General features: G+C 47.7%; 1 protein-coding gene across 7 annotated transcripts; it reads left to right on the plus strand.

The window, feature by feature from the left end:
* Positions 1-10,954: 10,954 nt before the first annotated feature.
* LOC103650955 (sister chromatid cohesion protein PDS5 homolog A) lies at positions 10,955-107,232 on the plus strand. Of its 7 annotated transcripts, XR_002268151.2 has the most exons (31): positions 10,955-11,278; positions 12,153-12,350; positions 14,304-14,485; positions 34,307-34,427; positions 34,611-34,823; positions 34,910-35,123; positions 35,216-35,358; positions 35,431-35,588; positions 35,664-35,813; positions 35,886-35,931; positions 36,006-36,197; positions 60,134-62,552; positions 63,436-63,615; positions 68,163-68,314; positions 77,704-77,827; positions 79,556-79,702; positions 79,787-79,855; positions 80,085-80,209; positions 85,217-85,393; positions 95,445-95,562; positions 97,536-97,670; positions 97,766-97,956; positions 98,076-98,226; positions 98,310-98,447; positions 98,534-98,611; positions 98,719-99,081; positions 99,221-99,249; positions 106,165-106,248; positions 106,330-106,397; positions 106,734-106,822; positions 106,892-107,232. XR_002268151.2 is itself a non-coding variant. In XM_035966374.1 (30 exons), exons 2-30 carry the CDS (start codon positions 11,186-11,188, stop codon positions 106,925-106,927), a joined length of 3,984 nt encoding a protein of 1,327 aa, XP_035822267.1. In that variant the 5' UTR covers positions 10,968-11,049; positions 11,132-11,185; the 3' UTR covers positions 106,928-107,232. The 7 variants fall into 7 exon arrangements, 6 of the variants coding, with proteins under 6 accessions (XP_020405999.1, XP_020406000.1, XP_035822267.1 ...); XM_035966374.1 differs by lacking the exons at positions 60,134-62,552; positions 85,217-85,393 and having other exon boundaries at positions 10,968-11,049; positions 11,132-11,278; positions 106,168-106,248; XM_035966372.1 differs by lacking the exons at positions 60,134-62,552; positions 85,217-85,393 and having other exon boundaries at positions 10,968-11,049; positions 11,132-11,278; positions 106,327-106,397; positions 106,892-107,229.
* The last annotated feature ends 36,947 nt before the right edge of the window (positions 107,233-144,179 follow it).

Genomic DNA, 144,179 nt, shown 5'->3' on the forward strand with positions numbered 1-144,179 from the left:
AGGTTTCCTAAATGCACCGCACTCCTCCCCAAGGGGCGAACCCAAACTTGGCAGAGCGAGCCGCATACACCGAGCCCCATTGACGGCACGACGGCTAAGTGAACTACATCCCGGATCCTCTAATTATTCAGCTAAGGGCACCCCATTCCACCCTCATGGTTGCACTGTTTTCCCGGGCGGTCATCCATAGAACAGGTCCTTACGGAGAGGCACTCGAGAAACCGCTCGAGTCCCCTTGAAAACCACAAGTATAATCATAAAGAAGAACGGGAAAACAGCGTATCATAGATAATCACATCATGTTCATTGATTAGAGTTGAGCAATAGCATCAGACTAAGTAGTAATAATCCGACCCAAATAGGTAAACAAGGACATGGATAACAAAAGCTAGTCAATCCTTAGGTATAAATGTGTAATGCGGGAGGTGAATTAAAGAATGAATAGGACAGAGATAGGTCAAAGGACACTTGCCTCCACCAACCGACTGCTGCTCAGGGGCTTCTCCTGCGAATTCCTCGGGCTCTTCGACCGAATCGTTCTCTATGCGAGCGCAAACATACATACATCCATCCACATATTTAATACAAAAGAACAGTACACCATACAAGATAACAAATAAAGCGAATATGCATCAAGTATGACATTCGATATCGCATTTGTTATGGTTAGAAAGAAACGGGAAAGGTCTCGCAGGGGGTTAAATCTTATGCACTAATGACACAATTGGTTTTTAACAAAATAATTCTGTTATATATATTTATATATACTAATGGAAACCTAATCACTTTTAGTTGATCAACATTGCACAGGGTAAACAATTAACTACGTGAATCAATAGCATAACGGAATTTTAAATTAAACTTCCTATTTTCCCATAGCATGAACAGTGATTAGCCTACTTAAAATACAGTAATTATAATCACAGAAAGTAAATAAAATAAAATAAAAAATAAAATAAAAAAAACAGAGGGGGGGGGGGGCGGTTGAACCGGCCCTAGGGCGGTTGAACCGGCCCTAGGCGGGGCGCGCAGGGGGCGGCCGAGCGGCCGAGCAGGGGGGGGCGGGGCGGCCGAGCGGCCGAGCCGGCCGAGCCGGCCGAGCCGGCCATGGGGGCGCGCGCGGGGGGGGGCCGGGGGCGCAGCCAAGGGGCCGAGCGGGCGGGGTGGGGCGGGCGGCCGAACCGGCCATGGGGCCGAGCGGCGAGAGGAAGGGGAGGGAGGAGAGGGGAAGGGAGGAGAGGGAGGAGGGGGGGGGCTCACCGGCGTCGGGGATCGACGGCGAGGGGCGGCCGGCGGCAGGGGGCGGCGCGGCGACCTAGGGCAGGGGGCGGGTAGGGGGTAGGGGCGGCGGCCTAGGTGGGGAGGGAGAAAATGAGGGGGGAGAGGGAGAGGGTTAGGGGATAAGGGAAAGAGAGGGGGGGCGGCTGGGCCTATTGGGCCCAAGGGGGGGGGCGCGCAGGGGCCTGGGCCGGCCGGGGTCGGCCCACGGCGCGGGAGAGAGAGAAAAAGAGGAGAGAGAAAGAGAGAGAAAAAGAAAGAAAAGATCTCCTCCTCATTTTCGAAATCCGATCTTTCTACATGCATGCATTTGCACTTTCAAAGCAATCAAAAGAAATGCAAGGTTCGGCATGGTGCATCAAACAACATAAGGTATTTAGGGTTTTTCCTACACGGGAGATCCAAACCGAATCCCGCTAAACTTTGAAAAAGGTCAAGGTTTAGCGAGGGAAAAAGAAAAGGGAAAGGTAACGCCCGAATTTTGGCGAGTAAAGAAAAGAAAAAATTCAACTGCAAAATTCGGGGCGTTACAGATAGTGTCATGGCAAATGCTAAGCTCCTTAGATAAATTTTCATTTTTCTCTACTTCCTGAGCATAAGCATTTTTAACTTTAACATGCTTTTTGTTTTCCTTAATAAGGAATTCCTCTTGGCTTTCCAAGAGTTCATCCTTCTCCTGAATAGCTTCTATCAATTCATTTAATTTTTCTTTTTTGTTGCATGTTAAGGTTGGCAAAAAGGGCAAGCAAATTATCTTCATCATCACTAGAACTACCCTCATCACTAGATGTAGTATATTTAGTGGAGGCTCTAGATTTTACCTTCTTCTTTTTGTCGTCCTTTGCCATGAGGCACTTGTGGCAGATGTTGGGGAAGAGGAGGCATTTGGTGACAGCGATGTTAGCGGCGTCCTCGTCGGAGGAGGAATCGGTGGAGCTCTCATCGGAGTCCCATTCCCAACACACGTGGGCATCGCTGCCCTTCTTCTTGTAGTACTTCTTCTTTTCCTTCCTCCTTCCCTTCTTGTTGTCGCCCCTGTCACTATCACTAGAAATAGGACATTTTGCTATAAAGCGACCGGGCTTACCACACTTGTAGCACACCTTCTTGGAACGGGGTTTGTAGTCTTTCCCCTTCCTTTGCTTGAGGATTTGGCGAAAGCTCTTAATGATGAGTGTCATTTCCTCGTTGTCGAGCTTGGAGGCGTCGATGGGGAGCCTACTTGATGTAGACTCTTCTTTCTTTTCCTCTGTCGCTTTGAATGCAACGGGATGCACCTCGGGTGTGGAGGTACCGCCTTGCTCGACGATTTGTTTGGAGCCTTTGATCATCAACTCAAAGCTCACAAACTTCCCTATAACTTCCTCAGGAGACATTAGCTTATATCTAGGATCACCACAAATTAATTGAACTTGTGTAGGATTACGAAAAACAAGTGATCTTAGAATAACCTTGACCATTTCATGGTCATCCCATTTGGTGCTCCCGAGGTTGCGCACTTGGTTGACCAAGGTTTTGAGCCGGTTGTACATTGCTTGTGGCTCCTCTCCTTGGTTGAGGATGAATCGACCGAGCTCCCCCTCGATCGTCTCCCGCTTGGTGATCTTGGTCACCTCATCCCCTTTGTGCGGGGTCTTTAGCACGTCCCAGATCTCTTTAGTATTTTTAGCCCTTGCACCTTATTATACTCCTCTCGACATAGAGAGGCGAGGAGTATAGTAGTGGCTTGAGAGTCAAAATGCCGGATTTGGGCGACCTCGTCCGAGTCATAGCCTTCATCCCCCACGGATGGTACCTGCGCTCCAAACTCAACAATGTCCCAAATGCTAGAGTGGAGGGAGGTTAGATGATGCCTCATTTTATCACTCCACATACAATAATCTTCACTGTAAAAAAACGGTGGTTTGCCTAGTGGGATAGAAAGTAATGGAGTACGTTTAGAAATGCGAGGGTAGCGTAAGGGGATCTTAATAAACTTATTGCGCTCATGGCGCTTAGAAGTGATGGACGACGCGTCGGAGCCGGAGGTGGATGGCGACGAAGAGTCGGTCTCGTAGTAGACCACTTTCTTCATCATCTTCTTCTTCTTGTCGCCACTTCGATGCGACTTGACGCGGGGAGGTGATTCCTCCCTTCCTTTAGCGCCGGACTCCTTTGATGGAGCCTTCCCGCGGCTTGTGTCTGTTTCCATCTCCCTCTTGGTGGATCCTCTCGACATCACTTCGAGTTGTTAGACTCTAATGAAGCATCGGGCTCCGATACCAATTGAAAGTCGCCTAGAGGGGGGTGAATAGGCAAATCTGAAATTTACAACTTTAAAGCACAACTACAAGCCGGGGTTAGCGTTAGAATAAAACCGAGTCCGAAAGAGAGGGTGGAAACAAATCAACCAAGAAATAAAGCGGGTGACACGGTGATTTGTTTTACCGAGGTTCGGTTCTTACAAACCTAGTCCCCGTTGAGGTGGTCACAAAGACCGGGTCTCTTTCAACCCTTTCCCTCTCTCAAACGGTCACTTAGACCGAGTGAGCTTTCTCCTTAATCAAATCGAGTCACTTAGACCCCTATAAGGACCACCACAACTTGGTGTCTCTTGCTTTGATTTACAAGTTGCTTGAGAACAAGAATGGAGGAAGAAGAAAGTGGTCCAAGCGACAAGAACTCAAATGAACACGAAAATCTCTCTCTCACAAGTCACTAAGTGTTTGGAGTGTTTTTGGACTTTGAAGAGGATTTGTTCTCTTGTTTGTGTCGTGGAGTGAAGTCTAGAGCTCTTGTATTGAATGTAATATGCTGGAAACTTGGATGCCTTGAATAGTGGTGGTTAGGGGTATTTATAGCCCCAACCACCACAATAGTCGTTGGGGAGGGCTGTTGTCGATGGGCGCACCGGACAGTCCGGTGCGCCACCGGACACTGTCTGGTGCGCCAGCCACGTCATCCAACCGTTAGGATTCTGACAGTTTCGACCGTTGGAGCTCTAACAGCTTGGGGCACCGGACAGTCTGGTGCCGCACCGGACAGTCATTGTGCACTGTCCGGTGCACCTTCTGGCGCTGCTCTGACTCTGCGCGAACTGTCCGCGCACTGTTCACGTTGTCAGCCGACCGTTGCGCTGGCGACCGTTGCTCCGCTTGGCACACCGGACAGTCTGGTGAATTATAGCGGAGAGCCGCCTCAGAAACCCGAAGGTGAGGGGTTCAGCCTGTACGGTCCCTGGGGCACCGGACAGTCCGGTGCGCTAGACCAGGGTTCTTTTCGATTTCTTTTGCTCCTTTGAATTGAACCCTAACTTGTATCTATTTATTGGTTTGTGTTGAACCTTTAGCACCTGTAGAACATATAATCTAAAGCAAACTAGTTAGTCCAATTATTTGTGTTGGATATTTCAACCACCAAAATCATTTAGGAAAAGGTTTGACCCTATTTCCCTTTCAGAGAGTCTTGAGCTGCTCATGACCGTGAGCTCGGCTAGTATACTAGTTTTACACTCTGCAGAGGTTGTACCCTGTACCCACAAGTCGTGTATCCCATGTCGCCAGGGTTAGCTAGACCCTTAGACACTACCGAGGTGAATGGCTAGGGATCCACTACGAGGCCTTTACAAAGTTCCACTAGCTTCCGAAAACCCGCTATAGTTTATGGGAAGAGCACTTGCAAGAATCCCCTGTCTGACCGCCATCGCAGCAAAATCAACCCAAGAACCTCCTTGCATGCAACTCCCCTACTGCCTTTGCCCCTTTCGGGTAAGGTAGTCTTCCACTAGCTTTCCTAATTAGTCAGCCAAGGGCGTCCCATTCCACCCTTGTGGTGGCACGTGTTTCTCAAGTTAAGCTCCATGTTCCAATTAAAGATAATGATCTTGGACATGAACATAAATAAAATAACAACATAATTGAAACATGAATATAATGAAATATTAACCCAAAACCATATAAAGCAATATCAGAACTACCCAAGTGATTCAGGGGTAAACAAGGGTAAAATGGTAAACAGACTAGAGTGGCCTATTGGGTATCATAAAAATTAAACCTATGCATGAATAAATGGCATTAAAGAACATTATTGTGTAAGTAAATATGATCAAGGGCACAACTTGCCTGACACTTGAGATTCCAGTTACTAGGATGATTCTTCATATCCTCGTAACCTCGCGCTAGTCGTAGCAATACAAACGGACATGGTATAGACAAAATTAACATCACACCAAACATAAGAACATACTGCATAATAATGATCTACGCGAAGCTACGAGATCGTGGGATCAAGAACTACTAAGATCGGAGTCGTGGTCATCAAGTTATGATGTGATTAAATGATTAACACTAGGCTCTATGTTTATTTTATAATTTCAGAGAAAAGATAACCTAAAGTAGTAATTAATTTAACTTTAATCTAAATTATAAATTGACCATAGATCATATTTTAGTAGATTATAATAGTAAGTAGATTAACAAGACTAACCAACATAAGTTAAATAAAGATCTAATTATAAAATAATGAGACATGGCATAATAAATGTTGTTATTGCATAGTAAATATTTATACGAGACTAACACAATTGAAATGAGTCAATTCGGAATCAAAATAGAAGAGTTATGAATTTCCGAAGATTTTATGTGCCTCGCATAAGATTAATCAAGAAATAAATTTTATTACTGTTTTCATGTCAAAACAGAGGCACTAATTGATAAACAATAATATTATAAAATTATAGAAATTGGAATGGATTGATTTGGACTTCATATGATTTTTTTATGAACTAGAACATTTGGCGCCCTTCGGGCACCCTACTGATTTGAGGATAAAAGATCTGGTAGATAGGATGAAATATATTCTCAAATAAGTAACTAAGAAAAGGAGATTTAGCAATGACTTTCCACATACAATTGTCACAAGTCAGAATTCCAACAAACAGACAAACAACACTGCGTGAAGTCATAAACAAGAGTAGCATCCAGACAGCTCAAGTAATCAATTTCAGAGGTAAGAAAGGTTTTTTCTTTGAAGAATTCCCTAACAACCACCATCAGCTGAAAATAATATTGAAATAGCATTTCCCCTTCTTAGCTGAGATTGAAACCATCAAGAAGTTTAGACTCAACCTTACCCTTTTCAACAGAAACTCGAACCATAGGATTGAAATCTATCAAAGACTCGCAGTAGACCTAGGCTCGATATCTACCACCATCAAACACTACCAGTGACAGTTAGAGTGTCGTTCCAAAAGCAATTTATCAATTTAGTACCATTTATCAATGTCATATAAAATTGCAATGCAATATTTCACTAAAATGGCTATATATAACCTCACCATCCCAGAAAAGGAGGGACTCCACTCAACAGAATATTAGATTCAGACACTTGCACTCCAGACATCAACCTCATGACCATAGTATTTTAGCAGAACCTCAGATGCAAAATATTATGGGCTTCCAACGACATCTGTAAACATATCGCCTGCACAGATTGTTGTTCTGTAAATGTCGCCTGCACATCTGTAAATGGGGATTGTTGTTTGTGCTGTTCTGTTCTGTTCTTCTCCATCAGATGCAAGATGTACCGTTCGATGTGTTATCAACGGCCGTGATCGAGCGCCCACGTGGCAAATCGGATCCACTCCGGTCTCCGGTAGTCGTCAAACTGCAATTGGAAACCCACTCCACGCAGCAGCGCAGCAACTTGCGGACTGCGGTGCGGGCATGCGGCGCCTGTAGCTCGCGGCCGCAGATCGGCGCCGGCGCCGGCGGGTGGAAGCGACCCAGGGCCATGAAGCACCCGCTGCACCGCGACGGGGAGTCGTACCCGTCACCTCCGCCGCAGGGCCATGAAGCACCGAGGCGGATTTGGAGAATACGTGAGGCAAGGGAGGCAACTGGAGGAGGAGCGATGCTTCATGACCAAGCGGCTAGAGCGGTTCCTAAGGATGCTGACCGAGAAGAAGGCAGCGTGGAAGTCCCGGGTTCGGGCCAAGGCTTGCCACGCCATGGCCGCCCTCCAGGACGAGCTCGGCGCCGAGCGGAGGAACCGAAGGCAGCTGGAGTAGGCCAACGCCAGGCTGCTGCGCGACCTAGCAGAGGTGTGGGAGGCGGTGAAGCAGGAGGCGCAAAGCTATGAGATGGAGCGCAAGACGGGGGAGCTGATGGAGGACGTCTGGTCTGAGCTCACGTGGGAGGTGGAGGAGGACCAGGCCGAGGTAGACCTGCTCTTCGAGGAGTGCCTGCGCATGCGGGAGATGGACGAGGAGCTCCACATGCTGTAGATGGCCGAGGTGTCGAGGAGTGCGTGCAGATGAAGCTGTCGGACGCCAATCTTGCGCCGGAGAAAAAGTACGCGCATAACCGGCTGCAGGCGGAGATGGAGGCCTTCCTCCGCACCAAGGATGACGAGTCCGCCTCCCACACCACTGCGCTGCGGGAGGCGCGCCTCATCAACGTCACCGCCGCCGCCACAAGCTCGTCACCAGTGGAGGTGGATGCGGAACCACTTCTGCCGATTGCCGCTGCGGAAAGGAAAAGGGAGAGAGACCACGACGGGCGCACAGACGAGATTCAGTTAGATTGGATAAAAGTTTCGGGTCCGGATGCGTCCGTGGTGCGTGGACGTGTCAACAGGCGAGAGGACGTCCGACGCGGGAACGCGGAGAGAGCAACAAACCCGATCGCCTTTTAACAAGAAGTAATTATACAAATTCCAGCATTTATTTTCACATTTAAAAATCTTTTTCCAATTATTTTTACTGGATTTCTATTTCCCTAGACTAGGCGCCAAATTCTGGAAAAGCCAGGGGCTGGCGCGGGGTAAAGGGGAGATGGGCCGGATTTGGGGTTGTTTGGGCCCAGACTGGGGTTATATTGTTTTTCTTTTTCTTATTTCAATTTTTCTTTCCAAATTCCCATTTTAAGTCACAATTTCAAATTTAAGTCTGAGTTATGTTTTCAAAATTCTATTTTAATGCACAATTAAATCTTCATCATGCAAAATTTTAAGTTTTATTCATATTTAATTATTTCATTCCTTTAATTAAGTGCTCCAAAACAAATAAAAAGAGTAGCTTCTATTTAAAACTTTAGATTTGTTTCTAGTTCCAATTTCAAATCCAAATTCAATTTCAACTCAAATTTTGAAGTTCAAATTTCCTAGTGAATATAACTTCTACTGTTTACAATACTATTATTTATTATTTTTCCTTGCCATCTATTTATGGGAGGAATAAATGGTTTCATAAACATTTTCTTTCTCATTTATTATTTTATGTTTTTTTTATTTAGAATTGGAGGTCAAGTTTATACCCCCATAAAATGCTTCACCAAAATTATCAAGAGATCAACTTATCTTATCTATTTATTAGTTACTTATTTAAGATAATCCTAATATATAATCTTCATTAAAAGTTATCTTAACTTAAGTTTCTTGTTTAAGATTATCTCCAAATTTATTATTAAAAGGGGTCTCTTAATAATATTTTTTAAAGAGGGTCTATCTGTTTAAGTTTTATAGAAAGACTTTCCCCAAATACCAACAGTGGGAATATTAGGGTGCTACATGTCGCCACTAGCACTTCATCATGCCTCTATCTTTCTTTCTTTCTTTTGTCGAGCTGATCTCCAAGGTGCCCATCTGCAAACCTAATCCGCAGACAAAAAGGACATAAATTCTCTCCCAAGTCCTCCATTGGCTCAGCTCCTTAGGAGGGAGAACTCCAGTACCAACGAGACAAAGCAAATCAGATTCAGAAACAGAGGACTCAAAGAAGGTGGAAAACATAATCGTAATGTTGGGATCGTAAGGAAGAATGAGATCTACTAGATTTCTGTGTTGGCTATAAATTTTCTTTCCCTTCGAGGCCTTCATGAAATCTCAACTGGGAACCAGCAGGAATCAGGAACAAGAATTGGGAAGTTAGAATTGTAGTGAAACTTAGTTAGGGTTTCGAGCGGGAACATACAACTCACATAGACAAACTCCCCAAAATTAACGTGACGTCACCTGGGAAAATATCACTCATCTGGATAAGGACGTTCAGTTAGAGAGGTTCACTCATACAACATACACAATTACATTCGTTCTCAACACGCAAGTTAGCAGACAAAACTGGAAATGAAGAACTCAAAGAAGTTAAACAGAGCACAAACGAAGGATTTCATTACTTATATTCAACATCTTTACACCAAGGGTCAATCCATTATGACCTGACCCCCCACACAAAATACTTCCATCATTCTTCTTACTCTATCCTACCATTCCACTTCCACTTCTACTTCTACTTCCACTACCACTACCACTAATACTAAAGTAAACTAAACTACTTAAGTTGGTGGCGCCACGACCACCCTTGTCGTCGTCGCCCCCACCATTGTCGCCGCCCTCGCCTTCCATCGCCGTCGTCGCTGGCCTTGTCGTCGTCGTTGCCGACCTAGCCACTACCTCCACCTTTGCTAGCACTGCCCTTACCGTAGGCTCCGTCGCTCTGGCCACCGCCCTTGCCCTTACCGTCGGCACCGCCGCTCTTACCGCTGCCCTTGCCCTTGCCACCGACATCACCCTTGCTGTTGTCGCCCTTGCCACCGACCGAGCCCGTCTCCTCCTCCTCCCCCCGTCTCCTCCTCGTCCTCATCCAACTCATTTGAGCCGGCAAGGTCCGGGCACTCCATGGCCTTGAGGAAGGCCCGCTCACCCAGGGTCCCGGTCGATGGCGATCACGTAGGCAACGAGGAGGTCCCACTCTTGGAGTCAGAGTACTCTTCGGAGTTCTTTGAGTCTCCGAAGGACTCAGAGGAGGGTGTAGGCACCCTCTTGCATTCCCCATCGTCGTCCATGGTGCTGGAATAATGTTTTTTTCTAGTTTGGAAGGAAAGGGAGAAAGTTTCAAGAAACCAGAGACAAAGCGAGTGAAGAAGGCAACACCATAGACTCAAATGTTTATTAACAGAAGGGGTCACCGCTTTGCCTCTCGTTTGTACAGTGAACAGTCAGGGGCATAAGGCGTATTATTACACCAAGGAACGACTGCTAGAGATTTGAATATAAGGAACGTCTCACTCCCTTTGTCGCCTATGGGGCATAAGGCGTGAGGAATAGTCAGGGGCATAACACATATACATTCAAACAAAAAATTATATTGGTTGACTGCTAGAGATTTGAATATAAGGAACGTCTCACTCCCACACCCCCTCTGCCGCTTGTGGGGAGGGCTCCGGCACCCCGTCTGCACGCAAGGGGGTGCATGGAGAGGGAACTCTAATCTTCTTATCTCTGTTAATCAACGATAATAATTGTAAAATTATTTTTTATATTTAATTAGAAAATAATAATATGTATTATTGTATTATAAATATGATAGTATTTTTTTTAAAACATCAAAAACTGATGTATAAAAGTTAATAACTCAATTAAAAAATGAAGGGGAGTTAAAAGGGAATCATTGAAAGGTGGTGAAAGATGAGGAAGAATTGTTGAGGGAAAAATATTTAATATAAATAAAAAGTATGGATGAGAGATTTGTAAAGGGAATGTTTAGAGTTAGTCAAGGTCATCTCCATCAGGCTGTGTAAAGGTTATGTAAAGTATTGTTTTGTATTATTTATTACAACAAGGTTATGTAAAATATCGTTTTATATTATTTATTATAATGTTTGAAGAATATGTTTGAAATAGAGATTAAGATAAGAATATCGAAGCATTTTGTAGAAGTACGGCCACCGATAGACCTCGAAAGGTAGCCATGGCTCGCTGGCCGACTCCGCGCTGTCTGTGACTGTGACTGTGATTGTGAGACACTTCTCTTCTATCTCCTCCATTTCATGGCCTCCCGCCTAACCCTCATTTACCCGCCCGTTCTCCCGCCGCTCAGCATTCTAGGGTTTTCAGTTTTTCGAGCTCCAGTGCGCCGCGGCCGCCGCCCGTGATGCCTGACTCACCGGAGCTAGTCGTGAGGGCGCTCGGGAAGCGCCTGGCGCAGCCGCGCTTAGGCAAGGACGCCCTTATCAAGCTCCTCAAGGTGACCACTGCTCATTTCCACCCGATTCTAACCCAGCACGCTTCCATTTCCCGTGAAACCGCGCTGCCTCTGAAGTTTCGAATTCGTACGAGGCCTTGCTGTAGCGCGTTGCTAAGGTCGATGGAATTTGCTACTCAAATTTGCAGTCACAGTTCAGGGAGTTGATGTGGCCTCCTGACGCTTTTGGTGAACTTGACTTCCATGTTGTAATACGTACTGATTTCCATCTGAAGCTGGAGTGGTGTAGTAGTACTGAAAAAGTCGTGTATATACTAGTGGGGGATGTCGTGTTTGGTTAAGGTGGTGTTTATGTTCTTTGATATATATACCAAAGAGTTGGTTTCGGGTCCGGGGAATGTTTTTTGGGTCTTGCAAGGCACCTTCGTCTACCTGGCACTTGGAGGCAGCAGAAAAATGTTTGTGGAGTTTTGGACATTCAGTTGAACTGCCTGCTGTTCCATGTTTATTTTCTTTCTGAACTGTTATAACTGAGGAAGCTGCTAGTCCTGAAAAATTTTATAGGTAAGGAATGAAAGGATATATGAGGCATGATCATACATATTTCTGTAAATTGGCAGCGAGCCGTTAATATTTAACTGATTTTCTTGCATCCTGTTGCATTTTTTCACAATAAACCTTCTCTTGGAGATTTATTGGATTTTCTTAGGGTTCACTGTCTTTTAGCTTTGTGCTAATGTGAGTTGATGATCCAGTTGTTGAAACAGTTCAGCCTAGCAGAGTTCTTCAGAAGCTAGACATGAACTTGTCCATTATTAATACATACTTAAGCTGGACAATCATACTGACAAAAAGGCTCAAATATTGGTGGATTCATATTCTTTACTGCCCTAACACATTTATGTTCTTATTGCAGCAAGCTGAAAGTGCATTATCAGAGTTTAGTCAATCATCCTCTCTGCAGGATCCTCTTCATGCTCTGAGCAAATCTCTTGTCCAGACCACTTTACTCAACCATAAGGATAAGGATGTCAAGCTTCTTGTTTCTGTTTGTTTAATCGAAGTTATGCGTGTTCTTGCACCTGATCCACCTTTTAGTGATGAAATACTTAAGGTATTTAACAGTCATGTCACTTTTCTACTATGTATCTGGTGATGTAAAATGCTACTCCCTCCGTTCGTTTCTACTAGGAGCATTAGAATTTGAAAATTCTAACTTCATAAACTTGGACAACAGTTAGTCAAATTATATGCATGCTTATAGTATGAAAGCTATATAGTAGATTCATATTTCACATATCTTTTCATGTGACATTGATTTTGTAGTGATTGATGATATAATTAAAGAAAAACTAGTGGTCAGTGTATATATATAATAGGGCAGATCTATTCATCAACTAGGGTGATATACCAGGGGTCAATCACCTGGACCCGACCAAGCGCCCCTCGCGCGTAACCAATCGAGCCGCCCCCACGTGCCCGACCGAGCCGCCCCCGTGACCGCTCGCGTCCCCCAGCCGACCGAGCGAGCCGCCTCCCATACACGCGCTCGAATGACTTAGTGCCCTCAAAATGACTTAATGTTTTCTTTACGCTTAATGACTTAATGTTGCCTGAACGATTGAATGACTTAATGTTGCCTACAATGACTGAACTAAAAAACAAGGAATGCATGTGAAAACATGAAAAATGACTGAAAAACAAAAAATGACTTAACGTTTCCTAAAATCTGGAATTACCGAAAAATAAAAAATATTTGAGAAAACACGAAGAATGGCTGAAAAATAAAAATGACTTCATGTTTCCCTGAAAATGACTTAATGTTTCCCCGAAAAATGACTTAATGTTTTACTGGGCAAAGGGAGCCGAGCCGCGCGGGCGTGAAAGGGTGCGGCGGGGGAAAGGAGCCGCGCGTGGCGTGTAGGGAGCCGAGCTGCGCGTGGGGAGTGTGGGCTCGGTCGGACTGGCGCGCCACCAGTCCAGGTGATGTATAGGTTATATATATATATATGTGTGTGTGTGTGCAGTGTTCGGCTAGGCGGCGGCTAGGCGGCGCCTAGGCGCGCCTAGGCGCTAATCGGCAGCCCACCGCGTAGCCTAGGGCGCTGTGCGCTGTCTAGGCGGGCGCATCGCCTAGGTGTAGCTGGGAGCGGGGGAGGGAAGGGAGCTCGGGGCGGTGCACGTCGATGTAGGCCGACCTCGGGCTCGGTGGGCGGCCGTCCGTCGGGGAAGGACTCTAGCCAGGCTCGCGCGGAGATCTCCCATGGGTGCGGCGGCCGCGTCGAAGAGGAGGAAGGCGGCGCGGCGGGGGTTAACGGTTGCGGAGGGGTCGGGTTCGGGGGCGTGGCCGGGGCGGTCCCACCGGGGCCGGGGGCTTGGGGGGTGGAACGGCGCGGGGACGGGGAAGGGCAGCGGCGCGTCCGGCGGGAGAGCGCGCAGCGGGAGGATGGCCTGGGGCTCCGGCATTCGCGGCGGCGGCCGAAGTTAGAGTACCGAGGTGTGGCGGTGACCTGATGGGTTTTGCCGTTTTGGGGGTGCTTGTGGATTTGTGCTGCGGGGGCTCGACCATACCAGTAGGAAATATGTGCTCGCGTTGAAGGGGTTAGTACCTATCTATTAATCATTTCAGCAGTACTATGATTAAATTTCAGAACTGAAAATGTTTTTGTTTCTAATTTATATAGTAGTTATATACGTATATATAGTTATATACATAATATATATATAATTTATGGCTATATTGCCAAAACGCCTAGAAAAGCGCCTAGAAGCGCCTAAGACCGAGTACTCCCGGCTAGGCGCTAGGCAATGGGTCACCGCCTAGATTCCGCCTAGCACCTAGCTGAACCTTGTGTGTGTGTGTGTGTGTGTGTGTGTGTGTGTGTGTGTGTGTCCAAAGACCTTTGCAAACTACAATGCATCTACTAACAATGAACAGAAGTAGTACCTAATAGTTACTTTTTTACAACAAAACTTCTAAACTTTCATTTACTTTTAGAATAAGTAGTGAGAAAGAACAATTTCATCAAGGATTGCACTATAACACTTGGTTAACATTTTTTCACAGGAAATATTTAAGCTATTTATCAGCATATTTGCGGACCTTGCTGAAACTAGCAGTCCATTTCTTACTAGAAGGATGAAAATTTTGGAAAATGTTGCTGCACTTAGATGTTCTATGATCATGCTCAACATTGGCTGCGAGGACTTGATTCTTGATATGGTCAAAATTTTCTTCTCCACAGTGAAGTAAGAAAAAAATCTACTCCTTCCATTGTTATTCTCTTATACCTTGTTAAAACCATCGTTCACATCTGATGCATTTGTTCACCATGTTGCTTGCAATTATTCTGTGTTGTTAATACTATGTATCAGTTTTTTTTGTAACTACTTAGCTTTAATGCAGAAATCTAGGAGCTCTCATATCATCAAGACTTTCAATACTGGGTTTCAAAAAATGTAAATGTCGGGCATTCGGGCTGAATACTTTTTACAGCTGAAGCTAAAATTGTCAAATAATTAGGCTTCATCTACCTATAAAAAATCGCTTTGCAACTTTGCAGCTGCAGATATTACAACAATTTCATATAAATTTTTAAAGAAAAAGCGTATAGGATCATCTCACGATGTTGGAACCAAGAGGGATGTACCTATTTGGTGCAGCGGGTTTAGTGACATGCCATGGCCACCATAGGAGTTGTGTATGGTAACCATTTATCTATATTAGTGAACAATCATTTCCCTTCATTTATAGTCTTGCCATGACACTGTTCTTTCTTTCCTTTTTGTCTGGGTGGGGGGTGGTAGAAATGGTATTGCAAGTTCTGCAAAATCAAAATTCCAATGATTAGTACTTTTGCTTTAGAACTCTGTGCGCAAAAGGGAGATGCCTTCAAGTGTCATTTCTGTAATTCAATTACCATATCTGTATTTTAGGTATTAGTTTTGATCACTTTGTTATTTGTCTAGATGGTTATTTGGTAAGATTCTTGATCCTATCACGGCTGTGAAATGCGTAGGAATGTGAGATTGGAGGTTCGAGTTAGAATTTCCAACTTCGGAAAGGCGCCTTGGTAGCGTGGGTGTAGAGTGGCCGCGCGACAACGATTGAGGGAGAGAGAACACATATGGAAAGCCCTTGAGGCCCAACAAGATATTTGCCTTGCTTCCTTCATTTGGTCACATTGCCCTATATTTAGTCTCTTGAGGAGGAATCCCTATAGATTTGGACTCTCCTTAGTCCTTACCTAACAAACTAATTTTATTTCCTAAATGAGTACTGTTCATGCCGGGTGTAATTTGGGCACAACACCTGCATGTCACATTTTGGCGTGCATATGTGATATCGGTCATATACCATCTCTCACCGCGTTTTCAAATAACCCGTCCTTGAGTTGAATGTTCGGGTAGAGGTCCTTGAAGTCTTGTAGTGGCTCCCAAATAGCGTCATTGGTGGTCAAGCCCTGCCACTGTACGAGCACATGCCAGGTGCCACAGCGTAACTAGGTGTGCAACACACGCTCTAGAGCAGGCAACAACCGACCATCTTGAATGGGCGACACTTGTGACAGTCATCGGATGGTTCTTGCAGAACAGCTTGAGCAGACCTACATGGAACACGTCATGAAGACAAACATCTTTTGGAAGTTGAAGGCGGTATGCCAGCTGCCCAACACGCTCCAACACCTGAAAGGGGCCTGCATAGCGAGGTCCAAGTTTGCCCTTGGCCCGGTGCTCCAGTGAGCACGTTCGACAATGGAGAAGGCAGAGCCACACCCAATCGCCCACCATGAACTCGAGCTCACGATGTTGGTCGTCATAGTAACACTTGGCATATTGCCGAGCCTAGAGAAGACGTTGACGAACCTTCACGAGGGAGGCGTCACGGTCACACAGGAGGGAGTCCACTGCTCCCGGCTGAGTAGCCCTTACTGTGTGTGCTAACAGAAGCGACAAGGGCTGGTCGTACACCACCTGGAAGGGAGTGGTGCAGAGGGCAGTGTGGAAAGAGGTACTATACCAATATTCTGTCCACAAAAGCCAGTTGACCTAGGCATGCGGTCGATCACTCGTGACACAACGCAGGTACATGGCTATCACCTTGTTGACGACCTCTGATTGGCCATCCCTCTGGGGTTGAATGTCGTGCTTAGGAGGAGCTTGACGCCGACCATCTTGAAGAGGCCACACCACATATGATTGATGAATATCGGATCACGATCGCTGATGGAGGGGAAGTCGTGTAGCTGAACAATGTCCTTGAAGAAAGTGCGGACGACCGATGCTCGAGTATGGTTGACTGAGGTTAATGAAGTGCGCGTATCTGGAGAAGCGGTCGACGACGATGAATATGATGGGCTTTCTGTGGACCTTGGGAAGGCCCTCAATCAAGTTCATCGAGATATTTGTCCACACCTAGGACAACACGTCGAGTGGCTGGAGGAGACCAGTTGACTGCATGGTTGGCGTCTTGTTGCGCTTTCATGTGACACACACAGATGGAGTCACGGACAAGTATTTGGTCGCCTTCGATATAGAAGTCACACAGGTGCTGAAGGGTCGTTTGGGTGCATTCATGGGGCCAATGGATTTGGCCACTGTGACCACCTGGTGGCGCTGATCGTGCTAGCCCTCGCACGAAGATGCACTTATCGTGGAGGAAGCCGTCGGTTGTGGACCAGGTCGGGGCAAGAGGTGCCTAGGGTTGGCACACGAGGTGCTCTGAGGGCATGTCACACCCGGTTTTGTAAGGCAAACCGAATGCGAACCATGTACGTGCCAGGATCAGAAATTCACGTACACAACGTTTACATAATTGTACATCATCACACAATGCTCAAATAATAGCGGAAAGAAGTATTACTTTATTACATGATGATGTCGAAACATCCACATAGTCATTAACTTAAACATAAATTAAAGTGCTGAACGAAACGTAGTAAGATAAGGCCTTCACTAGCAGCCGACTGGGGGTCTGCCACTAATCTAGTTTAGAACTCCTCGAAGTCCTGAAGCTCCTGAAAATCATCCGCGTTGCCTTCATCTTCTCCTGAGCAATGGTTGCAATGGAGACAACCTGGTGTTTGGTGTTTAAGCAAGGGTGAGTACACATCAACGTACTCAGCAAATGTCCCATTTGGTTGAAGTGGATTAGCTTTATGTGGGGTTAAGCTCAAAGCAATTGCTTTTAGTTGGTCAGGTATTTATCATTAGTAGAAGTCTAGTTTTATCATAGAATCCCAAGTTGATATTCCCAAAAGAAAGCACCTCCTCAGAGAGGAAAGTACCTCATATCATAGGTATAACCATCATCATTAAACCATCAACATAAATGTATCCAGATTATCTCTAAGGATCCCAAGGCTGCTCTTAACAGTGAGCACCGCTGATATACCTGTTTCTAACCCTCTGCAGAGGTCGCACACTTTACCCATGAGCCATGATTCCCGTTCTGGCCGGAGATCCCCATTGATCACTTCCTAGGTGGTCCGGCAGGGTATCACTACGTAGTCTTTACAAAGACTCCTGTGTGTAGCCGCCCGTTAGGTTTCACCAGTCGTACAAACACAGTACTCCTCCCTAAGGTGGGTGACCAACAAAACCAAATCGAATGAACCTCGACACCCACCCTTAGCAGAGCAAACACTATACCCCAACCCCCTTTGACGGCACAACGACGAAGCAAACTACACCCACAGGTTCCTCCAATTAATCAGCTAAGGGCGTCCCATACTACCCTCATGGTGTACTGTTGTCCCGGGTGGTATCTCAACGAACAGGTCCTTACGGAGAGGTACTCGGTAAACAACCCGAGCCCTCTAAAGTGCCATAAGCTCATAATCATAATCAGATTGAATCATCGTATCATAAAATAATTCTCACCATGTTCGTTGATTAGGTTAAAGCACTAGCATGCAACTGATCATAATAACCCAACCCAAAAAGGTAATCAAGGACATGATAAATAGAAAGCTAGTCAATCCTTAGGTTAATCATAGTATGCGGTACATTGAATTATAAAGTAAATAGGACATAATAGGTCAGAAGACACTTGCCTTCACCAAATTGCTGCTGCTTAGGGGCTTCTCCTGCAACTTCCTCGGACTCCGCGGACGGAACATTATCTAAGCGTGGACAGACTTTGTTGAGTCCACGGCTGAACTAGTCGTTGCAGTTGTACCAGAGGCCGAGCCGGTGACGTTTCTCCATCTCCGCCTGAGAGAGCTTCTTGACCAGGCGACCTTCAATGGTGATGGTGGTGTTCGGGGGAACCGTCGTCGCCGTTGGTGGCGCCTGGGTGGCCCGCGGCCTGGGCAGGATGTCGTGGCCCGTTGCGGCGTGGTCTGCGCCGCGATTTGTTCCCGGAGTTCCATCTTCCTGGCGAGGCTCATGGCGACGGACAAGGGCTGGGGGTTGTGGATCTCGACGTCGAGGCTGAGTGGCGGTTGGAGGCCTACAATGAAGAGCTGTACACGTTGTGTCTCCGTGAGATGGCCCGTGTGTGGCAGGAGAGCTTGAAAGCGGTCCTGGTAGTCCACCACCAAGTACCAACCCCGTTCGACGACATGCAACAAGTTCGCCGAGCGGGTTTGAACGCAGGGGGGTCTGAAGCGCAGGTTCAGGAGTTTGGAGAAGTGACACATGATGGAGTGCCCTCATCTTGCTGTATTTGGATGAACCACAGTTGGGCGACGTCGTCGAGGTTGTAGGAGGCCATCCACACGCGTTCCTCGTCAATGATGCGCTGTTGATGGAAGTAGGACTCACACCGGTTGAGGAACACCAATGGATCAGTTTTGCCATCATACTTTGGGAAGTCCAACTTCTGGAACCGAGGGGGTCGATCCTGGTGATGGTCGCCGTTGTGCTGTCCCTTCCCGCCTAGGGCAGAGGACTTGGTTCGGCGGTCCTGCTAGAGTTCGGTGACTGAAATTGTCGGCGTTTCGAGACAGGGGGGTCCCTAAGCCGACGAGTGAGTGTGCTGCGTGCCCCAGCCCAGATGGGTCGAGCGCGTGGGCGAGCGCGAAGGGGGGAGAGGCGAGGTGGCCGGAGTCGAGCGTGAGAGAGGTGGAAGTCCCGCGGCCTTCGTGTTCGTCCCGCGCCCAGGTCGGGTGCGCTTGCAGTAGGGGGGTTACAAGCGTCCACGCGGGTGAGGGAAGCGAGCGGCCCCAAGAGAGCGCCTGTCCCGTCCTCGGTCCCGCGCGGCCAACCCTCTCTAAGAAGGCCCTGGTCCTCCCTTTTATAGTCGTAAGGAGAGGATCCAGGTGTACAATGGGGGGTGTAGCAGAGTGCTACGTGTCTAGCGGAGGGAGAGCTAGCGCCCTAGGTACATGCCAATGTGGCAGCCGGAGAGATCTGGGCACCCTGCTGGCGTGATGTCGTGGCTGTCGGAGGTGCGGCGGAGCCTGGTGGAGGGACAGCTGTTGGAGCGGTCGAGTCCCTGCTGACGTCGTCCTGCTTCCGTAAGAGAGCTGGGGGCCGCCGTCGTCATAGAGCTTGTGGAGCGCCATCATTGCCCCTCCGGCGGAGCTGGCCGGATGGGACGCCGGTCTTGTTCTCCGTGACCCGAGTCGATTCGGGGTAGGATGATGATGGCGCTTCCTGTTGACGTGGCGGTCTGTGCCCTAGGCAGGGCGACGTGGGGGTTCCTCCGAAGCCGAGGTTGAGTCTGCCTTCCGTTGCCGTGGCCGAGCCCGAGCCATGGGGTCGGGCGAGGCGGAAGTCGTTCGGCCGAGGCCAGGGCGGAGTCCGAGCCCTGGGGTCGGGCGAGGCGGAGTTTCGTCGTCTTCCGGGTCTTAGCCCGAGTCCGAGCCCTGGGGTCGGGCGAAGCGGAGTTTCGTCGTCTTCCGGGTCTTAGCCCGAGTCCGAGCCCTGGGGTCGGGCGGAGCGGAGTTCGCCGTCTTCCGGGTCTTAGCCCGAGTCCGAGCCCTGGGGTCGGGCGGAGCGGAGTTCGCCGTCTTCCGGGTCTTAGCCCGAGTCCGAGCCCTGGGGTCGGGCGGAGCGGAGTTCGCCGTCTTCCGGGTCTTAGCCCGAGTCCGAGCCCTGGGGTCGGGCGGAGCGGAGTTCGCCGTCTTCCGGGTCTTAGCCCGAGTCCGAGCCCTGGGGTCGGGCGGAGCGGAGTTCGCCGTCTTCCGGGTCTTAGCCCGAGTCCGAGCCCTGGGGTCGGGCGGAGCGGAGTTCGCCGTCTTCCGGGTCTTAGCCCGAGTCCGAGCCCTGGGGTCGGGCGGGGCGGAGTTCGCCGTGGCGCCTTTGGCAAGGACTGACTGCCTGTCAGACTCACTCTGTCGAGTGGCACTGCAGTCGGAGTGGCGCAGGCGGCGCTGTCCTTCTGTCAGACTGGCAGTGGAGCGGTGGAGTGACGGCGGTCACTTCGGCTCTGCCGGGGGCGCGTGTCAGGATGAAGGTGTCAGGCCACCTTTGCGTTAAATGCCCCTGCAATTTGGTCAGTCGGTGCGGCGATTTAGTCAAGGTTGCTTCTGAGCGAAGCCAAGGCCTCGGGCGAGCCGGTGATGTGTCCGCCATAAAAAGGGGGCCTCGGGCGAGACGGAAGTCTCTCGAGGTCGGCTGCCCTTGGCCGAGGCTAGGCTCGGGTGAAGCGTGATCGAGTCACTCGTGTGGACTGATCCCTGACTTAATCGTACCCATCAGGCCTTTGCAGCTTTATGCTGATGGGGGTTACCAGCTGAGAATTAGGCGTCTTGAGGGTACCCCTAATTATGGTCCCCGACAGTAGCCCCCGAGCCTCGAATGGAGTGTTAGCACTCGCTTGGAGGCTTTTGTCGCACTTTTTTGCAAGGGGACCAGCCTTTCTCGGTTGCATTTCGTTCCGGTGGGTGCGCGCGAGCGCATCCGCCGGGTGTAGCCCCCGAGGCCTCGGAGGAGTGGTTACACTCCTTCGAGGTCTTAATACCTCGCGCAATGCTTCGGCTGGTCTGGTCGTTCCCTCATGCGAACTGGCCGTAGCCCGGGTGCACGGTCGGGGTCCAAGCTCTCGGGCTGGTATGTTGACGCTGTCAACGATTTGGCCGGAGCCGGTTTTTGCGAGAGCAGCCCCCGAGCCTCTGCACAGGGCGAGAGGGCGATCAGGGACAGACTCGACTTTTTACATACGCCCCTACGTCGCCTTTTCGCAAGGAGGGGGGGAGTGCGCCATGTTACCCTCGATGGGCACCGAACATGGTGTCTCCGGTGAGCTGCAAGCGGGTAATCCGAGTGGACGTCCGTGCCCCGTTCGTTGGGGGTCGGCTAGGGGCCCAGAGGCACGCCCAAAAGTACCTGCGGGTGATTTGCCGGACCCGGTCCCCTGGCGACGGGGCCCGAGGGCTCGATGCCTCCCTCCGATGGGATTCCGTTACAAGATCGTTCCCGCTGGTCTCGGAAATGTCCTAGGGTACCTCGGGAGCGCAGCCCGAGCCTTGGTTATGTATCGAACGTACCCCTGGTCATCCCTCGCTCGGTGTCTGAGGCGACTGTGAACCCTTCGGGGGCCAGCCTTCGAACCCCTGATCAGTAATGGGCGCGGAGCCCGAGTAGCCTGAGGCGGCCATGGAACCCTTCGGGGGGCTGGCCTTCGAACCCCTGACCAGTAGTGGGTGTCGGGCCCACGCGATCTGAGGCGGCTGTTGAACCCTTCGGAGGGCCAGCCTTCGAACCCCTGATCAGTAGTGGGGGGCTCGGAGCCCGGTTCCTTCGCGGAGAAGGATCCCTTTCGGGGTATCCCCCTTTCCCGGTCCCTGTTGCAAGAGATAGAGAAAGAGGAAAATGGAAAAGGATACGAAATCGGACGACGTGGCGTACCTTTTCTGACGCGATTATTACGGCGAAGGTGAAGCGTCGCGCGCTCCTCCTGCCAGAGGCGCCGCGTGTCCCGCCGCGGAGTTAATGCGACGGGGCGAGTGGTTGGCGGGGCGGCCGTTGCGCGCGTGCGATCCGTTCGAGGAACGGGTCACGGGTGCACCGTCTCCACGCCGTGAGAGGAGGCTCTCTTGCTGTCCCAGGATGAAACGTGAGCCTGGCTGACGACGTGACCGCTGCGCCCGCCCGCCTGCCACCGCTATTACTGCCGGCCCACTTTCGGTCGCTTTGACCGACGCGCCAGGCTGGCGCTGATGGGTCGCCTCGAGTCGCGGCATTGGCTCCGCAACCGAAGAGGCGCGATGGTGGCACAAGTGGCGGTGCGGTTGCTTGCATGCAGCAACTGGCGCGCCGGTTGCTCGACGCGTGGGCCTGGGTTCCCAAGCTGGCGTGTCAGAAGTCGGAGAAGCGCGCCCATCTGGCGCGGTTGCATGCCGCCTGCATGGCTGCCCGCCCCTTCTGCCCGTTGGTCTGGGCGAAAATGGGGGGTCGCTTGTAACCGCTGGACGGTCGTGCGCACCACGCGCGGCGGTTTGGCTTCTTCTGCCCTGAGCCGGCTTGCATGACATGCGGGACCCAGCCCCCGAGTCGCAGGGGAGGGCCTTGGAGCGTGTCGTAGAAGACTCGGCTTGCGGCGCCTGGGGGCGCACGTAGGGAGAGTTGCCTTTAAAAGGAGGGAGACTCCTTTCGGAAGGCAACCATGTCTTCTTCCTCCCTTAAGCGTCGTGTCTTCCCATCTTCCAAGCCCCCGGATGGGGGGTATCCGCCGCCTCTCCGCCTCCTCGTTGTAGGAACGCAACTCCATGGGAGTTGGTACCTCTCAGCCATCGTTCGGCTTCAAGGATTTTCATCACGCTGCCCGGCTGCTCCCCTCCGCCGGCGGTCACCTGAGATGGCGACCTCCGGTTTGATGGTGGGGGAAAGCGAGCCGGGCTGCGGCCTCTTCCCCTCCCTCAGCCTCAAGGATTTTCATCACCAGGGCTGGGGAGGGGAGTGCGCCGAGTTGAGGTCGGCCCCCGCGTGGGCGGCGGCCCGCTCCTTCACTCAGTGATCGGAGGGAAAGGCGGCCGTCGTCCGTGGCGCTGGCAGCTGCAGCGTGCCTGGCTTTCAGGCGCGGGTGGCTTCGGAGCCGCTCGCGGTGCCGGCGTCCGCCATGGCAGCTTGAAGAGGTTCTGCTGCCGGCGAGATAGCCGGGGCCGGCCACGGGCTGACCTCCAACTCTACGGCCTTCTGCCCGTCCTTGCCTTACGAGTTTTGGCATGGGCGGGGGCCTCCTGGCAGCGGCATCTAGCCTGAGGTCGGCGTTGCCGCTGCTTGGTCCCTCGGAGCAGAAGGCGTCGTCGTCGCCGCTGCTGGAGCAGGTGACGGCGCACCATTCGTCGGCCTTCAGTTGCTCCGCAGGCCTTCCCCCTCGGAGTGGGGTCGTTCGTGCCTGCGGAGGGGGAACCGGAGTTCCGTTCGTAATGGCACTTCGAATGCCAGTGTTTTCTGTTCATTGCGGCTATCGGGGCCTGAACATGTATGTAATTTCGGCACGGAGCCGTGTTTTTTCGTCATTTTCGAGCACTAAGTCTCGCCTGTTGATTATCCGAACCGCTTTACCAAGCATGAGTCGCCCCGTGTCAAGGTGACGGGTGAGGTATCCGTATCCCGGAGGCGTAGGAATCCCTCGGCCCGTTCGGCCTTGTTGTCTGGGGTTCCTCTAGCTTAGTTAAAGAGACCCCTCGGCCGCCCTTCGGTGGACCGAGGCCAGGGGTAGCGATATCAGTATGAACAGAGGCGGAGTTGGCTCGAGAATGGGAACCTGGTTGGCCGGAGCCTAGTCGTGTTGTCCGTCAGCGGAGCCGACGCCAAAGTCGATCAGTCGAGGCCTCGGGTCGGGCTGGCGCCCTTGGAAGCCGGTTGACCGAGGCCCCAGGGGTAACCGGTCGAGCCGCCTGCTCGGGCCGGATTCCCGGAGGAGTCCCTGGACCGCGTCGCCGCCCGAGGCTGGGTCGGACTTTGCTGAAGACGTCGTCGATGCCGAGGGTGCTACGGCTCCCTTCAGCGTGAAGACCCGAGCCTGCAGGATCAGATCATCTTGTAGCGTGTGCTTTCTGCGGTCGCCGAGGCCAGAAAAACACACCCTCGCCGCGCTTGCGAAGCTGCGTCTTTTTTCCTCTTGTTTCGAGCATCTGGACTCTGTCGGTAACAGGGATGTTTGTGTGAGCGAGAGTTGCTTTTCGCGGAAGGGACGAGTGAGGTATCCGTATCCCCGAGGCGTGGGAATCCCTCGGCTCGGTCGGCCTTGCCGCTTACGCGTACTTTCACCCGTCCATGAGGCCCTGTCCCCGACTTAGTCGAGAAGGCTTGAAGGACTGCTTCGGCAGGAGAGCTTCCGAACGTGAAGACTTGTTCGGTCCACGGAGTCGCTTTATCCGAGCGCAAGTTACTTATCGCAGAAGGTGATGAGTGAGGTATCCGTATCCCGGAGGCGTAGGAGTCCCTCGGCTCGGTCAGCCTTGGCTGCTTACGTGTACTCCGTCGTTTCCAGGATCCGCTTTCCGAAGTAGTCAAGAAGCACGAAAGAAATCCTGCTAAAAAGAGATCCTTTTTCGAGGAAAAATTCGACGCAGAGGGGGTCTCCCCCCTTTTAGCCCCCGAGGGAGGGTCGGGCTTTGCCGAGGCTAGGCCGACCCTTCCTTGACGACTAAACTTTGCGTAGGCGCGAGGTATATGAACAACTTGAAAACATCTTAAGGGTAGAAGCGACGTAGCTGTTTGATGTTCCAAGCGTTGCCGTAGATTTCGCCTTGATTGTTGGCCAGCTTGTATGTTCCGGGCTTCAGAACTTTGGCGATGACGAATGGCCCTTCCCAGGGGGGCGTGAGCTTGTGCCTCCCTCGGGTGTCTTGCCGCAACCGAAGCACCAGATCGCCCACCTGGAGTTCTCGGGACCGGACCCCTCGGGCGTGGTAGCGTCGCAGGGACTGTTGATACCGCGCCGAGTGTAGTAAGGCCCTGTCCCGAGCTTCCTCCAGCTGGTCCAGCGATTCCTCTCGGCTGGCTTGGTTGCTTTGTTTGGTGTAGGCCCTCGCCCTCGGGGAGCCGTATTCCAGGTCAGTGGGCAAGATAGCTTCAGCCCCGTAGACCAGGAAAAACGGCGTGAAGCCCGTGGCACGACTCGGCGTCGTCCTTAGGCTCCAGACCACAGAGGGGAGTTCCTTCATCCATCGCTTGCCGAATTTGTTGAGGTCGTTGTAGATCCGAGGCTTGAGCCCTTGTAGAATCATGCCGTTGGCACGCTCTACTTGCCCATTCGACATGGGATGAGCCACGGCGGCCCAGTCCACCCGGATATGGTGATCCTCGCAAAAATCCAAGAATTTTTTGCCGGTGAACTGGGTGCCGTTGTCGGTGATGATGGAGTTCGGGACCCCGAAGCGATGGATGATGTTGGTGAAGAACGCCACCGCCTGCTCGGACCTGATGCTGTTCAGAGGTCGGACCTCGATCCACTTGGAGAATTTGTCGATGGCGACCAGCAGGTGCGTGTAGCCCCCGGGCGCCTTCTGCAAGGGATCGACGAGGTCCAGACCCCATACAGCGAAGGGCCAAGTGACGGGTATTGTTTGCAGAGCCTGAGCGGGCAGGTGTGTCCGCTTCGCATAGAATTGGCACCCTTCGCAGGTGCGGACAATTCTAGTGGCGTCAGCCACCGCCGTTGGCCAGTAGAAGCCTTGCCGGAAAGCATTTCCGACAAGGGCTCGGGGCGCTGCGTGGTGGCCGCAAGCCCCCGAGTGTATTTCTTGCAGCAGTTCCCGACCTTCGGCGATGGAGATGCATCGCTGGAGGATGCCCGAGGGGCTGCGGTGGTAGAGCTCCTCTTCGTCGCCCAGCAAGACGAATGACTTGGCGCGTCGCGCTACCCGCCGAGCCTCGACTTGGTCGAGGGGTAGCTCCCCTCGGCGGAGATATTGCAGGTACGGGGCCTGCCAATCTTGGTCTGGCGTGGCCCCGCTCTGCCCTTCCTCGACGTTCAGTGCCCCGCCCTCGGGGGCCGAGGGTACCTCGGGCTCTGCCGAGGGTACCTCGGGCCGTGCCGAGGGTACCTCGGGCTGGGCCGAGGGTACCTCGGGCTCGGGCGCGTCGTCGAGCTTGACGGAGGGTTGATGCAGATCCCGGGAGAAGACGTCCGGGGGGACTGTCGTTCGCCCCGAGGCTATCTTAGCCAGCTCGTCTGCGGTTTCGTTGTAGCGCCGAGCGATGTGGTTGAGCTCGAGCCCGAAGAACTTGTCTTCCAGGCGCCGAACCTCGTCGCAGTAGGCCTCCATCTTCGGGTCGCGGCAGTGGGAGTTCTTCATGACTTGGTCGATGACGAGCTGTGAATCACCGCGGGCGTCGAGGCGTCTGACCCCTAGCTCGATGGCGATCCGCAATCCGTTGACCAGAGCTTCGTACTCGGCCACATTGTTGGACGCCGGGAAATGGAGGCGCAGCACGTAGCGTAAGTGCTTTCCGAGGGGCGAGATGAAGAGCAGGCCCGCGCCGGCCCCCGTCTTCATCAGCGACCCGTCGAAAAACATGGTCCAGAGCTCCGGTTGGATCGGAGTCGTTGGCAGCTGGGTGTCGACCCATTCGGCCACGAAATCCGCCAACACCTGGGACTTGATGGCCTTCCGAGGGGCGAACGAGATCGTTTCGCCCATGATTTCCACCGCCCACTTTGCGATCCTGCCCGAGGCCTCTCGGCACTGGATGATCTCCCCCAGGGGGAAGGATGACACCACAGTTACCGGATGAGACTCGAAGTAGTGTCGCAGCTTCCGCCTTGTCAGGATCACAGCATACAACAGCTTTTGAACTTGTGGGTAGCGGATCTTAGTCTCGGACAACACTTCGCTGATGAAGTAGACCGGCCTCTGAACGGGCAATGCATGCCCTTCCTCTTGCCTTTCGACCACAATCGCGGCGCTAACCACCTGAGTGGTCGCGGCGACGTAGACCAAGAGGGCTTCTCCGTCCGCCGGGGGCACCAAGACAGGCGCCTTTGTAAGGAGCGCCTTCAGGTTGCCGAGGGCTTCCTCGGCCTCGGGGGTCCAAGCGAAACACTCGGCCTTCCTTAAGAGGCGGTACAGAGGCAGACCTCTTTCGCCGAGGCGTGAGATGAAGCGGCTCAGGGCCGCGAGGCATCCCATGACCCTCTGTACCCCTTTTAAGTCCTTGATGGGTCCCATGCTGGTGATGGCCGCGATCTTCTCCGGGTTGGCTTCGATGCCTCGCTCGGAGACGATGAACCCTAGGAGCATGCCTCGGGGCACCCCAAAGACACACTTCTCAGGATTAAGCTTGACTCCTTTCGCCTTGAGACACCGGAATGTCACTTCAAGGTCGGAGAGGAGGTCGGAAGCCTTCCTTGTCTTGACTACGATGTCATCGACGTAGGCCTCGACTGTGCGACCGATGTGTTCGCCGAACACATGGTTCATGCACCGCTGGTACGTCGCGCCCGCATTCCTCAAACCGAACGGCATGGTGACATAGCAGTACATGCCGAACGGCGTGATGAAAGAAGTCGCGAGCTGGTCGGACTCTTTCATCCGGATCTGGTGATACCCTGAGTAGGCATCGAGGAAGGACAGGGTTTCGCACCCAGCGGTGGAATCCACGATTTGGTCGATGCGAGGCAGAGGGTAGGGAACCTTCGGACATGCTTTGTTGAGACCAGTGTAGTCTACACACATCCGCCATTTCCCCCCTTTCTTCCTCACAAGCACAGGGTTGGCAAGCCATTCGGGATGGAATACCTCTTTGATGAACCCTGCTGCCATTAGCTTGTGGATCTCTTCGCCAATCACTCTGCGCTTCTCCTCGTCGAATCGGCGCAGAGGCTGCCTGACGGGTCGGGCTCCGGCCCGAATATCCAGCGAGTGCTCGGCGACATCCCTCGGTATGCCGGGCATGTCCGAGGGACTCCACGCAAAGACGTCGGCGTTTGCGCGGAGAAAGTCGACGAGCACTGCTTCCTATTTAGGGTCGAGCCCGGAACCGATCCGGACCTGCTTGGTGGTGTCGCCACTGGGGTCGAGAGGGACGGCCTTGACCGTCTCCGCTGGCTCGAAGTTGCCGGCGTGGCGCTTCACGTCTGGCACCTCCTTGGAGAGGTTCTCCAGGTCGGCGATGAGGGCCTCGGACTCGGCGAGGGCCTCGGCGTACTCCACGCACTCCACGTCGCATTCGAACGCGTGTTTGTACGTGGGGCCGACGGTGATGACCCCGTTGGGGCCCGGCATCTTGAGCTTCAAGTAGGTGTAGTTGGGGACGGCCATGAACTTCGCGTAGCATGGCCTCCCTAGCACGGCGTGGTAGGTTCCTCGGAACCCGACCACCTCGAACGTCAGGGTCTCCCTTCGGAAGTTGGAGGGTGTCCCGAAGCAGACGGGGAGGTCGAGTCGCCCGAGGGGCTGGACGCGCTTCCCAGGGATGATCCCGTGGAAGGGCGCAGCGCCTGCTCGGACGGAGGACAGATCGACGCGCAGGAGCTTGAGGGTCTCGGCGTAGATGATGTTGAGGCAGCTGCCCCCATCCATCAGGACCTTGGTGAGCCTGACATCGCCGACAACGGGGTCGACGACGAGCGGGTATTTCCCCGGGCTCGGCACATGATCGGGGTGGTCGGCCTGGTCGAAAGTGATGGGCTTGTCGGACCAGTCTAGGTAGACTGGCGCCGCCACCTTCACCGAGCAGACCCCCCGGCGCTCTTGCTTGCGGTGCCGAGCCGAGGTATTCGCCGCATGCCCTCCATAGATCATGAAGCAGTCGCGGACCTCGGGGAACTCTCCTGCTAGGTGATCTTCGTTTTTGTCGTCGTCGCGGGCCCTGCCACCCTCGGCGGGTGGCCCGGCCCTGTGGAAGTGACGCCGAAGCATAACACACTCCTCGAGGGTGTGCTTGACGGGCCCCTGATGGTAGGGGCACGGCTCCTTGAGCATCTTGTCGAAGAGGTTTGCACCTCCGGGGGGCTTCCGAGGGTTCTTATACTCGGCGGCGGCGACAAGGTCCGCGTCAGCGGCGTCGCGTTTCGATTGCGACTTCTTCTTGCCTTTCTTCTTGGCGCCGCGCGGAGCAGACGCCTCGGGAGCTTCTTCCGATGGGCGGCCCTGGGGCTGCTTGTCCTTTCGGAAGATAGCCTCGACCGCCTCCTGGCCAGAGGCGAACTTGGTGGCGATGTCCATCAGCTCGCTCGCCCTGGTGGGGGTTTTGCGACCCAGCTTGCTCACCAGGTCGCGGCAAGTGGTGCCGGCGAGGAACGCGCCGATGACATCCGAGTCGGTGATGTTGGGCAGCTCGGTGCGCTGCTTCGAGAATCGCCGGATGTAGTCCCGAAGCGGCTCCCCCGGCTGTTGCCGGCAGCTTCGAAGGTCCCAAGAATTCCCGGGGCGCACGTATGTGCCCTGGAAATTGCCAGCGAAGGCTTGGACCAAGTCGTCCCAGTTGGAGATCTGCCCCGGAGGCAGGTGCTCCAACCAGGCGCGAGCAGTGTCGGAGAGGAACAGGGGGAGGTTACGGATGATGAGGTTGTCGTCGTCCGTTCCACCCAGTTGGCAGGCAAGGCGGTAGTCCGCGAGCCACAGTTCCGGTCTCGTTTCCCCCGAGTACTTCGTGATAGTAGTCGGGGGTCGGAACCGGGTCGGGAATGGCGCCCGTCGGATGGCCCGACTGAAGGCCTGCGGACCGGGTGGTTCGGGCGAGGGACTCCGATCCTCCCCGCTGTCGTAGCGCCCCCCACGCCTGGGGTGGTAGCCTCGGCGCACCCTTTCGTCGAGGTGAGCCCGACGGTCGCGTCGATGGTGCTCGTTGCCGAGGTGGCCCGGGGCCGCAGGCGCGGTGTTGCGCGTGCGCCCGGTGTAGACCGAGGCTTCCCGCATGAATCGGGAAGTCGCGGCATGAGGTTCCGAGGGATAACCTTGCCTTCGGGAGGCAGTGCTCTCGGCCCGCCGGGCCGCAGCGCCTTCCAGGAGATTCTTGAGTTCTCCCTGGATTCGCCGACCCTCGGTGGTTGACGGCTCCGGCATCGCGCGGATGAGCATTGCTGCGGTTGCCAGGTTCTGACCAACCCCGCTGGATGCGGGCGGCGGCCTGATCCTGACATCGTTGGCGACGCGGTGCTGGAGACCTTGGGGCAGGTGACGTATTTCTCCGGCCAGGGGTTGGCCCACCCATGCTTGTCCGACGTCCTGACGGATCGGCTCAAGCGCTCCTGTTCCCTCGTTGAGCCTGGCCTGCGCCTCGCGGACTTGCTCGAGTTGTGGGTCGTAACCCCCCGCCGGAGCGGGGACCACAGCTAGCTCCCGTGGGATGTCGGCGCGAGGCACCGGCCTAGGGAGATCACCGTCCTCCGGCATGCCAAGATGGTTGCCTTCGGAGGGATCCCCTAGCTCGATGTGGAAACATTCGCGGCTTGGGCCGCAGCTCTCGTCGCCAAGGCTGCGGCTTCCATCGGAACAGTCGGATAGGCAGTAGTCACATGCGGTCATGAAGTCCCGCACGGCACTGGGGTTGCCAAGTCCGGAGAAATCCCAACCGATGCTGGGATCGTCATCTTCCTCGGACCCAGAGGGCCCGTAGGTCGAGACGTCCGTCAGTCGGTCCCAAGGCGACCGCATACGGAACCTCAGTGGGGTTGCACTCGCCTCAATGAGAGCGCCCGCCAAAACGAGGTCGTTTGGCGGGTTGAGGCCGAGTCGAAATGACGCAAGATGGGAGTTAGTCGGTACCTTTTTGTCGACGAGGAGCGACGTAGTCACATCGGGGACTGGTTGCACCGTCATCTCTGGTTCGAGGGCGACGTCCTGCAGGCTTTCCGCGAGCGCGCCGGCGTCGTCTTCTTGCTCGGGGTCAGCGTGCCGCGGGGGGACGGCGCTTGCCTCCGTCTTGAACGCGAGGTCGACGTCCGGCGTGCCTTCCGTCGGGGCGTCGAGGGCGTTGATTCGCGGCCTCCCACCTGGCCTTGACGGCCCCGCCTCCTCCGTTGGCGGGGGAGAGAACGGAGCGAGCCCGAATGTTGCCCTTCCACCACGCGGGGAAGACGTCGTCGATTCCGCCGCCGGCGGGCGGGTTGTCGGCCGCCATTGTCGTAGTCGCGCGGCGGTGGAAGAAGTATCATGTCGTAGCTGCCGTCGAAGGACATGAACTCAAGAGTCCCGAAACGAAGCACCGTCCCGGGCCGGAGAGGTTGCTGGAGACTGCCCATCTGGAGCTTGACGGGGAGCTGTTCGTCAGCACGCAGCAGGCCCCTACCTGGCGCGCCAACTGTCGGCGTTTCGAGACAGGGGGGTCCCTAAGCCGACGAGTGAGTGTGCTGCGTGCCCCAGCCCAGATGGGTCGAGCGCGTGGGCGAGCGTGAAGGGGGGAGAGGCGAGGTGGCCGGAGTCGAGCGTGAGAGAGGTGGAAGTCCCGCGGCCTTCGTGTTCGTCCCGCGCCCAGGTCGGGTGCGCTTGCAGTAGGGGGGTTACAAGCGTCCACGCGGGTGAGGGAAGCGAGCGGCCCCAAGAGAGCGCCTGTCCCGTCCTCGGTCCCGCGCGGCCAACCCTCTCTAAGAAGGCCCTGGTCCTCCCTTTTATAGTCGTAAGGAGAGGATCCAGGTGTACAATGGGGGGTGTAGCAGAGTGCTACGTGTCTAGCGGAGGGAGAGCTAGCGCCCTAGGTACATGCCAATGTGGCAGCCGGAGAGATCTGGGCACCCTGCTGGCGTGATGTCGTGGCTGTCGGAGGTGCGGCGGAGCCTGGTGGAGGGACAGCTGTTGGAGCGGTCGAGTCCCTGCTGACGTCGTCCTGCTTCCGTAAGAGAGCTGGGGGCCGCCGTCGTCATAGAGCTTGTGGAGCGCCATCATTGCCCCTCCGGCGGAGCTGGCCGGATGGGACGCCGGTCTTGTTCTCCGTGACCCGAGTCGATTCGGGGTAGGATGATGATGGCGCTTCCTGTTGACGTGGCGGTCTGTGCCCTAGGCAGGGCGACGTGGGGGTTCCTCCGAAGCCGAGGTTGAGTCTGCCTTCCGTTGCCGTGGCCGAGACCGAGCCATGGGGTCGGGCGAGGCGGAAGTCGTTCGGCTGAGGCCAGGGCGGAGTCCGAGCCCTGGGGTCGGGCGAGGCGGAGTTTCGTCGTCTTCCGGGTCTTAGCCCGAGTCCGAGCCCTGGGGTCGGGCGAAGCGGAGTTTCGTCGTCTTCCGGGTCTTAGCCCGAGTCCGAGCCCTGGGGTCGGGCGGAGCGGAGTTCGCCGTCTTCCGGGTCTTAGCCCGAGTCCGAGCCCTGGGGTCGGGCGGAGCGGAGTTCGCCGTCTTCCGGGTCTTAGCCCGAGTCCGAGCCCTGGGGTCGGGCGGAGCGGAGTTCGCCGTCTTCCGGGTCTTAGCCCGAGTCCGAGCCCTGGGGTCGGGCGGAGCGGAGTTCGCCGTCTTCCGGGTCTTAGCCCGAGTCCGAGCCCTGGGGTCGGGCGGAGCGGAGTTCGCCGTCTTCCGGGTCTTAGCCCGAGTCCGAGCCCTGGGGTCGGGCGGAGCGGAGTTCGCCGTCTTCCGGGTCTTAGCCCGAGTCCGAGCCCTGGGGTCGGGCGGGGCGGAGTTCGCCGTGGCGCCTTTGGCAAGGACTGACTGCCTGTCAGACTCACTCTGTCGAGTGGCACTGCAGGCGGAGTGGCGCAGGCGGCGCTGTCCTTCTGTCAGACTGGCCAGTGGAGCGGTGGAGTGACGGCGGTCACTTCGGCTCTGCCGGGGGCGCGTGTCAGGATGAAGGTGTCAGGCCACCTTTGCGTTAAATGCCCCTGCAATTTGGTCAGTCGGTGCGGCGATTTAGTCAAGGTTGCTTCTGAGCGAAGCCAAGGCCTCGGGCGAGCCGGTGATGTGTCCGCCATAAAAAGGGGGCCTCGGGCGAGACGGAAGTCTCTCGAGGTCGGCTGCCCTTGGCCGAGGCTAGGCTCGGGTGAAGCGTGATCGAGTCACTCGTGTGGACTGATCCCTGACTTAATCGTACCCATCAGGCCTTTGCAGCTTTATGCTGATGGGGGTTACCAGCTGAGAATTAGGCGTCTTGAGGGTACCCCTAATTATGGTCCCCGACAGAAAGCTTGAGGGATTCCACCGTTACTGCAAGGGATTGGATGGTGGTGACTAGGGCGGATGTGTTGGGTTCCGCCATAACAGAGGTTGATGAGACTGCGTCGGATGGTGGTGAAGAGATGGATTTGGGCGGCGGAAGTGGTGGGGAGGATGGCCTGGAATCCGGTACCAAGATGTTGTGACGTGTTCCAATGGAGTTGAGGGGTGCCGGAGGCGGCGACCCCTAGCTGCGCAAGGCGTAGCCACCGGTGTTGGCAGCACAAGGTTTTGCCCCTCGGCTATCTATTTTTGCTGGAGAGTAGGTGAGGAAGATAATATGATTTATTGCTTGTCTTTCCTGATTACAAAATCCTAATTATATAGGCCTAAGGCTAATCGACTCTTCCCCCAATAATAGGAGATAAAACTGCTAAGACCTATCCGAACTAACAAATGAGATCTAGCTGCTAAGGCTTATCCAAACTAACGAACTCAATCACAACTGATTCTATCTATTCTAACCAACTTGACTGATCTAATGTTAACCACTGGCCTGACCGTTCCCTTATCCTAGGCTTACGTGAATACCGTTTGCCCCACATGACAGGTCCATTTTCTGACGCGCATAGGCGATACCAGTCATAACATTATTTCTTGTCATGTGGACATTTCACCGTTGCTCAAAACATAGTCAGAAACATTCTTGTAATTTTTTGGAAAATGTTTTGCCGAACAAATACATACCTTCAATATCACATAGTATAGTACGATCAACGATGCCTCATGCTCATTTCATTGCTTGACCATGACCAGAGTTTGGCACTTTGACCAATTTTTTAGCAACTCGCAAATTGCAATAGATTCAATGTTAATCAACACAATATGTACATTGCAACTCTATAATTATGTGTGTATATCCATGATGTCAGATTTTGTCATGTTTTCTTTGTGCCTCTTTGTTAATTGTATTTTTTTTTAAAAAAGTCTTGCATTGTTGTTAGAATTATTTTGGTGTGTTATGCTCTTATTTTTTTGTAATTTGTATTTGGCAGTTTCATATTTGTCTGCTGGATAATTGCTTGACTGTAGAAGTTTAATATGAAGCCTTTAGGTCAACTACTTAACTTCGTTTATGTGAACCTTTTTACAGGCATGGTCTTCAAAAGAGTGTGCACCAAGCTATGCTATCAATGATGACACAAATATTGAATGAGAAAGTTACTCAGTCTCTTGTAGATGTGATTTTACGCAATTTAGTAAAAGATGACAAGGTGCATTATTTTTTTATTTACTTTAGTTATTTTATTGGTTGAATAGATGTTTCTCTAATGCACGTAGTTCTTGTGGTCTGGGCAAATACACACGTGACACGTGGGTGCGTACATTATTCGTTCTTCAGTCCAAGTAGATTATCAGCTAATGTTTAATATCTTTTTCTTTTTTTGCCCATGCAGGGAGCATCCCACAAGCTAGCTTTTAACATCATTGAAAATTGTGCTGACAAATTGGAGCCTATCATTCACAGTTTTTTGTCCTCATGCATTTTTAACAAGGACATGCCTGTTACTGAACTTAGGAGATTATATCATAAAATTATTCTTGAAATATTCCAGTGTGCACCCCAGATCCTTTTCGCTGTCATTCCGAGCTTGACGCATGAACTTCTTGTATGCTATCCTCCGTTCTTTGTTACACCATTGTACTTGTACCTGCATAATATTATTCCTGAGTTTTGTAGCATCTACCTCTGTAGAGTGACCAAGTTGATATAAGGCTGGAGGCAGTTCACCTTATTGGGAGGCTTCTTGCCCTATCTAATCTTCAGTTTGGTCAAGAAAACAAGATGGTTTTTATAGAATTTCTAAGGAGATTCTCTGACAAATCTGCAGAAGTTAGAATTGCCGCAATTGATGCAGCCAAAGCGTGCTATATGGATGTGTCTAGGGATGAAGCACAACATATACTTTGTAAGGCTGCTTTTAGTTGTCATTTTATCTAGATTGCTGTGTTAGCAGTTAGCACCTTTTTAATGTTAACATTCATTTTCATTTTTTGGCAGCATCACTTGAAGGGAGGTTACTAGATTTTGATGAGAAAGTGAGGATCCGAGCTGTTCACACAGTCTGTGATTTAGCCAAATCAAACCTTAGCTCTTCTGCTAAACTGATATTACATGCAGCTGAGAGACTACGTGACAAAAAAGTGAGTATGAACTAATGATGTTTTTCAGTGCAGTTATTTCTCTACAATGCTTCACCCAAACATGCTTTTCAGGCATCCGTTAGAAAAAATGTAATGCACAAGTTGTTGGAGCTGTATCGGGATTACTGTGAGAAATGCTCAAAAGGAACTGCCACAGTCAACACTCATTATGAACAAATCCCAGCTAAACTTATAGTTCTTTGTTTCGATAATGATATTGAATCCTTCAGGTTTGTCCTTTTTTCTCCCCTTTGTAGATAGGATCCTGCCCACAGTTCTGAATTCTGGCTTCTTTTTTATGGCAGGCCACAGAATATGGAGCTTATATTTGCTGAAGAACTCTTTCCATTCTCTCTTTCTCCAAAAGAGAGGGCGACCCATTGGATTGCGTTCTTTTCTTATTTCAAACCAGAACATATTAAGGCTTTGAACATCATTTTTTCTCAGAAGAGACGGTAGATATCTAACACACATAGTATTTAAGTGCTAGACACCACCACTTGATGCTGAAGAAACTTTACTTTTAGGTTACAACTGGAGATGCAAACATATTTATCACTTCGAGCAAGGAAGGTTTGTCAATTCATTAATCTATTGGCAACAACAGTTGATCTTATTTCTCAAATTGAAGCCTGCTTGTGCTGTAGGAGGAATCATCAGAAGAAATGCAGAAGAGAATCCGTGCGGCATTCAGAAAGATGGCAACATCCTTTCCAGATATTTCCAAAGCTGAAGAGTGCTTTGAAAATTTGCACCAGATGAAAGATAATAACATATTTAAGGATTTGGATGAACTAATAAATGAGGGAACCAGTTTTGCAAAAGGCCGCGTGACCAGAGTAATACTCTTTCAGCCCTTTCTGTCTATAAGACTGCACACTTTTTTGATTTCTCCTACCTTTATCCTCCGAGATACAACCATTATGAACAGGGAAATGCTATAGTTCATAGCCATTAGTTTTCACTGTAGACTGTACACATGCTCAATTATTTTTTGGCATATATTCTCCCTAATCATGGTTGCAGAATCCTATTTATTCATCAACCAATCCTCCTGATAACTCCTTTCAACACATTCATCACGGGACGTGTCAACATGGAACATGGATTAAGGAAATGAAATGAAATGTGCTTTTATCTCATCTTTTACACGTGCCTATTATCTACCATTAGCATGGTTTTAAAGGCGGCTACGCGGAACTAGGCGTCCAGCCACCGCCTGAACGCCTAGGCGACGCCTTACTAGCCAAATACCAAGCAACCAAACAGCTGTTACAGCTCATAAACTACAAATCATCACAAATTCACAATAGCACGATAGTGGATCTGAAATAGCCACAAAGTAGTTTCTCTTGTTTGCCTCCAAATTTTTTTTGATAATGGAAACATAGTCCGACCTTGACCTCTAGAGAGGCTACGGCCAACGTTTACAACTGAAGGCAGCTTACTGCCTTGACAAAACACATGACTGCACCCAAGACCACCTATGACAAGACCAAAGGTACTACAACGTTAATCGCCAAGCAGCTCCCCATCCGAAATTGCGAAAAAACTTTAGTAGCACCATCTCCATCTTGCGACATGAAGATTTTATTAACTCTTGGTCCTCCATCTTAAGCTGTAGCTGTGCCCAGAAGCGACACCAATATGTTGCCCTGAAGGTTACCTGCAGACAAGATTTAGGAGAAGATTTATTGAAAGTCACATCATTCCTGCTTAACCAAATAGCCCAGCAAATTGCAGATGCTGCAGTTAGTAGTAAACGACGTGATTTGACTGATAGCACCCTTGCCCAGTCCCCAAACAAATCGTTTGCATCCCGAGGTGGTCTCAACCCTGTGCTTATCTGAACCAAACGCCAGATGAAAGACGCATAAGTACACCTGAAAAACAGGTGATTTATTGTCTCCAGTCTGCTACAAAAGCAACAGGTCTGATTACCAGGCCAATTCCTCCTGGCCAAGTTATCCTTTGTTAAAGTTACACCTCTTTTGAGGTACCACATAAAAACTTTTATTTTCAGAGGTATCTTAAGCTTCCAAAGGTCCTTGTTATCCCTAACCGCCCCATTGTTAAGAATTGCCTGATACAGGGACTGAACAGAGAACAACCCATTGGCAGTGAGGTCCCATCTGAATGAATCCCTGTTAGTAGTCAAATTGGTATACGCCACCAACGACACTAGTTGAAACCATTGAGCCCTCAACTGGTGCACCAATCCCCTACGGAATGATATGTTTAAGGGTACTGTGGAGAAGACAAAGGCAACAGTTGAATTCTTCCTCCTTGCAAGATTATACAAACGAGGAAATCGAAATTTTAGCGCTCCCAACCCAAGCCAATTGTCCTCCCAGAAACGCGTTTGGGACCCATCTTTTACCTGAAAGGTACCTTTACTCATGAATAGATCCTTAATCTTCATAAGGCCACTCCAAAAGTGAGAATCCGAAGCCCGACGTTGTGCTTGGGATAGAGTTCGATTGGCCAAATATTTCCGTCTCAGCAACGATTGCCACATTCCTTCTTCATTGAGAAGTTTATACAACCATTTACTTAAGAGGCATTTATTTTGAATCTCTAAATTCAAAATGCCTAACCCGCCTAACTCTTTAGGTTGGCAAAGTACATCCCATCTTGCCAACCTATATTTTTTCTTATGGCCATCACCTTGCCAAAAAAAACGTGATCTGAAATAATCTATTTTCTCTAGCACCCCTTTTGGTACTTCAAAGAAAGACATCATAAAAATCGCAAGACTGGTTAGAACAGAATTAATTAACACTAACCGCCCTCCCACGGACATAAGCTTTCCTTTCCAACTACTTAGCTTTCTCTCAAATTTGGTTTCCACTGTTTTCCAATCACCATTAGCCAACCTGCGATGGTGCATAGGGATTCCAAGATATCTGAAAGGCATGCCTCCACTTTTACAGCTAAACAATCTTGTGTACCTCCCTTCCTCCTCTTTGGCCTTCCCATAGCAGAAGACCTCACTCTTGTGGAAATTTATTTTCAGACCAGACAGCTGCTCAAAGGCACATAATATGAGTTTCATATTCGTTGCCTTGTCCAAGTTGTGCTCCATAAACAAGATTGTATCATCTGCATATTGTAGAATGGAAAGCCCTCCATCTACCAAGTGCGGTACCAAACCCACTACTTGCCCGTTCACCTTTGCTCTCTTAATCAAAGTGGCAAGCATATCTGCTACCAAATTAAAGATTATGGGTGACAACGGGTCACCCTGTCTAACCCCTCTTTGAGTCTGAAAAAACGGACCCATCTGATCATTAACTTTAACCGCCACATGACCCCCTTCCATAAAAGTCTTAATCCAACTACACCACGTATCTGAGAATCCTTTCATACGAAGGACTTGCTGGACAAAGCTCCACTTCACCTTATCGTACGCTTTCTCAAAGTCAATTTTGAAAATGACCCCATCTCTTTTCTTGGTGTGAAGCTCATGTAAGGTTTCATGCAGGACCACCACACCCTCCATGATATTTCTTCCAGGAAGAAAAGCCGTCTGCGATGGGCTGATTACATTTTGCGCAACCACCGTGATCCTCTTAGTCGCCACTTTTGTGAAAATTTTGAAGCTAACATTTAGGAGACATATCGGTCGATATTGTTGAACAGTAATCACCCCATTACTCTTAGGAAGCAAGACTATAGTCCCAAAGTTAAGACTGTACAAGGGAAGGTTCCCAACATGGAACAGATGGAACAAAGCCATAAGATCATTTTTTATAACATCCCAACAGACTTGATAAAATTCCACTGGGAATCCATCAGGCCCAGGTGCCTTGTTATGTTCCATACTAAACACCGCCGCCTTGACTTCTTCCTCTGAAAAAGTCTTAATGAGCTCTTCATTCTCGGCCTGGGTGACTTGTATTATATCATCTCTAAGATCCTCATCCAGAGTAAAAGACGACCTTTCTGGTGGGCCAAATAGATCTTTATAATACCTAGTTATATGACTTTTTAACTCCCTATCCTCATATAACATACGATCACCATTATGCATTTGGAAGATACGATTCTTTCTATGCTTCCCATTGGCGACCATGTGAAAATATTTGGTGTTACTGTCACCCTCAAGGAGCTCCTTGACCTTCGCCCTTTGGTACCACTTTATTTCCTCTTCACGGAGAAGCTGAGCTAGCCTACTCTGAAGGAAATTGCGAAGATCCAACTCTGATGTACTCAATGGAACCGATTCAGCTCGCTTATCAATTTCATCAAGCTTGGAAATAATCTCCTTCTTTTCCTTTTTTAAAATACCAGAGGTATGCTGCGCCCATCCCCTTAAGTACTGACGCACTTTCCTAATCTTGGCTTGCCATTTCTCTAACGGATTCGATCCCCCTGCCTCGTTAATCCATATATCTTTAACCATATCCACAAATCCATCCCGAAAGAACCATCCTAATTCAAACTTGAAAGGAGGTATTGTTTGAACAGATCTTATTCCCGTACTAAGAAGCAAAGGGGTATGGTCAGAGATATTTCTAGAAAGGGCAAGCACTGCGGCTCTAGGATATTTTTCCTCCCACTCTGTGGCTACTAGGATCCGATCCAATTTCTCATAAGTCGGGTTATCCCTAGAGTTAGCCCAAGTGAACCTTCGCCCAGACATGTCCATCTCTCTCAGATCAAGACCATCAATTACGGCGTTGAATAAAAATGGCCATCGATGGTCAAATCTATCATTATTTTTCTCAGATGGAGATCTTAGAATATTAAAGTCTCCCCCAATGAGAATAGGTGATGTCTCCGTATTACTCAAACGAACTACCTCTGATAGGAAGCTTTGTTTGAGGCAATCCTGAGCAGGTCCATATACAAAAACCAGAGCCCACTTGAAACCATCCTCCTTATTAAGTAATTTAAACTTTATAAAGAAATCACCTTCCTCAATGGCACCTATATCAAACACATCAAGATCAACTCCTAGAAGCATCCCCCCAGATCTACCATGAGGTTCTTTGCAGTGCCAAAGGAAATTCTTCCCAGCACACAAATTCCTTAGTAGATGATCTGAAAAGGTTTTGCGTCCTGTTTCAGAAATCGCAATGAAACAAAGATTATGCTCCTTGGTAAGATCCGTAACAAATCTGTGTTTCTTAACATCTTTAAACCCATTACTATTCCAAAAGATTCCTTTCATTGGGAAACAATTAATAAATGTTCGAACCCGACCTCCTCTTTGAAAGCTGTGGGCCGTGACTAGGTGGTTTTGTACGTGCTGAAATAATCAGCTCATCATTACCATCCATCACAGCTTGCATACTATCCCCGCACAAGTTATTTAAAATGAAGCTATCTAACTCTTCCTCCTCTTCTACTTCCTTTTCCAACAGATCAGCTAAAGCGTTTTTGTAATTACTTTTTCGTTGATCTTTACCTCTATTAGTCTCTAATTGTTTTAGCATACTAATAGACATTGAAACTGAACCGGGATTGCTACCCGCCAGAATACCAATGGATTTAAGGGACTCAGAAATAATATTATCTGGGAAATCAACAAAAGTATCACTGTTACCTTTAGAAGGCAGATCGTCCAGATTGTTTCCCGCCTTAAGTTTTTCCGCCCGATCAAGCGAGTGTTCGCTCACCGAGTCGGCGCGACGCTTACTGCGACGGAGATCATGCACAATTCCTGTCACTTCCTGAATACCACCTAGAGCTTCAACGTTGACAATGCCAACATCAGTCCCGGTCTCCTGTGGCTGCGCCAAATCCACCCGAGCAAGACAGTGAGTGGCAACCGGACCCCCATCTCTCCCAGATTTAGTCCCAACCTTGTTGTTTTGCTGTGCGGATGATGCCATGTCAACAGCACCAGTAGAACCATTTGACTGATCCAGCAGCACCGATCCCCTACTCCCTTTTTCGCCCAAACTGCCTTCCTTGTTTTGATCCTGAAACTCATCATCATCGTTTGCCCCCGAGTCATCCATATCCATCGGCAAAGGCAGATCGCCATCGACTGCCAATTCAACCTTGAATTTCAGCTCATAAACATAATCTCCAATTACAACATCAACATATTGTGGGATTAGATTCGGGTCAAGCACTGCCACCTGCAGTCTTGCCCTGTCAAACTTCCGAGTAAATACCATATCTACCTCTTTTGAGATGCCTAGCATGGAGCCAACCGCCCAAATTACCGGGTATTCTCTCAATTCCTTAGGTAATCCAGTGAATTGCACCCATACCTTTGGCATCACATATTTTATTTCTTCTCCAGATCCCTCATCCTTGACATGCATTTTGGCACCAAATTTAGTATGAACTGTTCCCCATTCAATCATTCGCTGCAGTTCACCCATTGAAGGAAAACCCGTGGAGAACACATTATTTCCACAGCCCTTCACACTCCAATCCCACTCTGTAGCAACCAACCTTTTCAGCTCACTAGTGATCTGCTCCTCTGTCATTGAGCCCTCCACAACAGTCACTGTACCAACACAGCTACCTTGCTTTGATTTGACAGGAGTAGGCTGAGGTATATAGTAAAACCCCAAACCATCTACCGCATACCCACAAGGAACTGCAAAAGTTTTGCAAGTACGAACCACCGGACATTTCGAAGTTAAGTGGGTCTTGACATCACACACTTCACAAAACAGCTCAATATTGCATTCACTCAGCTGGTGACCTTTTGTTTTACACCTGAAACAAAACGACACCTTTTCTTTGGCCACTTGAAGTGCTGAGGATCCCACCTGGTCATCAAAATGGGATGGCTTAGAAATCTCATTGATCGTCTCAAGTTTTGAACTACGGTGAGGCCCCAGATTCGAGCCCACTGCATCCCATCTGGTACTGGCAGAGGCATTACTCCTCCCATCAGGGAGCTGCAATAGCGATACAATTTGATCCCACGTACTGTCCGGGACATGATTAGCTGCACTCCCGCTACCATTTGCCGCTGCAAAAGCTTGATGAAGCAAATCGACAGCCTTGGAGACATCAGGTACTACCGGAGAACTTACCAAAGCCCCTTGACGCTTACCAGCAGCGCAGGTTGACACCACCCCTCCCGGTACAGACCTTCCGTGGCTCCCTCCATCTCTGATTTGAACCTGAGCAGCTCTATCCCCGATGATCCGACCCCCGGTCGATGTTCCTCTTCCACCGCGCCAAAAGCTATGACGTCCACGACCTCCTCCACGACGCATCAAGGACCGGTCACCTCCTCCATAACCGGGGTGGAACATTGGCTGATTTCCGCCCCGGCCATATCCGGATCCCTGTCCCTGACCAGCGACAAAGCCACCTCCTCCACTGTGCTGTTGATGACCTGAAGCATACCCGCCTGCACCCCCGGATTGCTGATGGCCTCTACCACCGCCCCGGCCTCCCTGATCACCGCCAAGCACCATTGTATTCCTCGCTGCGTCCACGTATGAGATGGTGGCTGACTTCCTGAGAGTTGAATGAACTGCCCGGGCACTAGTCACCCATGTGCCCGTACGTGCAAAAAGGGAAGCTAACCCTGGCGTAGGTCTGTAAGGAATCCCAGGGCTGAGTTTCAGCTGCTGGGCTCTCCCAAATCTACGCCTACCATACACATACGTACAATGTCTCCTTGTATCCGGAAATGAAGATGTGAGCGATTCCTGCCGATTTTCCCGATCTCCATCCTTTCCAAATAAACAAGGAAGCAAATTTGAAACTGCCTCCGGCTGCCCCACTAACCCAGCCGTACATTCCGCCTTCTTCCTCCCCTGAACACAACGCCCCTCGTCGTAATTTGGTTTCCGGCGCTCTTGCACCATTGATAGGACATCTCCAAGCGTGAGCTTCGGCGAACACCGTGGCGACGGCAACTTGCCCTGCCATGGCTTCACCTTACTCCTAGAAGAAGGTGTCAAAGGAGGAGGGTGAAGCGGACTATGAACAGGCGTCCGCACAGGTCCCGACCTGTAGACCCCCATTGCGCCTTCACCAACGGACTGTAACGCCTCCATCCACTCGGACTTTGCCGGAGCTGAGTCCCATCCCAGTTTACAGCCACCACCTCCAGCCGCAGAAACCTTACCCAGATCATGCAGCGGAGATGCAGAACACGTCGGCGAAGAAAACGTACTGGTGACCTCCCCATGATGAGCGTCAGCAACATTTTCCGGAAGCAACAAATTTTCCGCTTTCACCACCAAAGCACGAATGTCATCTGCTTCCGAAGGCGCAAGCGTTTTCCGGCGACAACCCTTTCGCGCGTACTGTCGCATGATACTGACCCCAGACCGGCCCCCGTCGAGAGGTAAGCCACAGTGGCCGACCTCAACGGCGACCCCCCACCCGACTGCCTTGAGAAAGACGCTTACCTGACCGTCCAGATCGCGAGAAACCTTGTCGCGAGAGCGGCCGCTGATGGTGGAAGCCGAGACGGAGCGACGGACGACGACGACGCGACCTTATCTGGTGTCGGTCGACCAGCAGCCGTCCGCGGCTCCGCCCGACGCGATGACCCCAACCGGCAGCCGAGCGCGGATTGCCGAAGCACCACACTCTCCTCGCTGATTCGTGCGGCCGCCCTCCGAAGCTCCGCCCGACGCGACGCCACCGCTGCTTCACGACGGCAGGTGGCGGAGCTCGTTGCGCGCCGCGCGCGTGCAGGCGTCGGCGAACGGGGCTCCCGGGACGTCCGCGGCAGTGAGGCCGGCGCCGCAGTGGAGCTTCCGTTGCCGGGACTGGAGGAGGAGGAGGAGATTGTAAATTATAAGATACTCCTTTCATCCACCCCCGAGTTTGCTGCCACCGGGTTACCTTGTACGTAAACTTGTCATTTCCTTCCTTAATCCACTGCTAGCCTTGGGACATAACTTTGCATCTCCATATGCCCCTGCCAAATGTTGCTTTAACCTCTTTATCCCTCCACTAACAACCTGACCACATAGGGTGCATTCCACCTTATCTTTATTTTGAAAATCTGGCCAAAATCCATACTTCCACCCTGGATCAGTAGACTTCCGGGTATGATCGCTCTTCGGGTCGTACTCACCAGCCACAGAAGATGGAGCTTCATTTGGAGAAGACATTATGTTGTCGCTACTCGCTGCAGTCTTGAGTTCTACTTCTTGACACTTGGCAAAAACCTGAAAGTCTAAAACCAGGGGAAGCAAGGGGGGAGGAACATCATTCTTGAGTCTTGACACCTGAGAGAAAGCAGGGGAGGAGGACCTACCAGTCTACCACTCTACCAGTGAGGGGCGCCCGGGGAGGGGGAGCAGCCGGCCAGCCGCGTGCCCAGGGAGCAGGCGAGGAGCAGCTGCGTGCAGGGCGCGCGCAGGGGGAGGGAGCAGCCGCGCGCGCACATGGAATGTTGTCGTGCGTGCACAGAGGGAAGTTGCCGCCGCGCGCACAGGGGGAACCGAGGAACTTGCCGCGCGCGCACAGGCCAAAACGCGCGCCAAAAGCCCAGCGCCATTTTGGGCTCCGCGCGACTAACTAAGCCTAGCAAACCCTAGGTTAGGCGTCGCCCAGGGGGGAGAAGGCGTCGCCCAGGCGCCTACCTCGCCAAGGCGGACGACATGCTCATAGTTACCTGGGTGGCACGGACGCCTAGCAAAAACTGCCGCCTGGACGCCTAGGCGTCGCCTTTTTAAACCATGACCATTAGAATTTTCTATCAATCTGTATTCTATTTTTTTAAGATATGCATCTATTTATCATGATCGAAACACTTAGCAAATATTGGCAAGTCTACTGCAATTTTGGTAGCTGTCCACATCCTGTTGTAGTTTTCTTTTTGCATATAAATGTTCAATCTCACTAAAGAAAAATGTTTAGTGAGAAGAAATCAAAATTCTTTTGAAATCTAACGGTTAGAAGAGCAACATAAGGATCCACACAAAAGAGTTGCATAGATTAGTAACATCATACTGACATGCATCATTTTTCTCGAAAGCGCAGGAGAACTGCATATCATTACATTAAGAAGAGAAAAAGTCCTTAGATGGCCAAAACAGTACAAAAAATGACCTTATGGCGGCCAAGAACAAGCATACACATAACTGTCCATGAGGAAACCACACTACTACAAGCCAGCAGAAAACAAGCACTCCCAGTACTAAGGCCAGAGCCTCCTAATGTCTGTTGCCCCAGTGACATTCCCCACATGAACATTTTGATGGATATGTTGCAGGACAATGGCTGTTTGGATAGGCACCATCGAACACATGCATTCCTATGTTTCCACAACCACCAGGCCACAAGGATCACTATTGAGTTGAACCCTTTTTTCTGGAGCTTTGGCACCCTGCTTTCAGCCTCCCTCCATTCCTGGAAAACAAGAACAGCAGCCCCAGACGAAAGGGACTGCAGCCCCACCTTGCTTAGAACTTGAAACCAAATACGCTCGTGCTCGCTGCAGGCGGGCGCGGCCGCGCGGACGAACCGGCAAAGCGCGAGGCCCGGCCGCCGGCCGCTGGGCAACAACGAGTCAGCGACGCAGCCACGCAGGAGCGCGCAAGCCCAGGCCAAGCTCCAACCAATTGTACATCAAGCAGTGCGCGAGCTCCGTGCTGAAGCGGCAAGGCGGTCTCGGCCGCGTGGACGTCCCGGCTAGGCGCGCGGCGTGACCCGGTAAGTGCTCTTCCCCCTGTCTCGGCGGAGTGGGACACCAGCGGTGGGAGGCGGCCATCTTGGCCGGTCTCCCGCCAGTGGTTGTTCGTTCGTTCTCTGTGCTATGCAGCGGCGATGCTTGGCCACGTACGCTCGGAAGGGTCGTCGTCGAAAGACGCTGGCACCCACCGACGCGGTGGTCGTCCGCCCACTGGCGGAGGTTGCTGAATGTCAGGTTCAGCTGGATCAGGAGGTTGGTGATCTGGCCGGTTCGGCAACTAGCGGACGGTCACCTGAGGGTGGTCGGCTCTCTGTTTTCGTGAACGGGTCTCTGTCCTGTGTTGACGGAAAGCTAATTGACTGCAGTTCTGCGCCACCAAAATCTATTTGGAATGAAGCTCTCGAACTGGTAGGAGAGGTAGTCGGCGGTGTATGCAGGTCGGGACCAGGACCGACGTTGAGTACATGCTTGCATTCTCCTAGTCCGAGCACTTCTTCTAGGAATAAGGTGAAGCCATGGCAGGGCAAATTGCCGTCGCCACGACGTTCGCCGGAGTTCACAGTTGGACATGCACTAGATAAAGCGCAATGGCGCTGCTCTCCTGGAAGGTGCCGTGGCCAGAGGTTGAAGAAGATGTCTTCAATGGGAGCGGCATCAGCGGAGCGGTTGGCTGTTGGTTTGAATCCGAATGATTTTGGTAAGGATGCAAGTCAGGCGATATTCTGGGATTCTCATGCGGATCCTGTGCTGGAATCAAGGAATGTTGGCTTAATTAGTGCTTGTCCCCGTTGGAATGGGAGGACCCAACATATGATTCTCAGTCCTAGGATTCCTTATAGGCCAACTGCTGGGCTGGCTTTCTTGTTCTCCCGTTCAGGCACCAGTTCTTCTGCTGCCAGGGCGGTACACATTTCCTCCCGGGGTGTGGCTGCTGGCACCTTCGTCGAGGCTGTAAGGAACGCAATGGCGCCGGTTGGTGATACTGGAGGGCGTGGAGGCAGTCGCGGCCAGCATCAGTCTGAGGGCGCTGGAGGTTTTTCCACCGGTCATCAACAGCTTGGGGGCACGGGAGGACATGTCGCTGGTTTGGGACTGAACACTGACTTTGGACGCGGTGGTTCCCAACCAGTGTTCCATCCTGGTTATGGTGGCGGAGGCCGTCCTTTTGGACGTCAGGGAGGTGGACAGGGCCGTGCTGGAGCATGGCGTGGTGGAAGAGGTGCTTCTGCCGGAGGCCGGTTCTACGGTGGTCGTACTTTGCCAATTCAGTCTAGGGGTGGAGGTGTTCACAGCAGGTTTACAAATGGAGGGGCTTCCTCTGTGAAGGTCGCTGGACAGGGTCTGGGAGGTTCAGGGGCTTCTTCGGTGACTCCTCAAGTATCAAACGCTTTGGACTTGCTCCAACAGGCAATTACAACATCAATTGGCAACAGTAGCGTTGTCAGGCCTGTTCCAGATAGTACCGTGGAACAGATTGTTTCCTTGCTGCAACAGTCTGTGGGGAAGAGCCAGCACATTCAGAACTCGAGGGGGAATCCAGCAGGTCCGAATCTTGGGTCTCAACACAGTTCAAAGTTGGAGACCATCAAAGAATTGTCTACTCCGACCCACTTGGATGACAAGGTGGGTTCTTCTGTGATTTCAAGTTCAAAAGAGAAAGTGCCGTTTTGTTTCAGGTGCAAAAATAAAGGACATCAGTTGAGTGACTGTAATATTGAGCTATTTTGTGAAATTTGTGATGTCAAAACTCACTTAACTTCGAAATGTCCGGTGGTTCGCGCCTGCAAAACTTTTGCAATACCTTGCGGGTATGCGGTGGAGGGATTGGGGTTTTACTTTATACCCCAACCCATTCCAGTAAAGCAGAGGCAAGGTGGCTGCATTGGAACAGTGTCTATTGTGGAGGGTTCCATGAATGAAGAGCAGATTTTGAATGAGCTTAAAAGGTTGGTGGCTGCTGATTGGGACTGGTGTGTGAAGTGTGTGGGGAACAATGTGTTCTCAACGTGTTTCCCTTCCAGGGGTGAACTTCACCGCATGATCGAGTGGGGAACTGTTCATACAAAATTTGGTGCACAGATGCTTGTCAAGGAAGAGGGGCTTGGAGAGGAAATAAAATATGAGATGCCTAAGGCTTGGGTGCAGTTCACTGGTTTACCTAAGGAACTTAGAGAGTACTCAGTAATCTGGGCGGTTGGTTCTATGCTAGGCATCTCAAAAGAGGTGGATATGTTGTTTACTCGGAAATTTGACAGGGCAAGGCTGAAGGTGGCCGTGCTTGACCCGAATTTGATTCCGCAAGTAGTTGATGTGGTAATTGGAGACTACTTATATGAACTGAAATTCAGGGTGGAGTCAGAAGCTGAAGGTGACCAGCCTTTGCCGATGGATATGGATCATATCGGGGAAAATGATGATGATGAATTTCAGGATCAAAACAAGGATCACAAAATAGGTGAAAGAGGGAGTAAGGGGGCGAGCTTGAAGGGAACATCAAAGGATTCAGCAGGGGCAGTTAACAAGGTGTCGGATTCTATGCTGAACAGCAACACGACCAGTGGGAAATCGGTGTGCGCTGGCCATACACAGCTGGTTCTGGAACAATCTCAGGGCACTAGTCTCTCGGTCAATGCTGTTAGTATTGAAAAGTTGGGCAGTATCCCGGAGGCGTTGTCAGGAACAGTGCAAGCACTGCGTCGTAGCTCGCGCCGCTCAGATTCGGTGAGTGAAGACTCGCTTGTTCGAGCAGTACGGCTGAAAGCGGGATACAACCTGGACGACCAGCCGACTAAAGGTAACAATGTTTCCTTTATTAGTTTACCCGATAATTATATTCTTGATTCTTTTAAAAATATTGGCATTTTAGCGGGTTCTAATCCTAGTTTAGTTGCTTCCTCTATTGGTCAGTTGAAAAAATTAGAGATTAATAGAGTTCAGGATCAGCTAGTGGGTAAGAACAAGGCTGAATTATCTGATTTTATGGGGAAGGGAGTAGTTGAGGACGAAGAGTTTGATCATTTCATTTTAAATCATTTGTGTGGGGATATTATGAATGAAGAGACGGATGGCACTGATGGGCTGATTAAGTCAGTCTGTACAAAACCATCTAGTCAGGGTTCGTTGTGTTCTAACAAAAAAGGTCGGGCTTGATTATTAATTAATTGTTTACCAATGAAAGGAATTTTTTGGAACAGCAATGGGTTCAAGGATTTGAAAAAGCTTAGATACGTTTCGGATCTGACCAAAGAACACGGTCTCAATTTTATTGCCCTCTCTGAAACAGGCCGCAAATCCTTCCCAGATCATCTACTAAGGAATTTGTGTGCTGGGAAAAATTTTATCTGGCATTGCAAAGAACCTCATGGTAGATCTGGGGGGATGTTGTTGGGAATTGACGCTGATGTCTTTGATGTTGGTGCCATCACGGAAGGGGATTTCTTTATTAAGTTTAATTTGCATGATAAGGCAGATGGTTTTAAATGGGCTCTTGTCTCGGTGTATGGCCCTGCCTAGGACTGCTTCAAACAAGAATTCCTTTCTGAGCTAGTCCGTTTGAGCAATACAGAAACGTTACCTATTCTCATTGGGGGAGACTTTAATATTTTACGATCTCCATCTGAGAAAAATAATGATAGATTTGATCATCGTTGGCCGTTCCTATTCAATGCGGTAATCGATGGTCTTGATCTAAGAGAATTGCAGATGTCGGGGCGAAGGTACACCTGGGCTAATACTAGGGATATTCCGACTTATGAGAAGTTGGATCGGATTTTGCTAGCTACAGAATGGGAGGGAAAATACCCTAGAGCTTTGGTACATGCCTTGTCGAGAAATATATCCGATCATACTCCTCTGCTTCTTAGTACAGGTGTTGTAACCGCCCAAACAATTCCTCCGTTCAAGTTAGAACTAGGCTGGTTTCTGAGGGATGGTTTTGTGGATATGGTAAAAGATATTTGGGTAAATGAGATAAGAGGTTCTACTCCTTTGGAGAAATGGCAAGCCAGGATAAGGAAGGTACGCCAACACTTAAGGGGTTGGGCAATGCACACTTCGGGGTTGTTGAAAAAGGAAAAAAAGGAGATCATCGCTAAGCTTGATGATTTAGATAAGAGAGCTGAAGTAGTTCTGTTGAGTACTGCGGAGTTGGATCTGCGCAACTACTTACAGAACAGGCTTGCTCAGCTACTCCGGGAGGAGGAAATAAAGTGGTATCAAAGAGCGAAGGTCAAGGAGCTCCTGGAGGGGGATAGTAATACTAAATATTTTCAGATGATAGCCAATGGAAAATTCAGGAAGAATCGAATCTTCCAGATGACGGATGGAGCTCGTATGTTATACGACGAGGGAGAATTAAAAAGTCATATAACTGGTTATTATAAAAATCTCTTTGGCCCCCCAGAAAGCACGTCTTTTACTCTGGATGAGGATCTTAGAGATGATATAATACAAGTTACTCAAGTTGAGAACGAGAAGCTCACCCAGCCATTTTCTGAAGATGAAGTAAAAGCGGTGGTTTTTAGTATGGAACATAACAAGGCTCCAGGTCCTGATGGATTCCCGGCGGAATTTTATCAAATCTGTTGGGATGTTATTAAAGATGATCTTATGGCTTTGTTTCGTGAGTTCCACACAGGAAATCTCCCTTTGTATAGTCTTAACTTTGGGACTATTATTTTGCTTCCTAAGACTCGGGAGGCAATCTCGGTTCAACAATACCGACCAATTTGTCTCCTAAATGTCAGTTTCAAAATCTTCACAAAGGTTGCGACTAAGAGGATCACGGAGGTTGCGCAGAATGTAATCAGTCCCCTGCAGACTGCGTTCCTGCCAGGAAGAAATATCATGGAGGGGGTGGTGGTCTTACATGAGACTATTCATGAGCTACATACGAAGAAAAGGGATGGGGTCATTTTCAAAATCGACTTCGAGAAAGCTTATGATAAGGTGAAGTGGAGCTTTGTTCAACAATCCCTTCGTATGAAAGGTTTTTCAAGTACCTGGTGTAGTTGGATCGAGTCTTTCATGAAGGGGGGCCATGTTGCGGTTAGAGTTAATGATCGCATGGGTCCTTTTTTCCAGACCCAAAGAGGGGTGAGGCAGGGCGATCCGCTGTCTCCTATCCTCTTTAACTTGGTAGTGGACATGCTTGCTACCCTGATTAATAGAGCAAAGGAAAATGGCCAGATCAAGGGCTTGGTGCCGCATTTGGTAGATGGGGGGTTATCCATTCTGCAATACGCCGATGATACAATTTTGTTTATGGATCACGATCTGGAAAAGGCAACGAATATGAAGCTCATATTATGTGCCTTTGAGCAGTTATCTGGTCTTAAAATAAACTTTCACAAGAGTGAGGTATTCTGTTATGGGAAGGCAAAAGAGGATGAAGGGAGGTTCACACGACTGTTTGGTTGCAGTTCTGGTGGGCTACCCTTCAGATATCTTGGGATTCCTATGCACCACCGTAGGTTGACAATTGGTGAGTGGAAAACAGTGGAGGCCAAATTCGAGAAAAAGCTCAGCAGTTGGAAAGGAAAACTTATGTCAGTAGGAGGGCGGCTCGTATTAATTAATTCTGTGTTGACCAGTCTAGCGATGTTTATGATGTCTTTCTTTGAGGTACCAAAAGGTGTGCTGGAGAAGATAGATTATTTCAGATCGCGTTTTTTCTGGCAAGGGGAGGGCCATAAGAAAAAATATAGGCTGGCCAAATGGGATGTAATTTGTCAACCTAAGGAGGTTGGCGGGCTAGGCATTTTGAATTTAGAGGTTCATAATAAATGCCTCTTAAGCAAATGGTTGTATAAACTTCTCAATGAAGAAGGAATGTGGCAATCATTATTGAGACGTAAATATCTGGCCAATCGAACCTTATCCCAGGCGCAGCGCAGGGCCACTGATTCACACTTCTGGAGTGGTCTTATGAAAGTTAAGGACACATTCATTAGTAAAGGAACCTTTGTGATTCATGATGGGTCCCAGGTGCGTTTCTGGGAGGATGATTGGCTCGGGTCGGGAACGTTAAAACTCTGTTTTCCGTCTCTTTATAACCTAGCGAGGAGGAAGAACTCAACAGTTGCCTGTGTGTTCTCCACGGTGCCCTTAAATATTTCCTTTCGGAGGGGTTTGGCTCAACAGTTGAGGGTCCAATGGTTTCAATTGGTCTCACTTGTTGCGCATACCGAATTGAATTCAAACAGGGACTTGTTCAGATGGAACTTGACCGCCAACGGGATGTTTACGGTTAAGTCTCTGTATCTGGCATCTCTTAACAATGGGATGGGGGTGGATAATAAGGACCTTTGGAAACTTAGGCTTCCTCTGAAAATTAAGATTTTTATGTGGTACCTCAAAAGAGGGGTAACATTAACAAAGGATAACTTGGCTAGGAGGCATTGGAATGGTAATAAGATATGTTGCTTTTGTAGTAGACCGGAGACAATAAAGCACCTGTTTTTCAGTTGTTTGTATGCGTCATTCATTTGGCGGTTGATTCAGATAAGCACGGGGTTGAGACCTCCTCGGGATGTTAATGATTTGTTTGGGGTTTGGGCGAGCGGGAGGCTTCCCAGAGTGCGAAACATACTATTAACCGTTGCATCGGCAATTTGTTGGGCTATTTGGTTAAGTAGAAATGATGTGGTGTTCAATAATTCATCTCCTAAATCATGTGTGCAGGTAGCCTTCAGGGCAACATATTGGTGCCGCTTCTGGTCTCAACTTCAGCCTAGAAGGGAGGACCAAGAGTTAATAAAGTCTTCATGTCGTAATGTGGAGAGGGTGCTACTACAGTTCTTTAGCAATTTTGGATGGGGATATGCGTTGCGTTTAACTATGAAGTAGCTGTGGTTCGGTAGCTGAAGTTCTTCAATTTGGCTAGTTGGGGTTCTCTGATGTGGTCATAGGAGGAGTTTTGGCAATATGCCTGCGTCCCTTGTAATAAATGGCCGTAACCTCATTTGAGGCCAAGGTCGGATGATTTTTCCATTATCTAAAAAAAATACCCCTCGCAAAAACACAAGAGACCTAGAGAGGCCAACCAAACAAAGAATTTGCAACGCGGAGGAGCCTAACTTTTCGAAATCCTCTCAGCTGGTTCAAACAAAGTTGACCCAGCTAGAAATCGTTTATATGCAGATTTGGCGGAGTATTAACCGCTGAGATTGTAGATACGGTACTAGTATTGTGGATTGATGCATTTCAGTTAAAAACACATTAAAATAGTAGTTGGCGTAATCATTGTGTTTAAATCATTTTTTGAGTTTTGTATCTTAGGAATAGTACGAAGAATATAAAGTGCCCATGAAAGGAAGATCAATGACTCATATAAATTACTTAATGGGAAATGGCCCGAAGAAACCCAACGAGAGACTAAAAATCCTGTTATAGAGAAAAAATAGCTTTCATTCCTTTTTCTGACGAGTGAGGAAAACATAATGCAATGTTATCCGATCGGCTAATCAAACCTATCCATAAGACGATCGGTTAAATGATTAATTGCGATTAATCGTCAATCATGTTTGATTAATTGAGCACTAATTGTTTGATCGGCTTATAAGCCTGTGTACCAGAGCTATGTATACAAGCATAATAGTGTATAACTATATATATACTACATTAATATGTATGTAGAGTAAAATGCACTAGTGGTCGACAAAGTTTGCACGCTGTGTCATTTGGGCCCCAAACTCAGAGAACCGGGAGAACGAGTCCTTGAACTTTGTCGGCCCATACAAACCCATTCAAAGCTGGGTTTGCAAAACCGGATGCCGACGTGGCATGCCACATCGGAGACACTTGGGACCCTAGTCTTGGCATGTTGTGTCACTTGGGTCCTTGAACTTTTTTTTCTCAAATACGTAGGAGAGCTGCATATCATTACATTAAGAAGAAAAGGGTGAGGGTCCCCTTTCACCACTTCTTTTTGTCATTGCGATGGACCTTCTCCAATGTATCATCAACAGGGTCGCAAATATGGGCATCCTCTCGGCTCCACTAGAAGGCGCCACCCATTGTTTTCAGACCGTCCGACTAACCGCGATTAGTCGGACTGATCGGTACTCAGTGCTCGATAAGGGGGTTTGATTCGATCGGGTGATTTGATCGTCCATATCGTCCGACTGTCGGCGATTAGTCGTCTGGTTAGCGACCAGTTACGTTAATTACTCAGGTTCAGAGTTTCAGACTTTAGTTAAGACTTCAAACTTCAGTTGTATGATGATCTCATATAGGTGTTGCCTTCTTGGTCATGGTCTAGTAAGTTGTAGAATTGCAGTTTCATAGTTTCATATAGACTTGTTGCTGGAGATGTACTGCTGTTTTGGACTATTTATACTACTGCCTTGTCTATACTTGTGCTTGTCTTGAGCAAGTCTCTCTCTCTCTCTATATATATATATTGTGAGGATGAAGGGGTGGAAACTCAAAGGGGAGACTTCCGAAGTTTTTAGGGAAAGAGTTTTTGTGGAGGGCGCTTGGTCCGAAGAAGATGCAAACATCATGTGGGTGAAGATGGCAACTTGTGTTAGGAAGGTGGCGTCAGAGGTGTTTGGAGTGACTAAAGGGAGCAGTGGTGAATCTAAGGATACTTGGTGGTGGACCGAGGATGTTCAAAAGGCAATAAAGGAGATGAAAGAATGTTACATGAGCTTGTTCCATGAGCGCGATCAACATAGAGAGGTATAAGGTGGCAAAGAAGACTGCAAAGCGAGCTGTGAGTGAGACAAAGGGTCAAGCCTATGATGATCTTTACCGAAGACTAAGTACAAAGGAAGGGGAGGAAGACGTCTATAAGATAGCTAGGATTCGGGAAAGGAAGACGAGGGACCTTAACCAAGTTAAATGCATTAAGGATGAGATGGATCGACTCTTGGTGAAAGGACAAGACATCAAACAGAGGACATCCAATTGGATGATTCCTCTTTTAAGGCAGAGGTATTTTGACAATCTTTTCAATGGTGAGAATGAGACTATGGACATCTAATTGGATGACTCCTTCGATGATTTAAATAGATGCTTTGTATGCCGGATCCAAGGATCAGAGGTCAAAGAAGCTTTAAAGAGGATGAAAGGGGGCAAGGCGATGGGCCCGAATGGTATCCCAATAGAGGTGTGGAAATGCCTTGGGGATATTGCTATCGTTTGGCTAACCAAGTTGTTCAACCATATTTTTCGATCAAACAGGATGGCCGATGAGTGGAGGAGTACATTAGTACCAATCTTCAAGAACAAGGGAGATATTCAAAGTTGTACCAACTATCGAGGGATTAAGCTCATGAGCCACACTATGAAGCTATGTGAGAGAGTTATTGAGCATCGCCTGAGAGGAATGACGCATATCACCATGAACCAATTTGGATTCATGCCTGGAAGGTCAACCATGGAAGCAATTTTCTTAATAAGGCAGGTCATGGAGCGATATAAGGAGCAGAAGAAGGACTTGCACATGGTTTTTATCGATTTGGAAAAGACCTATGACAAAATACCTAGGAATCTCATGTGGTGGGTATTGGATAAGCATAAAGTTCCAACAAAGTATGTTACGCTCATCAAGGACATGTACGACAAGGTTGTGACTAGCGTCCGAACAACTGATGGTGATACAATTGTTCTCCCGATTAACATAGGACTACATCAAGGTTCAGCTTTGAGCCCTTATCTATTTGCCTTAATGATAGATGAGGTCACGAGGGATATACAAGGAGATATCCCTTGGTGTATGCTTTTCGCTGACGATGTAGTTCTAGTAGATGAAAGCCGGGAAGGAGTAAATAGAAAGCTAGAGTTATGACGTCAGACCCTAGAGTCAAAAGGATTTAGAATTAGCAGGACCGAAACCGAGTATATGAGATGTGACTTTGGTACTACAATTAGTGAGGATGGAGATGTAAGTTTGGGAGGCCAGATAGTACCAAAGAAGGACATCTTCCGTTATTTGGGATCGATGCTTCAGAGACTGCTGTACTGCTAGAGCGAACACCACCATCTATGCTAGTGCCACCTTCATTTCCAACCTGAGCTGCAGCCCTGGGCAAGTAAACTTGAACAGCTTTCTGCCGCTGCTGGTTGACGTTAGAAGAGAGAAAAGAGCACCAGGTTGGCAGGTTCAGTATAGGCAAGGAGCAAGGGCGGCTTTTGTTGGTAGCCTACAGATGTGTCCAGGCGTCGGGATGACGCTTCCCCTCCCGCCTCCTCGGCTCCCTCCACCTGTCGTTCGCCTCCCTGCCTTGGCCGACGCCCCTGTCTCTGTCTCTTCCTCTACCAGCCCCACGCCGGTTCTCATTCCGAGGCCGGCGGCCACTGCACTTTCTTCCCCGGCGTCGGCCGCTGCTGCCGTTTCTCCTCTCCCCTGCCCTGGCGGGCGTTCGAAGGCCCAACGTTGGAGTGACGAGGGCGGCCATTCTTCGGCGGTTGCTCTGGTTCGCGGCGCGTCCAGGCGCTCCTACAGGGAGGTGTTGCTGGCTGCTGATGTTCCAGCTTCTGGTGGCGCCGCCGAGGTGGTTGATGGCGATGGCTGGATAAGAGTGGAAGGTCGCCGGTCTCGACGTGCCACTGTTGGAACTTCAAGGCCCCTGCCAAGACCTGTCCCTGTCGACTTGCGCGGGAAATGCTTCAATTGCTTCTCCTCTTCCCATCGTGCTGCTGCGTGCCAGAGTTTGGTTCGCTGCTTCTCCTGCCGGCGGCCTGGTCATCGGGCGCTCTCGTGCCCTTCCCGGCGGTCGCCCCTGTCCCCCTCTCGACCTGCTCGGGTGTGGCGCCCAGTCAGTAGGGGGGCTGCTTCTCTGTCTGGACGTGCCCAGGCGTGGCGACCGGTCTCCAGGGAGTCCTCTTCGGTGACGGCTCCCCTTGGTGCAATGGAGGCAGTCCTTCCTGGTGGGCTGAAGAAGCGTACTCGTCGTGGACAGAGGAGGAGGAAGGTTGCCGGTGCTGTTTCTGGTCAGGAGGAGTCTGTTCATTCGCCTGGAGGGCCTGCTCGTGTTGTGAAGTTCCTTCGTCGTTCCAGGGAGGTTGTTCATGCCGAGGCTGACCTTCGTCGAGTGCTAGTCGTCTCTGTTCTTGGGCCAGGGAGCTCTGATTGCGCCGCGGTGGTGTTGGAGCAGCTCGCATCAAGGGTTTCGCTTGAAGCTGACGCGCTCCACCTACGACGTGCTGCGTCGAACTCTTTCCTGGTCTTCTTCCCCTCGGAGGAGCTGGCTTCGCGTGCCATTAATGTTGGGCAGTCGCTTTTCGTTCCCCCCGTCCGGCTGCATCTCAAGCGTTGGTCTCGTCATGCCTTGGCCTCTGGGGGGGGCAGCCTGCCTCTGCTTATGGATATCGAGTTGGAAGGGGTCCCTGCTCACCTATGGGGGGTTGGAACTGCTGAGCTCCTGTTGGATGGTCTGTGCATGGTTCAGGGACTTCACCCAGATTCAATTGACAGTATGGATATGGCTGTTCTCAAGCTCAGAGCGTGGTGTTTCTCTCCGGATAGCCTGCCGGCGGTAATTGATCTACATGTTCAGGAACCTCTTGTTGTTGGGGAGGATGGATCCATTGTCCCTCGCACTTTGGTTTATCCCATTTCTGTGAGGGTGATTACTCCTGGTGATTGGCCGGCAGGGGACATGTCTGAGGCATTGCCTCCTGTTGTCGAAGATGAAGATGACAGGGATCAGTTTCAGCAGAGGCGGCGCATTGTTGGGCATGATCTTACAGCTCGGCTCTCGGTGCATTCGAGGCTTGGGCCGCGAACCTCTTCTTCGTCGGCTGCTGAACCTGTCGTGGACGCATTACCCCCGGTTGTTTTGGCTAATGAGTTGGCTGTGCCTGGGTCTGTTGCCCCTGTTGATGCAGAATTTTTCCCATGTGCTTCGGTTGAAGAGTTGTTGGCTCCTGGGCCTGCTGGACCAGTTGATGCTACAATTCTCCCAAATGGCTTGGATGGGTCTGCTGTACCATTTATTCCTGGTGCTGCGGTTGTAGAGTTGACGGCGCCTGGGTCCGCTGATCCAGTTGATGCTGCAATTCTCCCGAGTGCCCTGGCTGATGTTGATTCCAATTTGTGTGCTGCAGACATACAAGTTGCTTCTAATTCTTTCATCAATCTGCTTGGGAGGTCGGGACCTTCGCTGAATTGCTGGTTAAGTACCAAGCCGCGATGCTTCAAGGTCTATTCCAGAAGGAAGAAGTCACTGGTGGTTGAGGAATCGGTGATATCACCCCAATTGCTGGAATTCAGAAACGATCTCGTGTTGCCGACGTCTCAGCTGTTGCCTACTCCTCCTCTGATTGCTAAGCGCAGGAAGACAATACCAAGCAATTTCAAGCCACGGCGTAGCAGGAGGGTTGCGAAGTTTCCCCCTGAGTTGGGCTCTGAATCCGCTGCTAAAGTGTGCAGATTTTTGGGTTTCTGTGATGAGCAGGAAAATATTTCTTTCCAAGATGCTAGGAAGTATGCTAGCTTGTTTGATGCTGCCCTGTCCAACGATCATATTGCTGCCCTGGCAGCTCTGTTTGGTTGGGAGGTGCCCCAGGTGGTGCAGGCCTGAGCTGGTTCTGCCCCCGTCTTGGTTGCTTGTTTTACTATTTTCCATGGAGCCGGTCTGTTTTTTGGTGTGGAATGTCAGGGGTCTCAACAGTCGTGCTAAGAGAGATTCTGTCAAGTCTGTGGTTGTAAGCCTTAAACCTGCTGTTGTTTGTCTCCAGGAAACCAAATTGGATTCTGTCTCAGATTTTAACATTCTTACTATTCTTGGGTCCGGGTTCAGTAATTTTGTTTTTAATCCTGCCCATGGGTCCAGAGGAGGTATTTTAATCGCTTGGCGTGATGGTTCGTTTGTCTCAGCGGCCTCAGTTATCAAAAACAATTCTGTTTCAGTTCAGTTGCAAAGTGCAGATGGTCCTCTTTGGTGGTTCACTGGGGTATATGGACCTCATCAAGACAGTTTGAAACCTGCTTTTCTCCAAGAATTAAGAGATATTAGAAATACTTGTGTGGGTCCGTGGATAGTAGCTGGTGATTTTAATCAGATTTACAAGTCAGAAGACAAGAATAATTCTAATATTAACAGGTCTTCTTTGGGCAATTTCAGAGGCCTTATTGGTTCCCTCGATTTGAAGGAGATTCCCTTGAATGGTAGAAGATTTACTTGGTCAAATCAGCGGGCGGTTCCCACCCTAGTTAAGCTGGACCATGTTTTTTGCTCTACCTGTTGGGAGGAGGCTTTCCCTGATTGTTTTCTTTACAGCAGTGCCTCTGAAATTTCTGACCACTGTCCTCTAATCCTTAAACTCAATGCGGATCTTAGGGGGAGGCGTAGGTTTCATTTTGAGAATTTTTGGCCTAAACTCCCCGGTTTTTTGGAGGAGGTTGCTGCTTCCTGGGAGCAACCGGTTCAGTCTTCTTGCCCTCTGGAGAGGGTGTCATTGAAGCTTAAAAGATTGGCGCGGAGGTTGCAGTCCTGGGGTCATAGTGCGGTTGGAAATGTCAATTCTCAGCTGGGACTGGCTCGTGAGGTGCTGCACAGGTTGGAGATGGCGCAGGACAGCAGGCCGTTATCCTCAGAGGAGCGATGGTTGCTGCAGAAATTGAAACAGCACTGCCTTGTTCTTGCTTCTTTAGAAAGGACAGTTGCACGCTTGCGTTCCCGGTTGCACTACTTGAGAGATGGAGATGCCAACACAAAATTTTTTCATCTACAGGCTCGCTTCCGCAAAAAGAGAAATTTTATTTCCCATTTGGAGAATGATGGGAGGACTGTCACCAGCCATGAACATATGCAGGAGGTTCTGGACGATTTTTTCTCCAATCTTTTGGGTTCTAATATTCAGAGACCGTTTTCTCTTAACCTCGCTGCTTGCCACAGAGATGCAATTGATTTGAGTTCCCTGGAGGCACCTTTCTCTGAGGAGGAGGTTCGCGACACTATTGGTGCTCTCCCTGCTGATAAGGCTCCTGGTCCTGATGGGTTTACTGGAAAATTCTACAAATGTTGTTGGCATATTATTAAATCAGATCTGTTGGCTGCCATTAATTCACTCCATCAAGGGAATACTCACATGTTGGGGATGCTGAATTCAGCTTATTTAACTCTTCTCCCTAAGAAAGTTGATGCCTTGTCTGCAAAAGATTTTAGACCAATTAGCTTAATTCATAGTTTTGCTAAATTGGTCACCAAAATGCTTGCTAATAGATTGGGACCCTATCTGCAGGAGTTGGTGGCATCTAATCAGAGTGCCTTTGTGAGAGGCCGATCGATTCACGATAACTTTATGTTGGTGCAGCATTCAATTAAATCTCTCCACAAGAAGAGAGTCTCTAGTTTGCTCTTGAAGCTGGATATCTCCAAAGCATTTGACTCGGTCTCTTGGGCCTTCTTGCTTGAAGTGCTTTCATATCTTGGGTTTGGTCCTGTGTGGCGAAATATGATCTCCAATATTCTGGCCTCTTCTTCTACGCAAGTGCTTTTGAATGGGTCTCCTGGTATTCCTATTAGGCACCGGAGAGGGCTTCGCCAGGGTGATCCTCTCTCTCCAATGTTGTTCGTATTGGTTATGGATATTCTCAACAGTCTGTTTAACCTGGCTGAAAATAGGGGGCTGCTGCACAGCTTGGAGGGTGCTAATATCCGTAACAGACTGTCCATTTATGCTGATGATGTGGTCCTTTTTGTTCAACCTTTTGAGGAAGATTTTCAATGTGTCAAAACGATTTTGGACTGCTTTGGTTCAGCCACGGGATTGGTATCTAATTTGCAAAAAAGTTTTGTTATCCCAATCAGGTGTAATGAGCAGGCGGTACAGATGGGCTGCAATACTCTTCAGTGCACTGCTTCCTCCTTTCCTTGCACTTATTTGGGACTGCCAATTTCAGATAAAAAGCTCAGAAAATCTGATCTCATGGTTTGGGTCGAGAAAGTTGCAGACCGACTTCCTAATTGGAAGGCTCGGTTGCTTAGTTTCGCTGGCAGGACAACTATGGTGCGCTTTGTGCTTTCAGCCATCCCGATCTACCTTCTCATTGCAATGAAAATCCCCAAGTGGGTGATTAATTCTATAGATAAGATTCGGAGAGGATTTATTTGGAAAGGAAGAAAGGAGGTAAATGGTGGCAATTGCCTTGTGTCGTGGGACATTGTTACAAGGCCTTTGGATCTCGGTGGGCTTGGGATTTCTAACCTGCTGTACCAGAGTTGGGCGCTACAAGCTAGATGGCTATGGCTAGAAAAAACTGATCCTACCAAGCCGTGGTCTGGTTTGGACTTGCCTATTCAACAAATTGTCAAGAGATTCTTTACTGCTTCTATTGTTTCTCTGGTTGGTAATGGGCATAATACTTTATTTTGGACAGATCGGTGGTTGGATGGGTCTTGTATCCAAGATTTTGCCCCTGCTGTTGTGGCTAATGTTGGGAAACGAGCTATTTCGTCTAGATCGGTGGCCCATGCTCTTCAGAATTGGCAGTGGATCAGTGACATTGAGACCCCACTTAATTTGCTTGGGCTGCAGCAATATCTTAGCCTTTGGGATGCCTTAAGGGGAGTGGTGCTCACTCAGGAGGCGGATCGACATGTGTGGATTCATTCTTCCTCTGGTCAGTTCTCTTCGAAGTCGTGTTATAGGGCATTTTTCATGGGTTCGATTACCTTCGAACCATGGAAGAGGTTATGGAAGACTTGGGCTCCACCCAAATGCAAATTTTTTCTTTGGTTGGCAATAAGAAATAAATGTTGGACAGCTGATAGACTGCAGAAAAGAGGGTTGGCTTATCCTGAGGTTTGTCCTTTATGTGATCAAGATTCGGAGAATATCCAACACCTCCTTTGCACTTGCATTTTTGCGCGACAATTTTGGTTCTACATTCTCTCTTCCTTGGGGCTGGCTAATCTTTCTCCTGCCTCTAATGAGTCCAATTTTGCTGACTGGTGGGAGAAGGTGTGTAAGCAAGTGCACAAATCCAAAAGAAGAGGCGTTAACAGTATCATCATCTTGGGGGCTTGGTGTTTATGGCTGCATCGTAATAAGGCGGTTTTTGATGACGTCAGGCCTTCTTTTCAGGGAATAAAATCAGTTTTTCTGGATGAGTTTGAGTGTTGGAGGCTTGCCGGTGCTAGACATCTTGAGGATTTGGGTCCTGGTGCTGCAAATTTCAGATCAAGGGTTCTATTGGGGGCTTAGTGAAGAGAAGTTGTGTGGGTGTGCGGCCTGTGTTCAGAGGGCAGCTGCATTCGCTGTTTCCATGTGCAGAGGGCAGCTGCATTCCTGTGCGTAGCATGTATTAGTGGTCTTGTGTTTGGTTAGGTTTTGGTGGTCTTGTGTTTTGGCCTTTTGTGCCATTGTACTTTGGTCCATTTTGGACTGTTTCTTCTCTTAATTTAATGATGCGCAGCTCTCCTGCGCGTTCACGAAAAAGAAGAGAGCAGACAGCAGAGAACAGATTGCAGTGCAGAGAGGGGGGACCAAGCCGCCAATGATGTGCAGTTGTGCACTAACCTTCAGAAGATGAGGAGTTGCTCTTGGTCATCTTGAGGTTGGGGATGAGGTTCAGGTGGCGGCAAGGTGCTCTAGGTCCAGGCAGCAGCGCAGCAGAGCAACAGCCAGCAGCTCCATGCACCAGGCTACACCGCTACAGGTGAGTAGGTGACTCCTCTGTCATCTCATGACATCACAGGATCTTTCCAGGCGGCACAACTCGTCTCCACTCTCCAGTTTCCAGGTGGTTGCGCAGTGCAGTCCCCTGTGCGATGGCAGAGGCGTGTGGATTTTTTCACGCTGCGGCTGCACGCAGAACTGACGGCGTGTTTGGTTTCGCTTATAATCTGCTTATGGATGAAAATAAGCGAGAATCCAACCAAACGTCTATATTATTTTCACATCTGATAGAATCAACAATTTAGGTGTTGAACTAATAAGCAAGAATCGAATAATCGCGAGAATCTTGGCGTTTCCTAGAATCTAAGCGAGGTGGGGAGAAGCGTAACCAAACAGGACCTGAGGAACGCCGCTCATAGCATCACAGGAAATTTTCCTCTATATACTAAAACCTAATGGGCCAAACAGAGAGCCTAGTTGCTAAGGACCTGGCCCATGTCAGACACTGCAAGTTGGGCCAGCCTACTAATCGTCCATATGGCCTAGTTGATCGATTAATCGAATACTAATTGTGATTAAGCAATCAATCAGAAAAGTATTTGAGCTAATTGTAACGATAGTCCTAATCGAGGTCAACTATCCGATAAGGTCGCTTAATTGCCTGATCAGATAACATTGACATAATGTGAACTTTCCATGTTCAGTTTACTACAAATGGTTAATTGTAAAATCTATTGAGATACAAAATAATCAACAAATTTAATCTGTTCATTAGATTTAAAAGGGCACATCTCAAGTGCCATGCCCTAGTTCCTTCTATTCATTTTCTTTTACCTGCATAAGTGCTCTTCTTAAAAAGAATGTCCTAACAAACACTATCACTTCAGGTATATGGTCTCTGACTGTATTTGCAATATATGCAGGATATGTTTCTCAAGAGAATCGGGCAGAAACACCCAATTTACACATTTTCCAGAGTGCTGTCTATAAAATGTTTGCATTCAATATTTAATCAGGAGATGATCTGTGCCATCCTCGAATCTCTTTTGTCCCGCGGAAATGAATTAATTGATTATGTTGAGTCTGCTTGTGATCTATTACTGGTAAGCATAGCCACACTTATAATATATATTTTTCATGGAAATTATGGCTGTGGTTGCTTGGGAAATTTGGAAACAGAGAAATGCTTCTATCTTCAGGAACTTGACCCCCTCTGTCTCCTCTTGGCGGAATTGCTTTAATCACACGTTGAAGCTTCAAATGCTTAGATTTAGCCCCGTTCTTAATTTTAGAATCTCTTCATGGCTGAATTCTCTTTATGTCTCTTTGTTTTTGCCTTGTTTGCTCCTAATTTATTTGTAAAACTTGTTTCTTCTCTGCTTCAATAAAATCTTGCTGTAGGGGTTTCTCCTGCAGCCTTTCACCGTAAAAAAACAACAATAATAATATATAAAATATAAGTTGGGGGCAGATCCAGCACACTCTGATCATCATCCATCAAATTGAGAGGTCTTGTTTCAAAATTTGGCTTCCTCATCCTAGACATGCTTGCATTTTAATAATGTATCCCTTATATTTGCATCAATAGTTGTGAATCACCGAAGTCCCCTAATAATGGTAAAATGTTTGACAACTATATGTTGAAAGAAACATTGCACCAAGATATTAAATTGGTTGCCTTGAGCTCTAGGGTCGATGGGCTGTATTACAAGAGGAATCCTGCCTGGTTACAAGTTACAACATCCTAATCGACTTTGTTAGAGTATATTAGGCATGTTAGAGTATATTAGGCAACTCCTGATATGGTTGGTTTAGGATTGATTGTAATCTCCAGATAACCTTCCTTATATCTAGGATAACCTTCCTTATCTCTAGGATAGGCTTCTTGCCCTCCAAGTCATGCACTACTATATATTCTCTCTAGAGGCTCAATGCAATACATCCCACACATTATACACATTCTCTCCTTCCTTCATGGTATCACTAGTTTAGGTTTTAGATCCAATAGCCCTCTTCCGCTGCCAACGCCGCCCTGCCCCCAGGGAGATCGTCCTCCGCCGGGGGCAGCGCCCTTGGAGGATGCGCGACCGGTCCCTCTGATCTGCCGCGCCCATCATCGTCATCGCGTCAAGTCGAAGTAGCAGCAGATCGGAAAACTCACCGTTGACACTGCTCGGATTGCCCCCCGTTGACCTACACCGGCTGGATCCGGCACCTCCACACGCTGTTGTGACGGTTGTGGCCGGGTCGAATCCCCGCCACCGGCTGGTTCATGCGCCGCCATGGTGGTGGCTCCGACTCTCGCTGACGGGCGACAAGCTGGAGCCGCGCATCAGGCTTGCACGCTCGCGCTGGAGCCGCGTGCCAGGGCTGCGACCTCGCCTGGCCGCGTTGTTGGGGCTGGGGCCATCGCGCCCGCGCTTAGCTGCCGGGGTCGCACCAGCGAGCCGGGTCCATGTGGTCGCGCCGCCGGACCTTGTGCCTGCAGGGGACGCGCCTTGGTACCCCGGTGAATTCCCCAGATCTGTTTCTGCTGCGTCTTTTTTTGTTTTCTCGGTCAATGATCGGGTTTGCGTCTCCATCACCCACTGCCAGTCGCGCCCTCGACATCGGCTTCAACAACACCGGCTTCTTCATCTTCTTTGACGGTGCAACTGGCGTGGCATGCGACGTAACTAGAATGCCTGCCTGTGTCGCACCTCTTCGTCTGTGGTCCATCTATGCCGGCTCGTCGTGGCCACCACCGATCGGGAGGCTCCACCATCGACATCACCATCGTCGTCTTTGACTCGCATGCCGTCGGCCTGATCAACCGATCGTGGGCGAACCATCCTCCCGAGACGTTTGTCGTCCATCGTGCGATGCTTCGCCAAGCAAGAGGGCCGTCGCTGCGTCGCCTCCTCGGGCAGCACCATCGCCGTCTGTCGTCAACCAACGCTGTTGCATCTACATCGCCGTCAACTTCGTCGGTGCGCGTCTCCCGCACACGATTTGAGCAAGCTGTTCGACACATGCGGGCTGCGTCGACACACCTGTTGTTCTGCGCTGCGGGACCTCTTGCATGCCGCGTCAACACCTTGTGCTGGTGTTGCGCCTGTCCTAGGCGTGCCAGCCACCGTCGTCGTTCTGCACCGCATTTGTCATCGAGTTTTTCGCCGACAAATACTGCCATCGCGCTCCACTGGCACCATTGAGGCTCGTTTCGTATACGTCGTGGCTCTCGCCATCGCGACTCCAGTAACCTCGATGCGTTGCCATGCCTACCTCTTTGCTTCATCCAGCACAACCTCGTCGCCGGCATCATCGTCTCGTCCTCAACTACTTCGTCTACTCCGCTCTGACAATCGTGCGTTGCGCCAACATTCCCGCCGTGCTGCACCACAACCGTCATGGAGGCCTTCTCTGCTGGTCCCTTGAGATGTTGGAAAATATGGTTGGGGCGCTCTACCTAGTACGTCCGGCACTGGCACCACCGGCACATGCATTCATCCACGACGTGTTTCTAGGCTTGGCAAACCTGGAACACACATCGTCCATGGCTGCTTGACGCGTCACCCTCGACATCGACACCCTCATCTGCCCCGATGCATCACGCCTTCGTCTACGACTGCTTCTCAGTGCCACCGTCACCACAACGTACTCTGGCGCACTGTGGGCCTCCCGTGTGCCGCACCAGCGCCCGCGACTTGTGTGGCTTGTCTTCTTCGGTGTCCTCGACAGCTTCCTTGACCATGACTACCCTACGCATGGCACCTTGACGATGGCTCGACACCCTTGCACTCGACTACCTCGACATTATCGACACAAAGGGCTATCATCTGCATGGGCTATTCCAGTCGTAGGATTCTCACCGGCGTTCCGACCGTGGGGGGATATCTCCATTATTCTCCAATCTGTCCGTTCGTTTTGCTAACGTTACGACTGCGGGGGAATGTTAGATTATATTAGGCATGTTAGAGTGTATTAGGCAACTCCTGATATGGTTGGTTTAGGATTGATTGTAATCCTGGGATAACCTTCCTGATATCTAGGATAACCTTCCTTATCTCTAGGATAGGCTTCCTGTTATGGTTGCGCCGGGTTTTTGACTTCTGAGGAAACATCGCTCTTAGTTGTGAAACATTGCTCTGAGGAATCATTCTCGATATACTTGGATTTACTTTATAAAACATTGGCCTCTTCTTAGGCTCTAGCTCCTTTGGTCATCACAAAAGAATTTGGAGATCTTGGCCCCCCTCAAAATGTTGGGTTTTTATGTGGCGGGTGGCTTATAACAGATGTTGGACTGCTGACATATTGGCAAAAAGAGGCATGAATCATCATGCTAGCTGTCCCCTCTATGATCAACATCCTGAATCCATCAACCACCTGCTGGTGTCCTGTGTATTCACAAGAGTTTTCTGGTATGCTATGCTAAGAAGATTTGGACTTCATAGTCTAGCCCCGCAACCGGATGCTATCTCCTTGTACTGGTGGGAGGTGGGAGAAATATTCAGACATTGTTCCTAGGATGATTAAGAAAGGCCTGAATTCCCTCATCATCTTGAGAGCCTGGATGGTTTGGAAGCACCAGAATAGGGTGGTGTTTGATAGAGCACTCCCGACCTCACTCTTCTGCTCAGATCCGCTGAGGAGGAAAGACAAATGGCAACTGGACGGTGCCAAAGGGCTCTCCTTCTTGGCGGTGTCAATGTCAAATGTTTAGGGGAGGAGCTGAGCGTCATCGCTGATTATTTGTGAACAGATGGATAGTTTCTTGTACGCTTATTTCTGGCCTTCCTAAGGGGAAGGTCTACTGTATTTTTTGGGTCATCTACAGACCTATTCCTCTCTTCTAATATATTTATAAACCGTAGCTCTCCTACGCTTTTCGAGAAAAAACATCGCTCTTAGTTGTGCTCTCTTTATCAAAATTTTCTTGCATGGTGCACTCAGTTTTCTACCTCCATTTTAGTTTTTCGTTCTGATTTTTGTTGAGACTATTTGTCTCAAACCTTTCGCCAGTTTTTGACCTTTGAGGAACTCTTGTTCAGCTCTCTTGCCCTCTGAGGAAACTCTGAGACTATTGGTCCATATGGCCTATATGAGTGTCTATATATGCCTCTCCATTAGTGGAGTGATGATCTTATCTTCTCAATTCTCCAAGGTTATTAACAACAACAATTGTTATGTTAGATTGTATTATCTTCTATCTATACAGGCCTAGAGCCCGGCCCGTGTGGCCTACTACTTGGCTGTAATCCTAGGTCGGTGCTTATACATTGTAGCCTCCTCTCCAATGAATGTCTTATCTGATTAATATTCTCCAACATGGTACATGTTGTGGATACCTTTGTGGGTCACACATATCAGCGTTATAAGAAGCATGAGGACCCCCTACCGCCCCCACATTGCGGCACAAGATCGGGGATAAATTTCTTTGTTGCCTTTTGTTACTTGAGACAGCTTTCTTCGAGGATAAATTGGGAGATTTGTTATTTGGTTTTTTAAACATTGATGTTTGGCACACCGCCATGTAATGGGCGCTCGACAGATGATTTAGGCAAGCAAGAAATAAACAATAATTCATTGTCTTGAGTTTATATCCATGCCTTTATTTGTTATGCAAGAACATCTTGCATGCTTCTCACTCAATGGTGTGACCATGTAGGTAATTGCAATGGTGTTTCCATCATTATTCCGAGGCTCAGAGGAGTACTTGCTTAAGTTGTTCTTAGAAGAACCAATTCTGATAAATGTGAAGACTCTCCAGATGTTGGCACATTTGGCAAAATCTACACACTGTTTGTCTACTAATTTTAGGTAAATGTTTTTTTATGTAAAGCTGGATTGTCTTTACCTTTTTGGTTCTTGATTATTACTCTGAACATGAACTGTTATAAGTGCAAACCTTATCTCTTATTAGACCCCTTGGGCAATATGACAATATATATAAAGTGGAATGAAAGGGAGATATAATAACCATTGTGAGAAACTACGAGACTAAGACACCTTTAAAGGTTTGATGTGTGTATCAATGTTGCATTGCACATATGAGTTATCAAGGCTCAGTTCTGATATGCTCGTGGGCTGCAAAATGTTACCTGAACTTTGCAAATCATCTTAAGTTTTGTACATAGATCAAAACTAAGAGTATATGTACTGTATCTATTATTTTCAAGTAAAAGTGTTAGACAATCAGTTACATCATATTATATGTCGGTCCTTCGGCCCACGAGTAGTGTGTTTGGTGTTAGGCAAGGATATCTGTTGCTTGTCTTGTTTCTATAAATCTAACGCAAAAGAGAGACCGCCAGGGAGGTCGGAGGACCTTCTTGATTCTTTCCCCATCCGGTCGTTGAGGAGCCCCGCCAGGGAGGCCGGAGGCAGCAAACGCGTCTGCGCCAGTCAGGGTGGTCACGCCCGCGACAGAGTAGAAGGGGTAACGACGGATTCGGCCGGGAAGGCCACGATAGCGACAGATCCAGCCAAGAAGGTGATCCGACTAAAGAGACGACTAAAGGGACGACAGATCTAGCCAGGAAGCCCGCAACAACATGGATCCTGCCGGGGAGGCCGTGACAGTGACAAAACCAATGATTACAGTGAAGGGGGAGGGCGACGGGGGAGAATCCAGCCGGGCAGGGGCCTACGTCGCACCTAGCAGGGTTGTGGACACCGACGACAGAAGTAGCTTGAAGTTGGTAGGAGGCACTGCTGGGCAGCTCAGGCGAAGGCAAACAACGACCTACTCGCCAGAGCAAGAAACATGGCGACATCGTCGACGAGCTGCAATGCGCGGATACAACGACGACACCTGGCAAAGGGAGCTAGGAACGCACGGTAGTGCCCGCAGCAACGGCGGCCCCACGAAGGCTGCTCACGCCGAAGACGCAGAAGACAAGGGCCGATCGCAGGGTGCCTTTGGGCGACACCTGCGTGGATCTGGACAGCACACGCGCTCGCGAAGCAGCGACAACCTACCTGCATGCCTGCACGGCGACAACCGCCGCCCACAGAGCCGAGGACGCCTGCGAGGGGAGGCGCCGCGCAAGCGCGTGCTCGCTGGCGACAACAGCGTGCGGGGCGTGGATGGAGGGGCCTGTGCCGACGCGGAGGTAGGAGGAGAGGAGCCGCTACAACGACACTAGTCGGAGGGGCCACCGCACGAGGAGGAAGGGGAAGAAACAACAACCGCCAGACACAAGGAAGGGGAGCGGTGCGGCCGCGCTTGCGGCAATGGGGCCTGCCGCCGTCTTCTCGGGGGAGAGGAGCTGCTCGCGTGGTTGGGGACGACACGGGCCGACGTCACAGATCCGAGGGCGGCGCGGAAGCAGGGCGCCACTGCCTCCCGGTGAGGAAGGGGCTGCGTGGCGCAACCTGGGGGCGGGTGTGGCGCGTCCGTGGACGTGCCTAGATGGGGGAGGTTGGCCGCGCCCGCGGCCAGGGAGGCGGTGGTGTTGGCGGCCCGAGAAGGGGAGGGGCGACATCAGCCGCCATGAGGGCTGCTGATGGCGGTGTATGGCGACTTGGGGGAGCGTGTGCACCGGCGCTGGGGCACGTAGGCGCGGACAGGAGCGACCAACAGGTGCCGAGCGCGAGGGAGCTCGCGGCGGCGTGACGTCCAGGAGGCTTGCCCGCCTGGGACGGTTGGGGCCGGCGACTGGAGAGGAGTTGCCCTCGGGAGGGAAGGATGAGCCTCCTGGGGCGGCGGAGCGGAAGCCGGTGGTCGGACCTAGGGCAGAGATGGGGTGGCGACTGTGGGGTTGGAAGGAAACCCTACTCTGATACCATGTAAGAACTGTAGTGGTTAATGTATTGCATAGAGAAGGGGGTACATATATATAGAGACTGAACCCTAACCTTAATGGGTCGACAGCCCAATAGTGGTGTCGGCCCGCACACACACACACACATAGTCTAACACTGTTGTATGTATACCCTTTCCCTCTCTTTTAATGAAATGATACAACTCTCCTGCGTATTTTTCTGCTACAACTTACATTATGTATTTTTCTATCGTGTTTGAAATTTCCAATCCTTCGTTTCATAATATCAGTGCATTTAATCCCTGGTGATGGTTACTGTTATGGTCGCTAGATCGGTGAGGGATTGGAGAGGGGTATCGATGGACTGGAACGTCGGCCGGGGGCCTCTGCCCACGGCCGAGCAAGAGGAGGGTTTCTCCCTTCTAAGTCTTGCCTACTTTATTTCTCATCCATTGATTACATAAATAGGCCACCTGGCCACCCCTATCTAGCTAGAGATCCTTATCTCCTTAAAACTCTCAACAACTACTAACTGATAACCTTCCTAGATAATCTCAACTAATATCCTAGATAATCTCAACTAATCTTCTAATCTTATCTCTAACTATCCTTATCTAATCCCCCTTGAAGGACCCATGACTGCTGCTGCCGCAGCCCCTCTGTGGGCCTCCTTATGCCCTGACACTACACCCCTCCTGGACAAGTAGCTCGTCCTCGAGCTGCAGCATGACGGATGCTCAAAGACCGAGTCTACTTGACCCAAAACCAGACACCTAGAAGACAAGCCTTTTACATCTCGGCTTATCTTATTATTCCGAATCTGAATTTTTTTGACCCTATAAGATAAGGCGAACACCCTTCGCACATTGGACTTGCACTTGTGCTGCCACCTGGATCCCATGGACGCCATCTGGAAAGGAGAGCACATGGACGAGCACCTGGAATAGGTCGCAACAATAACCGGCGGAGGCGCCCTCGTGGCGGTCGGTAGCGGAATGTGGTGGCGCTAAATAGTGCGCCCTTGCCGATGACGAGGGGGGTGCCTTCCCTACCGTCTCTACCGTAGAGCTGAAGTTCGTCGCCCGCGGGACACGTACCATGCTCGCACTTGGAGATAGCGGCCCGATGTTGCTGCTGATGGCCGTCTGACAGGGCGAGGTCGCACATCCGTGTGCCGAGGTCAACCGTCACCAAGGCTGCCTCGAGCATCTGCCGGCGCATCTCCCGCACTCTCCGTCGTGCAAGGAAGCCACGAGCAGCAGCTTGTATGCCCACAGCCGCCGACGTCTGGAGCCGTGCGGACAACGCCAGCTGGTGCTGCTCATGTTGCACTGCTGCCTTGATTTGCAGCAGCCCTTGCTCAACCTTCTGGAGCGTGGCTTGCATCTTTGCGAGATCAACCTTTATGTTGGTCCACAAGTCACCCATCGATGGACCTGGTGATTGTTGAGTCGTGGCTGCCCCTAGTGGCGTCGCCCATGGGGACGGAGACGCCGTCAACGAAGATGATGTGAGGAAATTTGGCGTTGTCCCTGGAGATGGGCACACCGGCGTCCAGGATGTGGTGACAAAATTGGCAGGCGATGCTGCCCATGGAGATGGGGACGCCGGTTGCCAGGATGGTGTGACGAAGGTGGCATGCGTCGCAGCCCATGGAGATGGGGACGCCGGTTGCCAGGACGGCGTGACGAAGGTGACATGTGGCGCAGTCCATGGAGATGGGGACGCCGATTGCCAGGATGACACCGCGGAATTGGCAACAGAAGCCATGGGATCAGATCGAAACCCAAGCTAGCCGATACCAGATGTTATGGTCGCTAGATCGGTGAGGGATTGGAGAGGGGTATCGATGGACTGGAACGTCGGCCGGGGGCCTCTGCCCACGGCCGAGCAAGAGGAGGGTTTCTCCCTTCTAAGTCTTGTCTACTTTATTTCTCATCCATTGATTACATAAATAGGCCACCTGGCCACCCCTATCTAGCTAGAGATCCTTATCTCCTTAAAACTCTCAACAACTACTAACTGATAACCTTCCTAGATAATCTCAACTAATATCCTAGATAATCTCAACTAATCTTCTAATCTTATCTCTAACTATCCTTATCTAATCCCCCTTGAAGGACCCATGACTGCTGCTGCCGCAGCCCCTCTGTGGGCCTCCTTATGCCCTGACAGTTACACTATCTTTATTCTGCAAGGTGGACATGGTTTAAGTGGTTTGGTCCATCATTCAACTAGCTAGCCAACAATAAGGCGGAACCACCTAATATTGTCCACCGTGATAAAACTACTCAATCACTCTGATATTAAGCATGTGTCAGATTGTTGTCGATGCCTTCCTAGGGAAACACTACAGGCACATGAAACAATAGGTTCGTCGGTTTGTTAGAGTCTAGTTGAGAGTTTTTAGGCCCAAGTTGTTATCTTTCTGTTGAGAATATCAGTGAAATGGTTATCCTTATCCCTCCAAGGGCTTATCCCTTATCTGTTAGTCAGTTGAGAGCTGGGGCCTCTAATCTATAAAGAGGACAATAGATTGTACCAGGATTTTTATCGAAGAAGTAAAACCCGGTTGGGAACTCCTTTGGTCATCGTGGCCGCGTCTCCGCAGCTTCGTTGACGATGTTCCCACCTGTTCGCCTTATCCCCTGCGATCTCTCTCCCAATCCCACCTTCTCCACTCACCACTCAGATCACCCAAGCGTTCACGCCATATCAAATTGGTATCAGAGACGGCTGACGCATTGCCATCCATGTTTGGCGTCAGTGACGATTCTGGGGCTCTGACCGACTCCGCCAAATTGGTCAGGATCTTGGCGCAGCTCACCACCATTAACACCCGCGTGGATTCCCATGATCAAAGGCTGGCTTGGCTGGAAGATGATCAAGGAGGCTAGACAACATCCAAACAGGAAATCAATCCATGCCAGGAGACGTCACCCACCACGGGCGGAGGATCGACCCTGGGCACGAGCGCGACCTCTAGGGTCGCGGCTCTACCCCAGTGACGGGTGACCAGCATGGCAACATCATAGAAACTGCGGCCACCGTGAGCACTTCGACAGCGACAGACCACCACGACCGAAGATCAGTTTCCCTACATACGACGGCGAGGCCGATCCCCTACCATGGCTCAACAAGTGCAACACTTACTTCAGAGGAATGAGGACATGGGGGCATGAAAAAGTCTGGCAGGCTTCCTTGCACCTAGAGGGCATTGCAGCAGAGTGGTTCTACACACTCGAACATGACATTGGTGGCGTCCTCATATGGCTCTGTTTCTTAGAGTTTATTAACATGAGATTCAGACCTCCCTTACACACAGATTTGAAGGAGTCACCGCATCAGAACTGTTGAAGGTTACCAGCGTCAGTTTCTCAAGCTCCTGTGCCGGTGTGATGATATGACCCAGCAACAACAGACCAATATGTTCACAGCAGGCCTAGGAGAACCCCTACGCAGAAACGTCGAGTTGGTGGGACCGACAAACCTGCAACACGCCTTGCACTTGGCAAGGGCATTCGAGCGGCGGCTGGCGTCAGCATGCACTGCCACTCGCTCTTCATCCTCCAACTCATCCTCCAGATCCGGGGCTACCAAACCTGCAACATCGACGACAAGTCGACCGCGTCTCCGTCGTCTTTCTCCTGACGAACTTGCAGCCAAAAGAGCCAATGAGGAATGCTATCACTGCTCAGAGAAACATTCGCTAGATCACAAGTGTGCAGGTCGTGGGGTATTTCTCCTGGAATTGGAATATGATGACAACACAGAAACCATCAGTACCAGAAGACCTCGGCATCTCCCTCCATGCCATCACGGGGATTGACGTCGCCGAAACACTGAAGCCGCCAGTCACTATTAATGGTGTCACCCTCACTGCCCTGGTGGACTCAAGATCGACTCACACATTCCGCGCCAACGCATCAGCTGCTCGTCTTGGCCTCTAGGTGACGCCCCTGGCTGGTCTCTCAGTTCTAGTGGCCAATGGAGACCATGTCACCAGCAAGGGCCGCACCGTGGCGACCATCACCATCGGCAATGAGTCCTTCACCACAACCTGCTAGTCCTTACCCCAGGATGGCTTCGACGTGGTGCCGGGGATTGAATGGCTGCGATCCCTAGGCCCCATCATCTGCAACTCTGACAAGCTGACAATGGTCTTCTGGCGCCTGGTGCACTGGACTGGACTAGGGGCCACGCCACCCCACTGCGCAGCCTTGGACGTGAGTCAGGGACTCCTAGATTCACTGCTGGAATCATTCTCAGATTTGTTTGAAGAACCAACTGATCTTCCTCCCCCACGTCGCCATGATCACCATATTCACCTACTACCTGGGACAACACCAGTGGCAGTACGTCCCTACTGTTACCCCCAGTTGCTCAAGGATGAGATTGAGCGCCAATATGATCAGATGCTTCACCAAGTTATCATCCGCGAGTGTACATCGACTTTCTCTTCACCAATATTGCTCGTCAAGAAGGCGAATAAAACATGGCGTTTTTGTATCGACTACCGCGAACTAAACGCCACTCCAGTGGTGAAGGAACTGCTTGACGAATTACGGAGGGCACACTTCACAAAACTGGATCTCCGCAGTGGGTACCATCAAGTCCGCATGCATCCTGACGATATTGATAAGACAACACTAATGAATGAAGTTCTCAAGTCATTGATCTGCAAGTGTGTGCTGGTTTTCTTCGACGACAACCTGATTTTCAGCAAGTCCTGGGCAGAACATCTCCAGCATGTGAAACAAGTATTCCAGCTGCTACGTGAGCACAAGCTAGCACTGAAACGCTCCAAATGCTCCTTTGCAGCACATTCTGTGGCATATCTCAGCCATATTATTTCCAATCAAGGGGTGTCCATGGATCCTTCCAAGGTGGATGCAGTTGAATCTTGGCCGCGTCCACAATCGCTGCGAGCTCTACGCGGGTTCCTCGGCCTAACTGGCTATTACCGCAAGTTCATTGCAGGATATGGCGCGGTAGCAGCACCTCTCACTGCCCTACTTAAGCGGGAAGCTTTCAAGTGGTCTCAGGAAGCCAAAGATGCCTTCAGTCATTTAAAACAGTCCCTAATGACAGCACCATTACTGCGATACCTCGGGAGCAGGATTTGGTGCGGTTCTGCACCAGGGAGATGGCGCAATAGCCTATTTCAGCAGGGCTGTTTCTCCTCACCATCTGAAACTTCCGGCTTATGAGCGTGAACTAATTGGGTTGGTCAAAGCAGTTCGCCACTGGCGGCCTTATGTTTGGGGCCGTATTTTCATCGTCAGAACAGATTAAGCTTGAAGTATCTGTTGGACCAGCGCCTATCAACCATTCCTCAACACACGTGGGTAAGCAAGCTGTTTGGCTATGACTTCACAGTCGAATACAAGCCAGGCAAGCTGAATGGGCTGCAGACGCCTTGTCTAGGCGCGAGAAGGGTCCCTTGCTGTTGCTACCATCTCTACCCCAACCTTCGAGCTGTTTGAGGCCTTGCGAACAGAGGCAGCTCAGGATCCTCAGATTGCTACCCTACAACAGCAACTAGCCGATGGCACAGCCCCAGCCGGCTGGTCACAGGCAGATGGTCTTCTTCTCTTCTAGGGCATAGTTTTTGTACCAGATGCTTCTGCCTTGTGGCCACACATGGTGGCTCATGCACATAACTCAGAACATGAAGGCATCCAAAAGACAGCGAACAGATGGAAATCCACATTCTACAACCCACACGCACTCCGGCGGGTTCGTGAGTTTGTTCACAGTTGTGCTGTCTGCCAAAAGAACAAAACTGAGCACCTTCATCCGGTGGGTCTTCTTCAGCCGCTTCAATTTCCATCTGAAATCTGGAGTGATATATCCATGGATTTCATTGAAGGGTTTCCACGTATTGCTGACAAGTCTGTGATTCTCACTGTGGTGGACAGATTCTCCAAGCTTGCCCATTTCATTCCCTTGAGCCATCCTTACACAGCAGCATCTGTGGCCAAAGCTTTCTTGGATGAGATTGTTCGACTCCATGGGTTACCATGCTCAATAGTCAGTGACCGTGACACCATCTTCACCAGCCTCTTCTGGACTGAACTGTTTCAGCTAGCTGGAGTAAAACTGCACATGAATTCAGCATTTCACCCTCAATCCGATGGACAGTTTGAGGTGGTCAACCGAACTATTACCATGTACCTCCGTTGCCTAGCAGGAGATCGGCCAAAGGCATGGTTGAAATGGCTTCCATGGGCGGAATTCTGCTACAACTCCTCATACCAGACAGCTCTCAAGTGCTCTCCTTTCCAAGTTGTCTATGGACGGGAGCCCCCTGCCATGCTGCCATACCAGCACGGCTCAGCTCGAGTTGCAGCGGTCGACACACAGCTCCAGGCACGGGATGAATTCTTGACTGAGATACAGGACAGACTGATACAATCACAAGTGACTATGAAAGCTTACCAGGATAAGAAGAGAAGAGAGCTGGAGTTTGCTGCAGGAGATTGGGTGTGGCTGCGACTACATCAACGAACAACTGTAGACTGACATCTGCTGCACCTTCCAAACTTGGGCCCAAATATTTCAGGCCCTATCAGGTTGTGCAGAAGGTTGGCCACGTCTCCTAGAAACTGCAACTTCCTCCACTGGCTAGGATCCATGATGTTTTCCACGTTTCTATGCTCAAGAAGTATGAAGGTGCTCCACCCTCTCAAGTCGTTCCACTGCCTGAACTGCTGCATGGGCGTGTCATTCCTACTCCAGAGCGGGTGCTTCGAGCAAGGCTGAACAGAGGTGTTTGGGAGATACTGGTCAAGTGGACAGGTCGTGCTGAAGAAGATACATCATTGGAGCAGGTCACTGAGTTCAAGCAGAGATATCCAGCATTTCAGCTCGCGGACGAGCTCTTTGTTGGCCAGGGGGGGAATTGTTGTCGATGCCTTCCTAGGGGAACACTACAGGCGCAGGCAGCAGTAGGTTGGTCGGTTTGTTAGAGTCCAGTTGAGAGTTTTTAGGCCCAAGTTGTTATCTTTCTGTTGAGAGTATCAGGGAAAGGCTTATCCCTTATCTGTTAGTCAGTTGAGACTTGAGAGCTGGGCGCCTCTAATCTATAAAGAGGACAGTAGATTGTACCTGGATTTTTATCGAAGTAAAACCCGGTTGGGAACTCCTTCGGTCATCGTGGCTGCGTCTCCGCGCAGCTCCGGTGACGACGTTCCCACCCATTAGCCTTATCCCCTACGATCTCTTTCCCAATCCCACCTCATCCACTCACCACTCAGATCACCCAGGCGTTCACGCCATATCACAGATAGACAACCAAATGCGGAATTTTTTTGAGGGCTCACAATACCTTGTGGTATAGTGATTTTTTGGTCATTTTCTAACGAGAGACTAGTACATCTGTTGGTAAGAGGGATGTTCTTTACATTTTGTATGTGAAAAAACTGTTTATTCTCTTGCCAGCAATGTTGTGTACCCATTATTGGAGCAAAAGTGCATTGAAGGTACTCGTGCTGAATCAAAATACGCAATCACTGCAATTGCTGCACTCCACTCAGATGATAAGAAATTTGCTAAATTATTTAAGGTAGGCGGTATTTCAGTTTCTATAATGGTTTGTTATTATATTTCTATTTTCCTGATGTCTGTGCACTGCACTGTTCAGTCAACAAGTTTGCAAATGCCTAGTAAAAATGAAAACACTGACATTTTGTAAGGATGATGTGTTTCATGAATGATGGTTACTTTGTTCCAGCTGCCGCATTTTCATCCAAGCCGGATAACTTCTTGAAAGGAAAAAAGAAATTCTTATCGCTGCACAAGTTTCTAGATGACATTGACCATTTTTCTGTTCTAGCTCACCCAACTTTGCTTATCTTATTCTTACTCACTTTACTGCATTCCGACCCATTACAAGGTTTGCGTTGCTGTCTGCTTATATATGTTGTTTGATTACAATTGGCATGCTTTATCCCTCTGTGCAATCAGTACAATATTGACATTTGCATCTAAATGTTTTTGTGGCTTCTCTTGGCTTGGCTGAGAGCATAAAAGGTGATCTAGTAGGTTAGGGTCCACAGGCCATGTTGCTATGTTTATTTATTTTTTGATGTGTTAAAATATCTACGTACTAAGCACATAGATAGAAGTGGGTGAAACCCTTGTGTATTGCATAGAGGATGGTTACATATATATAGATAGACCCAGGGGAAACCGTAACCCTAATGGGCTGACAGCCCAACAGCGGTGCCAGCCCACTAACACATGCATATAGGAATACACTCTAACATCCCTCAGTAGTCACAATGGGGGCACTACAAACGATGAGACTGGAGAAGAGCCGAAGGTAGGAGCCGATGAACTGAAACCCCCTGCAGTCGCAGCGTCTTGAGGGTCTGAATGTTGTGGCTGGAGTAGACCGTTGTGCATAACATGTAGATGATAGAGGGCTTCTTTTTGGGGTCTGTAATTTCCCTCATCACAAGAAAATTTGGAAAACTTGGGCCTTGCCAAAATGTTGTTTCTTCATCTGGCTGATTGCACAAAATCGAGTCTGGACAACGGATAGACTTGCTAAAAGAGGGCTGAGTCATCCTGAGAAGTTGGCAGCCTGGGTGTGGCTGGCGCTGGGGAAGAGCACGCCGGCAGGCCCATCCGTGTCGACGAGTAGAGTGGATGGCGGGGGGTGGGGCGACAACATAGGCGGCAGGACGTCCTTAGCGGTCGGGGAAGCAGGCGACGCAACTTCCTGGGTGATCGGGAAAGGTGTGCAGGATGCAAATCTAGCGGGAGGAGTAGCGGAGGCATGTAGGTCTCGTGGTTTGGGCGGGTGGTGCCGGCGGCAAGGTAGTGGCCGGTGTCTGGGATGGGGGCTGCCCCTGGGAGGGAAGGATGAGCCTCCCGGAACGATGGCGCAGAACCAGATGCCGACTGTGGGAGGGAAGGGTGGAGGAAAAACTGGCTCGATACCAAGATAGGAGTGAGTGAAAAACTTGTGTATTGCATAGAGGATAGTTACATATATAGATAGATAGACCCAGGGGAAACCCTAACCCTAATGGGCCGGCTGGCACCAACCTACACATACATATAGGAACACACACTATAACTCATATATTACATTAATTTTGGTTATTGTCAGCTGTGACATATTAAAATGTTTAATGCTGTTTCTGTCTGATCTATGATGCTATGCTACTGCTACTCGCAAAAAATGCGAGCAGTTTTAAGATAAGTCCTTGTTTTAACTTTTTCTACTTCACACCGTATGACCCTTTCTTTGCAAATAATTTGTGTCATCTATTCTTCCCTGCAGAAAGTTATTACTGGGCTAAATGACGATCACAATGTTCCAACACTATTACAGTCATTGGGCTCAATATTGGAAAATTCCCCTTCTATCTATGCGTTGTACGAGAGGGAGGTCACCACTTTGTTTCAAGATATTTTGTCGCCAGCTGAAGTAGGTATTTTGGTATAGAAATATGTATCCCATTGTTAAACAAACTTAAATATGGTGTTTATTTGAATGCTATGGCCTATGCAGTTCATTTCAACTTCTGGACAGTTATCCGTTGATGACCTTTCTGCATGCTGCGCCTCTTGCAAGCAGAAGGTAAGCACACTGCTTGAGAAACCAAAGCATTTAGTTCATGGTGGATTTAGTGTGGCTGAAATTCAGTTCAGGATTCTACATATTGCGTCCACTACACCGTGGAACTGGAAACAACTATTTTCTACTTTAATGGCATGCGGGCATTGGGTGGGATAAATATACATTACAACACTATTATTTGTGATGCATCTATGTTTTTGGTCTAAGACATTTTTTTGATCTATTATAGATTTATTGTCTCAAAGCACTTGTTAGAAGCTGTTTACCCAGAAGTACTGCACACACTCGAATTAACAATATTCTGGAGAAGCTGTTGAAATACGAAAAGGGTCTCTTCGATGACATTGCTCTATGGTCTGTCTTGTTATGCTACCTCTCGTTTTGCTTACAACTACCTCGCTTTAGTCTTGTCATAAATCAATTTTCTCCAACTTTGATTAGGTTTATAGTTTATACAAACATCTCCAACATCAAATTAGTTCCATTAAATTCTCCAAGAAATAAGTCTTGACGCTGCATTTATTTGATCTTGTAGATGGTAACATTTTTTAGTAAAATACATTTCCGGTCCGTAAACTTGTCGCCATGTGTCAACCCAGTCCATAAACTTTTAAAGTGTGTCTACCCGGTCCTTAAACGCTGTTTGAGTCTCAGTTACATCCAAACGGGTCGTGGTTGACATATGGACCCCATATGTCAGCTTGTATCTCTTTTCTATCTTTTCCTAGTTCTCTCTCACCTCCCCGTATCTCGCTTGTATTGTAGAGATACATGTTGACATGTGGGGTCCATATGTCAACGACGACCCGTTTGCATGTAACTGAGACCCAAACAACGTTTAAGGACCGAGTTGATACACTTTAAAAGTTTATGGACCGGGTTGACACAAGGTGACAAGTTTAAGGACCGAAAATGTATTTTCACTCTAACATTTTTAAGAACTTGATCAGAGCTTGAGAAGTTTGACTTAGGAGTAATCTTTTTTTTCTTCAGAAAAATTGTTTATTCCAAATTTTTTGTTTGTGTTTACTGACGTTCTCAACTTTTTGGGCAACTGGTGTAGCAATGATGCTAATTTGTTTTATATTATCAAGTTGCATGCACCAACTGGTTTAACCCAAAATCTTAAGTTGATAGGACGAGGTGGACAATTCACCATGGTTCTTAAGGCGTTGCCTAGTCGTCTAGGTGCCCAAAAAATCCATGGCGTCGTTTGTCGCCTTGCCAAAACCACAACAAAATGAGGGGAGGGGAGAAGAGAGAGGGGAAGGCAGATTCGGCGTCGATGGAGCGTCGGCGACACGAGCACGCGAGTGCGGGGCGGAGGGGAGCGAAGAACTGCGGGACGTGAGGGCCTGGATACGGCGCGTGGGTTCGGCAGTGGTGTCCCGCTTGGCCTACGACGACGTCGGGCTGGAGGAGCGAGGGACCGGCGATGACGCAAGGGTCCAGAGGCAGCGTTGGTTGGGCCGCCAGCGGCGTCGGGCGGAGGAGCGAGGGCGGGTCGTCGGCACGAAGGGAGAGTGGGCAAACAACGGAGTTGATGAGATACTAGGGTGGGGGTGAGGGTTCGGGAGGGCATGTGTTGGGCTGGGCCATCAACCTCTCTTTCCCTCTTCTTTGCTTTTTTCTCCTTTTATTTCTTATTTCTTTTGATTTCCTCCCTGCTGCACACATCCATTAAGCGTCGCCTTGCTCGCCTAGGTGACCACCTATGCATCGCCTAGGCGTCCAAGCGGGGGTTGCTCGCCGTGCCTCGCCTTACCGCTTAAGAACTATGCAATTCACTTACTAGCATATAGCCCGTGCTAACGCTATGTTCAGACGGAGAGGAGTGTCAACGACGGTGGCGCGAGGTGAGGGGTTGACGTTGGCGGCGGTGCGAGTGAGGGGGAGGCGGAGGAGGGGGGAGAGGGAGGCTGGGTGCGTCGGGGTCGCTAAGGAGGGATGATGGATAATCCAAATAATATTGCCTATTGGATTTGAGTGAGCAAGAGAGATGGAGTTATCTAGCGATCTAAACCTTTGGTTTTGATGGTGTGTTAAGTCTGGTTGCAATTTGTTTGGTAGATTTAGTGGAGGTTATGGGTGTGGGGGTGAATTGGTTGGGTGGGATTTGTAAAGTTTAAACTGGTGGATTATAGTGGTATAGATTATATTGCAACACCACGTCGAGCCTCTTTTCAGTCTTAGACGTGGAATATGAGCAAGCAAAAAATATTTTATTTAGTTGCGCTAACCAGGATTGGAATTCGAGACCTCTGGCTCTGATACTATATTAAGTTGCATGCACTAACCGATTCAAATGTTCAACTCAAACACTTAAGCTGATATAAAGAGGTGGTCAATTCACTTATATTCCAACATATAGAATAGACTCTTAAATGCATTGCTTGCTTGTTTGATAGCTTTTCTATGATATTTGTTGAAATTATTTTTTCTTGTATCAAAAATCATATCCCAATGCATCATGCTAATTTTTCTAGTATGAAAAATCAAATTGTTAGGCTGTGTATTAGACTCTTAGTGTGTGGCTGTGAGTGTTATTATGGGCCTACATCACCTTCTGGACCTTCGTACATGGGATCTCTTCGTCACCAATTACTGTCTCCAGATGAAGGGGATGGCACGAGCCTCAGTTGTCTAGGAACTGCTCAATGGCAACTCGAGCCTACCAAGCAGTGCCACCGCGTTGGCACATGACATTCTGTAGCTCGACGGTAACATGTCTGAGGAGCAAGTAGAGGACCACAATATCCATCCAACGTCGGGAGGGGATATCAGGGAACACAGTGTGGGTGAGGGTATGGTCGTCGAGCGTGTAGCGTTACAGGGTGAGGAGGACGAGGTTGCGCCAGTGGGTGCAGGAGGAGGAAGCTAGGTCAAGGAGAACAGAAACCATGGACTAGATGTTCTAGACACCAGCCGCATATGCATGGAGGTTGGCGATGATGGCAGTCTCGTATGCCGGGGGAGTCTCAACCATCGGTGAAGTTGGAGGTGAATCAATATATGAAGGACCACTAAACCCTAAACCCTCTGTGATCTTGGAGAAATCGTCTCTGATTGCACGCTCGCCCTCAACCTTCTACGAGGCCTTAACGAGCTCTACGATCACCTACGGACCTAGATCACCCGATCGTTTCTGTTCCTGTCCTTGCACAAGGTTCGCAATGACGTCAAACCTCATCCTTGAGGAGTTCACTATGGGAGCCCCACTTCGCTCCGACATCGCCTCTGCACTCTAAGGTTCTAGCTTCGGTGGGCTGCCCACGTGGGGGCTTCGCTTTCGTGCCCGTTTGCCCTTGTTCTGTTCGGGTCTCCATGCCCTCGTGCTATGTCTGGCGTTGGTGGGGGTGCCAACCCGGTTCTGGTGGTTGTGGCGGCCGTCGCAAGTGGCGGGGTGGCAGTGGGGCGGTGTGGCAAGAGGGATCCTCCCTGGCCCTCTCTAGAATCTATGTATCGGTCGTATCTCCATGTGGTCTGGATCGTCCCTGGGTGGTACACCACCTTGCCCGCCACTGCCTCAGTCGGCTCTCCTGACGATGCCCATTTCAAAGTATCCCCTTGGTCCACCTCCCATGACACCTCCGACATTAGACATCACTCCAGCCATCGCTCCTGCCTCTGCCACCATATTTGGTCCGTTTTGGACCTTATGGACTGGTGGATGGGATCATCAGTCACAATGTGGTGGAGGCGGTAAGGCCTCGATTGTAATGGAGACAACCTCAGCACTGCGGAACACAAACAACCAGTAGCGTGGCAGCCTCTCTTGAGGGTCAGAGGCTGGAAGGAAGCCGAAGGATGGTAGAGCTTGATGTTGTCGTGGATAATTGGGTTCATGCCTCGGTCAAAAGCCACAAACATGCCACAGAGAAGCTTTCCGTTGTGAATGGAGACACACATGATAGGGAGGCACATGGATGGTGGCGGAGCGAAGGAAGGGAGCAGGCACAGGGACCACCATGCTGTAGGATGGGGACGGTCGGGAGCAGCATGGTGGAGTTGGGCGAGCTTGAGGAGTATTTTGTGGTCGGGGAGGCATCCGCGCCGGGCGCATAAATGAGGCCGACGTCGAGGAAGACGAGAGGCGGGCCACCGTCGATGTGCGAGTAGGGACCCACAACTAGTGCTGGGAGGATGTGGCTTGCAGATGTGCAGATGTCCGCGCTGGGCACGTGGATGGGGCCGACGTCGGGGAAGAGAGTTGTTCAGGCGACCGTAGCAGAGGTGGGGGAGTTTGCCCAATGGCGGCGCCACATGTGGTGGAGGAGGTGCCGGTGTTGCGTCAGTCGCTGGTGGTTCCGAGCGAGGAGAGCTGGCCAAGACCCTGGAGTCGCAGAGCCGTGCTGGCGCGCCTAGGCGGAGGAAGCCGCTCGGGCTGCCGCTGCTCGCGAGCTGCTGGTGCTTGGGGCAGCATGCTGGGAAGCAGAGCTGTTGTTCCAGGGATGGTTGGCGTCGGGGGAGGAGCGAATCGAGAGAGGAGGGTGCGCAGATGGGCAGCACTATGGCCGCATGCAACACAGGGCGCGTGGGGTGGCTCGTGGTGAGGGGAGGTGGCATGCCAGGAGCGTCATCGCAGGCCAAGCCGACCATGGAGGAGACGGCCGCATGTACGACCGCGCTGGCCACGTGGGGGTGCCGACGTTGGGGAAGAAGCCCACGATCGTGGGGGAGGAGGCTAGTGCCACACCCGTGGTAAAGGAGAGAACCACGTTGGAGTGCCCCGGGACGGCGAGGTTGTCTGCATCAGCGGCGAGGGAGGGTTGCGTGGGGGTGCCGACGACGAGGTAGAGTTGTAGGACGTGGCTGTGCTAGATGGGTGCGCCGGAGGCCATGGATTGGAAGATAAGCACACGACTGGGCAAGCACGGTTCCACGGGTGGAGGAAGAAGACCTGCCGGCGGTTGCGTCCTAGATTCGGGCGGTGGCGGCAGCCCGCTCATGTTCCCGCATCGTGCCGTTCATGGGAAAGAAGGGGGCGATGCTCCTACAGATGGTCATGTCGGCTGTGGAGGAGGCATAACGGCTAGGATGGGGTAGGCATGAGCTGGTCATGCGGCGGCGGTGCCTGTGGCAGCTACGGTTGCCCAGCTTCAGGATAGGGGTAGGGTAGGGACATCTGAGGTGGTCACTGCCGGCGAGGAGGGGGTCGCCAGCGAAGGTGGGAGAAGGTTGGCGGCTAGGGGAGAGAGGAGGGAGGAAAGAGGAGGCTTGATACCATGTTTGAATAGAAATCCTAACCCTAATTAGGGTGGGACTTCTGTATTATTTGATAGGATAGTATATGGGTTGGGCCTAAACCCATTACAACTATGACACACGTCTAACATATAGTTGTTACTATCCTTGGTTTAGGCAGAGTGTCATTATTACCCCCTTCAAACTCAAGGTGGAAGTGCAGGATCTGAAGCATTGAGTTTGATCAAATTGAATCGATGTTCTCTTGTTTGTGCTTTTGTGAAGAAGTCTGCAACTTGCATTTCTGATGGCGCATGTTGAAGAGCAATAATGTTCTGTTGGCAATGAGACCAAGTAAGAAAACATCAAACCAATATGCTTTTTAAGTTCATGCTTCACAGGATCATTCACAATATGTTTGCTCAAGTGTTTTCGCACAGAAGTGGTGGAGTATCACAAGAGGCACCCAAGTCAGCTAATAACCATCGCAACCATATAAACTTGGCAGTAGTAGTAGCAAGAGCTCGAAGTCCTGCTTCTTAGATTTCCATGCAATAGGAGAGGAACCAAGAAAAATGCAATAACCTGTAATCGAGCGGCGATCAGTGCGATCACTCGTCCAAGTGGCATCTGAGTAGGCGTGAAGCCGAAGAGGACTATCACAATCATAAAATAAGCCTCGGGATGTGGTTTCCCTTAAGTGTCTCAATACACGAAGCAAGTTGCCATAATGTACTGAAGTAGGCACGACTTAGAATATGAACGACATGTGCAATATCCGGTCGAGTGATAGTGAGGTAGACTAGACTGCCGACTATATGCTGATATCTAGATGGATCATGTAGAGGTGAACCATCATTCAAGCAAAGTTGTAAGTGAATACCCATGGGTGTTGTAGTTGTGTGATTATCACTCAAACCAGAGCGAGCAATAAGATCTTGGATGTATTTGGGCTGTGAGAAATAATATCCCTTTGCAGTTTGTAATACCTCAATACCTAGGAAATTGAAAGAGTATGGCTGGGAAAATAGTAGATTGATTATGGGAGGAGCCCAAGGCTCAGGTACATATAGGCAAGGATATCCCTAAGAATAGGAAAGATCTAATCTAGGAGATCCTTGCCAAACATAACCAACTAACCAAAACCAGAGGGGGGAGGCAGCCGCCGCACCCTGTAGGGTTGCAGCCGAACCACCTGGGCCCATTACCCAACATCACGCTAACAGAAATATCCAAGAGGCCCAAATCAGACATCTTAAATTGCTCACTAAAATGTTGTTTTACTTGAGAAATATGTTCTGGATCATCACCCGTAATCAGCATGTCATCAACATATAAGAGGAGCAAAGTGCGCCCCTCGTGAAGAGAAATGAAAAATAAAACAGGTTCATGATCGCTAGGGGAAAAACCAACAACCCTTATTACAGTGACAAACCTTTGAAACCAAGCAGGATGGGCCTGTTTCAACACATATAAAGATTTTCGAAGACAACAAACATGTTCGGAAGGAGTATCAACACCTGGAGGTGGGTGCATATAAACTTCTTCATGTAAATCACCATGAAGAAAGGTATTTTTGACATCCATCTGAGAGAGTCCATGAAGAAGAAGCTGCAACAACAAATCGTGTTTCCAAGAGAACTAGGAAGAGCAGATCAGTCCAAGGAGCCTTAACAGCAAACAGATGGGTGCATGATCTCTCTGGGAGCCTTCCAGCGCAGGTGCTGTTTGAGTTCCTGTTGGTCTGGGATTTAATCCAAGAGGTGCAGCTGCTGCCAAATGTTGAGGACCAACACCGGTGGCTGCCTTCTTCCTTAGGGATGTATTCTGCCAATTCTGCTTATAAGCTCTTCTATGGTGGTGCAACAATCTTTGGGCCGGCCAAAAGAATATGGAAGACTTGGGCTCCTCCGTGATGCAAGTGTTTCATTTGGCTGGCATCTCTCAACCGAGTTTGGACGGCTGATCGGCTGGCTCGTCGTGGAATGGATCACCCGGATAGATGTCCCCTGTGTGACCAGCAGGATGAGAAAGTGCAACACATTCTGGTGGCTTGTGTCTTTGCGAGGGATGTATGGTCTGGAACTCCAAGCAGGTTGGGATTGCAACATCTTACTCCCACGTCTGATGCAGCAGTGTTCCAGGAATGGTGGGGAGAGGCAGAAAGAAACGTGCCTAAGCAAAAGAAAAATATATTTTAACTCTATTGTGAGTTTAGTAGCCTGACAAATTTGGAAGCATAGAAATGCTTTTGTGTTTGATAATGCTTCCCCAAAATCAACACAATCTTGCATCCATCCATGAAGAGGCCTTATTATGGGGCCTTGTTGGGGCTGTTGCTCTTAGGAGTGTTTGGCAGTAGTTTGGCTTTTTGGTTTATTATTCGTTAGATTTGGGTGTGTATTCTTGTTTTTCTTTCTTTTTTTCCTTTTCTTTGGTGTTTTCTGGGCACCTTGTATTTGGTCTTTTCTAGACCTTTTTCCTAACTTCTTTTTTTTCTCGAATGCGCAGGAGGACTGCACATCTTTATATATTAGAGAGAAGGAAAACACCCACAAAGGGCAAAATACAGAACACAAACATACACCCAAACACACACACACACACTTCTAAAGAACACACCAGGACAGGGAGACCGGCCACGCAGGACCCGACGTCTACAAAGTAGAAACACGGTCAGTCAAACCAATGCTCCCCAGCTGCTTGGCTCCAGCTAGAACCCAGCAAGCGAGCTCATCAAGGAAGGATCTCAGCACCTTCGCAATGGAAGGGGACTCATGGAAGATCACTCGGTTCCTATGAAGCCAAAGGCACCATGCCCCAAGGATGATAGCACTGTTGAAGCCCTTCTTGTCTTTGTGGATCTGATTGATCACTCCTTCCCACCACTCCACAAAGGAGGCCTACACAAGACTAGGAATAAGGTGTCCTAGGTTAAAAGGGGATAGAATGCCATGCCAGATCTGACGTGCAAAAACACATGTAGTTAGGAGATGTTGAATTGTCTCCTGCTCTTGATCACAAAGGGGACAAACAACCAGGTGGGGCATACCACGCTTTCGTAATCTGTCAGCTGTCCAACACCTATTTCTTATGGCCAGCCATAGGAAGGTTTTGCATTTTGGGGGGGCCCAAGATTTCCATAACCGCTTCCATGGCTCAAAGGTGATGGAACCAGAAAATAAAACATTGTAACAAGATTTAGAAGTGAACTGCCCAGATGTCTCATGCCTCAAAATATGTTGATCAGTTTCTGGAGACAAAACAACCTCACTAATAGAGTCCCAAAGGAGAAGGTATTGTTGCATTCCAACCAGAGTGAGAGGTAACTTGATATCTTTGATCCACTGACCATTAATAAGGGCTTGGGCCACAGTTCTAGTGGAAGTTAACTTCTTGTCCACCTTTGAGAAAATCAATGGAGCTAAATCTTTGACGGAATTCCCGCTCAACCACCTATCAATCCAAAAGAGAGTATCATTGCCGTTTCCCACATGGGAGATCACTGAAATGGCAACCAACGCCTTGACTTGTGGCTGAACAGGGATATCAAGACCAATCCAGGACCTGCTAGGGTCGGTTTTCTGTAGCCACAACCACCTAGCTTGCAGTGCCCAGCTTCTGTAAAGCAGATTTGGGAGGCCAAGACCACCAAGTTGCAGCGGCCTAGTAACCTTCTCCCAAGCCACAAGGCAGCAACCACCATTTATTTCCTTTCTTCCCTTCCAGAGGAAAGCCCGTCTAATTTTATCAATAGCTTTGATCACCCACTTGGGAACGCTCATAGCAATGAGGAGATAGACTGGAATGGCTGAGAGGACGAAACGAACCAAGGCTGTTCTCCCAGCGAGATTAAGAAGGGATGCTTTCCAGTTAGGCAACCTTGCAGCAATCTTATCAACCCAAACAATGAGGTCACTTCTTCGCAGTTTCTTGTTGGAGATTGGCAAGCCCAAATAAGTGCATGGGAAGGCAGCAGGCACACACTGCAGGGTGCTGCAGCATTCATGCACAACAGGCGCAGCACAACAGATAGGGATTGCACAACTTTTATTTATGTTGGCAATCAGCCCAGATGCCTCTCCAAAGCAGTCAAGGATCAACTTGGTACAAACCAGATCATCATCCAGAGGCTTGACAAAGAGAACTACATCATCTGCGTACATGGAGAGCCTGGACCTGACATTTGCAGCCCCCAAGCTATGCAGCAGCCCTCTAGATTCCGCATGCCTGAATAAGCTGCCAAGCACGTCCATCACAATGATAAAAAGCATAGGGGACAAAGGATCCCCCTGACGCAAACCTCGCCGATGCCAAATATGATCACCTGGGACCCCATTGAGAAGAACATGCGTAGAGGAAGAGGCCAATAGGTTAGAGATTAAGTTGCACCATTTCAGACCAAAGCCAAGATGGGACAACACCTCTAAGAGAAAAGCCCAAGAGACTGAATCGAAAGCTTTTGTAATGTCAAGCTTTAAAAACAGACTAGAGACCTTCCGCCGATGAAGGGACTTGATCGAGTGCTGAACAAACATATAGTTATCGTGGATAGACCTTCCCCTCACAAAAGCACTCTGATTTGCAGCCACTAACCTTGGCAGGAGAGGAGCCAACCGGTTAGCCATAATCTTGGTCATCAATTTGGCAAAACTATGAATGAGACTTATGGGTCTGAAATCAGTCGCTGTTGTAGCATCAGTCTTCTTGGGGATGAGGGTAAGATAAGCTGAGTTCAACAGCCCCAGCCCCCGAGAATTACCTTGATGGAGGGCATTGATAGCTGCAAGCAGATCGTCCTTAATGATATGCCAGCATGACTTACAGAATCTCCCGGTAAAACCATCCGGACCCGGAGCTCTATCTGAAGGTAGGCAGAAAATTGCAGACCGGACCTCATCCTTTGAGATGGGGAGGTCCAATACACCTAGATCGCCCATGTCCCTGTGGCAAGATCCCAAGTTTAGTGTGAATTCTCTATGTTTAGCCACCCCCAACAGGTTGGTATAGAAATCATTCAAAGCTTCATGCTTCTGCTCATGAGAGGTGACCACCCGATCACCGACTGTCAAACTAGAGATGAAGTTTCTTTTCTTGCTGTAGCAAGCCTGCAAGTGAAAAAAAGAAGTGTTTGCATCCCCCTCCTTCAGATATCTAACACGGGATCTGAGGCGAGCCACTGTCCTATCTAAAGAAGCGAGGGCCAAACAATGTTGCTTAAGCCTCCTCATGAGCCATAATTCTTCTGAAGACAGCAGCCTGCTATCCTGAGCCATCTCGAGTCTGTGAAGGATTTCCTTTGCTAAAGCCAATTGGGACTTCACATTGCCTGCATTCTTGTGCCCTGAGGACTGCAAGGACCTGGCCAATCTTCGAAGCTTCAAGGATACAAGCTTTAGAGGGCAGGGGGTCTGAACTGGCTGCATCCAAGAATCAGCCACCACATCTAAGAAATCAGCAATCTTAGTCCAGAAACTTTCAAAGTGAAATCTGCGCTTTCCCTTAAAATCTTCTTTGAGACTGAGAGTTAAAGGGCAGTGATCTGAAAGCCTCGTGGCACTGCTGCGGAGAATACAGTCCGGGTAGAGTTGTTCCCAGCAAGCTGTGCAAAACAAGTGATCAAGCTTAACAAGAGTTGGGGATGACCTTTCATTGGACCAAGTGTACTTTCTACCCATGAGAGGTATATCTTTCAGCCCCATATCATTTATAAATCTCCTGAACCTGCCCATCAAAGGTCTATTTATGTTGGTATTGTTTTTGTTCTCAGAGCAAAAGATCTGATTAAAATCCCCAGCAACAACCCAAGGGCCTGCACACAATTCCCTAACATCTCTCAATTCTTGAAGAAAAAACTGCTTAAGATTGTCCTGATGCGGGCCGTAAACTCCAGTAAACCACCATTGCAATCCAGATTCCTCTTGAAGCTGAATGGAGACTGAGAAATCACGCACAATACTGTTGGCGGAGGAAAAGGCTCCATCCCGCCAGGCCACCAGGATGCCCCCCTTGTCCCATGAGCAGGACAGAAGACAAAATTACCATAACCAACACCCAAAATAGATAAGACATCAAAAGCAGAGATGGAACTCAGCTTAATTTCTTGCAAACAGACTAACAGAGGCTTGGAACTAAGGACCTCAGACTTCACACAATCTCTTCTAGATCTATCATTCAGACCTCTAACATTCCAAATTAGAAAATATGACTGATACATGACTAACAATATAGAAGAAAACGACCAAACAGCGTCAGGCTGAGACCTGGATCTCTACCGGCACTTCCCAGCCGAACAAAGCAGCCATAGCCTCCACATGTGATCTGGAGAGGCCGTTCTTGAATAATTTGACATATCTAGCAGCATTTTCTAAGGAGATTTCCTCATGGTCACCAAAATACCCCAAATGCCTGCACACCTTGGCAACTGAAATGTTTCCGAGGTCAGGAGGAAGCTTAGCCACCCTTCTACTCCTCCTGGGCATGAAATCCTTTGGCAATGTCTTCTTGTTTCTCAAATTGCACCTAGGTGGCGAGAGCAGCCCGTTAATCGGTTTGGTGATAATTTGTTTGAAGGCCTCCAGGGGCAAAGAATCAACCGACTCCTCCAGAATAGATGGATCTGACCCAACCTTCGATCTTCGAGAATAGACATTGAGACAACAGCGATCAGGACGCCATCTCTGATCAAACAAGTCCTGAATAGGAGGAACAAGAACAGGGCTGCTGCTGGCCGGAGCTATAGCAAACAAGGGTACAACATCCATCGGTCCATGGGGCTCAATAGGAACAACCTCCTCAACAGGGACAACAACGTCCTGGAAGAGCATTGCTTCTAGAGACACGGTGACCGTCTCTAGCATACCATCAAGGACAAGGCCTGAGCTGATGAGGGCAACATCTGTGCTGTCCATGACAATAACAGGGCTGCTGCTGGTTGAATTAATAGTATACAAGGGTGCATCTCCCACCAGTTCAAGGGGCTCAACAGGACCAACCTCCTCAAAAGGAACAACAACGTCCTGGGGGAACACTTCTTCTGGGGCCACAGTGACCGCCACAATCACACCATCAGGAACGATGCATGAATTGCTGGGAGCAATGTTTGTGGTGCCAAAAACCGATCCATACAGCTCCACAGGAACAAGCTCCTCGTCAGGGACAAAATTGCCCTAGGGAAGCTCTAATCCCAGAACCGCCATAGCAGGAGAGGTCACCCAAACATTGCTAGGAAGATCTTCTGCAAAAACATCAGCATCTTTGGGAGCCGTCTCGGGCGTCGGACCCAAACGATGCAGGACAGACCGCCTACCCCGGTGAGTATTGTCCACATCAGGGGTTCCACGACCGTCAAAATCTGGGGGTGGTGACCGAGAACGGTATCGTCGCCGCTGCCTGGTGGAATCATCGTCAACCACAGGGTCCCGAGGAGGGGGAGCAATGCACTCTGATGGGCAACCACTTTAATATGGATCCGGTATACCAGGGCCAGTCTCCCCTTGCCGGAGGGAAGGCACACGTGTGGCTCAACAATCCAAAGGTTCCGTGAAGAAGGAATGATTGAAGGGTTGTAGCACCACCCAGAACACCGAAAAACATCAAGGCTTCTTGATTCCAGAGTATCAGCATGCACCTCCTGAACCCAAGCAAAAGGGTTAAGAATCTGGTTGACCGTAGAAAGCTCCCATGCATGCAGCGGAATGCCACTAAGCTCAAAATCAACCGAAGTGATAAGGTTGGATCCTGAAGAACCAAGTAGCTTGGACCATCTCTTACACAACAAAGAAAAGGAGCCTGATCTGATAATGCGCCACCTATCCGTTAGAAAAATAGCCTGGTGCTCATAGGGTAGCATAGACAGGAACTCAGATGGGGAGGACTGTCTTAGAATTAACGAATCAGCCCCAACTTCAAGCTTCAGAGCGATCTCCTCCAAAATGTCAGCAGTGGTCACAGGAAGATCACTAATAACCGAAATAGAGACCGCATTCCCAGGTCATCTACCGCCTTGGAAAAATGATTATTCCATCCAATAATACATGATCCATGCTTAACACCAGAAGACTGATCCAAAAGGGTCTCGTCACCTCCCGGTTGATCAACGTGATCGGGGCCGGGATCAGAACCACCCCGGATCGAGGACCGACGCTTGCGGTGACGCCTACGACGATGACGGGGAGGGAGGGTCCCCAGCAAGCCTGGAGCGTCAATATGGGATGGCTCCACTGGAGACGAAGAAATAACCAACGCAGGAGTCCTCCCATTAGAGGCCTCCAGCGTGTGGCCAGAGCCATTGCCCCCATTCTGCGTGGAGACCCTGCGCCAAACCATCCTCTGTACTTCAACTCCACCTGGAGGAGACGTCGGTGGGCGAAGACGGTCCCAGACAGAGCCACCAGACGCCCGGGCGTGGGCCTTGGGCGCTGCCGGAAGCCGGACAGGGCCTGCTGAGACCGCCGGAGAGAGTCTGCCCCAGACAGGTCCCTTGGACAGTCGTCGGTGAACTGGAACCTTACTGGCAGGCCTCCCAGCAGGATCAGGGCAGTTGTACGAACTATGGCTCAGACCCATGCAGCGGAGACATCTCGTCCTCAAACGACAAGACGCAACAAAGTGATCTTCAGCGAAGCAGTTGAAGCACCGGCCCAACAAGTTCCGAGGAACAGAGGTGACGGAGAGCGGGAGCTGCAAACGACGCCTCCTAGCCTTCCGAGATTCCACTCGAGTCCAGCCATCCTGAGGAGGCCCCGACGCTCTAACCAGACCACGAGACCGCCGGCGTCCAGCCAAAGGAGGTGGCAACGCGGTGGTCTCAAGTGGTGGGAGCGCAACTGGAGCAGCAAGCCTCGACGAAGAACTGGGTGAAGTCGGCGAACAGAGGATTATATCGCGGAACGTAGGCCGATCAGCCTCCCCCGCAGGAGTTGGAGCGACGCCGCGAGTCCCAGAAAAGTCGCCTAACCACCTCTGTAACTTGGACCTCCCTTGGGTGGCGCACGGAGCAGACCCGCCAGAGACAGGGGAAAGGAGGGGAGACGCCTTGGATGGGGAGGCCGCATTGACGACGGCGTGGGGAAGGTGAGGGGTTGCCGCCGGACCCGGGGTGGATGCCGGCTTGGGCTGGTGGGGAGTCAAAGCGTCAGGGGGAGAATCCAAGGCGTCGGCGGGAGACGAGGGGACGTCCATCCCCAGTCTTGCTCCTTCCTAACTTCTTAATACAATGATGTGTGATTCTATCGCGTGTTCGAGAAACAAAGTACAAACAGTTGTCATATGAGCAACCGGTGCAAAGGTTTCATCATAATCTAGTCCTTGAGTCTGATAAAAAAAACTCTGACCACAAGACGAGCTTTATATCGCTCAAATTGAACCATTAGTTTGGTCTTAATCTTAAAGACCCATTTGCATTGTTACATGTACTGCATGTGATGGTAAAGGAACAAGATCCCAAGTGCTCGTAGGATCTAGGACATCCAACTCTTCTTTTATAGCAATCCGCCATTCATGAATACTAGAAGCATCATGATAATTAGATTGTCCAACAATTACTGCATCAGCACTAGAAAATCCACCGCGATCTATCTGTGTGTGGGCCGGCACCATTGTTGGGCAGGGGTGGGCGTTCGGATTACCCGAAAATTTCGGGTCGGGTAATTCGGGTTTTTAAAATTTCGGGTTTTGAGAATCGATACCCGAAATTACAACGGGTTTTGCAATACCCGAAAATTCGGGTACCCGGAATTTCGGGTTCGGGTATTCCCGAACTACCCGAACTATTGTGTCGGCTTCGTAAAAACACATATACCCTATTAAATTAGTATAAAAATATAGTTTGAATATCTGTCCTAGCCACAAAAACACCTGTGCTCGTCTGTATAATGTTCCTGTGACCTGTTGGAGGCCTATCAAATAGATCAATCATATATATCCTAGTCGCGGATGGTGCAGTGGGGGAATTGGGGGCATCAGCCGGCAGCCTACCCTTTTCATGTAAACTGGAATAGGCATAAAAACAGTAGATTTGTTATGGAGGATGTGAGAACATATATAGGCAAGGTCGACATAGGGTTTATAGAAACAGAATAGTGATCCTTGCCAATAATAGATCATCATATCTGTCCTAGCCATACGGGGTTGCAGGACCCAGATTATAGGCACCAGCCGGCAGTCCAAAGGGCCTGTGGCACCCTTTTATCTAACAGTATGCAAGAGTGTTCATGTGTGGGTGTGTTGTAATTTATTTTTTTATCCCTTTGTTAATGCAATGATATGCAGTTCTCCTGCGCTTTCTATAAAAAAATACATTTACACATTTAAATCCTATTGTTGTACAAGTTCCATGTATAATCCTGTCCATTGAAATTACAAATAATAAGATACTAATTCTATTCTCTCATTCTGTATTCAGTGAAAATGATCATTCATATATAAAACTGGCCGCTGGAAAATCTGTGCTGCAATTAGCTACAAGATGGGATTCACATATTTCACCAGAATTATTTCGTAACACACTTCTCATAGCAAGGGTATTGGCAATATTTTACACTGCTAATTGTTATCTTGTCTTTAGATTTCATACAGAGGCCACATTTCTGTTCATTAACCTTCCAAAATTATTTACTTATATGTTTTTTGGACATTGATTTTGAAATGCAATATTTTTTGCAGATGCATATTATTGTGTGCTTGCTTCAGCTTGCCTCCCATGCTTTGTTCCTATTAGACAGTGTGTCCTCTCTGTGTGTGGGCCGACACCATTGTTGGCCTTGGGCTGCCGACCCATTAGGGTTAGGTTTTGAGTCTATATATATATAACCACCCCTATGCAATAAAACAAGCATTCCACTATCAGATTAGGGCTTCATTTCCTCCCACCTCACATCCGCTAACGACAACCTAGGTCCGGCCGCCCCTGGGGTCCCCGGCAGGCTCCTCCATCGCCCCCGGGGGCACAACCCCATCCCGGCCCCAACTTTCCTCCCATCCCCTTCTCCAAGGCGCAGGGGAGCACCACGAATTGGCCTCCCTCATTCACCAGGCGGTGGCGGTGGCCAGCCACAGCAAACCGACGCCACGCGGCCCCGCGCAGGTGCGCGTCCCCGGCAGGCTTGGCCCCAACACGGGCATGACGGTTTCGGTCCAGGCGCAGGCGCCTCCAACGACGACGCAGGCGGCCTGGCGACTGGCGCTGTCCCCGGCGCGGGCGCGCAGCTCCGGCCAGGTGTGTCGCTCCCCTAGGACGACGCGCCGGATCCCCGCGCCACCGGCCTTCTACCCGATGCAGCCACCCTACCCATGCTCCGGAGAATGCGCCATCGACTTCGGGTCTGTCATGGCGCCTCGCCCCGCCTCTCCCTGGCAACGCGGACGCACCCTGGTGGCGCGCTCGCCCCAACTCTGCTCCGACGATCGCGCTGTCGTCCTCGGGCCCGGCTCAGGTGTCCTCCCTTACGTGTCTTCGCTGCGGGCCCTCCTTCCCCGTCAACGACGTGAGCGCGACACCTCTCCTCTGGCCTGCGTCGCTGTCGTGGCCCTTCCTCCGGCCTGCGCCGTCACCGCAGTTCCCCTTCCTGACCTTAGACGCCCAACATGGCCTCTCTCCCTTTCGAGCTTCTCCTGGTCGCTGGTGTCAAACCCCTCCCTGCCTGGCCCGGTGCAGGCCCCTGCCTGCTAGAGGCGACCCGCCACCCACCCCTTCTTCGTCGCGGCCACAGCTAGATCCGTTGATGTTGGGTCTTTCTCGGCCGGATACATTGCTGCCGCGACCTTCCCGGCTAGATCCGCCGTCCCTTTGGCTAGATCGTCTTACCGGCTGGATCCATCGCTGCCATGGCCTTCCCGGTCGGATCCGCCGATACCTCTTCTATTATGCCGCTGGCGCGGCCACCCTGACCGGCGCAGACGCGTGTGCTGCCGTCGGCCTCCTTGGCAGGACTCCTCGACGTCCGGACAATTGGCCTACTGGTGCTCTACTTCTCTTTTGTTGTGTCGCTGTGCCGATCGTTGACACTTGAACGTCGACCCCTCTCGAAGAACAGGCTACCGTTGCGTGTTCCCGACCACGGCCACCTCAACTGCGGCTACCTCGGCATCCAGAGGCTATCGTCTTCTCGGAGTCCACACCAGTCTCTACTCTAGCCGCAACATTCGCACCCTCATGACGCTCCGACTGCGGGGCGATATCAACCCGTCGGCTCCTACCTTCGGCTTCTACTCTAGTCTCATCGTGTGCGGTGTGTACTCTGTGTGTGTGTGTGGGTCGGCATCACTGTTGGGCTGCCGGCCATATATATATATATATATATATATATATATATATATATATATATATATATATATATATATATATATATATAACCAACCCTATGCAATACAACAAGCATTCCACAATCTTACAGTTCCATTACTATTATTATTGTTCAGAGACCATTATATAGACCGAACCATAGTTCCAATTCAAACCTCTAATTTTGTATTGTATATTTTGTTCGGCTTCCAGGATTCTTCATATACTGTTCGCAAGTCATTTATTTGCAAACTTTATGGCCTCTTGAAGAAACGTGCAATCCCGTTTAGATATGCATGTGCTTTTGCACTAACGGCAACAGATTGCTCCAGAGATATTCGTACTGAAGTAAATATCCTCTTTTCCTTATGACTTTGTTTACTTTTCATATTTCTGCCCTTCCACCTGCATGTGCTCAAGGCATTTCCCTGAACTGTTCCTAGTCGGCAAGTTACTTAAGTGAGGTCCTGAAGGAGCAAAGAAGGTTTTTTGTTTATCAGAACAGAACAAGCAAAGAATCTATTGTGGACAACCCAGCATATGCTGTGATTTTTTTGATCCATACTCTAGCATATGATGGGGCGCTCCCTTCCGATTACTATGTAGACGAGAGTAGCTTTCCTGAATTTTGCAGGTATTTTCTTATTTTAGAGTGCTGGATCCTGTGAACTTCTTTTGGCACTTAATCCGTACCTGCTACAAATTTTTATCCTCACAGTAATTTTCTGATGTATTTCTTTTTTTTGTTGACAGCCCACTTTGTGTGATGTTGAGAGAACTAGTTGAAATAGATAGTTCTAGCAAAACTGAGCATGGTCCCACAGCCAGTTTTGTATCAGTTCTGTCTGGGATTCTCCGTGGTATTCAGAAGGCTGAGGATCCGATTAATTCTGAGATCACTCCTGTATGTCTTTTGGCCACTGTTAGACATGTTATATTTGTTAACCAATTTGTCATCAAACTCTGACGTCCTAAGCCTTGTCACAGACACTGCATGTTCTCTCAAAAATCGGCTTGCTTATTGTAAAAGAACTTGATAAGCATTGCAAGATGTCTGATTGTCCACGCCATATTCTCTTGCCGTCATCTTATTATAGATTGTCTGTGAGTGAGAGGAAATCATATGTAAGTCACTCTTTTTTGAGACCACAAAGTAGTCTATCTTTGCATTATAGCTAACCTTTTGTGTTGCCCCGATATTCTAAATGCAGGAATGTTGCCAAGAAAATTTCATTAGTGATAAGCTTGTAAAGAGAATTCTTAAAGCTCATGAACCTTATAACCATAATGTATATCCTTTCTGCGATGCCTCCTTTTCATCTTCTTTCAAATGTGTAACTGTACACTATCGAGCATCTAACTTGGTGATGGTCTAAAATCAATTGATATATTTCAGGACAATACTAAATGTTCTGTTGTTTCTGAGAGGGTATCATATGAATTTGTTCCTGAAAGGAAAGCTTGCTCCTCATTAAACAAATCAGTGGTACAGAATGCAAGTGGTTGTGATAGCAATAGGAACAAATGTTTGGCATCTGGGAAAGCTGTGTCCAAGAAAAAAGATCAGAGTACCAATAATAGCTTGGATAAAGAAAATATGTCATCTTGTGGTTCTGGTGGCACAAAGGTGTCATCTCCAGGCTCCTTGGGTTTAGCTAGGGAGGTTGATTCTGGAAATTGTCTCTCCCTCTTGGATAACCGGAATTGTCCTATGACTAGGACCTCAAAGGCAAATCACAACAATTGTAGGCAAACTGCGGTATGCATATATTGCTAACTTGTGGTCTGTTATACATATGATTGTTAGATAATGAAGTACATATAGTTTCCTACACTAACATATATATATATATATATATATATATATATATATATATATATATATATTATTATTGCAGGACATCTTGGATTTTAATCTCAGAGAATGGTAAGCAGTTGTCAGATCCCCCCCCTTCCCTAGAAAGGATCTCTCTGCTGCGCCTTCTTTGTTTGTTCGCGTCATCATATCATGTTTTACTCCAGTTGAATTAGTATGGCTCCGTAGCGTAACATATACCATGGATGATTCTGGACCTTACTGTATGGGATCACCTTCCCCCATTATGTGCTGTGCCTTCATGTGGTAGCTTCCCCCATGATATCATTGAAAAAACCATGCAATGCCATTTTATAACTACAATTCTATGCAGATCTGTCTGTAGACTAGGTATAATTGGTTGGTCTTATTCACTCAATGTTGAATGTTTCACATAATAAGATTGTTTCCCTCACCTCCCAACCGCTTGGTGAGAATCATACATTCTAGTAGAATGTGTACCTGTTGAACATTTTTTAAAAGTTCATAAAAAGGTAGCCACATTAAATTTGTTACTAGATTCATCATGGAATGTTGTTTGAATGGCCAAAAATTTGAGAAAATTGCACTAAATTTATGTTATATTAGAGTGCATTGTTCCTATTGGGCCTAGGCCTTGTATCCAACCCACTATGGGGCTTCGATTTGTATCTACACCTATGTCTTGATATTGAATTCCAACTCTTCCTCTCCAATATGGTATCAGCAGCCTCTCCCTAACCCAAACCCTACCTGTTGGCAACAATGGCTGGCCGCCAGTCGCTGCTTCACTCTTCCTCCCCTTCGGCGGCCCTCCCCATCACTCGTTGTCATCCCTCCCCACCTCTTGGCACGGCGCTCCATGGTCGGCCACCGTCGGCACTGGGAGCCTGGCTAGGTCTTTGTCCTGGTCGTCGGTGTCCTGATCGAGCCCGTCCTGCCTCTGCCCGCCAGGCTCCCTCTTGCGCATCTGTTGTCCCGTAGGCGGACAACCTAGCCCCTGCCGTAGTACCTCCATCAGCTGGCATGCTGCCCCCTGTGTTGGGCGCAACACCTCTCCCTGTTGCGCCCCATCCCTCGTGCAGCCCCATCAACTCTGTGGCCACTCCTCCATGCTGAGGTCGTGTTGTCGTGTCTGTCGGGCTTGATGTTGCTCGGTTGTCTGGCCTCGACCACTTCGTTGGTCGGGCCCCTCATGTCGAGGTTGCTGCATCCCACTCCACCCTCTTGGCTACCCTTGTCATGGCCAAGTTCGTCGTTACGGGCGCACAAGAGTGCAAGCGGGTCATCGCTCTTGCCTGGGAGCAAGAGCGCGCTTCTGTGTATGCCCTTGCCTATCAACTCGTGGAAGCTGAGTGTTAGCTAGAGGTGATCGTTGCCGATTGCACGTCCATTAGCTTTGGTGATGTCGATGCCCCCTCACTTTCTCTAGTAGCCAGCAACCCAACATTCACGCTCAGGCAAGTATCCAAAACATCTGCTCGCTGGTCACAGTTGTTTTCGACCTAGCGTCCTCCAACTACACTCCTTGGCGTCACTGGTCGTCCTCACCTTGCAACACTACACCCTCGACGACCATGTCTTCACTGACGGTTGCCTTCCTAGCGTCGTATGGACAGTGTGGTCCTATCTTGGATCCTCGCCACTGCAATTGTCGAGTTGCAGGACATCGTCCACGAGCGTGGTGGCACTGTTCGTCTGGCCTGGGTTGCCATCAAGAACCAATTTCTCGGCAACAGCGAGGCCCATGTCGTCCACCTCGACGTCGCTTTTCAGATCTTTGTATAGGGCGACTTCTCCGTCATTGTGTATTGTCGCCAGATGAAGGGCATTGTCAGATGCTCTTCGCGACCTCGGTGAGCCGGTCTCCAATCGCACCCTTGTTCTCAACCTTCTTCATGGCCTCAATGAGTGCTACGGGCCTCATCGGACTAGGATTGTGTGATATGTTGTGTTCCCCTCCTTCCAGAAGGCTTGGAATGACCTCATTCTTGAGGAGCTCATTGAGGGGGCCTCGCCTTCCCCTACAACCGCACAAGCTCTCTACAGCCTTGGTCCTAGCGGACCGACCGTCTTTGCGCCTCGAGCCCTCCATTTCTATCGCTAGGACCTCGTCTCCTCGTCATCCTGCCCTCTTTGGCCCTCCTGCTGGCTATGGTGGGGACAACCGTCGCAGGCATTAGCGTGGCGATGGAGGCCACACTGGAGGCGGTGGTGTGTGTCGGTGTTTGGAACCGACAGTGCACTACAGGGCGTACCACGTAGTGCTTTTGGGAGGACGACGAGGTCGATCGCAGCTCGATGGTTCATGTAGGGCATGATGAGACACTGAGAATTATATAGGTTCAGGCCGCTTGAGCGTGTAATACTCTACGCCGTGTGAGTTTGTGGAGTTGTATTGCCTGCTCTCTTGGTTACAGTGAGTTCCAGAGGTCGAAGATGACTATGTCTACTGATGTCTGTCTTTCGTTTTCGTAGGGGCTCCCCCTCCGCCTTATTCCCGTCCGAGGAGTTACAAGCACGACCCGATGAACGTCCTGAGTCTACCTGCCTCCATGAGAGTCGTGCCGACTTGCCTGGAGGTCAACAAGTCTTTAGGGAATCCGCACGTACCCTGCATGCACGGAATTCGGCCTAGGTATCTTCACGCTCACGCAACCGCCTTCCTCGCCTGCTTCTGGTTACAACCGACTGATGTCCCCTGGAGGTTGCGCCCGCGGCCCATCGGGGATCTCTCTGGCGGTCCACAGAACATATGAGTCTTGGTGACCTGGGGGATATCTATCCCCCACATGCGCCCTGTCCATCACTCTACAACCCGTGGACCGACCAAATCACTGTGGCCCGCCCCAACCCCGGGTGGCTCGACGTCGCGGTTGCTTCCGCCTCACCATGCGCTCCTTACCACTCCACCATTTGATGGTCCTAGGTGTCTTGGCGCTATCGGTGATGCCCCCATCACCGCTTCTTCCTCACCCGTCGCCTCACACGGCTCTGTCCTGGCCGTGGGCTAGGGTGTGGGACCAGCGGTGTCTTGCTAACTCGTTTAGCACGATGACCTTGACCCCCTGCTGTGCCCATCACTGACTGGGTGGTCGTCTCCGATACCTCGTTCCATACCACTATGGACATTGGTATCCTTCTTCCACCATTGTTGGCAATGGTTCTGTTCTTCCAGTCACCTCCATCAACGACTCAAATCTTTTTGGTCCTTTTCGTCTTCGCAATGTTCTTGTTGCTCCTGACAACATTCGGAACCTTCTATCTATTCGTCAATTGACTACTGACATTTCCTGTTCTACGGAGTTTGACCCTTTCGGTTTGTTCATGAAGGATCTTGCCACTTGGAGTCTTCTCGCACGGTGTGACAGCTTTGGCCCCTATACACCCTTCACCTTCCTGGGTCCACTACATCTTTGGCAGCCTCACATGTTTTGACCACTACAACTTCGTCCACTACTTGGCATCGTTGTCTTGGCCATCCGGATCCTGATGTTATGTCCAAGTTGTCTAGTAGTTCTGTCATCTCTTGTAGTTGAGGCCCCCATGAGTCTATGCCATGCCTGTCAGCTGGGTTGTCATATTAGGCTCGCTTTTCCTCATTCAGGTTGTGCGCCCTTTTGATCTCATTCACCGTGATTTATGGATATCTCTTGTTCTGAGTGTCTCAGGCTATAAATATTACCTTGTGATTCTTGATGATGGCTCTCATTACATGTGGATTTTTCTGTTGCGCTTGAAGTCCGATATGTCCCCCCATGCTTTCTCATTTCTTTGCCTGGGTGTCCACTCAGTTCGGTAGCACCTGCCAAGCCATTCAGTGTGATAACTGGACAGACTTTGACAACTTTTCTCGTGCCATCTTCCTCAATCGTGGCGTCCATATTCAGATGTCATGCCCCTACACTTCTCCCTAGAACAGCAAGGCTGAGCGCATGATTCGCACTACCAACAACATCATACGCTTCCTGCTCTTACAAGTCTCGATTCATGTTCGGTTCTAGGCTAAGGCTCTCTACATTGCCAACTACCTGCTTAATCGTCTGCCTATTGAGGCGATCTGTGCTCTCACCCCTCACTTTGCCTTATTTGGCTCACTTCTACCTATGAACATCTTCACGTCTTCGGATGTGCTTGCTATCCCAACCTTTTCACCACTGCTCATAAGCTTGCCCACGGTTCGACAAGTTGTGTCTTTCTTGGGTACTCCCATGATCACAAAGGGTACTAGTATGTCGATCTTTCCACCAACCACCTTTTAATCTCTCATGTTGTCTTAGACGAGGCTTCCTTTCTTTTCTCTGCTTCCCCCTCCACCTCTGTTCCTAAATTGGATTCCCTTTTCGCGAATTGTCGTGTGGACTCCCCTATACAACCCCACTTGTTTTTTCCTCTGCAGGCTCATTCTCCGCCGCGCCATCAGCGGCCTCCGCGTCGTTGTAACGTCGTGCATAGCCTCGTTGTCCCCCATTACACCCCTTGTGGCCCTGTCATCCCCTGTCGTGCCACACACGGCCTTGCCATCCCCCACTGCGCCCCTCGCGACCTTGCCATCCCTTGTCATGCCATGTGCGTCCTTGGCGTCCTCTACCGCGCCTTGCGCAGCTTCAGCGTCTCGATTCACTGATCCTATGCATGTCTATGAGTGACATGCACAGAGCATGCACGACCTCATATTTGTCTCCTACGCGATGAGGCTACGATTCGCCGACCCTGTCCATGTCTATCATCTCTGTGCGCAGGATTGTCCATCGACCCGCTCTTGCATCGAGCCGTCGGTGTACCACACTCCTCTCCTTTGTTGAGATCCCTGTCACATCCATCCGATGGTGACTCGCCAAACCGTGCGGTCCTCTGGCCTGTTGATCGTCTTGTCCTTTCGACTGTTGCCTCATCGTCAGTGGTCTCCCTTATGCCACTGTTCGCTCGTCGTGCTCTTGTAGATCCTCACTAGTGTTGTGCTATGTAGGACAAGCATGTGGCCCTGCTTGCCAATCACACCTAGGACTTGGTTCACCGTCCCACTCGCTGCAACATTGTCACTGGCAAATGGGTGTTCATCCACAAGCGCCACGCCGACAGCTCCTTCGATTGGTACAAGGCTTAGTGGATCCTTCGGGGGTTTACTCGGCTTCATGTCGTTGACTATGATGAGACCTTCAGTCCCGTGGTGAAGTCACGCATTGTCCGCACGATTCTGTCTTTGCCTCTCTCACGGTCTTGACCTGTCCACCCGCTAGACGTAAAAGAACGCCTTTCTCTATGGCACTTTGACTGAGACAATGTATTGCAGCCAGCGGATCGGTTTTATGGATCCTGCTCATCCGAACATGGTCTACAAACTTCACAAGTCGTTGTATGGTCTGAAGCAGGCACCCCGCTTTGCTTCCTTGGTCTCCCTAGGCTTTGTTGAGGCCTAGTCGGACACGTCGCTCTTCATTTATTGTTGTTGTGGTGGCACTGTATACCTACTTATGTATGTTGACGACATTGTTCTCATGGTCTTCGGTCCTGCTATCTTGCAGCGAACCATCTCTGCCTTGCAGCGGGAGTTTGCTATGAAGGATCTGGGACAACTTCATTACTTGTCATTGCCGTTGAGCCCCCCACCCTAGCCGCCTCATGTTTCTTCAACAACGGGCGTACACTGGGGATCTTTCTGATTGAGCTAGCATGACAGTTGCATGCTTTGCTCCACCCCAGTGGATACACAGGCTAAGGTCTCCTCCGTTGTTGGTGTCCCTGTTAGTGATTCCACTGCATACTGGACCCTCTTCTTGCGCTATCCAGTATCTCACTTTCACCAGGCTAGATATTGTTTATGTTGGTTAGTAGTTGTGCCTACATATGCATGATCCCTAGGAGTCACACCTTACCGCTGTGAAGTGGATCTTTTAGTACCTTCGGGGCACACTCGACTATGGCCTTCTCTAATGCTCCTCCGCATCAGCACTTGTCTCCTACACTGATGTTGACTAGGCGCGTTGCTCGGACACGCGTCGCTCTACTTCTGGCTATTTCTTCTTTTTGGGCAGTAACCTTGTATCCTGGTCGTTGAAGTGGTAGCAGGTCGTCTCCCGCTCGAGTGTCGAGGCCGAGTATCGTGTTGTGGCTAATGGTGTGGTTGACACATGATGGATTCGATAGTTTCTTCTGGAGCTTTAGTCCTATCTCCAGCACCAACCTCGTCTATTGTGACAACGTCAACGTCGTTTACCTCTCCACCAACCCTACCCAACACCAACAGACAAAGCATGTTGAGATCGACCTCCACTTCGTCCGCGAGTGTGTTGCCATTGATGATGTTTGTGTCCATGTGCAGACGACTTCTCAGTTCGTCGACATCTTCACCAAGGGCCTCCCAACGTCGTTGTTCTTGGAGTTACGCTCCAGTCTCAACATCTGTCGCTAATAGAGTTTCGACTGTGGGAGGAGGCGAGGGGGTGTTAGAGTGTATTGTTCCTATTGGGCCTAGGCCTTGTATCCATCCCACTATGGGGCTTTTATTTGTACCTACACCTATGTCCTGATATTGTATTCCAACTCTTCCTCTCCAATATCTTGCCTTGGCATGGGCGGATCCTCTCCTATATCTTGCCTTGGCAGGGGCAGAGCTATTTGTACTGCTCTGGGTGCGGCTGCACCTACACCCAAAAAAATAACTTTGGCAAGAATCAATTTATTACTATATTTGCAGCGTGCATGTGCCACAAAGCAAGCGCACCCTCTCTGATTTGCTCTAGCTCCACCCCTATGCCTTGACCTGGATTTCTTGTTAGTTCTTAGACAGTTATAGTATGTGTATGTGTGCTAATTTAACCACAGTTCTGTTTCGATCAAATGGAAGACTAAAAATCTATTATAGAATATGCTGGCATTGCAAGAATAACAAAGGGGCTGAATATGAACTTATCCAGCTTATTTGATAAAAAGTTGGTATGTACTTTCCTGCAAGTTTATCTGGCTAGATATCTTCCTTTTGATGATACTTGAACCTTGAAATATTAGTAGTTCCTTCAAGAAAGGTCATAGCAAGGGTTTATCTGAAGCCCAGAAGCATGAAAAGTCGCTTCCTGGCTCTTCAATTGCATGGTGAGAATGTTTGCCCATTTTTTCACGGTGAACCTTTGCTGACTTTTCATTCATGATTATTTACATTTCAATTTATAGCAGTGATATTGAAGATGCCGGTGATTGCAATGATAACCTTGTGAAAGCACCTTCATCAAACAACGTAACAGGTAATCACTCAGTAATGAAGCAGTCATATTGTCAATGCATAAACACCAATGTTTCTGAGACTATCTGTGTAAGATCTTGAAATCCTTTTGAAGACGCCTTACCTGATTGGACAAAATCTTGTAAAAGTCACTCATAAGTTAAAGCTAAAAATAATAGTGGTTCTGACCAGCAGTCTTGAATAATTAAATTGCTAGTCCAATTCTGCATGACACTTCTATTCTGTTGATATAATGTTACTTGCTGGTGAAAAGGTTTTGTTCCTAATTTTGCGAAGGATCTTTGTCCATTCCATGTTTGTATTTATTGCATTAATCCAGTTCTCTACATTTATGTAGCCAACTTTAAGAAAAAGGGTAAGAGAACACTGGAGTTGGTGAATTTGCAGAATAGCTCAGATTTAACTGATGTTGTCACAAAAGATAACGTAAGTCGAGCGAACAATGCATGATTTCATTTGTATCATAGAATTATATATAATTTTGCTTTTGCACAGGTTCGACAGATTAGAGCAAGGAAGGTGCCAGTGTAAACAGCTACTCACATATGATCTTGGTATTTATGTAATTTCCGTCCGATGTAAATAAATACTTAGTTCTGAAATCATTTATACATGCATATCCACTTGAGAGTACTGTTATAATGGTAGGAATCTTGGTCCCGGTTCACCATGTAACATTATAATTTAAATAGGGATGGGCATGAGCCTCTTAGGCTATTTCTAGTAGATCCTCTACCTTGTATCCTATTTCAAATTTTTCTGCAAACACTGTCAGTGTCATCTACAATTTTGTGCTCCCTATTTTCCATGGTCTACTTGAGACAGTTTTATGAGTTTGTGAAGGCTTATCTAATGTTACGCTTGATTAGTACCCCACGTTTCCAAGTTGTTTCTAAATTTTAAGATGATTGACCTTTTTTACTATATATCTAGACAGCCAATAGCAAAACTATATATCTTGTAAAGTTAAAATGTCCTATTACAATTTAGAATTGAGATATTAACATGGTACCCCATGTGAGTTTCGCTCTTACGTGTTCTGTTTTTTTTTTCTAAAGTTTACATGGTGCATTGTAAACTTGTACGGGGTATTATTCATTATACAATGATTGAAGCACAGAAATTAACAGGAAAGAACTAGAAAGCTGCAAGAAAATTATTGTTGTTGCATTTCGCTCGCTAAGAGTTTCATTAATTGCCATGTCCCTGGGTCAGGAGTTGTCTGTTTGCCAGTGAACAAGAAAGCTACTTGAATCGTTGCTGTTATAATTACGCGGAACAAAATATTTATTTAAAAAAACTTTTGCCTTCCGTTCGAAAAATGTATATCTTCTCTCTATCTACTCTGAATCTCGCTCATACGTGCTCTGCATCTATTTCTAAAGTTTTCTAAAGTTTGCATGGAGTATTGTATACTTGTATATACGTTAAACCATAATTCAAGCATGAAAATTAACAGGTAAGGCACAGTAACGCTGTAAGAAAATTATTGTTATTGCATTTCGCTCGCTAAGAGTTGCCATCGTTGCCATATCCCTGACTCCCTGTATCGAAAGTTGTCCCTTCGCTAGTGGACAAGAAAGCTACTTAAATCGTTGCGCAGGTATAATTACGCTGAACAAAAAAACCTTTAGCCTTTCCTTAAAAAATGCATACAGTTGTACACTTAACTATAGCTATCTCAATCAAGTTGATGTATGCTAGAGTTAAAAAAAATCCAAGAGAACCCACAAGTCAAGGTTTATGTACATAAATAGTTGTTTCTCATGCACTTAAGGCTATTTTTGTTATATTTTATTCTTTCAAGTATTATTTTATTCTTTTTTTTTGTTAACTTCGGTCTTCCACTTTCTCTCCTTATTGTTATCGCGTCTTAGGATCCCACTATACATTTAGAGATCTATGTTGAATATGTTCAAACCATTTTAATCGATGTTAGGCAAGTTTTTTCTTTAATTGGTGCTACATGTAGGCTATCACCTATACTATCATTTCATATTATGATCACTTCTTGTATGGCCACGAATCCAACATAACATACGCATTTCTACACACTTATCTCTTGAGCATGTTTTTATGGGAAAATAATTTGCACCATACAACAAAGCAGTCTAATCATTGCACTATAAAACTTGCCTTTTTAGCTTCTGCGATACCCTCTTGTCATATAGAACGTTAGATGGTTGACACCACTTCAACCACCCAGCTTTGATTCTATGGCTAACATCTTCATTAATATTCGTGTCTCTCTGTAGCATTGATCCTAAATACCTAAAGACGTCCTTCCTTGGCACTACTTGACCTTCTAAACTAACATGTCCTTCATATGTAGTGCCGAAACCACACTCATATATTCTATGTTAGTTTTATTGAGCCTAAAATATTTGGATTCTATAATCACCCGCCATAAGTCTAGTTTTCTATTTACTCTTGTTTAACTTTCTTTAACAAGCACTTACAAAAAAGCATACACCAAGGGATATCCCTTTGTATGTCCCTTATGACCCTATCCATCATCGAGGCAAAAAGGTAAGGGTTCAAAGTTGATCCTTGATGTAGTCCTACTCTAATTGGAAAGTCATTTGTGTACCCATCACTTATTTGAACACTAGTCACAACATTGTTGTACATGTCCTTAATGATTCCAATGCACTTTGTTGTAACTTTATGTTTGTCCAAAGCCTATCATATAACATTCCTTGGTATTTTGTTATAAGCCTTCTCCAAGTCAATAAAAACCATGTTTAGATTCTTCTTTTGTTCCCTATATTGCTCCATCACTTGTCTTACTAGCTTCCATGGTTGACTATCTAGGCATGAAACCAAATTGGTTCAAAGAGATCCTCGTTATTCCTATCAGACGATGCTCGATAGCTCTCTCCCATAGCTTCATAGTATAGCTCATCAACTTAATTCCTCGGAAGTCAGTATAACTTTGAACACTTACCTTATTCTTGTAGATCGGTACCAATATACTTATCCTTCACTCGTTAGGCATCTGGTTCGATCGAAAGATATGGTTAAATATCTTGGTTAGCCGTACTATAGCTATGTCCCTAAGGCACCTACATACCTCAATTGGGATTTCATCAAGGCCCAACACCTTACATCTTTCATCCTTTTCAGTGCCTCCTTAACCTCAGATTTTTGAATCCTACGCATAATCTGATACTCCTTCACCAAGAGGTGTTATGTTTCATCCTTAATGCACTTAAATTGCTTAAAGTCCCTTGTCTTCCAATAACAAACTCTACCCATCCTATATATATATATATCCTTCTATCATTCCTTCATACTCAAGCGTTGGTAAAGAACCTCATACACCCTACCCTTTGTCACACTTCTCAACTATTTCTCTACTCCTATAAAGCACCCGTTTTGATGGTCGTCCTGCACCACGAGCGCTTCCTCCTCTACCATCATTTTGCGTCACGCACGAAACGCATAACTCCGTTCTCCTCCTCCACTTCTCGCCTAACAAACTAGATAAGGCAAGCCTTATCTCTTGCTTTGCTTGCATGTGTAACCAAACATGCAACCACCACAAGCATTGCTTTCTATCCCTCTATAGGTTTCGAAGGTGGTCCTGCATCACACACAAAATGTGTAAGGGTTTGTTTGGATCCATCTAGCAAATAGTTTGCTGATTAATTTAGCACCTTGGGATCCAAAAGGGTTGGCTATTTATTAGCTAGAGGGCTGGCAAATTGTTTGCCCATTAGCCATTTGACCTTGGTAACATGTGAATATATCATCAAAGAGAAAAAGATGGCCCTATCCCTTTCGATCTCTTTTTTCTGTGAGCTAATTGTTTGTTGTGCAAGGGTAAAACAAATTATTTACTATGTTTAGACATCTATTAATCAAGACTCCAAACATGCCCTGGCTATTGTTTGTCAGCTAATTATTTGCTAGCTAATTGTTAGCCACTGGCAAACAATTAGCCATGAGCATCCAAATATGGTCTAAGTCCATTCCCCACCCCCACTTCTCGCCTAACATAGGAATGGCAGTGGTTCGGTTTTGGGTCAGGTGCTGTATCCGTCCACCTAGACCTGAAACCCGAATTTTAAACCTGAACACAAACCTATAATCGGGTGAATTTTCACCCCGAACTCGAACCCACCGGGGACCTGAAACCCAAAAAATAATAGAAATACATATAGGAATACAATAAACAACTCGGCATTTAGCAACTCAGCAAATCCAAAAAACATCATAGTTGTTTCAAACAGCAACTCAACAAGTCCATAATAAACACACCATGTGTCCATGCCCAAAATAAACAGTAGGCCCACATACAAACTAGGTTAAGCATGTGACGCACACATACATTGATACACAACAGCCAGCCAGCAGGGCAGCAGGCTCACCACTCATAGCTCACTGACATTAGACCATTCCTTGTGACACACACGTACATAGCAAATCGCTCACAGCTCATGGTTCCTGGTCGTGGAGGCTTGAGACGTGGATAGATTGGGCATTTGGGCCACTGAGCGTCGAAAGTGGGTTGTAGGCTGTTGGATAGGTGATGGGCTGGTGGTGTTAACTTTGCCCCCCACAAGAAATCCGTGGGTGGGGATTGAAACACGCCCCAAACCTATATCAATTTGGGGGCCCGAACCTGAAGACATGTGTGGGGGAATTAAACCCGGTCCTGAACCCGTTGGGTCCAAAACTAGTGGGTACCTGACCTGAACCCGCCCACTATCATCCCTAGCCTAATAATAAGACAAGTCTTATATGTCGTTGTTGTAGGGATGTCAATCGGGTGGCTAGGACAAGGTTATATGGTTCGCGAAACCATACTCGCAATACAAAACTCAACCTATACATGTACCCATATACACTCATGGGTATGGATCTATATCCATACACTTACCCATCGGGTATACGATACCCGACGGATACCCATTACTCGCCTGCGCACTACAGCTTTAGCATTCAACGCCAAACAAACAATTTTACCATAATTCAACAATTTTATCATTCCAGCAGCACCAAACAACAATTTCAGCATTCCAACAACATTAGGTTATTAAACAATAATACAAGCAATATAATTCAATATTCATGGAATGATAATGCGCAACATTCTAGCAACAATATAATTTACCCAATGATAATGAGTATGTATACCCACATGTAAGATACCCATCAGGGTAACGGGTATGGATATCACATATTCATACTCGCAAAAAAATACCCGTGGATACCTTGTTATATCCATACCCATGCCAGATGGATAATTATTCACGGTTATTTATCAATACCCGTACACATTACCATCCCTACGTTGTTGTCGTCGTATATTAATCCCCAACTTCTGATCTATTTTCTCATCTCCATCTTCCTCACCTAGATTCTTCCGCACTCCCATAAAGGACATCATGTTGGATGAGTCGCCATATCGGATATCGATAAGGCTATCCTGCTTGCCTCTGACTCATCGCCCAATGTCGTTGTGCCCCACCCATGGCGCCGCCTTTACCTTACCACATCGACAAGCGTCTTGAACCGCTGCCACGACTCTCCGCCGTCATGCGAGAATTTGCGAGATATTGAGGTCGTTGATAATGCATGTATTATGTAATTGTTGTCTTAAAATTTTATCGAATATTTATGTGTCGTCGTAACGCACGGGAAGTGTACTAGTGTGTGTGTGTCACCTAGGATGAAGCTTCACCCGACCGTTTGGTCTGACCACATGCGCGGGCCCACCAGGTCCGACCACATCACGCGTGCGGCCCCACCCGGTCCGGTCGCACCAGCACCGGTCTGTCCCACCAAAAAATGTGGATATTTTCGCGTCAAGACCAGGGTTTCCACCGTTTCTCAAATTTCGAATCCATTTTCACGGTGCTCGCAACCATCGCCCTGAATCGCTGCCATAATTGCTGCCCCAAATCGTTGCTAGGGTTTATCTATCCGACTGCACCGATCGGGTCTTTGTCTTACATCTACTGCGGCGGAATGGACACTGCGCAGGCGTTTCATGTAGGGTTTTCTTCATGCATCATTTTTACATTGGAAAGGGGGAGAGGGCGAGTGCTAGATAGTACTGGATTTATGCATACTATTTTTTCCATTGAAACATTCCCTGCAGGATTAACAGCTAATATATATCCGAGTCAGTAATATATATACCATTCAGTAATAAAATTGAATATTCAGAAATAACGTCGAACATTCAGCAGTAACATCAAATATATATTTTTTTGTCTCAATTTGTTTTACGAGTATAGTCAGTAACAACGTCGAATATCTAATAACCACAATCAACAGTTTAGTAATATATATATTCGAATGGGGGTAACAATCTATTGTATTGTAGTATATTATTGGCTGATACTAACCATTTTTAATTCATTTGAATCAGTAATATAAACAATATTAAGTAACAACATAGACCAATCAGCTACATAGAGGGTATAGATATATTTTTTGTATCTGATTTTTTTTTAATGTTTCACTGTCCCAGACAATGTCTACATCTACTGAGCACAAGCATGGGTACTATGCTATAATGAGATGTGCTCCATCATATTTGAAAGTCGCCTAGAGGGGGGGGTGGATAGGCGAAACCTGAAAATTAAAACTTTATCCCCCAACTAGATTCTTTGATTAGTGGTTAGAACAAGATGAACAATTATCGGAGTATAAAAACTAAGTTCTTGCTAGTAAAGAGAATAGCTTTCAAATAATGCGGAAGTGATAAATCAATACAACTAATAATTCTATGATAACAAAGCAAGAAAGCTTAGATGAAAAAGAGCACTAACTCAAGTTCTTTTTCTTGCGGGGTGTTGCTTCACTTAAATGAGAGTTTAACTTGAATCAACACCAAATGATATGAGCAAAGAATAGTGCAAGAGAACTTAGAGTACGGGAAAGCAAACAAATCACAAGCAAAAGCACAATGAACACGGGTGATTTGTTTTACCGAGGTTCGGCCCTCGAAGGCCTAGTCCCCGTTGAGGAGTCCACTTAAGGACGGGTCTTTTTCAACCCTTTCCCTCTCTCCCGATCACACAAGGATCGGCGAGCTCTTCTTCTTCTCAAGGATCACTCTCGATCCCACAAGGACCACCACAATCTTTGGTGTCTCTTGCTAGCTTTTACAAGCCTCCAACACTTTGGAGGAAGTTTGAATGGGAGTCAAAAACTCCACGCCCAAATGAACACAAAGATGAAGCGCACACTATCTCTCAATGAATCTCACAAGGCACTAGGGCTAAACTCAATTGAGTAGCTCTCAATTTCCCGCTCTCTCTTTTGTGGCACTTGTGTTGGTTGTAGTGGGCTAGATCTTGTGTATAGGATGTATCAATGAATATATGTGGTTGGGAGGGCTTGAGTATGTCAACTAGATGACTTGGAATGTTGCTTGGACTCCCACACTTTGAAGTGGCCGGTTGGGGTGGTATTTATAGCCACCATCCAATTTTGTAGCCGTTGGAGAAGCTGCTGGCGATGGGCGCACCGGACAGTCCGGTGCACACCGGACATGTCCGGTGCCCAAGCCACGTCATCCTATCCGTTGAGATTGGAGCTGGTCGACCGTTGGAGGCTTTGTCCTCATGTGGCACCGGACAGTCCGGTGCACACCGGACAGTCCGGTGCCTCTCTGATCCTCTGCTCTGACTTCTGCCGCGTGTACTGTTCTGCACTGTTTCCTGTCAGAGTCGACCGTTGGGCGCAGATGACCGTTGCTCCGCTGGCACACCGGACAGTCCGGTGCACACCGGACAGTCCGGTGAATTTTAGCGGAGCAGTCTTCGTGAAATCCCGAGGCTGCCGAGTTCCTGAGGCCGCGTTCCGTTGGAGCACCGGACACTGTCCGGTGTACACCGGACAGTCCGGTGAATTATAGCGCGCCGGCCCCCAGACTTTCCCGAAAGTGGCGAGTTTGAGTCTGCGTTTCCTGGTGCACCGGACAGGTACTGTTTACTGTCCGGTGGCACACCGGACAGTCCGGTGCGCCAGACCAGGGGTGCCTTCGGTTGCCCCTTTGCTCCTTTCTTTTGACTTTTGTCTTGTTCTTTTTATTGGTTTTATGTTGAATCTTTGGCACCTGTAGAACATATAATCTAGAGCAAACTAATTAGTCCAATTGTTTGTGTTGGACATTCAATCACCAAAATCATTTAGGAAAAGGTTTAAAGCCTATTTCCCTTTCAATCTCCCCCTTTTTGGTGATTGATGCCAACACAAACCAAAGCAAAAATATAAGAGCATAATTGAACTAGTTTGCCTACGGTAAGTGCAAAGATTGCTTGGAATTTAAACCAATATTGATTTCATAAGATATGCATGAATGGTTCTTTCTTATTTAGTATTTTGGACCATGATTGCACCACAAGTTTTGTTTTTGCAAATTCTTTTTGTAAATTCATTTCAAGGATCTTTTGCAAATAGTCAAAGGTGAGTGAATAAGAGTTTGTAGAGCATTTTCAAGATTTGAAATTTCCTCCCCCTGTTTCAAATGCTTTTCCTTTGACAAAACAAAACTCCCCCTAAAAGAGATCCACCTCTTAGTGTTCAAGAGGGTTTTGATCTACCTTTTTTTGAAATATTACTTTCTCCCCCTTTTGAACACAATAGGATACCAAATGATAAATACTTTTGAAAAGCACTAAGTTTTTGAATTTGGTGGTGGTGGTGCGGTCCTTTTGCTTTGGGCTCATTTCTCCCCCTTTTTGGCATGAATCGCCAAAAACGGAATCATTAGAGCCCTCGAAGTGCTATCTTCCCCTTTGGGCATAAATAAATGAGTTAAGATTATACCAAAGGCGAAGTCCGGTCTTTTAGCTTTGGGCTCTTACTCTCTTCCTGAGACGAAGTCCTTTTCTTTGATGCTTATTTCTCCCCAAGGAATAGAGAGTTGCTTGGAGTGATGGCGAAGTATGATATACGGAGTGGAAGCCTTTGTTTTCGCCGAAGACTCCATTTCCCTTTCAATCTACGACTTAGCATAGTAATATACTTGGAAACATATTAGTCGTAGTCATGGTACGGGAATAATAGGATATTTGTACCAACATGAAAGAGATATGATCAAGAGATATGTCAATTAAGCATGATCATAGTTCTATATAACATAGATTTCTCCCCCTAAGTATGTGCATGGAGAGGAACACATATTATGGCCTTAAATGCCAATTGCACATAATTAGGTTAATGAGAACATATCTATATTATACAGAATGTGAAGTGCAATGTGTCATAGTATATGAGTGATGCTCAAGACAGTTTATGCACTTATGAAAGCATGTTGCAAACATTTTAAGCATTTTCCTTTAAGGATTTCAAAGAGACTTAAGGACCATCCACCTTTGGAACAAAGGTAGCTTATCCTCGTTACAAGGTTAAGCTTTAAGCTCTTTGACAATAGAATCACTTCAACTAGTTTTAGCAAAGATGCAATAATGCATGAGTGAAAATTTTAAGAGGTTAAACTAGGTATGAAGCAGGGATAAATGCAAAGGACATGCTTTCTCTTCCTTATGTATAAGATATGCAAAGAATGCTTATAAGAGGAAGATTTAGGTACAAGTTTGAATGAAAGGAAGTGATTTTACCCTTTTGTACCTTCTCATAGAGACGCTCTCTTCATTGTGCTTTGTCCTTAGTCTTAGTTGCTTAAGACCTATACTCAAATGACAATATATGGAAATACCTTGCACAAGAGAGAGTTCTACAACTAGTGATCTTTTTCAAGTTATTGTTAGCATATATCAAATGGATCACAGGTTGCATAAATGAATCATGAATTCTCCTTTTTTCTTAGTGTATATCAAGATAGATGTCAGTTAATATTACAATTGAAATCAAATTCAAATTTCATAAGGCACTAAGGAGCATAAGTGATAATTGAAGTTGTTTAATGATCAACCAATATGAGATCAAGAAAACAACAAAGGCATTAAATTTTCAATCAAGCTTAAAAATAGGAGAATCCAATAAGCATGCTACTTTAGAAATGAAAGCAACAATCCTTGATAAAAGCGACATTATTTTAACAAGCTGGATTGATGTGTAGTAGCATACTATATGAGAAACATTATTCTCATGCAAGAGACTATATGAAATTTCTAAGACAAAGCAATAGTCTCAACATAATCAAAATATAATAATGGACTCCCCCTACAGATATGCATCAAATAATTTAAAGAATTGATTTCGATGCACTCACTTTTAAGAACATAAAGGGAGAAGCATTATACATTTTGATCAAGGCTCATAAATTTAGCAATAAACAACTTAAGCCTTGCAACCTCATAATGAAAAAAGGATTTAGAATGCTTACAACCACACCATTGATTGTTGTGAAAACCTTATTGTCCAAGTAGGTGTTGTTGTCCTTGATGTTCTCTCCTTTTCATTTGAGAGTCCTCCCTTTATATTTGTCTCTTTTTCCTTCCAAACTTATTGAAAATACTCGAGAGACATGTTAATAGTGCAAGGGAGTATATGGTGAAGGATGATTACTTTAGATAATTAGCATACAAGATTCATCATCCACAAGTCACACAGACATGAAGTAAAATCCTTAACATAAGTGCATTTCATTTGAGAAAAATGAGTGAGCACCTTTTAAACATTTTTAATAATCATTGGAGATTTTACTTTATCATATTGAAGTTAGTTAATCATCACTTGGAAACAAATCAATATGATAACATATATATAAATATCGCAAAGGCATTAAATAGATTCTAATGGACATGAGCATTGAGAAAATGATATTTGAATGCACACTTAGTTAATTTTGGTCCAATAGCGAATCTATTCCTCACAAGGGTAGAATATGATAATTTAGATTAAATACCCATAGAGATGGGAACTAAACTTAATTAAGAAGATGAGTTCCCATACCTTTGCTTTTACCTTTCTTCTTTTGGGTGAAGATCAACCCATGAGGCTTGTGTACTTTCCCTTCTATGCATATTTATAAGTAAGCTCAAGAGATACGTTAGCAACACAAGCACTAGTTTCCATTTAGTAATCATTTTGATAAAGAATGAGAAGTTAGATTAACAAAACATGGAAACTCCATAGCATGAACTAGATTATTCATAGATGATGTTATGCTCAATTTTAACTCATAAAACAAGCATAACTAATCCTTTGAGATTATAGGAATAAATCTAAATCATGATTTGGAAAGCGATAAATGTGAAAGAATCATATCCAATTGAGCAATAAGAGATACAACATGAATTATTGGATAGAATTTCCTAGACATGATGAGACACGCGTTTCCATAGAGAAACTTATTCTCTACAAGTGAGACTACTTAAATTACTTAGATAAAAACATTAGTCTCACTTTTCTAGCTATAGAGAATTTTCCTTTTATAAGTGTCCTAAGTATTTGAATTTCTTACATGACACCTTATTCTTTAAGAACATGAAATATCTCTCTATATCTAGAACATGGCAATAATAGAGTAATTAATGTAAGGACATGCCATGAGAACTTGCAATAATTTAAAGCATGTAGATTGTCATAATATAGAATTTGATAAATACACAATCTACCATATGAGAGGAATTTCTTCAAAGAATGATGACATAATTTTAAAACATCCTTAAGTGCTCTCTATTTCTATGTGACTACACAAGACACATGACAAATTAAGATAATTGCACTTAAGAATATAAATGTTACCATCCCTTGACTTTCCTCCATGTTGTAGGCTTTGATATTCCGCACATGATGATTCTTTATTTCCTACAACATTAATATCTTCCCGAGATGATATGAGTTTTGAATACAATAAACTGAAGTAACCTTGGGTCAATCTTGAATATGTAGATCATTTGAAGATTGACAGCTTGAGTTGATAAGAATTGAATTAACTCCCTCAAGCACCCCAAAGGTTCATACCATCTCCTTCTCCTACAAATCTTGTCACGCACATTTTGGTACCCATCGCTTGATGGGTCCGTTAAGGTTAGTAAACAAGGATCTAGGAACCCAAGTGTCCTTTGTGCTAGCGCTTGGTAAACTTGTTACCTTTCTAGCACAAGTTGCAATCTTGGGTTGCCTAGTTATATATGAATCAAATGACAAGTTAGGAGTGGGATTTTTACCAATGGGACAATCTTTGCATTGATGTCCCTTCTTTCGGCAAGTGTAGCATAGGCGTTTTCCAAATTTTGAAGATTTCTTCTTTCCTTGTTTATTGCTTGCTACATGGTTAGTAAAAATTTTCTTTTCTAACCCTATGCCTCTTTGTTTTAAATGGGGACAAGATCTAAGCAAGTGTCCCTTCTTGGAGCATTTAAAACAAAGTCTATCATCCTTGTTAATAATCAAGCCATTTTTAATGTAGGGACACGACCTAATCAAGTGCCCCTCTTCAAAGCATTCACTACACCTCTTAATGTGAAGTGTGACTTGATCATTACCTTGGATGTTACCTTTTGTGGAGGCGTGGTTGAGGCTTTTGGAGGAGGTGTTGAATTTCATATTTTGTTCCCTCCTCATTGCAATCCTCAAATCCTTGACATTTTCTTCAAGGGATGTAGTGCATGCCACGGTTGTTCCCGTCTCAAGCTTCTTCACCATGTGATCACAGTTATCTTGAGAAGGTTGGGCAATGCATTTCCCTTTTAGTTGTGTCAAGCTCTTCTTTAGCCTCTCATTTTCTTCTTTGAGCTTTTGATATGAATCATCATTTGTTCCTGCAAATTCTGGCTCAAAGGAAGATTTGCTTGTCGACGGACAACAAGCATTAGCACATGGTAATATAGTATTAATTTGAATACATGTGCACGAGTGAGGTTGTTGGGATTTAAAGTTCTCTATCACAACCTCATGAGCAATGTTTAATATGATATGATCATTCATAAGATTTTCATGAGAACATAGAAGCATATCATATTTTTCTTGAAAAGCTAGATTTTCAATTTTTAGCTTTTCTACTTGGTCCTTTAGCAAGGTATTCTTATTTACTAATTGAGCGATACAATGTGAAGCGTTATTTTGCTCAATTGAAATAGTTTCATACCTTTGGACCAAATCAACATGAGAGCACTTTAGCTCCTCATGTTCTTTAGTCAACTCGTCAAAGTGTTGCATCTTTATGGAGAGAATATCTTCTAGCCTTTGACGAGCTTCGCTTTGCTCTCTCGCTCTTTCTAGAAGTTTGAGCATGACCGCCTTATCTTCTTGGCTTAGGCGAGCGTAGAGATGCACAAAACTTCTTTCTTCCTCCTCATCCTCATTTGTGCTTCCGCTATCATTTTCATTAGCCACACAACACATGTGGGAATCGAAATGGGAAGACAAACCTTTTGGAGAGGTGGATTCATCGTTTGGTCTCCATCGTTCATTTTCTCCTTCTTCCTTGCAAGGGTTAGTATCACAAAAACTAAAGGAAGTAGAGGCATCAAATGAACTATTATGTTTGGACTCATCAAACTTGATTTTAATTCTAGTCCAAATATCATGCGCATCGGGAATGGATTCGTTATAGTTTGATATGAAGGCATGATAATCTTCTTTGCTAAGAGAATTAGTTAAGATGTCAAAAGCTAGATAGTTTAAGCGATAACATCTTTGATCCTCCTCGGAATTAATTTTTCCATTAAAACTAGAGGGGAAAATACTCTTGTCAATAATTTGTTCTAATTGAGGATGTATGGTTCTAAAGGCGTTTATCACACTAGTAGACCATGAATCATAATTAGAACAATCATCAAATAATATCTCAAGAGTTACCTCCTTTTGAGTTGCGTTCGTTGGAGGAGTCTTCTTGTTCTTTTGGGATCTTCTACGAGCCATCACTTCGAGTTGTTAGACTCAAGATGAAGTGCCTAGTTCTGATACCAATTGAAAGTCGCCTAGAGGGGGGGGGTGGATAGGCGAAACCTGAAAATTAAAACTTTATCCCCCAACTAGATTCTTTGATTAGTGGTTAGAACAAGATGAACAATTATCGGAGTATAAAAACTAAGTTCTTGCTAGTAAAGAGAATAGCTTTCAAATAATGCGGAAGTGATAAATCAATACAACTAATAATTCTATGATAACAAAGCAAGAAAGCTTAGATGAAAAAGAGCACTAACTCAAGTTCTTTTTCTTGCGGGGTGTTGCTTCACTTAAATGAGAGTTTAACTTGAATCAACACCAAATGATATGAGCAAAGAATAGTGCAAGAGAACTTAGAGTACGGGAAAGCAAACAAATCACAAGCAAAAGCACAATGAACACGGGTGATTTGTTTTACCGAGGTTCGGCCCTCGAAGGCCTAGTCCCCGTTGAGGAGTCCACTTAAGGACGGGTCTTTTTCAACCCTTTCCCTCTCTCCCGATCACACAAGGATCGGCGAGCTCTTCTTCTTCTCAAGGATCACTCTCGATCCCACAAGGACCACCACAATCTTTGGTGTCTCTTGCTAGCTTTTACAAGCCTCCAACACTTTGGAGGAAGTTTGAATGGGAGTCAAAAACTCCACGCCCAAATGAACACAAAGATGAAGCGCACACTATCTCTCAATGAATCTCACAAGGCACTAGGGCTAAACTCAATTGAGTAGCTCTCAATTTCCCGCTCTCTCTTTTGTGGCACTTGTGTTGGTTGTAGTGGGCTAGATCTTGTGTATAGGATGTATCAATGAATATATGTGGTTGGGAGGGCTTGAGTATGTCAACTAGATGACTTGGAATGTTGCTTGGACTCCCACACTTTGAAGTGGCCGGTTGGGGTGGTATTTATAGCCACCATCCAATTTTGTAGCCGTTGGAGAAGCTGCTGGCGATGGGCGCACCGGACAGTCCGGTGCACACCGGACATGTCCGGTGCCCAAGCCACGTCATCCTATCCGTTGAGATTGGAGCTGGTCGACCGTTGGAGGCTTTGTCCTCATGTGGCACCGGACAGTCCGGTGCACACCGGACAGTCCGGTGCCTCTCTGATCCTCTGCTCTGACTTCTGCCGCGTGTACTGTTCTGCACTGTTTCCTGTCAGAGTCGACCGTTGGGCGCAGATGACCGTTGCTCCGCTGGCACACCGGACAGTCCGGTGCACACCGGACAGTCCGGTGAATTTTAGCGGAGCAGTCTTCGTGAAATCCCGAGGCTGCCGAGTTCCTGAGGCCGCGTTCCGTTGGAGCACCGGACACTGTCCGGTGTACACCGGACAGTCCGGTGAATTATAGCGCGCCGGCCCCCAGACTTTCCCGAAAGTGGCGAGTTTGAGTCTGCGTTTCCTGGTGCACCGGACAGGTACTGTTTACTGTCCGGTGGCACACCGGACAGTCCGGTGCGCCAGACCAGGGGTGCCTTCGGTTGCCCCTTTGCTCCTTTCTTTTGACTTTTGTCTTGTTCTTTTTATTGGTTTTATGTTGAATCTTTGGCACCTGTAGAACATATAATCTAGAGCAAACTAATTAGTCCAATTGTTTGTGTTGGACATTCAATCACCAAAATCATTTAGGAAAAGGTTTAAAGCCTATTTCCCTTTCAATATTTAAAAAACGGAGCATCTTTGATGTCAAATAGGCTAAAAGAAAGGGTAAAGCAGCTAGGTTTCAGTTCAATATTGCAAATGAACACTGAAGCAATTGAGGATCGGATCCTAGCTGGTCTCTTGTTGTCTAGTATTTATGACTCTCTTGTACGCATTGAACTTGATGGATAGTCCTTGCCAATAACAGCAGAGGTTGTTCATCTTGTTACTGGATTACCGAGGGTGAAGACAAGTTCCCTGAGCTAGACTACCATTACATGAGTACTACCAAATCTAGTTTTAGGTCATTAACAAGTACATCCATTATTTTGGTTATTACCCATGTTTTCTTTTTCGTAGTTGCCACATGTTTAGTAATTTTTTCCCTATTAATTCGTTATGTATAGAAAATTATGTGAGGAAAATGGAATGGTTAAGATCTTTACAGATCATAGCGCAAATGGAATATTTGCTTATTAGAAGCTCAATTCGAAGGAGGTCCCTCGTTGGGGAAAGTCGCCTAGAGGGGGGTGAATAAGAGAAACCTGTAAATTATAAACTTTAAACACGAACTTCACCCGAGGTTAGGATCAGAAACAAGTAATAATGAATTCGGAGTGCGGAAGAGTCTTCTTGCTATGAGATGCTTAATTAATGCGGATGACTTTGGGAGCTAACTCAAAAGATTATGAGCAAGAGAACTTAGAGAGAGGAGAGGAAGAATCAAATCGTAGGATAATGATCAACACAAATGAACACAACGATTTGTTTCCTGAGGTTCGGTTCCGAAGAACTTACTCCCTGTTGAGGAGGCCATGGAGGCCAGGTCTTTTTCAACCCTTTCCCTCTCTTAAACGATCACTTAGACCGGTTGAGTGCTTCTTCTTAATCTCAAGGATCACTAAGATCCCGCAAGGACCACCACACACTTAGGTGGCTCTTGCTATCTTTACAAGTCACTAGAGAGATTAGAAGGAGATGAAGCAAGAACGATTAAAAGCCAAGAAACAAGAGCAACAAATGAAACACGAATCACACTCTCTCAAGTCACTAATCACTAATGATCACTAGTCTCAATTGTGGCACTTGAAGAGGTTTGGAAGCTTTAAATGTGGCTTGAAATGGATTGCTTGCTCTTGTATTGAATGTGTGTGAGTAGAATGCTTGGATGTATTGAATGGAGGTGGTTGGGGTTGCATTTATAGCTACCAACCACTTCCTAGCCATTGCTCTTGTTCTGCCAACCGCGGACGGTCTGCGCACCTGTTCCAGACGGTCCACCTCTGCACATCAACGACTGAAATCGCAACGGTCAGCAGTAAAATGCGTTGTCAGATGTCAGGCACAATAACAGTCTGGCCTTGCACCCCTGACGGTCCGCGAGGACCCTAAAAATGCATTTTACCGAACCCATCACCTTCGAGTTTTTCTGGTTTTTCAACAGGCAAACGGTCCGCGCCAGAGGCTGGACGGTCCGAGCTTGGTCCCGAACGATGCTCTCTTTTCCTTCAGACAGTTCGCAATGTAAACACGTAATTTGCATAGTTCCTGTCCGAGGCTCACCCTAGTGTCGCGGACGGTCCACTGGAAGGGCCCGGACGATCCGCGCACAGGTGAATTTCCAAAAAAGCTTCTCCTGTCCAGAATAATCTAAGGTATTCCGGGCAGTCAACTTAGAATTGATGTATATGAACTTATACACGTGAGAAATGATCAAGTAGGCAAACTAGTTAGTCCATAACATTTGTGATGGTCATCAAGCATCAAAATCAATTATAGAAAATGGTTAAGACCATTTCCCTTCCAATCTCCCCCTTTTTGGTGATTGATGTCAACATAAACCAAAGCAAATATAAAGTATAGAAATGTAGCTAGTTTGCATTTTGACAGATGTGCATAAGTTACTTTGAAATGAAAGCGGTTCTAAGTATATATGAATGTTTTGGCATAGTTAAAATTTTGGACCACATTTGCACAACTTAGCTTATTTTTGCAAATCTTTTGGAAAAGTCTTTCAAATTATTTTGCAATTAGCCAATGATATAAGAATATAATTTTCAAAGGCATTTTTAAGTTTTGAAAGGTTCTCCCCCTTTTTCAAATGCTTTTCCTTTGACTAAATGAAATCTCCCCCTAAAAAAGTTCTCCCCTTAGTTGTCAAGAGGGTTTTTGCAAACGCAATAGTTCGAATTTGGAAGAAAGAAAGTTTTCAAAAAACAAGGTGATGGAGCAGTCCTTTTGCTTTGGCCTATTAATTTCTCCCCCTTTGGCAGTAATCGCCAAAAACGAAGAAATCTAGAGGCTCTTAACAGGATAGATCTGGATGTAGATTCATGAGTAGGGAAAAGGGCATACGATACTGACGAAGATGTAGTGGAAGACTTACCTTTGCCTACAACTTCATTTCCCTTTCAATCTAAGACTAAGTATAGAAATACACTTGGAAGTATATTAATCTTAGCTTTGTCGCAAGAAGAATAAGAAATATGTATTTGTACCAAATGAAAGAGATATGCCATGATCAAAGGTATAAAATCAGCAATGTGTGTAAGATTTCAATTAAAGTTCTGAGAATCTAAGGCATTTAGGTGCTGTTTGGTTCAAGAAATGTAACGCAAAGGGTAATGGTAATGGTTTACATTCGATTACTGTTGGTAACAAGTTTGAATAGTCCGGTATCAATTTTTAGTATGGTATCTGATTACGATGGGACTAAAACAAACATTATTTAACGTTATCACTTACCCATTACGTTACAAATATCTGAACCAAACGGTAGCTTAGTTCAACCCTAAGCTTGCTAAAAGTCTTTTCATCTAAAGGATTGGTGAAGATATCGGATAACTGTTTGTGGGTGCTGTTGGGGGCCTTCGTCTTCCGAAGGTCCTCAAAAACACAACTAACATGTTTTCCAAGTATAATACATTCACAGGGACCTTCGGCCTCGGAATGAAGCTGTACACGATATGAAAAGCATGGTCTGGGAGAAGGTTGAACCAGTTCTGAAGCTACGCGTAGAGAAGCTTCGGCTTAGCGACGGAAAATGAAACCGACTTAAAGAGGAAAAGGCTATCTAGTCCTCGATAGATTGTCCTTAAGTCAATAGTAAACATAAAGGGCATGGATGTAATTTTACACAGGCTGCATCATGTGCCTATAAATAGATGAACAGTAACACCGTACTGTTCACGCTGACTGGTATCCACTCGCACGTCACACCTGAATTTTTGCCTTCTGTCAAGCTGAAGGTATAAATGTAATTCAATATTGTTCATGCTTATTCATGATGATATAATAAAGATATATTAATGATGTCATATGATTATTCATGTTACTCCCCATGTTTCATATGCTTCTATTTTCATTATGATATACTAAGATGATGTAGGTACGTCCTTCATAACCTTCGTCCGAAGATCATTATATCCTAAAGGAGATAATGCTTCGAAGGAAGAAGGTCTTTAACCATTAATGTTTTGTGTTGCCTTGTTCTTAACTCATAGCATTTGAGAACAAGTCCCCAACATTAGCGCCCACCTTCGGTGAACTCATTTGACCACCTTCGGCAAGTTGTGACCTTTGTCATGCCGCCGAAGAAAGCTTCAGGGCTAGGGGCTGCACTGCAGCCACTGAACGTCAATCAGGAAACACTGCGCGATGCACGAAGTCAAAAAAGGAATGCTACAAGTCCAACGCCTCAGGAGGAGGAGCTGGACCAAGAAATAAGGGACCTCGAAGCCATCCATCAGCAGGTCCAGAGGAATAAGGAGAAGATGCTTCGTCTCTTCGATCTGTAGAAGAAGATCGATGAGGTTGCTGAGGAAATGCGTCATCTCACTCAAGATGACTAGGACCGAAGACCTCAACACAGAGAGCTTCGTCAGGACAATTCATACGATGATGATGAATGGTATGATGATTTTCATCAAGGGAATTTTGCTTTTGATGGTGCTTCTCCTCTATCAGCAGAACTGCAGGCTACCCCATGGCCCCCATCATACAAGCCACCCTAGCTCCCCATGTATGATGAACACTCAGATTTGAAGTAGTTTCTGATGAGCTACAAAGCAACCATATCTTCGTATGGGGGCAATACCACGATCATGGCGAAATCCTTCGTCATGGCAATCAAGAATGTTGCGCAAACCTGGTACTCCTCTCTTCGGCCAGGAACAATCACATCATGGCAGAAGCTGAAGGACATGCTGATCACCAGTTTCCAAGGGTTTCAGACGAAGCCGGTTACTGCTCAAGCTTTGTTCCAGTGCATGCAAGACCACGAAGAATACCTTCAGGCGTATGTTCGAAGATTCTTGCGTCTGAGAGCACAAGCGCCCACAGTGCCCAATGAAATCGTCATTGAGGCCATGATCAAAGGTCTTCGGCTAGGACCTACGGCTCAATACTTCGCTAGGAAACCCCCTCAGACTCTGGAGAAGCTGCTTCAGAAAATGGATGAGTACATCCGTGCCGATAATGATTTTCGCCAGAGGAGGGAAGAAGCTTATAGGTTTTCTGAGATGACTAGGGGCTTCGGAGGACGAATCCACCCTAGGCATGTCAGATCAATCCACAACTCCAGTTAGAGTGATGACAGAGGAAGCCAGTTTCAGAGACCACAGCCTAGCTCACAGTCTTCAGGGCAGCAGCAGAGCTCTTTCAGGCCACCAGCTCCAAGGGGCAGAGGCGGCAGGGGCTTCAGAGGAAGATATGGGGATCAGCCCAGGAAACTCTATTGCTTATTCTGTGGTGAAGACAAGGGCCACACTACAAGAGCATGCCAGGTCACCATTCAGAAGCAAAAAGTGATTGCCGAAGCAGAAGCGCGACAGAATCAGCCGAAGCAGGTTTTACATACTGCTTCGTGCTACTCTCCCTACATACCAGAATACGTGGGTAATCAACCTGCAGCTTCTGTTGCTTCGGCAAGTCATTCACAAGCTTCTTGGCCAAGGTTATTAAGGCGTTAAGGCGAGACATGGTGACCGACCCCCTTCCAAACGCCTAGGCGAGTTAGGTGTGCGGCGAGGCGACGCCATATGAGCATCGCCTAGGCGAGGATATGCAAAAAAAATCCTAACAATCTAACACTTGCAATAGCAAAGTTGGTAAGGTTAGAGAATACAATACAAGCCTTTTTTTGTCCATGCTTTGGTATGTACTCTGCACTTCTCTTTGTTGTTCTTGTAGCATCCATGATCCATCTCTCTTATGAAGATCCAACCCCTATTCTTTTCTTTCAAGCTGCAAGCTACATTAACCTATGAATATTTACATATTAAAACAGTAAGACATAAAATAGCAGCAGCAGACATGTATTATCAAATTAAACCCACAATACATTGGTGGGAATAAAATAGCAGCAGCAACATATGCTAGTCTTAGTGGCATAATTAGTACCAGTCTAGCCCCATAATGACTTAGCGACATAGATCAATCAAAAGCTTAAAAGACTAGTGGATTAAGTGCACAAGCAGTGAAGCACTGAAGCACGGTACAAAAATAGGTAAGCTGCAAATCTGAAATCAGCCAACTCTTAGTGAGTCAATATCCATCTTCGAACTCATCTGGAGCAGCCTCAGTGTTTTCTCCACCAACATCATCATGTGCATCTTCAGAATCAGTCATATCAACATCATCATGTGGATCTTGGTCCTCCTCTTCTTCATTGGCTGAACCAAAATCTTCTTCAAAGTCAAACCTTGAGTGTGAAACTCTTGTACGCTTGTTGGCATTCCTTGGAAGATTTCGGCCTCGCAGCGAGCTTGATGCACCCACAGCTTGATCAACAAGCTCCCATGTAAGGCCATTCTCATCCTCACCACAATCACACCCACGAGCACCTTGAGGCTGCACATAGGAGGAATCAGCCCACTCATTATCCCAATCGAACTCTTCAATGACCAAAGGGTCAAAAACTTTCCCTTTCTTCTCACGCCTTATTTGAAACCTAGTCTTCATCCTTCGGTTGTAGGAAACATAGACAATATCATTCAATCTCTTATGCAGCAACCTATTACGTTTCTTTGTATGGATCTACAAAAGAATAATTTGTTGGCTTAAATTCTACACACAAGCTAAGAATTAAATAACTAGACAAAGACAACAATACTCACAAACTCAAATCTACTCCAGTTTCTCTCACAACCCGATGATGAAGCGCAAAGACCAACAATACGCCTAGCAAACCTTTGAATCTCAATAGCACGCCCACCATATGAACACCACTAATCAACTTGATTGCCAAATGCAAAATACAACATAAATTTAGATGTTAATGTATAACACTTGCTGCAATTACAAGACAAGCATCACTTACATGGGTTCATTGTCTCCAGGTTGTTCTTGGCCATTTTGTTTGAGAAGGCCTCTCCTCTAAGAGCTTCATAGTCTAAGGATTGAGCATCAATCTTGTCTCTTGTTTCTTCATCATCCACCATTCTTGCAAGCACATCAAGGAAACAACCTCTTAGTTGGCCAACAGTTGCATCATCATCATCTCGAATGAGAGGATGCAATTTTCCTGGATTCAAATAAAGAGTAGCCCCATACAAAGGATGGTCCATTTGTTTCATCCATCGTTTCTCAATGATGTCTATGATTCTCTTAAGTAAGCTTTTCTTGCTATCAATAGCAAAGCTTAGCTTGATCTTCTCTTTTGCATGTTTCATTAGTGTCGCGACCTCTGGCATTGCAGGTTTCTCATCACCATCAACCACTCTAAGTACAATGAGGAGAGGGGCTGAAGCTCTAAGACAATCTTCAACTTGATTCCAAAACTCCATAGAGAGCACAATATCACAAGCCTCCTTACATGCAGCCGTTTTTGCCAACTTGTTTCCATTCCATTCTTCACTAAGAAATAGGGCCTTCAAAGGATCCTTGTGCCTGTACAAACTTTTCAAAGTAAGGAAAGCAGTGGCAAATCTAGTGGCTGCAGCTCTCACAAGATCTGCCCCACCTGTCTTCTCTCTCATTAAACTAAGAATTATACCGTGCCTATAGATGAAAGTCATGACACGTCTTGCACGTACAATGGGCTTCTTAAATTCCTTCAAGTTTCCTATGTCTTCTAGCATAAGATCTAAGCAATGTGCAGCGCATGGGCTCCAAAAAAGTGAAGGAAACCTCTCCATAAGTATCCTACCTGCTGCCTTGTAGTTAGCCCCATTATCAGTGATAACCTGAACCACTTTTTCTTTCCCAATCTCTTCAATTTTCTTCCCTAATAAATCAGCTAGCATAAATGCATCATGAACTTCACTTGATGCATCCACAGACTCTAAGAAGTATGTCCTCTCTGGACTATTCACAAGGAAGTTGATCAAATGCCTGCCCCTCCTATCTGACCATTCATCCGACATAAGCGTGCAACCATAATGCTTCCATGCCCTCTCATGTTCCTCCCTCATAGTACTTGTCAATTTCACAGCATCCTTAAGCAATGGCTGCCCAAGTTGATATGGAGATGGAGGCTTATAGCCTAAACCAAACTGGGTAGTTGCCTCAACTGCAACCTGAAATTGTCTTGTTGCTGCTGCATTCAATGGCACACCGCATTCATAAAACCACAAAGCCCATTGCATATCCACATAACTCTTCTCCTCTTTGGACTTCATCTTGGATGGAATTGTGGGTTGAGAACACCCTTTATGCCTTTCATCAACTACATCTTCAGGTGATTTCTGAAGCATCTCCACAATTGACTTTTGCTTGCTTGCTTGATTTGCCTTGGTCTTGATTGATGTTGTATTGTACAGATAGGTTGCACGCCTGTGTTTGGCTGCAGTCCCTGAACTTGGTTGTACCTTAGAGCCTTGGGATTCTATAGGTTCATCTTGTTGAACTTGAACAGATTCAGCTGCTGCATCCACCACCATTACATCCTCTTCCTCCTCTTGCTGCTCATTATCATCTAGGAAAATAGCTCTTTTCCTTCTTTTGGATTCCAAGTAATCCCTCATCTCCTTTCTAATTGCAGTAGTGGTCTTTGAACATATCTTTGTATCTCCATAGCCACCTGCTAGATGCTGCTTTAGCCTTTTTATCCCTCCAGAAACTATGGTGTCACAAAGGGTGCATGTCACTTGATCTCTATTTACCAAATTTGCCCAATAACCATACTTCCAACCTGGATCATTTGAGCTAGCTTTCCTTGCTTTGTCTGTCTTTGGATCATAGTTAACATTGTTGACTGAAGATGGGCTAGCCATTGATTGATGAGGGTGCTGCTGGCTGCTGTAGTGTTGCTGCTATGCTGCATAAAAAATAGGAGATGAGGGAGAGCAGCAGGCAGCAGCAGAGCAGAGGAACTGAGGAAGAAGAAGAGCAGACAACAGAGGAACTAAGGAAGAAGAAGAGCAGACAACAGAGGAAAGCATCGGACCGCCTGGAGCAGAGGAAATCCCCGGATGGAGCAGGCGGATGGAGGAGGCGCTTGGCTGGAGGAGGCAGCGGCGCGGCGCACCGGCTGGAGGAGGAGGCGGCGCGACGAGTGGAGGAGAGGCGGTGCGGCACTGTAGGAAAGGTCGCACGACTTTATTCTCGCGCAAAGTGTAAACCCTAAAACCCTCTACGCGCGCAAAGCCGCCAAGGCGCCAACCCTAAAACGCTTCTGTGGCATCCGTGGCGGAAATTGGACGCCATGGCGACGCCTAGGCGCATTTGGCGACGCCATATTCATCTCAGGCGTGGCGAGCGCGACGCCCCAACCCCAGCCTCGCCGGGACGCCTAGGCGACGCCATAATAACCTTGTTCCTGGCCTCAGCTCCCATTGCCACCACCATTGCCACTTACTCATACCCGAAGCCAACAACCAGAAGGGCGCCAGCATGCCCAACAACAGCACGACTTCAGAGATGAGTCCGAAGCTCGTACAGTCAACAACACTGTACCAGAGTCGAAGCATATATACTGAGGAATATCCTACTGTTGATGTACTTTTATCTTTTATGCCATTTTATTTTCTGCGTGAGAAGCAAGTAATGAACTTAATTTCAATTTCTTGTAATAATTGTGCCCACACCAGAGTGAAATATATCTTCCTCATGGATTTACGAAGCTCGAAAGATGTCTCTAAGGAAAGGAAGTAAATTTCGAAGCTCAAAAGTCATTCCTAAGGGAATGCAGAGCCAAAAATTACAATCCGAAGTTACAAAAGTCGTTCCTAAGGGAGCGCAGCATAAGTTTTCTGCTCAAAAGTCGTTCCTAAGGGAATGCAGAGCCAAAAGTTACAATCTAAAGTTACAAAAGTCGTTCCTAAGGGAGCGCAGCGTAAGTTTTCTGCTCAAAAGTCATTCCTAAGGGGATGCAGAGCCAAATACCACCGAAATATAAGGTGAAGAAGCTCAAAAGTCATTCCTAAGGGGATGCAGAGCTTAAATGCCATCGAAATAGAAGGTGAAGAAGCTCAAAAGTCGTTCCTAAGGGGATGTAGAGCTTAAAGACTCAAAAGACGTTCCTAAGGGGATGCAGAGTCTTGTGTATTCCAGTGTGGGCGCGTGGGTGTGTGTCTTCGGCATCCTCATCATTTTGCATCATATCATCACATCATTTCGTATAACATTTCATCATACATCATATTGCATTAACGGCACAAAAATTGAATACGAAGCAAACCTTCGGCAAATGCTTCGTCAAAATGAAAATGTGCTGAGGCATGAAGTAAGCTTCGGGAAATATAGTTTTATCAGACTTGTTATAGAAGGGATCTCTTTCTTTATGAAGCATGAAAAGAAGGGAAGGTGTTTTTTCGCCAAAGGCTCAAAACGGTATGTGTGTAAATTTCACGCATCGTAAAGAAATATATTACAGTGATTTACATGTTTCAATTATTCCACACACCAAATGTTACACAGTATTGTTACAATAAAGTTGCACAGTATTATTACATCAAAGTCTACTCTTCTCTAAGGATCTTTTCTGCAGCTTCGTGTAATAATTTGTCGACAACTTCGTCGATAATAGAGTTTGCAAGGCTCATAACGTCCAGTGCTTCCTTCATCTCCGGATCAGCCAGAGGATTGTATGGCTCCGATAGCGGTGATAGCTCAGCTGTAATCGATAAGTTATTAGTTTGAAGCCACAAAGCAAGTACTGAAGTTAAAATTCAAAAAACAATACCTATGCGCCTTTCGCGCTCGGCAGCCTCTTCAGTTCGCCTAGCTTCTTCCCGGGCGTCATGGGTGTCTTTTTCATTCTTTTTTATAATTTCTTGGGCCAATTGTCGGCCACCGTTTACCCAGACATCAGAGTAAAACTTTCCGCCCATTAAAGTTGCTTCGGCTGAAGGGTCCTTCGTGTCGTTTAAGGAGAAGGCGACTTTGGCTTGAGCTATAACTTTCACGTGTTCGCATCTAGCCTTCTCCAGAATAGCAGCAATCCCCCGGGCGCCGGAGAAAACGCAGATATCTCCACGACCGTTTAGGATTTCCTCAAAAGCTTCAGCTTCCCCGCTTATCCATTCAATAACACCTTCGGGGTCGCCTTGAACGAAGTTCTCATCAGAGGAGTAGGCACCTACCTTTGCAAAGCTATTTTTCAAATTGTTCACGCAATCCAAGGATTTTTCGAAGCATCTTTCCTTGGATTCACGAAGCTCCTCAATATTTTTCTCTAGCCTAGCTTGTGTCCATTCACTGATCTCTTTGCTAGGTTTTGCAACTGCATAGTTTTCATTGGCCTTGGCAAGCTTTTTCCGAAGTTCTTCGACCTCGGCTTTTGGGCTTCAGCCTGAGCATTGTATTTAGCTTCGTCTTCTTTCATTTTACTCACCAATGAAATCAAAATCTTATCTTTCTCTAGACCTTCGTTTCTCAACTCAATTACCTCTGAGCGAAGGTTGCTGAGAGCTATTGTGCAACTTTCATCTTTGGCGCTTTTTTGAGCCCTCAAGGCATTGCTAAGAATTAAGCCCTGAAAGAAAAAGAAAGAATTAAGCATGACAATGAAATACTTCATTCCCAACTTTAAAGTTAGCAGCTTCTGTACCTTTATACTGTTGTATGCAAGGCTATCAGCAAGATCATCCTTCGACATGACCGAAAGGCCTTCCTCAAGCTTCGAAAATCCCATACTTTTGGCTATCTCCCGGCAAACAGATATTTCTTTGTTGTCCGGGAGATAGTACAGGAAATCGTCTTCATCTGTGCCATTAAACACCAAGGCCCCCTCCGGATATTTCAATTTCCGAGTGTAATGTTTGGCTTCCAAGACTTCTTCTTTGGATATTTTTTCCCCGAAGCATGTCGAATAATGTAATTAATATCTTTAGACAGAGCTTCGGGAGCAGGAGCTTCAGCTTTTTCTGTTTCGATCTGCTCTGCTGCCTTGCCGGTATCCGGAGTTTGTTGCTCGGCTTTGTCCTCAGGCGCGGCAGACTTCGTCTCAATGGGCACTAAAGGCCCAGCTTCATCTTCGGCCTGGACTCTGACAGCCTCGGCAACTTTCTTGATAGGAGCAGGGGTCAAGGCTTTGTCGTCTCCATAACAGCGTCCAGCACGCTGGCCATCCTCATCCTCTTGGGAGTTGTAGTAGGAGCTTTTGTCATCTTCGGCAATTCTGCCTCTGTCGGTGGGCTTAAAATTTTTGGCATCATCATTGCTTTTCCCAATTCTGGCTCTCTGGCCATATCATCCTTGGCTTCAGCTGGCCAGACTGTAGGCACCTTCGGCACTACAATCGATTCTTCAGCGCTCTGCACGGTGGGAGCAGCTTGTCTTGCTTCGGCAGTTGAAGAGGTCCCTTCACCACATTCAGGCACTATGGTCGGTTCAATATATCGCGGCCGGTGGGTCAAAACCTTCATTTTCTTGCCCTTCGGCACAACAGTGGTGGCCGAAGCGGCAGTTTTCTCTTCTTTCCTTGCCTTCGCAGTGGGTAGTGATAATCAGGGTATACGAAGCCAATTGCATCAAACACCCTGTTCAATGTTTTCTTGCCCCGACCCCCGAAGGCTGTGGACAAGGCATCATCTTTGGCCTTGGAATATGTCTCAAGCAACTCGTCGCTGGTAGCTTCAATACATTTCAACCAGTCATCATTTGGTTCGTCAAACTTCTCTCTAAATCTGAAGGTATATTTCAATCGAACTAGGCCACCTTCGCTGGATTCAGCAGTAGTCTCCTTCGGCATATCCCAGCTCTCCACAAGTGGCCACACTCTATAAGATATGTGCTCTTGAACTATATCTCTTGTGCCAATGAAGGCGCAAACATTGCTAAAGGCCTTCTGGAATGCTTCGACGTCACTTTCAATAGTGACCTTCGACCTTCGAAGGCCGAAGCGTGACCAGATGAGGCGCTGGATAATTTTCTTGATGTCTTCCCTTTTGATCAGATCATTTTTAACATAAAACCACTCCTCCATCCAGGCCCCGGGCCATCTTTTCCGGTATGTTGGCACCGGGTAACTTGCATTAGAGCGGGCAATGAACCCGTAGCAACCGAAGTTGTTGTGGTATTGTTCTTTGCCGATAGCCTTCGTCTCGTATAATAGCTCGTGCATATTGAAGAAGCACTTCGCGCTTGGCTCCAGCCCCTGGCTTCTTACAGCCCAGACAAACATCCCCATCCTAATTATAGCTTCGGGGGTAATCTGATGAAGAAAGATCTGGAAAATCTTTAATGCCTCAACCACAAATTTGCTCAGTGGGAACCGAAGGCCTGCTTTTAGGAAGCTTCGGTAAATAACAACTTCATTTTCCTCAGGAGCAGGGGCAGTGCTGTCTCCTCCAACCCTCACAATAGACATATCGCAAAAATATCTCCCTCTCATGGCGTCAATATGACTTTGTTTAATGCTCGATTTCCCGAAGATGGCATGGCTTGGCCGCCAGGGCCGATCCTCAGAATCTTCATCTCCACTCTCCACATCATAACTATCACTGTCATCAGAATCTTCAAACAAACCCTCCATTATCTCCTTAGTAATTTTCTTTGTATTCGTTTTTGCCATAGACTCATAAAACCCAACGATAAAGGGATCCGCAACTTTCTTTTCTTCATACAGCTTCTTCTCCTCAGACATGGGGCAAACACGTCTTTAAACTGAAGCTCGAAAAGCTCGAAAATCAGGCGAGAGCTAATGAGCAAGAGCTAAAAATATGAGAAAATAACGCAAACAGCAGAAATGGCGTATCAAATGCTGCCGCTGTGGGTTCATATTTATATGCCTAGTGCTTTGGAACTTGGCGGGCCCCGTTTGTCATTGACTTTCGCTATTCTAGCGAAGGGAAGGTGTTTTTTCGGACCTTCGGCTTAAGGCCTTCGTTCACGTCGCAGTCTGAATTTATTGTTATAACAAATTAATACTGAGAGGGGCTACTGTTGGGGGCCTTCGTCTTCCGAAGGTCCTCAAAAACACAACTAACATGTTTTCCAAGTATAATACATTCACATGGACCTTCGGCCTCAGAATAAAGTTGTACACGATATGAAAAGCATGGTCTGGGAGAAGGTTGAACCAGTTCTGAAGCTACGCGTAGAGAAGCTTCGGCTTAGCGACGGAAAATGAAACCGACTTAAAGAGGAAAAGGCTATCTAGTCCTCGATAGATTGTCCTTAAGTCAATAGTAAACATAAAGGGCATGGATGTAATTTTACACAGGCTGTGTCTTGTGCCTATAAATAGATGAACAGTAACACCGTACTGTTCACGCTGACTGGTATCCACTCGCACGTCACACCTGGATTTTCGCCTTCTGTCAAGCCAAAGGTATAAATGTAATTCAATATTGTTCATGCTTATTCATGATGATATAATAAAGATATATTAATGATGTCATATGATTATTCATGTTACTCCCCATGTTTCATATGCTTCTATTTTCATTATGATATACTAAGATGATGAAGGTACGTCCTTCATAACCTTCGTCTGAAGATCATTATATCCTAAGGGAGATAATGCTTCGAAGGACGAAGGTCTTTAACCATTAATGTTTTGTGTTGCCTTGTTCTTAACTCATAGCATTTGAGAACAAGTCCCAAACAGGTGCTAGCATATTCAATTGCGATATCTCCCCGTTGTTGGTGATCTCCCAAGAAGTGTCGGATGTCAATGTGCTTTGTGCGGCTGTGTTCAATAGGATTGTCCGCCATGCGGTTTGCACTCTCATTGTCACATAGGATAGAGACTTTCCTCAATTTGTACCCATAGTCCCTAAGAGTTTGCCTCATCCAGAGTAATTGTGCACAACAGTGCCCTGCAGTAATATACTCAGCTTCGGCGGTGGATAGAGCTACTGAATTTTGTTTCTTTGAAGCCCAAGACACCAGGGATCTCCCCAAAAACTGACAAGTCCCTGATGTACTCTTTCTATCAATCTTACATCCAGCATAATCAGCATCAGAATAGCCAATTAGATCAAAGGTACATCTCTTGGGGGACCATATCCCAAACTTAGGAGCGTAAACTAAATATCTCATGATTCTTTTATGGCCTAGATTTCCTTAGGGTCGGCTTGGAATCGTGCACACATGCATATTGAAAGCATAATATTCGGTCGTGAAACACATAAATAGAGTAAAGATCCTATCATCGATCAGTATACCTTTTGATCTACAGATTTACCTCTAGTGTCGAGGTCGAGATGCCCATTTGTTCCCATAGGAGTCTTGATGGGCTTGACATTCTTCATTCCAAACTTCTTGAGAATGTCTTGAGTGTACTTTGTTTGGTTGATAAAGGTGCCTTCTTGGAGTTGCTTGATTTGGAATCCAAGGAAATACTTAAACTCCCCCATCATGGACATCTCAAATTTCTGAATCATAATTCTACTAAACTCTTCACAAGATGACATGTTAGTAGACCCAAAAATAATATCATCAACATAAATTTGGCATATAAACAAGTCTTTGTCAATTGTTTTAGTGAAGAGAGTAGGGCTAGATTTTCCGACTTTAAAATCATTAGTAATAAGAAAGTCTCTCAGGCATTCATACCATGCTCTTGGGGCTTGTTTGAGCCCATAAAGCGCCTTTGAGAGCTTATAGACATGTGAAGGATACTCACTATCTTCAAAGCCAGGAGGTTGCTCTACATACACTTCTTACTTGATAGGACCATTGAGGAAGGCACTTTTCACATCCATTTGATACAACTTAAAGCCATGGTAAGTAGCATAGGCAAGTAATGTTCGAATAGACTCAAGCCTAGCTATGGGTTCATAGGTTTCATCGAAATCCAAACCTTCAACTTGTGAATACCCCTTGGAAACAAGTCGGGTTTTGTTCCTAGTCACCACACCATGCTCATCTTGTTTGTTGCGGAATACCCGCTTGGTACCTATAACATTTTAGTTAGGACGTGGAACTAATTGCCAGACCTCATTCCTCATGAAGTTGTTGAGCTCCTCTTGCATTGCCACCACCCAGTCTGGATCTCTAAGTGCATCCTCTATCCTGTATGGCTCAAAAGAAGATACAAAAGAGTAATGTTCACAAAAATGAGAAACTCGAGAGCGAGTAGTTACCCCCTTTTGAATGTCATCAAGGATGGAGTTGACGGGGTGATCTCGTTGAATTGCTTGGTGAACTCTTGGGTGAGGTGGTCTTTGATCTTGAATCTCTTGTTCATCCTCCTTTTCTTGATCAACTTCATCTCCCCCTTGATCGATGCCTTCTTCTTGAGGTGACTCGTTGTCTTAAACTTGATCTTCTTCTTCTTCTTGAACTAGTTCCTCATCTTGAGTTGGTGGAGATGCTTGTATGGAGATGATGGTTGATCTTGTGCTTGAGAAGGCTCTTTGGGTTCTTGTGGACACACATCTCCAATGGACATGTTCCCTAGTGTGATGCACGGAGCCTCTTCATCATCTAACTCATCAAGATCAACTTGCTCTACTTGAGAGCCATTAGTCTCATCAAACACAATGTCACAAGAAACTTTAACTAATCCAGTGGACTTGTTGAAGACTCTATATGCCCTTGTGATTTAATCATAACCAAGTAAAAACCCTTCTACTGCTTCAGGAGCAAATTTTGAATTTCTACCTCTCTTAACGAGAATAAAGCACTTGCTCCCGAAAACTCTAAAATAAGAAGCATTGGGCTTTTTACCGGTGAGGAGTTCATATGATGTTTCCTTGAGGATTCGGTGAAGGTAGAGTCAGTTGATGGAGTAGCAAGCGGTGTTAATCGCCTCCACCCAAAACCGATCTGATGTCTTGTATTCCTCAAGCATGGTCCTTGACATATCCATAAGAGTTCTATTCTTTCTCTCTATAACCCTAAACATATCCTGTTCATATGCCCTCCTCCTCAAGAAATCCTTCAATTTGAGAATTCTTGAACTCCGTTCTGTTGGGGGCCTTCGTTCTCCGAAGGTCCTCAAAAACATGTTTTAACAATGTTTTCCAAGTGTAACATATGAATAGGTACCTTCGGTCTCGGGTTAAAAGCATATACAGAATGGAAAGCAGGATTGGAACGAAGGATTGGACCAGCGCTGAAGGTGCGCGCGAGAAAGCTTCGGCTCAGTAACAGAAAGAGGAACCGACTTAAGGAGGAAAAGGCTATCTAGTCCTCGACAGTTTGTTCTTAAGTAAATAGTGAATATGAAGGGCATGAATGTAATCTCACACAGGCTGTGTCCTGTGCCTATAAATAGATGAACAGTATTCTCGTACTGTTCACGCTGACTGGTATTCACTTGTGCGTCACGCTTGTACTTTTACCTTCTGTCAAGCCGAAGGTATATTTATAATTCAGTATTGTTTCTGTCTCTCTATGATAATATAATGAGAATAAATTAATAATGTTATATGATTATTTATATTGTCTCTTATATTTCATATGCTTCTTCTTTTATTATCATATACTGCGATCATGAAGGTATGTCCTTCATGACCTTCATCTGAAGATCATTATACCCTAAGGGAAATAATGCTTCGTAAGACGAAGGGCATTAACATTTAACATTCTGTGTTGCCTTGTTCTTAATTCATAGCATTTGAGAACAAGTCCCCAACATTGGTGCCCACCTCCGGTGAACTCTTTCGATCACCTTCGACAAGCACTGACCTTCGTCATGCCACCGAAGAAAGCTTCAGCGACAGGGCCTGCTGCACTGCAGCCACTGGACCCAAACCAGGAAACTCTTTCTCTCCTAGAAGCTCAAAGCCAGAAGAGGAGGCCACCAGTCCAACACTCCAGGAGGAGGAATTGAACTAAGAGATCAGGGACATGGAAATCATCCATCAACAAGTACAAAGGAAGGAGAAGATGGCGCGACTGGATGATCTTCAAAGGAAGATCGACAAAGCTACTGAAGAAGTGCGCCATCTTGTTCAAGATGAACAAGATCGAAGGCCCCAACATAGGGAGCTTCGTCAAGAAGGCTTATTCAACGAAGATGGATGGTATGATGATTTTAATCATGATACCTTTACTTTTGATGATGCTTCTCCCTTGGCAGCAGAATTGCAGGCTACCGTACCCCATGACCCCCGTCATACAAGCCACCTCAGCTTCCCATGTATGATGGGCACTCAAACCCAAAGCAGTTTCTGATGAGATACGAAGCAAATATATCTTCATATGGGGGCAATACTGCAGTCATGGCGAAGTCCTTCGTCATGGTAGTCTAGAATGTAGCCCAAACATGGTATTCTTCTCTTCGGCCAGGGACTATCACAATGTGGCAGAAGCTTAAGGACATGTTGGTGACTAGTTTCCAAGGTTTTCAGACAAAGCCAGTCACAGCTCAGGCCCTGTTCCAATGCACGCAAGACCATGAGGAATACCTCCAAGCGTATGTCCGAAGGTTCTTGCGATTGAGGGCACAAGCGCCCACAGTGCCCAATGTCATTGAGGCCATGATTAAGGGCCTTCAGCCAGGACCTATAGCTCAATACTTCACCAGGAAGCCCCCACAAACTCTGGAGAAGCTGCTCCAGAAAATGGATGAATACATCCGGGCTGGCAATGACTTCCGCCAAAGAAGGGAGGAAGCTTATAGATTCTCGGAAATGACCAGGGGCTTCGGAGGAAGAATCCATCCGAGGCATGTCAGGTCAATCCATAATTCCACTTAGAGTGATGACAAAGGGAGTCAGCCTCAGAGGTCGCAATACACCTCACAATCTCCGGGGCAACAACAAAGCTCTTTTAGGCCACCAGCTCCAAGGGGCAGAGGCGCCAGGGGCTTCAGGGGAAGATTTGGGGATCAGCCTAGAAAGATTTACTGCTTATTCTATGGTGAGGACAAGGGCCATACTACAAGAATGTGCCAAATCACCATTCAGAAGCAAAAGGAGATAGCAGAAGCCGAAGCTCGGCAGAACCAGCCGAAGCAGGTCTTGCACACTGCTTCGTGCCATTCTCCCTACATACCAGAGTATGTGGGCAATCATCCTATAGCTTCTGTTGCTTCGGCTAGCCATTCACAGGCTTCCTGGCCACAACACCCACCCCCACTACCACTACAACTGACCTATTCCCGAAGCCAGCAGCCAGAAGGGCACCATCACTCTCAACAGTAACGGGAATTCAGGGAGTAATCTGAAGCTCGCACAGTCAATAGTACTGTGCCAGAATCAAAGCACATTTATTGAGAGATATCCTACCTCTGAAAAAGTTCTTACATTCTATGTCATTTTTGTTTTTCAATAAGGAACAAGTAATATAAATTTAGTCCTTGTCCACTACTTCTAAGCGCCACGACTCACGAGCGCAAGAAGTATAGTAAGATGCCCCTCCACTACCCTCGCATTTCTAAGCGCACTCCATTACTTTCCGTTCCCTTAGGCAAACCACCATCCTTTGATGGTGAGGATTATTCTATGTGGAGTAATAAAATGATGCTCCATTTAACATCTCTCCACAAAAGTCTCTGGGATATTGTTGAGTATGGAGTGCAGGTACCTAAGGTGGGGGGCAAGGACTACGATTCGGACAAGACCGACCAAATTCGGCACTTTAACTCCCAAGCCACAACTATACTCCTCGCCTCCTTGTGTCGAGAGGAATATAATAAGGTGCAAGGGTTAAAGACGGCCAAAGAAATTTAGGATGTTCTCAAGATCGCACACGAAGGGGACGAGGTGACCAAGATCACCAAATGGGAGACGATCAAGGGGGATCTCGGTCGATTCGTCCTCAACCAAGGAGAGGAGCCACAAGCCATGTACAACCGGCTCAAGACCTTGGTGAATCAAGTGCGCAACCTCGGGAGCACAAAATAGGATGACCATGAAATGGTCAAGGTTATTCTTAGATCACTCGTATTTCGTAATCCTACTCAAGTTCAATTAATACGTGGTGATCCTAGATACAAGCTAATGTCTCCCGAGGAAGTTATAGGAAAGTTTGTGAGCTTTGAACTTATGATCAAAGGCTCCAAACAAATTATCAACTTGGAGCAAGGCGCCACCTCCACACCCGAGGTGCAACCCATCGCATTTAAGGCGACGGAAGAAGAAAAGAAGGAATCTACACCAAGTAGGATTCCAATCAACGCCTCCAAGCTTGACAACGAGGAAATGGCGCTCATCATCAAGAGTTTCCGCCAAATCCTCAAACAAAGGAGGGGGAAGGATTACAAACCCCGCTTCAAGAAGGTGTGCTACAAGTGTGGTAAGCCCGGTCACTTTATAGCTAAATGTCCTATATCAAGTGATAGTGACAGGGGCGACGACAAGAAGGGAAAAAGGAAGGAAAAGAAGAAGTACTATAAGAAGAAGGATGGTGATGCCCACGTGTGTCGGGAATGGGACTCCGACGAGAGCTCCACCGACTCCTCCTCCGACGAGGACGCCGCCAACATCGCCGTTAACAAGGGACTTCTCTTCCCCAACGTCGGCCACAAGTGTCTTATGGCAAAGGACGACAAAAAGAAGAAGGTAAAATCTAGAGCCTCCACTAAATATACAACATCTAGTGATGAGGGTAGCTCTAGTGGAGATGAGGATGATTTGCTTAACCTTTTTGCCAACCTTAACATGCAACAAAAGGAAAAGCTAAATGAATTGGTAGGTGCTATTCATGAGAAGGATGAACTCTTGGATAGCCAAGAGAAATTCCTTATTAAGGAAAACAAAAAGCATGTTAAGATGAAAAATGCTTATGCTCAGGAAATAGAGAAATGTGAAAAATTGACTAGTGAGCTTAGCATTTGCCATAACACTGTCTCCAACCTTAGAATTGAGAATGCTAATTTAATTGATAAGGTTGAGAAGTTAAATGTCTGTGATGATTCAATTGCCAATCTTAAAAATGATAAAGCTAGTTTAATTGCTAAGATTGACAAATTAAATGAATCAATTTCTAGCCTTAGACTTGAAAATGATAATTTAATTTCAAAGGCTAAAGATTTAAATGTTTGCAATGTTTCTGTTTCCAATCTTAGAAATGGGAATGCTATTTTACATGCTAAGATTGATGAATTAAATGCTTGCAAACCCTCTACATCTAGTGTTGATCATGTCACTATTTGTACTAGATGTAGAGATATTAATGTTGATGCTATTCATGATCACCTAGCTTTAATTAAACAACAAAATGATCACATAGCTCAACTAACTGCTAAAATTAATGAGCATGAAATAGAAAATGAAAAATTCAAATTTGCTAGAAGCATGCTTTATAATGGGAGACGCCCTGGAATTAAGGATGGCATTGGCTTCCAACAGGGAGACAATGTCAAGCTTAATGCCCCCAAGAAATTGTCTAATTTTGTTAAGGGTAAGGCTCCCATGGCTCAGGATAACGAGGGTTACATTTTATATCCTGCTGGTTATCCTGAGCATAAGATTAGGAGAATTCATGCTAGGAAACCTGATAATGTTTCACATCATGCTTTTATGTATAAAAATGAGGCTTCTAGCTCTAGGCATTCTACCCATGTTAAAATGCCTAAAAAAGAAATCTCCTGCTGCATCAAATGAACCTAATGTTTCATTTAAAACTTTTGATGCTTCTTATGTTTTAACTAACAAATCAGGCAAAGTAGTCGCCAAATATGTTGGGGGCAAACACAAGGGCTCCAATACTTGTGTTTGGGTACCCAAGGTGCTTGTTTCTAACGTGAAAGGACCCAAGACTGTTTGGGTACCTAAGAACAAGGCCTAAAACTGTTTTGCAGGTTTATGCATCCGGGGGCTCAAGTTGGATCATTGATAGCGGATGCACAAACCACATGACAGGGGAGAAAAGGATGTTCTCCTCCTACGAGAAAAACAAAGATCCCCAAAGAGCTATCACGTTTGGGGATGGAAATCAATGTTTGGTCAAAGGACTTGGGTAAAATTGCTATATCACCTAACCATTCCATTTCCAATGTTTTTCTTGTAGATTCTTTAGATTATAACTTGCTTTCTGTTTCTCAATTATGCAAAATGGGTTACAACTGTCTTTTTACGGATATAGGTGTTACTGTCTTTAGAAGAAGTGATGATTCAGTAGCATTTAAGGGAGTATTAGAGGGTCAGCTATACTTAGTTGATTTTAATAGAGCTGAACTCGATACTTGCTTAATTGCTAAGACTAATATGGGTTGGCTCTGGCATCGCCGACTAGCCCATGTTGGGATGAAGAATCTGAGAGCACCTAGAGGGGGGGGGGTGAATAGGTGATCCTGTAAAACTTAAACTTATAGCCACAAAAACTTGTTAAGTGTTAGCACAGTTCTTGCCAAGTGGCTAGAGAGGAGTCAAAACACAATAACCACAAGAAAGCAATCACAGAGATGACACGGTGGTTATCCCGTGGTTCGGCCAAGTACAAAACTTGCCTACTCCACGTTGTGGCGTCCCAACGGACGAGAGTTGCACTCAACTCCTCTCAAGTGATCCAATGATCAACTTGAATACCACGGTGTTCTTCTTTTCTTTGCTCTTTTCCCGTTTGCGAGGAATCTCCACAACTTGGAGTCTCTCGCCCTTACAATAGAGTTTCACAAAGAAGTACGGAGTAAGGGAGGGAAGCAACACACACAAATCCACAGCAAAATGCACACACACACGGCCAAGAATCGAGCTCAAAAGACTATCTCAAAGTTCTCACTAGAACGGAGCTCGAATCACTTAGAATGACAAACAAATGCGCAAAGACTGAGTGTGGATGATCAAGATTGCTCTAAGGTTGCTTGGTGTTCTCCTCCATGCGCCTAGGGGTCCCTTTTATAGCCCCAAGGCAGCTAGGAGCCGTTGAGAACAAATCTGGCAGGCCATCCTTGCCTTCTGTCGTCGGGCGCACCGGACAGTCCGGTGCACACCGGACACTGTCCGGTGCCCGATTTCTTTCCTTAACAGGCGCAGCCGACCGTTGCCAACCGTTGCAGATCTGGCGCACCGGACAGTCCGGTGCACACCGGACAGTCCGG

This window comes from Zea mays, chromosome 3 (genome assembly GCF_902167145.1).
Source record: "Zea mays cultivar B73 chromosome 3, Zm-B73-REFERENCE-NAM-5.0, whole genome shotgun sequence".
Lineage (NCBI taxonomy): Eukaryota > Viridiplantae > Streptophyta > Magnoliopsida > Poales > Poaceae > Zea > Zea mays.

Bases quoted from the DNA above. Each gene is read 5' to 3' on its own strand.
- LOC103650955 (XM_020550410.2), top strand. From the start codon at position 11,186: ATGCCTGACTCACCGGAGCTAGTCGTGAGGGCGCTCGGGAAGCGCCTG. The intron at 63,616-68,162 runs GTAAGCATAGCC...GTGACCATGTAG, and splicing joins CTGCTTGTGATCTATTACTG to GTAATTGCAATGGTGTTTCC. The intron at 106,398-106,733 runs GTAATCACTCAG...ACATTTATGTAG, and splicing joins TTCATCAAACAACGTAACAG to CCAACTTTAAGAAAAAGGGT.